The sequence below is a fragment of the Pinus tabuliformis genome, chromosome 3_2, assembly GCF_031772625.1.
Source record: "Pinus tabuliformis cultivar Carrire ecotype Pingquan chromosome 3_2, CPIR1, whole genome shotgun sequence".
Taxonomy (NCBI): domain Eukaryota; kingdom Viridiplantae; phylum Streptophyta; class Pinopsida; order Pinales; family Pinaceae; genus Pinus; species Pinus tabuliformis.
The window spans coordinates 647,945,708-648,073,654 of NC_142302.1; the positions used below are offsets into that span (position 1 = coordinate 647,945,708).

Consider the following 127,947-nt stretch of genomic DNA (forward strand, 5'->3'; position numbering starts at 1 on the left):
TGGGGTAAGCCTCGGTCAAACGACGAACAACATTGCAGAATACAGTGTAGTGGTTGAATTATTATCCGAATCTATTTCATTTGGAATTCGACGTTTGATAGTGAGGTTAGATTCTGAACTTGTTGTATTACAGCTTAATAGAGTATATGCCATTAGAAATCCTGTGTTATTAAAGTTGTTTTTGAGAGTGCGTCTTTTGGAACGTGAATTTGATTACATTGAATATCAGCATATTCCGAGGTCTTTAAATACATTAGCAGATGCAATTGCTTCTCGAATGTTGGACAGACATTTACAATAATCATGCAAGTAAATTTAAAAACATTTCATCACATATGTTAAACAAGATAAGCCGGTAATATTGATATATATATAGATAGGAGTGTGTCAAAAAAATATACATCGTCTTCGATCATAGGTTGAAAAACACCTTATGATCGGCAAAAATAATAAGTACAAAAAGCCAAAAATGTCATATGTGTCTACAAAAGTGACTAGCCAATCACTGGTGGTGCTCTCTATACGAGACCACTGCCCGCGCTACCCTACACAAGAACCTCCTAAAAGGTCCTGGGACTGCGACCACATAGCGCTGAAGTCGAATAGGAATATCATCTATGGCGGTCTCTGGTATATCCGCTGTCAGACGCTCTAGATCATGTTCCAGCTCGACCAAGGTCTCTGCAGCCGCATCCTGTGGGGCTGGTACTGGTACAGCTGGTACTCTCCTCTCAAAAGGTTGGAGGTTGGCTGGGCGCTGTGGACCAACATCTACATTTTGAAAATTTTTACTGTCAGTTTTGAGACGATATATATAAAAAACAAAAAAATATATAATTTGAAAACTTGTGAAAAATAAAGTACCTCTGTCGTCCCATTGTTCTCCCTGTGGAAGAACCATGTCCGGATCACCTCGAAAATCTACTCCGGCATACGGAAAGTCCTGGATCGCAAAAACCTGGTCCTCTAACCAGTGAAAATAACCATCAGGGAATCGAACAACTGCCGCGCCCTCGTCAGGATGCCGGGCCATCACCGTAACCCATCGTATCAGCTTTGGCTCCCGAGGACCCAAGATATCAACAGTGAGTTGCTGAGGGATCAGCATCGGAACTCTCTCTAAGGCAAAGCTCACAACTAGAGGCCCATATCCAAAGGTCTTCAGTTGTCCGTTCTTTGCCCTAGTCAGTTGGCCCTTCATATTGGCCGACACAGCATCGCACCAGTTGAAGATGGTGCCTCGGAAACAGTCAATTGCCATCCGCATTTGGGACCCGATGGCAATATGTAAAGCGGCTGCACCGCAAATTCTGGTAACCGTGAAAGCTATAACCTTGAGTTCACGCCGAGAGATGTGTTTGATTTCTACGCCTTTCGCATGTTGTTGATTGGGTATGCACCAGTCTGCCCGGAGACTAGCAAGGGATTGGCCACCCGGCCTAGTCCCGGCTAGATTGAGTTGCTCACCTCTATTTGGCAAGCCAGTGAGAAAGTATATGTCAGAGGGCTCTATCTCGAGCTGATGCCCTCCGATGTAAAAGCATTGCTCATGAATGTTCCATCTCTCAATCAGCCACTCCAAGAATCTCACCTGAGCCCTCATGCCAGGTATGGCCCAGTATTTATATAGTCTACATGCTTTTAGGGCATCAATGGAAGGTTGATGATTAATTGCGGCTAAATCAACGTCCTCGTGCTCTCTTTCTCTCCAATCCAACATGGTGAGTGCCCTACACACCAAGAAATAAAGATTAGAATTAGTTTGGGAAAATTCAAATGGTTATTTTTGGGGTTTGGGGTTTCAAATTCCGCCTTTCGCGGGGGACGCACCCCGCGTTTAGGACACAGAGCGCCGGGACGCAGCTGGCCTGAAGGTGGGCTGTGTCCCCCGACCTTTTTCCTGTGTAGGAAAAGGTCGAGGGACGCAGGTCACCCTTAGGGCACCTGCGTCCCCCGCAGAGCGGATTTTAAAACTTAAAACCCCCCAAAAACCAAAACTAATACCTAAAACAAAATTTTAATCGGATGAAATTGAAAAGGAGGATGTTGTGAAATACCTGGAAGAGACGGCGTTCGATTCTGACGGTCGGATTCTCCGCAACGACCACGGGAAGTTTCTTGCCAAAAGCCCTTTTCTCAACCTCAACAGTAAAATGGTAAAAATGACATGGTCAAAAGTCTTTTTATAGGTTTTTTGGATGAATGAATGCTAGGTTTGTTTATTTTTCACCATGGAAGGATATTTTTCAATATATTTTTGCCTATCTTAAACAGGTATGAGTAATGTGTCGTTTTTGTGCAGGACAAAGGGATTTAGAGGGAAAATTGTCATTTTTCACGAACCAAAATATCAAAGTCATCTTTTAAGCCCTTTTCTGACTCCTAAAATATGAAAAGATTGCCGAGCGTTTCTTTTACACTCGTTAAAAATGGAATTAAAAGACGGTCCCCTTATAGCTCTTTTCTGACCGTAAAATCAGGAAAAGATTGCCGGGTTTTTGTCGTTTCAAACTCGATACGGAAATAAAACGACGTGTCCTTGATCGCTTTTTACTTTTCAGGTCAGTGGCACTAATTATGAAAGTACTCCTTGGTCGCAAGATCAAGCGGTTCCCCCAGGTATTATTTTATACTTTTTCGGGCTTGAGGGACACAAATTTGCGAAAAAGTTCAACCTGGAGTCTTCTTAAGTTTTTCAGACTCTCTAAAATTGAAAAACACCGAGTTTCTCCTATACTGGGCTCGTTAAAATTTCACAGTAAAGGACCTATTCAATTACAAACAGGAACGAACCACTCCTTCCTAGGGTTCGAATCAAAACTAGGTTGGACTCATCCGAAGGATGAGCTTATAATCAAGCATATGTTATCCTCCTCAAGCTTGTTAAAAATAAAGAGGTACTTGCCAAAAATGGTGGGGGAAAAGAGAGAAGAATGAGCCTATTTGTTATCTTTTGTCTCAGAAGAAACTTTATTACCACTCTTGGACACGACACTTTTCATTCACCTGGGTTGGGAAATCCTTCACCTCACAGTTGATCAAACCACTTTGAAAGTCTTCAACCGGGTTCCAGGGATTAACTTTGAGTCATTCATCACCAAACCATCTGTCGTGTCGTTATGTGTTCAAGAGGTCTGCAAGCAAAACTTTCATCTGCAAAATACTTGTCATCCATTTGACCATCCATGAGTCAGTCTTTACAGCAACATTTCTTCAACTTGAACAAATGATTTCGTGTTGTGGGCTTGCCTGCAACGGGTCGCTTTCTATCGACATCAGCACATTATCTAGAGAGATGACTTAGAAATCGTCAGTACCTTGAAGTCTGCATGCATCAATGGCAGGTTTCTCGCCTTTGACGTCAGTTTACATCATTGACTTTCGATCAAAGGATTCCGTGAAATGTTCGACATCAACTCATTCATTCACATCTCATGGATTGTACTGGGTACTTTGAGAACCATTGACATTACTGGTGGTCTCTCTCACACTTGTTAACAGTTTACATCATCGACTGGTAATCAAGTGGTTTCTACCATGCTCGACATCAACTCATTTAATCGCATGGCTAGAATCGTACCAATTCGAGAAGTAGAAATGAAGACCCTGGATCTAGTTTCCACCATCCAGGCTGCGAGGAGTTTTGTATTCATTATCTAAGTAGACTAATCATAAACAGATGGCTGCGCCCATACTGTGTCTACAAAAGTCTATGATTATGATGTATTGCAAGATCATTCCTGTATCAGAGTAGTTAGTCTGTTAGTTAAAGTTTTGATCTGAGTATGGGAATGCCTACCTCAGTGATGATATAATCTTATATATGTATTTTGTGTTGAAAATTGCAGGTTCTGACCAGGCTCTCCACGAGATAATCCTTGAAATGATAAAGCGCTTCACCCTTCCTAGATAATACAAAACCCTAATCTATTACAGGCTTCGCACTTTAGGGGGCAATCTGTTACACTAAAAAATGTCACCATGGCTATTTACAGTTAGTATGGCTCTATCAACAGTCATGTTATCCTCTTAGGCAAGTCTTATGTCTCTACTCTCCATGTCAAACTCCAAAAGGAGAGAAAGTCTTTATAAATGTATTTATCTCTGGGTACGTAGGTTCTCTCAACCTTACCTGCGGGTACGCACCCAATGTTCACAAAAGCTGCGTCCTTGGACGCTCTATATGTAAAGGGGCAGGTGCGTCCCCCTGTAAAGGTCAAAATGCGCAAGTTTCATCTTTAAAAAGTTACTTGTGGTCATTTCTAGAGCATTCTAGAAGGTTGTTCGACGTGTATTGAGCGCCTCCAGATGGTTCATGTACCCCTACCAAAGAGGAACTTATCCCATCAATAAGGGAGCTATCCCATCCAAAGAGGGGATTATCCCATTGATGGTGGACCTGAATAACTTCCTCTTGAGCACTATAAATACAGGCATTGGGCCAGAAGGAGGGGAGGTTGGAAGCTAAACATTTCTAAGGGTAGATGCTGCTGGAATTAGGACTCCCATTTAGAAGCTTGTGAGGAGAGATTGCCATCTTTGCTTGTTCTATTTGGAAGTGGGTGAGCTTTGTCAAAGTAAAGGAGAACTCTTGATGGACCCTGGGAGGGACTTGCACAACACCAAGGCTCAGGTTGTATTTGTTCCTTCTGTTACCTATTAATGCAAATGAGTCCATTCTTCTCAATAACTTGTTATTTATGAGTTGTTTCATGTACTCCTTGGTCTATGTGTTAAATATGTTTTATTTTATGAGATTATCAAGTGCTATTTAATCGTTTGATTGTTAGTGGATGCAAGTTTCAAAGTGAAGGAGGAGCTCATCCGGATCAGCGAGGCTGGACTGCTACAACAGCGTGGGGCTACAGGTAGGATCTAAACACTTGATTTCCCGTATAGTAAATGCATGTTTAGAGAAGGATTGCTCTTGTTTGTCTTGTTTGTCACTAGAGAGTCTTAGGCTCCTAGGGAGGTTGGTTGTGTCCGCACTATCGACTCTTTCCGCCTGACAATACTGGAAGATGGTAGTGTGGAACAAGGCAACAGGGAATGGCAAAAGGCACGGGGGTATCATGGTTTTAGTAAGGGAGAAAGAAGGTCGTCTCATTCAGTTAGAAAAAGAAGACTCAAATAAGCAATTCATTTGGTTTAAAATATCAGAAAATGAAAACCACATCAGAATTGCAGCCTGCTATTTTGCGCCACAGGTTTCAAAAATCTACAAAGGTAGAGGGCTTGACCACAAAGATCCATTTGCATCTTTAAAAGTGTATATTGCAACATATTCACAGCTAGGTGAAGTTCTTATAGTGGGTGATTTCAATGCTAGGACTGCAAGTGAGCAAGCTAGCATTCTTTGTTGTAAAGATGATTGTGACCCTATTTGGCTTACAGAAGAAAGTAATCATCAGTGGGAAAGAATTTCAAAGAACAAGGGCTGCAATCTCTTTGGTGAACAATTGCTTACTCTATGTGGGGCCTTTGATTTAGTCATTTGTAATGGCTTGACTAGATGGGCAAAGTCCGGTAATTTCGCTTGAAATACTTACAATGGAGCAAGTGTGGTAGATTATGTAATTTTCTCGCATGGTTTGTGTGAGAAAATGGAAGAAGTTTTGGTTGGAGATCAGCTGTGGGATTTGAAATCAGATCACAAGCCAATTTATTTATGTTTCTCTTGGATTGGAAAGAAACAAATAAAGTAAAAAATTCAGCATGTCCAACAAAATCTCCCACAGCGCACAATTCTTTTGACCCCAGAAAATTGTAATACCTTCAAAATGATGCTAGAGAGGCTCTTTGGGAAGGAGAAAATTACAATTCACAGCCTTCATTGTCATGAATTAACACATTTAATTCAATGCGCACTTGCAAATTGCAAAAGAACAAAAATTAAGAACTCTGAAACAAATTGCTTTCCGGTTAATGTTTGGTTTGACGAGGAATGCAAAAAGGCAAGGAGAATGTGGAAAGAGTCAAACAAGGATAACATAAAGCTCAAATCTTACAAGCAGTTATTAAGCAAGAAAAAGGTTGATTTCATGGTTTCAAAAAGGGAAGAACTAATCTTCCTTGGGAAAAATAATCCCAAATTATTTTGGAAGGAGCTCCAACTGAAAAGGATACAAATTGGAAATAAAATTACAGCTTCTAAATGGTTTTACTATGCAAGACAACTCTATGAGCAGGTTCCCAAGGTTGACCCTCCCCCCTTGGTCAACACTGATACTGAACTCTTCACGGTACAAGAGGTAGATATGGGTATCAAGAATTTGGGTGTTGGAAAAGCAAAAGACTTAGCTGAACTCCAAGCAGAATATCTAAAGTGGGGCTCAAAGATTCTTGCACCTCACATTACAAAAATCTTCAACAACATCATACAACAAGGGCTCCCCATAGATTGGACAACTAGTCTGGCAATACCTCTTTTCAAGAGCGGTGACGTCAATAATCCCTCCAATTATAGGACCATCATGATAAACCCTTTGTTTGCAAAGCTATTTGGAAGCATGCTAGAAAACAAAATTAGCAAGTGGGCAGAAGAAAGAGATAAGCGTGCTAAAGGGCAAGCAGGTTTTAGACCTAAACATTCCATAGTTGATCATTGCATAAATTTAAGGCACATCATTGAAATAGTTTGGGAGAAAAAGGAAGAAGTCTTTTGTTGCTTTGTTGATTTCATAAAAGCGTTTGACTCGGTTCCTAGGGATAAACTTTGGCAGAGAATGGAGGAACTTGGGGTTCCTAAACATTTGAGATCAATTGTGCATAGGTTGTATGAAGAGGTGAAAGTCAAAATTAGAACTTCAATAGGCATTTCTGAAAGTTTTAGAAGCGATATCGGGGTCAAGCAAGGTTGCCCACTGTCTCCTACCCTTTTTGGTTTATATATCGACAAACTTGAGGAGTGGTTAAATTCGCAAGGGGGTGACAGTATCTATTTGTGCAAGTTTGTTATAAGGCTTCTTTTGTATGCAGATGACCTTATTCTGATTGTTAAATCGGCTCTTGGTTTGCAAGAGCACTTACTATCCCTTGAGCATTTTTGTAAAAGTGTGGGGATGCAAGTCAATATTAACAAAACGAAAGTATTGGTCTTCTCTAAGAAAAGAAAACATAACCAGCATGAGTTCTACTTTGAAGGCAACATTCTGGGAGAAGTTGCGGATTACAAATGCCTCAGAATTGACTTCAACAAAAATCTAAACTGGAATGGTTGTAGAAAGAAAAGAACTTTGGGGGATTGGAAAGAATTTTATGCTTTTCAAAATAGGTTTAGAGAGTCAGAGTTATGGGACTAGAAGACCACTCAAACTCTTTTTGGGCTTCTAGTGATTCTGGTGATTCTCTATGGTTGTGAACTGTGGACTAGCAGTACCTCTGACATGCAATGGAGACAAATTGAGAAAATTCAGAAGCATTTGATTACAAACAAATTTAAGATTAAAAGTGCAGTTCCTTATGATATCTTGTTAAGTGAAACAACGACTGCTCCTATTGAAGCAATTGCTATGGTGCAAGTTGTTGAGATTGCAACAAGATGATGGAGCTTAGTGAAAAGAGTCGCCTTCACTATGTGGGCCCGCAGGCAAATTATGGCGCAAGTTCTATCTTTGGATCCCAGCAGGGATGATCACAGCAGAAGTGACCACAGCAGGGATGATCACAGTAGGAGTGACCACAACAGGAGTGATCACAATAGGAGTGACCACAGCAGAAGCGATCACAGCAGGAGTGATCAAAGTCTATTTTTAGACTGGCTGTCAAAAATAGAAAAGTCAAATATTATTGTCTCATAATAATATTTGGACTATAAACTTGATCTTATTCTCTTGGAGCACTTCAGTTTGAGCTACAGATGTGGCCCATGCAGCTATCAGAAGGAAGTACGCTTTTCTTATGAGTCAGTTGAGTTGTTGCATGCATGACTTCAGTTAGAACTCAATCAGTTGAGTTTGGTGGAGTTGATTGTAGAGTTGATGGAGTTGTGTTCAGTTTGACTTGGTTAAACTAGTTGTAGTTAGTCTAACTACAAATAGACTAATGATGAGTTGTTAAACTAATTATTAACTCATAATACAACTATAGAATACATCAGTTAACTCAGTTTCATGTCAGTGCATGTTCAGTTCAGCAGGGACAGGTGTTAGAGAATCAGATTGCTATCAGTTGTGACTATAGTTGTGCATTAGATCTTGCACAATCAAGGGATTGAGTATGCCAATGAGTTTTCTCATGTATTTGCCCAGTATTATAGCCTTTGCTCACGTCTTACACATTGTGAGTGATTCTTTGGAGGTGAAATATGAGTTTGGTAAACCATTCTCATTCATTCTTGAGTAGGTATTGAGCAGTGGAGGCAGGCAAGCAGTGGAATAGATTTGGAGATCAGATCTTAGCTGTATTGTGTGTAACAGGTGGAGCTGGTACTGGATTGCTTGGGATAAGCATTGTACTTTGTAATGTTACGTGGTCTAAATCATTAATATACAGATAGTTGGGGTTTTTAGCGAGATGCTTTCCCCGAGTTACATACTGTGTTAATGTGTGAATGCTCTTGATGTTTTATTGTTATTGATGCTGCTATATTGATGATCAACGTAGAGGAGCTTATGTATTTGTGTATGTATTCTGCAATAGTACATGATCAGGATAATCTTTGTTGAATATGTGTTAAATTATTCAAAATTTCTACATGGTATTAGAGCTGTTGATCATCAGATCTACTATTCAGGAAGTGTTTACATTCTATTTCTTCAGGCAGAGTCTGTAATCGGGCCAGGTAGCCTCTAGATTCATCCTTCCTTTGGAAGTTGAGATATCCGGTGAATGCCCATACAGTCAATCTATGTACGAGAAATATTGTGTTCTCACGAATCTTAGATCCGAGGCGGTTGAGTTTGAGCTGGTGGAAATCAAATTTGCAGCAGTGTTGTTGAAATGTCTTTCAACGGATTGCAAATGTTATTCCAAAGCAAGAGTGACCTGGCACTCAAGGATAAACTCAAAAACAATAAAGGTGAGAATGGATCTTCATCAAAGGTATCTGATGAAGAGAATTGCGCTTTGGCTGCCAAAGCAAAGAAGGGGAAGAACAAGAAAGCTTCTCAGTCTGGTGTGAAAGGCAAGAAGCAGGACATGTCCAAGGTGAAGTGTTTTCACTATCACCAGCACGGACACTATGCCACTAATTGTCCACAGAAGAAGAAGAACAAGCAGGCTGCTGGATCTTCAGCAGGAGAGGCTCTAGCCTCACAGTTTGAGCTTGATTTTTCATTGATCACATGCTTGGTTTCAAGTGTGATGGGATTGGTGTGGTTCTTGGACAGTGGTGCGTCTTTTCACATGACGGGAGATAGAAATTTGTTCTCTGATCTGGAGGACAAAGATCTTGGAGTGCACATCGATATGGGTGATGATGGTAGATACAGTGCGACCGGTATCGGTACCATTTCCTTTGAGAGGGAGTCTGGTAAACCCTTCGTATTGAAGGAAGTCATGCATGTTCCAGGATTGAAGAAGAATCTTATCTCAGTGGCAATGTTAGAAGACAAGGGATATGATGTTGTTTTCAGCGAGGGAAAGGCTTTCCTGTGCAGCAAGACAACTGGTGAGACCCGGAAGATAAGGGTTCGAGTGAGGAACCTTTATCAGTTGCATGTAGATGGATGCGTAGCAATGGCAGGCAAGGCAATAGGATTGGTGAGCCGAGATGATGGCGAGTTGTGGCACAGGAGATTGGGTCACCTTCACCATGGAGCCTTGAAGATACTGTAGCAGATCACTACAGGGCTTCCTAAAGGCACACTTGCGCAGTCAGATCAGTGCAAGGGGTGTACTTTGGGGAAGTTTGTGAAAGCCACCTTTCACGAGAAGGATAGTCGCGCCACGATGATCCTTGAGAGAATTCACACAGATGTGTGTGGACCTTTCTCAGTTGCTTCGACAGCAAAACACAAGTATTATGTGATTTTTGTTGATGATTTCTCTCGTAAGTGCTAGATCTTCTTCATGCAGAAGAAGAGCGATACATATTCAAAGTTCTGTGAATTCAAAGCACTGGTCGAGAAGGAGTCAGGGAAGAAGGTGAAGGCTCTTAGGAGCGATAATGGTGGTGAATACATCTCGGACGAGTTCAAGGATTTCTGCAAGGCAGAAGGGATTCGTAGAGAGCTCATAGCTCCCCATAACCCACAACAGAATGGGGTAGCTGAGCGGAAGAACAGAACGATTGTGGGTGTTGCATGGGCATTGTTGCATGATCAGGGCCTACCCCTTCACTTGTGGGCAGAAGCATGCAATACAGCAGTTTATGTGCAGAACCGTTGTCCTCATAGGATACTTGGCATGAGTACACCCGAGGACGCTTATTCTGGTAAGAAGCTTGATCTTTCTCATTTGAGGATTTTTGGTGCTAACATTTACATGCATGTGACGAAGGATGCCAGGAAGAAGTTGGAGCCAACCGTAGAGGTTGGGATATTTGTGGGGTACACTGATACGCCTCACAACTATCGTGTGTATTTGCCAGACAGTGGTAAAACTGTTGTGTGACGGGATATAAAATTTCAGGAGGAGAAAGCCATGAAGTGTTCGCTTGAGAGGGAGCTACACTTGCATGCAGATGAGGAGCTATTAGTTCCTAAGGATGAGCTTCAGGATGTGGATCAGCCACAGGACGAGGTTCATGGAGTGGAAGAGACCACTCATGCAGTGCCAACCATCAGAGGGCGAAAGCACTTGACAAAAGCTGAGCGACTGGCTCAAGATGCAGAGAAAGTTGTAGGACCACCTACAGCCCAACGCAGGTAGAGATAGTCACCTGATTGGTACACTGGATACATGGCTCTTATGAGCAAGTGTGTTGTGACTGAGCCATCCTCTTTCGAGGAAGCTGTGGAGGACCTCGCATGGGTAGACGCCATGGTGGAAGAGTATGATTCTATTGTCAGAAACAGTGCATGGGAGATTGTTCCTTGACCGGAAGGGAAATCAATGGTGGGTTCAAGATGGAACTACAAAGTTAAGCAGGCAGCTGACGGGAGTGTGGAGAAGTACAAGGCAAGATTTGTTGCCCGAGGCTTCTCACAGATAGAGGGGATCGATTATGAGGAGACCTTTGCACCTGTCGCAAGGTATTCTTCCATACAGACGATTCTTGCTCTCTCAGCGCAGATGGGATGGCACATTCATCAGATGGATGTGAAGACTGCATTCCTCAACGGAGTCATTGACGAGGAGGTGTACATTGAGCAACCCGAAGGCTTTGAGGTCTTCAGCAGTGAGTCGCATGTGTGCAGGCTCAAGAGAGCGTTGTATGGGTTGAAGCAAGCACCACGTGCTTGGTACACACGGATAGACAACTATTTCACAGGACTTGGATTCTCCAAGAGCGAGGCAGATCCTAACCTATACCAGATTGTGGTGGAGGGTAAGTTGCTTATCATTGTACTGTATGTTGATGATTTGATTCTAACGGGTGATGAGCTGTTGATACTGTCATGCAAGAAGGATCTTGCTATAGAGTTTGAGATGAAGGACTTGGACCTCCTTCACTATTTCCTAGGATTGGAAATATGGCAGCGCAGTGGTGGACTGTTTGTTTCTCAAGGCAAGTATGCTCAGGGGATACTGGAGAAGTTCAACATGCATGGCTGCAAGCCTGTTGATACTCCTCTTCCTGGAGGTTGGAGGAAGGAGGATGCCACTTCGGGAGAAGAAGTGGATGCCACTGTTTATCGACAGTTGGTGGGGTCGCTGATGTATTTGGTCAATACACGACATGATATATGCTATGCAGTTAACCAGCTTTCACAAGCTATGGTTAAGCCTACCAAGCTCTTCTGGAAGGCGGGCAAGCATGTATTATGTTATTTGAGAGGCACATCGGGATATGGCTTGTGGTACAGACAGGAGGATGAGATGAAGCTATGTGGCTTCACGGATGCAGATTGGGCAGGGAGCCCAACGGACAGAAAGAGCACATCAGGAGGGGTCTTCAGTATTGGATCGACAACAGTTTCTTGGTACAGCAGGAAGCAGAGATCCGTGGCACTCAGTTCAGCAGAGGCCGAGTATATGGCAGCAAGTTTGGCTGCATGCGAGGCTATATGGATGAGGAAGATCCTGGTTGGTTTGTTCGGTTCTCATTTGGATCCTACTATGATTTACTGTGATAACCAGAGTTGCATTAAACTCTCGGCTAATCCTGTATTTCATGATAGATCTAAGCATATTGACATCAGGTACCATCATATCAGAGATTGTGTGCAGCGGAGGATCATGTTGCTTTCATACATTCCAATGGAGGATCAGGATGCTGATATTCTGACGAAGGCTCTCACCAGGAGCAAATTCGAATACCACCGAGGCAGGATAGGGGTTGCTGATAATCCATATCTTGTCGAGAGGGAGTGTTGAGATTGCAACAAGATGATGGAGCTTAGTGAAAAGAGTCGCCTTCACTAAGTGGGCCCGCAGGCAAATTATGGCGCAAGTTCTATTTTTGGATCCCAGCAGGGATGATCACAGCAGGAGTGACCACAACAGGGATGATCACAGCAATAGTGACCACAGCAAGAGTGATCACAGCAGGAGTGATCAAAGTCTATTTTTAGACTGGCTGTCAAAAATAGAAAAGTCAAATATTATTGTCTCATAGTAATATTTGGACTATAAACTTGATCTTATTCTCTTGGAGCACTTCAGTTTGAGCTACAGATGTGGCCCATGCAGCTTTCAGAAGGAAGTACGCTTTTCTTATGAGTCAGTTGAGTTGTTGCATGCATGACTTCAGTTAGAACTCAATCAGTTGAGTTTGGTTGAGTTGATTGTAGAGTTGATGGAGTTGTGTTCAGTTTGGCTTGGTTAAACTCGTTGTAGTTAGTCTAACTGCAAATAGACTAATGATGAGTTGTTAAACTAATTATTAACTCATAATACAACTATAGAATACATCAGTTAACTCAGTTTCATGTCAGTGCATGTTCAGTTCAGCAGGGACAGGTGTTAGAGAATCAGATTGCTATCAGTTGTGACTATAGTTGTGCATCAGATCTTGCACAATCAAGGGATTGAGTATGCCAATGAGTTTGCTCATGTATTTGCCCAGTATTATAGCCTCTGCTCACGTCTTACACAGTGTGAGTGATTCTTTGGAGGTGAAATACGAGTTTGGTAAACCATTCTCATTCATTCTTGAGCAGGTATTGAGCAGTGGAGGCAGGCAAGCAGTGGAATAGATTTGGAGATCAGATCTTAGCTGTATTGTGTGTAACAGGTGGAGCTGGTACTGGATTTCTTGTGATAAGCATTGTACTTTGTAATGTTACATGGTCTCAATCATTAAAATACAGATAGTTGGGGTTTTTAACGAGATGCTTTCCCCGAGTTACATATTGTGTTAATGTGTGAATGCTCTTGATGTTTTATTGTTATTGATGCTACTATATTGATGATCAACGTAGAGGAGCTTATGTATTGTGTATGTATTCTGCAATAGTACATGATTAGGATAATCTCTGTTGAATATGTGTTAAATTATTCAAAATTTCTACACAAGTCATAAGGTATTTAAAAAAAATTGAGCAAATGGAAGAGGGTAGATGGCCTAAGGTTGTCTTTAATGATAGATTGTGCAAGAGAAAAAAAACTTGGATGCAACAAAATAAAAAATGGTTTAGTAAATGGGGTATTTGCTTGAACACGTGTCCCATAAACAGCAAAGAGATAAAAGCTTTTGTTATGGAAAAGTTCCACAAATGTACTTGGGATAAGGAGCTAGGAAGAAATAAAAATTACTATATTGAAGTGTTTAATCCCACTCATAATCATCAACCAAAAGCATACATAGAGGCCAATATCTTTTGGAGAGCCAAAATTCTTATTGCTCAGTTAATGACTAATTCTCATCAACTCTGTTGTGAAAAAGGGCGCTAGAAAAGGCCAAAGGAAGTGTGGGAGGAAAGGGTATGCATTTTTTGTTCTTCCGGAAAAGTGGAAACATAAAAACATTTCATTTTAGAATGTGAGGCCTTCAAAGACAATAGGGAAAGTTATGCAGATATGCCGGCAACTAGCTCTTGGGATAATCTGTTTAGCGAGGGGTTTGTCGAGAAGCTGGGAGCATTTATTGTGAAGCTTCACAGAAAAAGGGCCGAATGCATCAAGCAGATGAAGAAGCAATATGTCCCATAGGCTATCTTTAGCCTCGTGGACATTAAAATAATTTCCTTCATTTTCCTTTGAGTTTGATTAGAAAACTAAGATTTCATAAATATTTAGATTTGATATGTGTAATATTTATTAATCGTTATGTCATTTGGTGATATGGTGAATTTTCTTTTATATTTTGTTATATATATATATATATATATATATATTTTTTTTTTTTTTTTTTTTTTTCTTTTTCTTTTTCTTTTTTCTAACAATTCAATTCTAGACACCATAAAATTAGTCATTTCGTGGAAATGAACCAATTAAAAAATAGTAATTTAAATTTCAAAATTAATTTTTGATTTTGAAAAAATTTATTTTTCTCGAAACTTTAATAAACTTAAATAGAATCTGTGCAAAAATTTCAAGGTTAATTAAAAGTCAAACTTTTTGACTAAAAACAAAAACAATATAAATTGCTTAAAGGCAGGTATAATAATCTGCGTGCGACCAATTTGATGAAGTTTCTAAAGGTGACACATTAAATTTTGTTGATGTTAAGTAATATTATGAGGGTTTGATGAATTTTTTAAAGGTGATATATTAAGTTATGTAGGGTTTATTTTTGATGATTTTTTTTGGTTCACGAATTTTGAAGATTAATGATCGCTACATCCACAATATATTTGTACTAGGAAAATCCACCGAAAGGAATCACTTCTTGTAGGCTCAACTATGAAAATTGACGTCAAGAGTGTCAAGAGAATTGAACTCGTGACCTTCTCAATAACAAAGGTGCTTTAATGACGGGGGCTCGACAAATTGAACTAACCCTCAAGGCTTTTGTAGGGCTTACAATACTATCAAGGGTTTGGCAAATTTGATTCATTAATACTATGAGGGGTTCAATGGATTTAATGAAGTTTCTAAAGGTGACACATTAAATTTAATAAAATTTCTAAAAGTGACATGCTATTTTTTCCAAGATTGTTGATAATACCATCGAGGGTTCGAAAATTTGACATTTTGGGTCTTACATTTGTAAAAATATAATATTTCACAAATGCCCAATTAAACGGTCAATACTTTAGAGTTGTACATGTAGGTGAATTGTTAACCTAATAACGGTTTAGTAAATAAATATGTTTATATTAGTGTAATTATATGAACTTAAATTAATTTAAATGCAAGATAATCAATCCTTTAGCAAGTGGATGACATGGCAGAGCCTGGTGGCACTAATGATGACATGGCACCACCCACATGATGATAGATGGACATGCGGTGCCAAATCATTTGCCACATGGTAGTTGCATAGTAAACTAACATGGCACCAAGGCAAAAATCTTCAAATGGTCATATCTTGATAATTTGGACTTTGTTTTTAATAAAGTTTATATCACCCCAAAGTTCTCAATGAGTAGTTGGTGATGTGGATCTTAGAAAAGAGTTTTGAGTTTAATAAAAAAAAAAAAAATCGGTACCATGTATCCTTAATCATGCATTAAGGGACTATGTAGGTGTGTTACATAACCATAAAAATTCAAGGGTAAATTTGGAAGTTTAACCCACACGGGAGCTGGGGAAGGGGTATCTGTCAATGGCTCAAAAGATGGAGTCCATGGTTTATACAAAGTCCCTAATTTTCACATATCTAGGTCCAAAGTTCAAAATCAAATCCATATCTTTAGCAATATCAAATTCAACAATGAAGAATCCATTTACATAGGGATTAAAAAAAGCATCATCTTTTAATTGGGGTTTCAAAGAGTTCAACATCGAATTACGCAGATCTACCAAAAAAGCTCATAGACCATTGAAATGAAAAACAAGGCTATTAGTATTGTAGAAGGCAACTTGGAATGTAATGTCTTTCTTTATAGAAATAGCTATGGATAGATCCTCTTGAACCATAAGACAAGGGGAAAACAAAACAATTCTCACAAAATCACTAAAAGAAGCTTTACTCAAAATACCATTAGAAGGAAGAGGATGAGATCTACATCCATTGTCCATACTAGCTCCCATGAACGACCCAATACTTACTTGCATCTTAGTATGAAGCACAATAAAGGATAAAGACATCACTAAAGCAAAAGGAGTCACTCTATGCCAAAAGTAGAATCGATGAGGGCGACGACAGGGGGCGGAAAGAGCCATTTAGAACAATTATTGTTAAGGAGTAAAGAACGGGATTGTTTCTTGGGGAGGTAAGATTAGTTATAATATGCTAGATCAAAGTCAAGGGGTGATCTACTCACAAGTAGGGTATAACCCTAGTCGTCAGAACCTATTCTTGTCACACGCACTCTATTTCGATAAAGAGTGGAGACAATTTGTTAGCAACAAAGGATTGTGTGGTATTCCCTCTGCATATTGTGTGGTTATTACAATTGGGTTGAAACATATTTTATTAATGACCTATTACATGGTATATTCATAATCATTTTTCAAAAAAAATTCCACTACATTCCAATCAAAAATATATTTTAGTACACATGAACGCATAGGGTAAAGTAAAATACATTTATAAATTCACAATAATTGATATGCAATTATCATATTCCTCCATGTGATAAGTGGTCTACTGCCACCACATGGGAAATGAGAATATTATGCATGTGTATACAATAATGTATGTTTTCCTTATAGATGAGTAGTTTATTGCCACCCTAAGAAAATGTTAGGCTTAACTACAAGAGTACACAATTCAAACTAGAAATGTTATTTAGAGTCATATTGATTAAACCTTAATACATTGTCAATGTTGTAGTCATCATCTAGTGCCACACCATCACTTTCTTATTAATTTCTTCTTATAGAGGTTATTATAAGAAGACAATAAAACATAATTAACACACTTGCAATTAACAAAAAGGACAAAGTTCTCATACTTAGAGACAAAATTAGTTAGAAGGATTGAATTCTCACACTTAAAGACAAAAATAATTATAATTTAGATATGGTATCATACATTGCAAGTCCACCATATTATATAGTTTTTCTTTATGGTTTATTTCAATACTTAATCGATTGGCTCTTGCCTATACTCCTCCCACTTTGCTTCCATGAGAGAGAACCATAATTACTATTGTTAATAGCAACTGGTACACAATCACCTACCAATCATTGTTTATAAACATTAAAAATAAATAAAATTGTAACTCATAATCTATTTTTTCCCCATATTTGAAAACATAGTGAAAATGAAAAACTCTGTTTAACAAGATAAAACGTACCTTTAGTTATAGTAGTTGACTGATACTATTGGAGATTCTAGTTGGTTACTATAAGATATATTATAAGTGATTACTATTCACCTTTATTTTGTCATTGTAGGCCACTTATTCTTCCTCTTTCAATTTTCCTTGTCCTATCTCCTATGATCATCATGGCCTTGTTGATCATTGAGACTGACCAAATCACAAAGATATCATTTAGGGGAAACACTTTCCCTTCTTGTTTTTACAGAAGTGGTAATACTCTACTCAAAAGGAATAAAACTCATAGTGATACATAAAGTAAAAGACTATGTACAAATGACAATGATATTTACAATGACATTTAAAATGCAAGACTATACATAAATGTAAGTGAAATCAAGATGTTTGTTTCTAGTATAGCAATAAATAGAACACACCATATCATTGAGCAAGATGAAATCAAACATACCATATTCACAAAAGAACTTAACATGATATTTTCATTGATATCATAAAAATTAGAGAGGAACACACACAACAGAAATCCCAGGCTTTAAATCAAATTATTGAGATCACAATAGTTATGAGCTCCCAAGAGTTCTCTATGGAACCTTCAATATACAAAAGCAATAGTTTTTTTTTTGGTTCACAGACCCCAGAGATTAGTGATTGCTACATCCACAAAATATTTGTACCAGGCAGATCCACTAGAAGGGATCACTTCCTATCGGCTCAACCACAAAGCCTGGCCCTAAGAGTTTCAAAAGAATTGAACTTGGGACCTCTCAATAGCAAAGATACTTGAACGACGTGGACTCTACCAATTGAACTCACCCCGAGGGCTAAAAAAATAATAGGTTTATAAATGTTCATTAAATCAAAAAACATTTATCCAAATGGATTCGGACGGGGCTCCCTAAACCATGTAAATGAAGAGACCTGGAAAGACAAGGAGAAGACAATTAGAAAACAACCTTTTCAACTAATTTTAAGACAAAAAGGTAAAAAAATATTGACTACGAAGAATACATAGAAAGACACAATTAAGGAAAATTTTACTTATAATGTTGGAAAACAAAATCCCTCTCTTTCTCCACCTAATGAAGTATTTATTTGATGTTGAGCCTTTGAAAGAAAACTTAATTGCTCAAATTGTTAAAATCAATTAGCCTTCAACTTTCGTTTGTGTAACATTTTTTAACCAATTTTTTATGAAGTCTCGCAACGATGCTACAATTATTTCATGCTTCACTTGGATATTCAAGCATTCATCTTCAACTTCATTTTATTCATCACTTAGTTGATGTATCACAATTTCTTGATCATCATTCTTGTTGACATAATTTGCTACCTATCTTTCAATATCCTCCTTGTAGTTGTTTTAAAATTTTGAACCCAAGAGATGTGCATTTCATCTAATTTTTCTTTCGCCATTTCTTTGGTTAGTGTGGCATCTACTATTATATGTGGGCCATCTAGTTCCTTTTACATGTCAACAAGTTTAAAGAAGACATCAATTCTTTTTGCAGTAACATTGTTGAAATAAACAATAAATTGTTTGAAAGAATTAATCCTCTCATTGCAACAATCCTTTAGGTGTTTAAGTGACGCCTTTGAGGGAAAAAATTATCTTTCATCTACATTTCGTTCATATTAGAGACCTTAGTTTTTGGTTATGTGTTACATTATTTCTACGACTAGCCTCATGCATTGTTATGTTGTTTCGGGTGCAAGGGGGAGGGGTCATAAGGGGGGTGACAACCTCCCTAGTTAGGGGGTTTGCAGGGGGGCGATAGCCCCCCTCCATGGGGTTTGGGGCAACACCTCAAGCTTTTTTATTTTTTATTTTTATGAAGACCCAATAATGGTTGGGCAGACCTAAGGATGGGGGGTGGACCCAAGGATGGTGGACGGACCTACCCATGGTTTTGCACATGGTTTTAGGCATGGTGGTTTTTCCCATGGTAGTTTGTAGATCCATTCAAGGGAACTGTGATTATGTTCTAATCTAGGGTTTATGAATGCTTCAACATGCATATAATGTATGGTAGCATTGAAAGGAACATAATGAAAAATCAATCTGGCTTTCGTAGTTTTAGGTTTGAGGAGAAAATATATGTGTATATTTTTTGTATGGTCTCGACATTATATATTTTTCTATTTTTAAGTATGTGAAATTTTTTGAATCTACACATCAGAAATCCTACTGCAATCATTGGTTTATCATCTCCTACTTGTTTTTACATTCAACAAGTTATTTAATTACTTAAACAGTGATGAAAACACTATAGCAGACTACACATACATATAGATCATGAACTGAAAATAGAATGAGAGAAATACATAAGGGACACCGTTATTTTTGGACAAACGTCCCCAAAAAAACCTAATGTGGGAAAACAGTGCATCAACTTTGAGGGTTTTCTATTATTAAGAAGTAGTTTTGAATACAACTTTGGATTCCCTCTTGGCTATCCAGTTACAGAGATAAAATTATACTAGCAAAAACCTAAGTGATACTACCTCACTTCACCTGGCAAAATCTCTTCGTTCCGGCAATTAGACTATCTGTCCCCGGCTACAACTGTGCTGCCCCTTCGTAGTAGCTGCGTGGACCTGCGTGTAGCAAACTGGGACACTGCGTCAACACTACGCTGCCTCCACTGCCTCCTGGAGCTCTGATGTCAGCCTTCTCGGCTGATCCTGCTGCTCCTCGGTTGAATTCAGTTTTTTGCTAGAGGGTAGCTCTACCCCTGCATTGGCACTACGTTAAACAATGCGTGGGCCCTCTTGGACCAATGTCAGCCTCCCCGGGTCTGCGCTGCCTCCTCTGGCATCTCTCTGCCTCTCTCTGTTGTGTATTCGAGGTCCTGGAGAAGATCCTCTGACCTCAACTATCCTTGCCCCTCTGTTGCAACAGATCACTTGTTCGATTTTCTCAGCAAACCTCGCCCCAGAAAAATCGAACTGACTAATCTCTCAAGTGTATCTCCAACTGACCCTCACGCCTCCTCTTATACTTTTCCATGTTGATGAATCGGCCAAGATTAAGCCCCTAATCAATGACTAAGATTAAAACAGACTTGATCCTCGTCACTTAGAAGTTTCTCACCCATATTCTTATTAATACCCATTAATATTTTTATTTTCCTAAGTTTAGACATAGGAACCCATTAAAAATATTAATTATTTTAATAACTCCTCATGCGGGTGGAATTTCTCCAAACGATTTATGGGTCTTGGAGATCTCATGTGTTCTAGCACCTCCACAAAATTTTGGAGCTAGAGCACTTCCGATGCTACCCAAAATAAACACTCCCTTTTTGCGAGGAATGTGCTCTAGTAACACTTCTCATCAGAAGTACTACATTGATCCACTGCATCGGTCCTCTGTGTTGTTGATGCTTGGCATGATTCCCTTCATCCATTGCACTGCTGCTTCCTGTACTGCTACCCATGACTGTCGTTTCCACTACTACATATGTACTACAACTTCCTCTCAAAATGCTGCCTCATGTTGTGCATACCGCTGCCACTGCTAACTGTTGCACTGCAACTCAGTTGCTGAGAAGTAAGCAACTGAAACTTCACCCAAAAGCTGACATATTGGTCAGTCTGGATACCTCGTGATGCTGAAGCTACCTCTACTGCTAATCTGTGCTAACCCTCTACTACTACTGCGTTGTTGCAATCTGTTATGTGCCTTTGGCACTGCTACAATCTCTACTGCACTACTTCAGACTATGGCACTCTAGCTCTGCCACTGTTTCTCCATCATCCCTCACACTCACTGACTCCCGTCATTCAGCTACTTTCATTAAGGGCTCTCGTAGTCGTATGTGATCCAAGAGTTTGGGCACCTCAAGGATCATGCTCCTTGTGTAGTCATCCTGACTACAACTCGATGTCGCCCCACCTCTTCTTTGGAGGTGCATGAGCACTCATGGCACAATCCTCGTCATCATCTTCCTTGTTAGCTTTCGCTCAAGCAACCTTCGAGTCAGAAGCCTCTTCCTTGCCCTTCTTCCAGGGGCACTGAGTGGCAAAATGTCCTAGTTCCCCACACCTAAAGCATCTGACCTTGGATATATCCTTCTTTTTCCTCTTTTGTTGCCCTTGTTGTCCCGATGATGTGAGAGTTGCATCCTCCTCCTCCTCCTCCTTGACCCGGGCACCTTAAACGCTACTCCCTACCTTGGTCAACCTCTTGATCTCTTCTTGTCGAAGAGCTACCCACATCTCCTCCCAACTGGGAGAGTCGCTTTGCCCAAGATACTTTGGAAAAATGTCTCCTAGTCCTCGGTGACTACATTCAGGGTAGTGCTAACAATGAACTCAGGATCTGGTGTAGACCCCACAGAAGTCAATTGGTCCTGAAACCCTTGCAACCTGAGGAGGAAGGGATTGATCTTTTCTCCCTTTTGCTTCTGGTACTGTCTCAGCTGATTTTCTAATAGCATCTTCCGTTGGATGGAAGTGCCATGGTAAAAGGTGGTCAACGCCTCCCACATCTCCCTTGTTTTTTCCTTCTCAGCAATGTGTGGTACTACATGATCCTTGACCCTATCTAGGATCATGCACTTGGCCTTTGCTTGGGCCTCCTGATACTTCTTTAACAGATCAACGTCGACCGGAACAACAACTACTTTAAAGGAATAGTCCTTGATGCGATGTTTGTCTAGGATTGCTAAGATCCTTCCCTTCCAGATGAAAAAATTGGATGTTCCATCCAATATGTCCTGATCCCTTAGTCCATTGACCACCATCTCTGCTCAAAAAATAGGATTGTTTCTCTTATCCCTCTCTTGCTTCCAATCCAGCAAGACTTGGATCTGTATTTCTTTGGTGCAAGAAACCCTCTAAGGAACAAGCTCCTCTAGACTCCCTCCAAGTCCTGATTTCCTTCACATAAATCCTCCCGCCAAATGTTGAATCACTCCTCTCCAATCCTTCTTTGCTGCTGCAACCCAGATCTAGATTTCTTTGGCTAGAAATTTGTCAAGGTAGTGACTCCCTATACCTCATCTTTGTCTCCCTAGACATTGTTATGCACCAACAGCAACAACGTCCCACCAGCTCCTCAGATCGAATCTGCTATGCTCCTTTATTCCCGACAACTGACTGATTCGAGCCTCTCAGGCTCTGCGCTGACTCAGAGAGTCGACGCAGTCATTGTGTGAGCTCCTCTTGGGTTCTACGTCACCCTCTGCAAGCTCAAAATGCTGATGTAGGCACTGCGTGAGCCTCTGTGTCACTTTTCTGGCTCTGCGTCACACCTTCAGCTGCTCCTCTGCCACTGAAACAACTTTGTCACTCGGGACAACTGCTTCTCTACAACAAATTATCTAGATCTCCCGACTGGTATCTTCAGTCTCCTATGATCTGCAATGCGCTGATACCATGTGAAAATTTCTGAATCTACACATTAGAAATCCTACTGCAATCACTGGTTTATCATCTCTGACTTGTTTTTACATTCAACAAGTTATTTAATTATTTAAATAGCGATGAAAACACTATTGAAGACCATACATACATACATATCATGAACTGAAAATAGAATGAGACAAATACATAAGGGACATTGTTATTTTTGGACAAACGTCCCCGGAAAAACCCAATGCGGGAAAACCAATGCAACAAATCTAAGGGTTTTCTATTATTAAGCAGTAGTTTTGTATACAACTTTGGATGCCCTCTTGGCTATCCAGTTACAGAGATAAAAATATACTGGCAGAAACCTTAGTGAGACTACCTCACCTCACCAGGAAAAATCTCTCCATTTCGGCAACTAGACTGTTTGTCCCCAACTACAACTATGTTGCTCCTTCACAGTAACTGCGTGGGCCTACGTGGAGTACACTAGGATATTGCGTCAGAACTGCGCTACCTCCTCTACCTCCTAGAGCTCTGATTTTAGCCTTCTTGGCTAATCCTGCTGCTCCCCGACTAAATTCAAACTTCTATTGGAGGGTGGCTCTACCCCTGCATTGACACTGCGTCAAGCAATGTGTGGGCCCTCCTGGTCCAGCGTCAGCCTCCCTGGGTCTGCGCTGCCTCCCTTAACGTCTCTATGCCTCTCTCTACTATGTATTCGAGGTCTTGGAGAAGATCCTCCAACCTCAACTATCCCTGCCCCTCTTCTACAACATATCACTTGTTCGATTTTCTCAGCAAATCCTGCCCTAAAAAAATCGAACTGATTGATCTCTCAAGTGTATCTCCAACTGACCCTCAAGCCTCCCCTTATACTTTTCCTGTTGATGAATCAACAACCGATATTAAGTCCCTAATCAACTGCTAAGATTAAAACAGACTTGATCCTTGTCACTTAGAAGTTTCTCACCCATATTCCTATTAATACCCATTAATATTTTTAATTTCCTAAGTTTAGACTTAGGAATGCATTAAAAATATTATTTATTTTAATAACTCCCCATCCTGGTGGAATTTCTCCAAACGATTTCTGGGTCTTGGAGATCTCATGTGTTCTAGCCCCTCCACAAAATTTTGGAGCTAGAGCACATCCGCTGCTACCTAAAATCAACAAAGTATTTGTTTCCAAGTAATTTTTGTATAGCGATAAAACCTACATTAGTAATGAAAACACTTAGATTTTTTTTAATAAAATATTCATTAAATTCAAGATCATTTTTAAAAATCTCTTTATAAGAGGTAATTTTAGAAGCAATAGCGAGTGAGCTCTCTAGTAGTTCTCATGATTGCAAGATTAGAACAAGTCTTATATTAAAATTTTCAGCCACATATTTTCTACTCTCCAACAATAGACTCGATGCTACTTTCATTTTGCACTTGGTTCAAAAAAATATTTAATGGATCTCAATGTATTCAATGGTTAAAGAAATAGTGGCCTTAAACATAAAGCAACTTCTAGTTCATTAATTATTTTCTTTGAGGTAATGATTTCCCTTTCTTGTCCATTTATGTAATACTCGAGAACATCCCCTATTACCTAGTGAAACTTTAAAACTCAAAAAACTTTGATTTCTCCAGTGTTGATGTCATAATTCCATTGCTATACTACTTCCTTATTTTTAACATTAACATTTTCAATTTGTAATTTATTGTAATGCCTATCAAATTCACATTGTGTAATGTCTTTGATTCTTCTTCAAAAATAATAAGATCTTGATTAGCAAGTTCTTCACTAAGCATTATGTTTTCTAGTATTTGCTCTTAGGTCCAACTAAGGATTTCAATGACAATATCAATCTCAATATTTTGAAAATCAATTTGTTCTTCTTGGGATTCCTTAATAGTTTTTCATTTTTCTCTTTGAGTTGATAGGAATAGTATGAGATATGTCAATCGACTTTCTTAGAGGGTCTTCACCTTCTCCATTACTAGCACTTCCTGTAGCAGATTTCTTCTCCTTATATGTATTTGCTTATCCTTGAATTTTAGAAATTGAAGAGATTTTATGAGAATTATTTGGGGACTCGTGGTTAGTATCAGCTATAGGTGTTCCCATTGCTTCTCTTTTTCATTTGTATTGACCAAAGTACTAATATTATCATGGAGAGGGTTATCTTCATCATCTTCTTCTTCTCGATTCCGAATATCCCCCATTTTCTTCTTCTAATTGCTTATTAATGCTCAAAGAACACCTAATAGAAGTCATATGAGGATATTCCATGTAAACCTTTGCAAGAATATACTTGCCTCATTTTCTGAGTGTCAAAAGATGAAGAAATTTCATGTAAATGGACAATAAACTTCACTTTGAAATCTTCAATTTTGAAAAGAGTATGAATGAATTGTTTTTTCCTTCTTGTATTATCGAAATATTTCAACAGTGAACAACTTATCAAAAACATAATATGGTAGAAGCATGGGCTTTCCTTCAAAACCAAAGTGTCAAATGTAATAAATAATTTCTTGAAATTGAGAGATGCCTTTTCATGAGAGAAAAGTTTGAGCCTCATCCAAGAGTTTGCCTATATTAGGACCCAAAACCATCTCCCTAAATTATGTAAAAAATAGAGTTTTGTACTTGATAAAAGTGAAAGGGAGTATTATTGAATGCCAAAAGTGAGTAGACTCTTTTTCTATATTCACATTTTGAGCATCAAGTAGGTCTTTAAATATTTTTGCATAGACCAAGGCATAAATCAAATAGGAAGTCATGCAAAACCTCTTTGTACTTTCAAAATTCCCCAATTGTTAGGAAATCTCATTGGATATTATACTAAGATAGTCAAATGCAACTCCCTCATTGACTAAATAATAGAGAACATAAAAAACATAACTAGATACATGTTCAGTGGAATCCTGACTAGCAATTCTTACCAAAAGCCATGTAAATTCTTTGTAGGGGTCAATTGAAGTATTTACTTGAATTTGGACAACATGAATTGAAGTGGGAGAAAACTTGTTTAAGACACTTTTTAGAAGTTAAATACATCTTCCTCGACTCTTGATGAATTCATTTGCTTCAATAATTTTGAAATTTATGTGTGGCATATATAGTCTTAATATTCTTTTGAAAAGGCTTGGCATTAGTTGTACATGATTTTGGCTAGTTTCTTCAAGGTGAACCATCCTTTTCTTCTTATCAATTTTTTTTACGCACCATGGAACAATGTCCGTGAAGTCAAATACTTTAGGCATGCAACCCGATTTTATTATTCTAATCACCTAGGCTTGGTTGGTACTTTGTTTCTCTTATGGTAATTCAAAATACCACTTATATGCAATAAACTAATGAAATTCATGATATTTCCTTCCGAGTATAGTAACAATATTATGTAATAAGGCTCCTTCTCTATATTCACCATCTTTTGTTTTGGTAGGCTTGAGGTACTCAGTGGTAATAAACTCTTAATCCAACTTAACGAGGAAAGTAACATTGCATGATACTAAATCCATTAGCCACTTGTAACATTCCATAATGGTGCATTAATGACAAGTGCTTTTCTAAGGTAACAATTGTATGATCCCTTTATCAAGAACCTACTGAAAATATGATTGTACTAAGAGGGGGGTGTTGAATTAGTATAATGGCCAATTTTAATTAATCCAAAACACTTCATGCATGTATAATATCAGTCACAAGAACAACATAAATATACACCATGTATATATAATAATTTTTCTTTATTATTAAATGATATTGTAGGCACCAACCTACTGTTACATTGATTTTATGGCACCAACTAGAAGGAGGAACCAATCCCATGAGAAATACAAGCACCAACCTGAAATGCTTTACTGGAATCAACTGGAAGGAGACACTAGTCCCCAGAGTAATGCAAACACCAACCTGAGTTACAACTTACTTGATTTCTGATTTGATTTGTCTCTCCTCGAGTTTTCCTCTACTTCTGCGTACAACATTCAATTGCACTTGGATTGAACAACTTCGAACGTATTCCTTGAATTTATCTTCTGACCTTTTCCATAATCGCATGTCTTCCATGGAATTCATTTATCGAGCTTATTCTACTCTAAGTCACACATACTTTCTTTTCACTTATTTGTCTTTCTCACTTTTCACACAACCAAGCCAGGCGGATGATCATTATGCTACAAAAGCATCATTGTATTAACTGCACTTTCAACCACACTCCAATTTTCCAGAATGTTTTGGTTTATTTATGCCTTTCTAGGAAAACAAAACCTGGCAAGGCTAACACTCCATGGAGGATGATCTAGAAAACTATGAATTTCCAATTTATTTATATTACTAGAAATCTGATCTAGAGGACCCATATTACTTTCCATATTTTCTTGGCTCCTCAAGGGCTTATGTTTGCACCTATGTGACCTTTTTAATGTAACCATACTTTTAAGATATTTTAATATATATCCAAATTTGAGTCCACTTAAATGTAACAAGTTCTTGGACACCCAAATTTCCATGTTAGCTCCAAGTGCTTTGACAACTAACACTTCATGACGTAGGGCTAGGACCATAAGCCGAGACCAAGAGATTAAACCATGTGCTAAATAATAACCGACTTCTAAAGACATGAAAATTGATCCAATTAAGATCGACGGTGGCTAAGCCATTGTGAGCCCCCCTCGACTAATTGACCTTTAACAAGTGGGGTCCACAGTTTATCGTACGTGCAAATTAAATATCCTTCACATTTTTAAAGGCACACTAATGATCCCATGACCCATTCAAATCTAATGGTGGAGAACACACTTCAACCCCTCATTTATAGGACCGGGGGGGTGGGGTGATTTATCATATACAGTTTACTATTATGCAAAATGGTGCTGCCACCTAACACCATATCATCGCTCTACCGCATCATCACTCAACCATATCATTGTTGCCACTTGTCATGTCACACCACCTCGACGTCACTACGATGTGTCACTTCCTTCAGCTGCAACATCATCACTCGCCTCTACGGCGAGTCCTATTTCCACCTCCATAGCAAAGTTAATGCTATGGAGGTACCCCTCTGACAGCCTCATAGAGCATCATCGACCATACATCATCGAACCATGCATCGTAAACTTTATCTGTCTCCGGCATCCCGCTCCGGCTGCCCATCGAAACCCCCGGCGACCCTGCCCGCAGCCTCCCATCAGATCGTATTGATGACGGACGGAGATCGTATTGATGACGGACGGGAGAGCGTGGCCTCCACTCAGATCGGATTAATGACCGACGGGAGAGCTCATTTACCTCACGCACGAATGGGACCAACTTCCTTCGGCCTTCAAAGTCCCGGCCAGCTCATCTGCAAAACCATCCCTGAGCACTCCGCGGCGAACAGAACATTATCTGCAAAACCATTCCTGAGCACTCCGCGGCGAACAGAACATTATCTGCAAAACCATTCCTGAGCACTCCGCAGCGAACAGAACAGAGGAGACGTTCAATACCTGGAGGATCTGGCCATTGGTTATCGAGATTTGCTGTTGGCGAGGTTAGTACATCTGAAGCCTGCGAATTCTTGGTGAATTTTAACATCTATTTGGACTCGCCTAACATTCTAATTTGAGCTGCAAATCACTTCATTGAAGTGCAAAATTTTAATCTGGTGTAATAATTTCCGTCATCACTGTCTCTGCGTAAAAGACCATTTATCTCCTCTGCGAATTTATGTCCGTTCATCAATCTGTTGATAAAATTGCTGTTTTTGAATTTATTGCTCAGTTATGTCCGTTCATCCATCTGGTGTTAAAATTGTTGTTTTTGAATTTACTTTCATTTTGTTCAAATTCGAGGGTTCATAATCTCAGAATTAACAAATATTTTAGTGACGCCCAAAATTCCATTATTGAGCTCCGCTGGAACTGAATTCCAAAAACTGTATTACACAGTTTCGAGGGTTTTTTTTTTTTTTTTTTCAGCGAGAATCAATTATAACTAACTTTATATCAACATAGCATATAGTTTACAATTCAAAATATGCTAAATTTCGCATAATGTGAAAGGTACTGAAGGCGAGAAACCTCTAATACGCAGATTCTATTAACATTGAAAATATATATCAAGGGCCATCAAAGAACTCCGTGAGGGCTTCTGCTGTCAGACATCGAGCTCATATATCAACCTAGCATATAGTTTACAATTCAAAATATGCTAAATTTCGCATAACGTCAAAGGTACAGATGGCGAGAAACCTCTAATACGCAGATTCTATTAACATTGAAAATATATATTAACCGACATCAAAGAACTCCGTGAGGGTTTCTGCTGTCAGACATCGAGCTCAAATTCTTCTCCAGTGGCTGCGAATTTGTTGACAAGGGCAAGGGCATTACTGATTAATTTACTCACTTTCTGCACGCGGGGCGTGACCATGGCCTTAACCCTCCCACTGGCAGGCTGAAAGCCGTCGAGATAGGAGTCCTCGTTGGTGAGCGCCGCGCTCATCCACGTTTCCACGTTGCTCATCTGAGCCTTGAACGTGTTACGCCTCAAGTGCTTCAGCTCCACCAGAGATTGATGAATCTGGCCCGTGGTGTCCCCGAAATCCTCAATACAATACACAGTTCGAGGGTTTGCATGATTATCGGATGGATCAAACCCTTGATTGGGCCTCTTGACGCATTTCCCTCCCCACAAATTTATTACTTTTTAAAATACTTAAGTTAAATCAACACAATTAAATTTTATAGAGAGAAATTAAAAAAATTGAAATATAAATTGTTTTTCTATTTTTTAATTAATTTTTAAAATTATTTTATTAAAAAATTTATAATTTTAAGTCGTTGAATTAACACAATATTTTACTAAACTAATTAATAAATATGTAACATAAAATATATTTGAATTACTGAATCTATTAATATACTATTTATTGAATCAGTAAACTAACTAATAAATCAATTTTTGACAACTTTATCCTCTCCCGGTGAAACTAATCCTCTCTCACATTGATAACTTTTTCATAAAGGGTATCATTATTTGCTTCATTAGATGTCACGAAGACAAAGTGAGAAAGGATACAGTTAATGGAACATATTTTCGATATTGGGGGAATGCCTTTTTATTAAACAATGGGTATTTTATGCTTTATGAGCATACTGAGAATGAGTGTTGTTATTTCTTCGCAGAGGCATTGCAGCTGATGTTACATCATAATTTATTCAACTCTCAGCTCAAACCCAGAGAAAATATCGATGTTTCTATGTCCAGGATTGAAACCGGAAACCTTTCCGTCGAGATGCTTTTAATGAGTTTAATCAGGGAATCTTGTCATCATATTTTTCAATTCATTTATATTCCAAAGATGCATCACATTTTGTTGGCCCAATCAAGGGTTGCCTCATAAATGGATTTAGATTTTGTAGTGTCTTTGACTAATTCTACTTTTAGTCACTGCATACAAATCAAATGCGTTCAGAAGTCAAATTTTAGTCAAATATCATATCAGAGCTTACTGGGCAGTCCAAGTACCAGTGGTAATTAGGCTGGGACTTGTATGACTGGTAACAATAAAAGGTCAAAATTATAATGTATTGTAACAATGGTGACAGCAATTAAAGTTTGGCATTCTCATCAATTGTATATAGTTGTATAACTAAAACCAGAAATAACGTGAGCCTGTTAATTCCATCTAATTGATTGCGTTTAGAAACTCTCTATACACGATTTCATTGAGTATACTATTCTACTTTAGTTTGCTTGAGGTCACTTTTTCTTTTTAAGATTTGTTTTATGTAAGAATTTTTCAACAGAGTTCATCATTCTCATACTTGTCTCACTACTTATGGAGAGCCTGCCATAATCATTCTCTATTTTATCATGTCCTTTTATTCCTAAGCCTTGCTATTATATTTTGCAGTTTATTTTTATTTCGAAAGAGATTTTTGAGTCTAGAAAAGCACATACGATTTAAATTGTTATACTCTGATAAGCTTTGTTATTGCGTTTTGAACTTTATTTTTATTTCTAAAACGGTTTTTGAACAGCTATAAACTGATACGCTGTGCTTGTGGAATGTAGCATGCATTTTTTAAATTTCTTTAAATAATTTGTTAGCTGTGTCTGAAAATAATAGTATTTTTGTTGTGCCGGAAAGTAGATTCACGGCAGGTAGGTAGATTTTCCCAACGGATGAAAGTTTCAAATTTTATCATGAAACTAATTAATCTAAATTACAAATGGAAATAGGAAGAAATGAGAGTTGACATTATTTACATTAAATATTAACACTTTAGATATTCAGACTAAAATCAGTTGATGAAAGCACTTACAGACTTTGTCCTTGCCGGATGTGCAACAGTGACCACAAAAAAATAGATATGAATATTGATTTTTATTTTAATGTGTTTTTATGATGTTTTTAACAACATTGTTGTTTACATATTCATTTATAAGGAAGTAAGAAAATGGAGGAAATTAGACATGAATGGGAGGTAACTATCAAAGGCACCAAGCAAGTGTTCACTTGTCTTGTTGGTGGCTGTGTGGGGAATTTGATTCGATCTAAGCTATCTGGCCTTAATCATCATCGCGCTACCACCCACAATCTCCCACCAATTCCTCCACGTCACAGAGGTCGAGAAAGAGATGCAAATGCTACATGGGCGGTCAAATCAACAAGTGCAGTTAAAAGGCAAAATGCCAAAATACAATATGACTTAGATGCAAGGCTATGTCGTGCACGACAACAAGCATATAAAAGATTTGTCAATGAAGAAATTCTTTCAGCTGTAAGTATTTATAAGTATTTATTTGTATATGATTTTTTATTAATATTGTCAATGAAGAAATTCTTTCAGCTGTAAGTATTTATTAGTATTTATCTGTATATGTTTTCTATTAATATTAATTTATTGTTGTGGACTAAATTCATTGAAACTTATTTTCACAGTCAGTTGTTACATTTGATCAGCTTAATGACACTTCAGAGCAAAGGATTTGTGAAAAAATTCAACGTTGGGATCAGAGTCTACCTCGTAGACGCATGGAGAAAATGAAGCGCATAGATATTGCTTTAAAAGGGAAAGCAAGCACTGAGGTTCCCGATGATGTGGGGGAAGAAGGATCAGATGGGCACAGCCATATATTAAACTTTGATGAAACCAATCAGGACAATGACAACACAGTTGAGTCCATTTTTTTGCATATATTAATTTTTTAGACATTTTAACATTAAATAATATTTATATTTATTATAATTGTATACCAATTTCTCATTGTTATTGATATGCATAGCCTAATCAACAAAATTCCCCAAATTCAAGCCACCAACCATTGCGACGCTCACCTAGATTTCAAGGTTTTCAAGGGGTTACTGGGCCAGTAAGTTTTTAATCCATATAACCTATTCCACCGAAAATATTAATATATAAATTGTTATGTTTTACCATAATGATGGGATGAGAAATGGATGTTCTGTATTATATATCATTATCTTTGATTTTTTTTATTATGTGCGTGTGTGTTATTTCTTATTTATGGTGCAGGTGTTCCCTTTGGAACCATCACAATCAATGAAAACCCCTTGTAGAAGCCTTAAGAAGAATGGAAATGAAATGGTTCAAATGCTACAACCATCTTCATGTCCAATGTCACAATGCAAGGTAAGACTATATTTATTTATACTCTTATAATTTTATCATATTTTTACATTTAATTCTTTTTGATTCACATACTTATATCTATGTATAATCTAATGTTCAGAGTAATGAATATACATCTCCTAAAACACCTTTCCACATGTATGATGGTGGACATGATACTCAGCAAAAATCACATTCTCCTCAACCATTGCGGCATTCACCTAGACTTCAAGATAAATTAAGAGAGGTAAGTTATATACTACATATCTTAGCTCATAATAACATTGACATATTTTTTTATGACTAGTTAATGCATTTTCTTTTCATATTCGTTACATGTTCACCATATTCTCATTATATCTATATAGATTTTGATATTTATTGATAGCTAGTCAATGAAATGTCTTTTCATATTCGTTACATGGTCACCATATTTTCATTATATCTATGTGGATTTTGATATTTATTGATAATGTTTTAATTTCCACAGAAAACAAAAAAGATAAATGTTGATGCTATGGTTAAAAGGACCAAAATCACGCCAAAGGACTTGAAAGCACGTGGGTTCAAGTCACGCAAACAATACATAGAGCATATATGCTCAACTAGCATTGCTCTCACTAAACCCACTAGGTTTGCTACTTTGAAGGCTAAACATTCCAGCAAGTTTAAATGACTTAGGCTACAATAATATAACTTTAGCCATTGTTTTATCTATAAAGGGGCTACAAGGACAGTTTCAATATATGTAATCTTTGTATTCTTTAGACTTTTTAATACATCATTTTTTTTTCCAAAAATTGTTTCTAGGTGCTAAGTATGTCTTTAAAATGTCAACATCATAAAGATTTTAAATATATTTGCATGATATTCCTCTGAAGTACTGCCCTTCACTAGCTACGTTTGCCCTTATCTGTCCAACTTTATCCTAGCTGCTATCGCATCAATCCAAGAAACAGTGAATCCGTGACTTTAAAGGCGAAATAATGCACACAAATATATACAAAGGAATAAAAACAGGATAATATATTCCTGAACGATTCAGTGCTCAGTCTCCTGGCATCCTTATCAAAGCATAATTAACAAAATCTAATGTTATTAATTATTAATGCAGTAAACCGCTCCAAGACGTCATTATCTCCATATGTGACCGCATTTCTGAGCACCCATTTCAATCATCCCTCTGCTCACGTAGATAGTTTCTGGTTATGTTAATAGGTGTGATAGGTCTTCATAATTTTAGTTTTAAAAAAGAAAAATAATAATGTTGTAGATTTCAACTATATATTTGTTAATTTTTAGTGGTGTATTTTAGAATAAGTTTTTCCAGAATTTCCATTCTTTAAAGAAAAATTATGAATGTTATAGATTTCAACGATATCTCTGTTTACATTAATCTAGTTATATGAATAGGTGTAGTTTAATTTAGTTATATGAATAGGTGTGATTTATTTCTACTTTAAATTTTTAGTGTTTTATTTGGTTTATTTTAGAATACATCTTTCAAAATTTTTATTTTTTAAAGAAAAAATATAAATACTTCACAAAGATGTTGCAGATTTCAATCTTATCTTTCTTTTTCTTTCTTTTTTTCCCTTTTTTTTTCGTAGTTGGTTTTAGTGCAATTTTTTGGATTTTCTAGTGTGAAATCCGGTGGAAAAATCTGAGGTGAAATCTTGATTTGTGCTATTTAAACTAGTTTTTTTAACTGTATATAGGGACTCAGCACCCTAGAAAACCCCTAGGGCACTTCGTTTGCACAAGACTACCCATCTAGCTTGTGATTTCAATAAATTTCTGCTAGATTTTAGAGAAATTTGACGGAAAAAACCCTAGGGCACTGCTATTGCACAGGATTTACCATGAAGCTTGTGATTTCAATAAATTCCTCCTAGATTTTAGAGACATTTGATTAAAAAAACCCACCATTTCCAAATTAAGGGGGGGTTCAAAATAAAGTAGGCCTATCTGATCTAGTGTCTCAGGTGATTGGGCCTTAATTTGTCATTTGGTGCCACTAATAAATGTGATGACAAGGAAGAAGGAAGTGATTCTCTTCATTCGATTTGGCCGAGGAGAACCACCTAGGGTCTTGTTATCTTTTCATTTAGTAGGTTGTTGAATATTCTATACAACCTGCTATGTCTGGCACACAGAACAAAGGCTTTTTGTCTCTAATTGTTTCGATGATATGGTAATTTTTCTTACCGTTTTTTATGCAGCCTTATACAGGTGCATTGGTCTTGGTATAGCTATCAATGTTTTCCCAACGTCATGGAAAATATGTCTTTTTGTATATGTTCACAACTAAAACAGGTGCATATAAACTCTGGTTATATGGTCGCTTTTAGGTCTATATATTTTTTGGCCGGCCCATCGGGAATTTTTTTCTTTGAGATCACACTTACACCTTGTTGGCTAGGTGGTGTAGTATTATGGTTATGCAGAACATATTGTACATTGAATATTGGCATATGTAAACTGGCTTTTTATAGTAAAAACATGTTTTTTCTTTCCTGAAAAAAAGACTAATGTTATGTTAGCATCATCATGTCAATGCAATAACAACTAAGTTACTATTTCCTGCTACTTTTGTCCGTGAAATTTGAAATTCATCGGATTTCAAGATACATCGAACTATCAATTCAAATTCGTCTTTTATATTTGGTTCATCTCATTTCCATTAATTAAACTCTTAAATTTACTCGTATTTTCACTATTTTAAAGGAGAATTTGTTGATATTTGTTTAATTCTTATAATTGTAGGAATGTATGGTTCAAATTATGCTTTATGGGTCGAGGATCAAAGGTTTTCTTCAATAGTTAAACTATTTTTTTGATATTGTTGCTCAAAAGGTTACATAGTAAGTCTCGCCCGAAGAGAAATTGGAATATTGTTGCAGTGGAAATTTGGATCAACTTGAATCACAATTTGTCCATTCATACATGCACCTGTATAAAGCATCTAATCTATGGTTTTGTAGATTGATAGATAACTTTGTGATGTGGACAACCTCGTTGAATCTCCAATTTATTCGCAACCCATTAACACTCACGTACTTTATTTGTTTAATTCTTATAATTATAAAAATGTATGGTTTAAATTTATGCTTTATGGGTCGAGGATCACATGTTTTATGTAATAGCTAAACTATTTCTTTGATATTGTTGCCTAAATTGTTACATCGTAAGTCTCGCCCAAAAAGAAATTGGAATATTGTTTCAGTGGAAATTGGGACTGACTTGAATTGCAATTTTTCCATTTATACATGCACCCACAATGTTATAACAAATATAAATAATCCAAACTATGGTTTTGTACATTGATGGATAGTTTTATGAGGTGGACAACCTCGATGAATCTCCAATTTATCCACAAGCCATTAATGTTTACAATCAACTTATATATATTCCTAAGTTTGTTATAAAAATAAAATATAAAAACTAATATAATATATTTCACTTATAAATTAATATTAATTTACATTTAATTTTTTTTTGTCTTTTTCTATGTGGTTTATGTTCTCGGAGATGAGTGACCACTATGTTCACATAATAGTTGTAATAGGAAGATCTACTCAAAAGGATCACTTTCTGTTGACTCAATCACAAAGTCTAACCCCAGAGTATTGAGAGAAATCAACTCATGACCTCTCAATAACAAAGATGCCTTAATTAGAGAAGCTCAACAAACTATATTAACCCTCAAAGCTATATAAAATCTATTTATATATACATAATTAAAATTTATATATTTTTATTATTTATAAAATTATATTAAATATATATCCTCTCAAATTTAGGCTAAATTTTTACTTTTAAAATTTTAATTAAATTACAATCTCACAAAAATTAGCTAAATTCCAATCTCACGAAAATTGAACTAAATGATTTATAATAATAACAGTGCACTACAATGTAATCATCAACTTTCATTGATTCCCATCAAACCAATTATATTGGACCATTTCGGAATATTAAACATTGTTAATTTGCAAATATTCCAATCGCAAAATAATAATATGTAATTGATTCTTTATTTTCACAATCACACAACATAATGGTTTTTTTAATATTCAACCATTAAAACTTATAATTCAAAATAAGCTAGCTTTGGCATAGTTTAATTATTAAGTTTCCAAAAGTATGAACTAGTTCTCACATTTGAACAAAGACTGCAAAGTAGCTATCTTTACTTAGTTTAAATATAGTTAAATTAGAGTAAAAAACAATAAAAACATATCACTTTCTATTAATAAAAAGTACAATTAAAATAATGAGATATTTCATGATTGCATTATCTATAGCTACCCAGAGATAATACGAACTCTATTTATGAATGATTTTTTTGTAAGCTTTAATATCATATTTGTTCATATTAATCTATTGTCTGTATAAAATTTTATGGAAAATTTATATTTTTTTCATCAAAAAGTAAAGGTGCCTTCTAAAAATGCTAACTTAGTTTAAATATAGTTAAATTAAAATATATGTTATTTGTTAAATATGTTATTTCTATTATTAATCCGTACTATATACATTATTAAAGTAAAGGACAATAAAAGAAAGATTGCAATTGATAAATGTTTCATGGAATTTAAGGTTTTCATCACCAACACCATCCATGCATGTGAAGGGAAGATTATGGATAGATGGAGAGGAAATTTTACAACAATCACACTTGGTTATTAATGTTAAATGGTGATAACTAATTTAATTTTGTGTTTTCCCCAACATCTAATTTTAGTTACAACTTTAATGTACTAAAAAAAACCATTAATAAAATAATGAAAATTATCTCCGCGTTATTGTTATTTTCTCCTTGCATTTAATAGAACTACTTCAACCAAAAGAAAAAACAAAAAACAAAACCTAAAGTTTAGAGGATCATTAGTTGTGGGTTTGTTATCGAGGTAGGATTCTCCTTAAAACAAATAGTATCAATATCCCAACGTTATAATGGGAGTTTTGTTCCAAAAATATCTCTTATCTTGGCCATAAAAACAAACAATATCAATGTCCAAGGTTATAACGGAAATTTTGTTCCAAATAATCTTAATCTTAGCATCATTACATCCTCGTTACAAATAAATTCAATTATTTAGAATTCATAATATTTGATAAGACTGAAACTATGCCCTAACTCACTTATAAATAATGATTAATTACGTTAAATATTAATTCTTTCCAAAAACTAAAATATAAGAATTACAATTAAAAGATGTTGTTATTAGTTGAGATATAGTTCCTACTTTAAATTTATTTTTAAATAATAAAGTAAAGGTATAAAAGTTATAATTTTTTTATAAAAAGTTTATTTAGAAATTTTGTAAATTATTTATTTTTAATTATTAAAATAATTTTATAGAAAGTTTATTTAATTTTTTGTAAATTATATTTAAGCCTTGGGTTGGAAAAAATATAATAATTATTTTTTAATTAATATAAAAATTAATATTTAAAATATTAATATTTAATAAATCTTATTTTATTATAAAACTAAACAAGTTTTTTGTGTTATTGAAATTATGGATATGATTATGTATATTATATATATGGATAAGTATTATGAAAGTAAGAGGTTTCTTAAAATTATTTTTCACTTTATTCAAAGTCACTTTTTGCTCAAGCTAAAATGACATAATATTTAATGAAAAGTTTTGCCGTGATAAAGAAATATGAAGAAGAATAAAACTAAGATATTATAATGATGAGATTAACTTGAATTTCTAAAATCAAAAGTCATTCCTTGTCTTAATTAGTGTGAAGAGGAAAAAAAGGAAATTAAACATGTTAAAATATGAATTAACACTAAGATATTATAATGATGAGATTAATCAGAATTTCTAAAATCAAAAGTATCTCCTTGTCTTAATTAGTGTGAAGAGGGAAAAAAAAAAGAAATTAAAAATGTTAAAATATGAATTAATTCCCAAAACATATTCAAATAAATATGTTTGTCACTTTTATGAATCTAAAAAGATAGAAGATCAAAAATATTCTCTCTTATAATATCCAACCTAGAATTAAAATTAAATCTACATTTTAAAATATGTGTCATGCTACTCACATTCTTAATTTTTTAACTCAACAAAACTATGATGTTAATGGAATTTTTTGAATACTTTTTAGACAATCAACAAAAGTAAAATATTTTTAATACATTTTTAAGAATTAACAAAATTATGTTAATGTTGGAATATTTATGATAATTTTTAAACATGAAAATAAAATTGTAAAAAATGAAATACCTTATTAATTTTTTTATTTTTTTTTTCAGATCTCATTTGTCATTATCATATTGTTTTAATATCAAACAAGGATAAACATGATTTAAAAAAATAAAGATAAATTAAAATAAGATTAAAAATAAATATAAATTTGAACTTACAAAATGTTAATTAATTTTTTAATATTTAACAATAAGGGGAAGGTTCGTTTAAAGTGTTCATGGAAATGTATCGATTAATCTTACGAGGTAAGCATGCTATATGTGTGTGTGTGTGTGTGTGTATAAAATAAAATAAAATGTTTTGTGAAATGAGAAGTTCTAGATAAAGAGATCATATAATAGCATGCTTTAAAGCAAGTAAGTTCCTTATGATAAATGGAAGATCCCTAACTATAACCACTTCTATAAAAGATAATGGTATCTAAAATCGATTAATTAATTGATACAATAAAGAGAATATGAAATATACTTTCAAAGTATTATATCAATTCAAGCCCTTGGTACATGGCTTACATATATATAGCAATTGTAGAGAGTATTCATTATGTTGAAGCTCCGGTTATATCTCAATTTTACATTCATTTCAAGATTGATGATGGGATGTGTATTTCCACTAGCATTAAAAGTATTTTTCCATATGCATGAGCTAAGTGTTATCACCACTTATGAAAGAAAGAGAAAATACAATAGAAATTATTTGTCTTTATTGTTTTTTATTTCAATTTAGCTATATTTAAACTAAAAGGCAGAACTAGCTACACTAGCGACTATGTAACACTTGTTTTTCATGTGTTATAATTTCTATAATAATAATTTTTAAAACATTTTATTTATTTTTAATCATTTAAATTTGTATTTAAAACAATGTTTTCCGAACTTTGAATTCTTTTAAACATGGTTTTGTTTTTGTTGAAATTATTTTACGGGAGCATTGTTTAATTTTATGGTTATATAAAGTCAATGTTCTTGATACTTCCCCTTGAGATTCACCCAAAAGTGCTTGGGAGGAGGTTAGAAGGTATAAGTTTGGACTATTTAAACCACTTTTAATCCTTTAGGCCTGCAATAAAATGATTTTCTACAAAGCTGAAAATTCATTATAAGGTCTTGGGGTCAAAACCCCTTGGGTACGCAACATAGAAATTTGTTTCAACAAAGAAATATATTTATAAAGGGTTGAAATAACTAAATCCATGCTATATTTTCAAGATATAAACTTAATAAATAAATCTGAGCTAAACCAAGGCAAATAAAATATATTTGCTTGTAAAAGGGAGCTTTGTTGAGTGAAAATATGCAAATGAAAGTTTGCTACAGCTATATCTTCCTGCACATCTGCACACATAAACTAGATATACTCGTGTAAATGTGGCAAAATAATCTTAAAAATAGATATATCAATTCCTTGGCTGTGATAAATACTTAAGCTCTTTTTCTTCAAGGTTTACTAGCGCTATATATGATAGGTAAATTGCAGTAAGCTAGTAATAAAAATATAAAAGGAATTTTTTTAAAGAACTTTTAAATGATGAAATGGTTGAAGGGTGAGGTTTTACAGTTTCTGTTTAAGCTTACCAATTTGCAGAGTTGCGATCACAACCTTTTTTTTTTGTTGATTTTCCCTTTGAGACTAAAGATGAGTGGGGAGTTGGGGGCAAGATTATCCCCCTCTTTTAGCCTTGGACAACCTACAAGAAAATTCAACCACACTAAGAGGATCTACTCCTTTGAGATCCCCCAACTATAATAGCAACACTAGTGTCGATAGCTCACAAATGTGAAGGGAGATTCCCCCCTAAGAGAGCTTGTCCAACACTTGGAAAAGAGTACTTTTGGCAACTAGCAAATTGTGAGGTGAAGACCTGGGCCTTGACCTCCCCTTCCACATGACCCTCTACAGACTGTTGTGATACTATTGTGATAGCTTAAGTATACCTGCAACTTAGTCCTTAAAAGCACAAGATTGTAGGAAAAAACCAAGAAGAAAAGGCATAGAAGATCAACTCAATGCATAAGAGAGTATTTTCACAAATAGTTTCTTTGTATTATCGCGTCAAAATCATCTCCTACTCAACAACATTTACTAGAGGAAGACATGCGCATATCTTCCGTATATGTCCAATTTCCGTATATGCGCACATCTTCCATATATGCATAGTTTCTGTATGTATGCAATTCCTATATTCGGAAGATATGCGCATATACGGAAATTGGGCATATCTTCTGTATATGCCAGTTTCCGTATATGCACAATTTCTGTATATGGAATCTGTGCATATACGGAAGACATGCGCATGTCTTCCGTATATGCTCAATTTCCGTATATGCGCATATCTTCCGTATATGCCCAATTTCCGTATATGCGCATATCTTCCGTATATACGGAAGACATGCGCATATCTTCCGTATATGCCCAATTTCCGTATATGCGCACATCTTCCGTATATGCACAGTTTTCGTATATGCGCATGTCTTCCGTATATCTTCCGTATATACGGAAGACATGCGGGAAGATATACGGAAGACATGCGCATATCTTTCGTATATGCCCAATTTCCGTATATGCGCACATCTTCCATATATGCACAGTTTCCGTATGTGTGCAATTTTTGTATACGGAAGATATGCGCATATACGGAAATTGGGCATATCTTCCGGATATGCCCAATATCTTCCGGATATGCCCAATTTCCGTATATGGAATCTGTGCATATACGGAAGATATGCGCATACCTTCCGTATATGCCCAATTTCCGTATATGCGCATATCTGCCGTATATGCGCATATTTCCGTATATGCGCACATCTTCCATATATGCACAGTTTCCGTATGTGTGCAATTCCTGTATACAGAAGATATGCGCATATACGGAAATTGAGCATATATGGAAGATATGTGCACGTCTTCCGTATATGCCCAATTTCCGTATATGGAATCTGTGCGCGCATGTCTTCCGTATATGCTCAATTTCCGTATATGCGCATATCTTCCGTATATGCCCAATTTCCGTATATGCGCACATCTTCCGAATATGCGCATATCTTCCGTATACACGGAAGAAATGCGCATATCTTCCGTATATGCGCATATCTTCCGTATATGCCCAATTTCCGTATATGCGCACATCTTTCGTATATGCACAGTTTCCGTATATGCGCATATCTTCCGTATATACGGAAGACATGCACATATCTTCCGTATATGCCCAATTTCAGTATGCGCACATCTTCCATATATGCACAGTTTCCGTATGTGTGCAATTCCTGTATACGGAAGATATGCGCATATACGGAAATTGGGCATATCTTTCGTATATGCCGAATTTCCGTATATGCCCAATTTCCGTATATGGAATCTGTGCATATACGGAAGATATGCGCATACCTTCCGTATATGCCCAATTTCCGTATATGCGCATGCCTTCCGTATATGCCCAATTTCTGTATATGCGCATATTTCCTTATATGCCCAATTTCCGTATATGCGCATATTTTCCGTATATACGGAAGACATGCGCATATCTTCCGTATATGCTCAATTTCTGTATATGCGCACATCTTCCGTATATGCACAGTTTCCGTATGTGTGCAATTCCTTTATACGGAAGATATGCGCATATACAGAAGATATGTGCATATACGGAATATATGCGCATGTCTTCCGTATATGCCCAGTTTTCGTATATGCACAATTTCTGTATATGGAATCTGTGCATATACGGAAGACATGCGCATGTCTTTCGTATATGCTCAATTTCTGTATATGCGCATATCTTCCGTATATGCCCAATTTCCGTATATGCGCATATCTTCCGTATACACGGAAGACATGCGCATATCTTCCGTATATGCCCAATTTCCGTATATGCGCATATCTTCCGTATATACGGAAGAAATGCACATATCTTCCGTATATGCCAAATTTCCGTATATGCGCACATCTTCCATATATGCACAGTTTCCGTATGTGTGCAATTCCTGTATACGGAAGATATGCGCATATACGGAAATTGGGCATATCTTCCGTATATGCCCAATTTCCGTATATTGGGGTATTTCCGTATCTGGAATCTGTGCATATACGGAAGATATGCGCATGCCTTCTGTATATGCCCAATTTCTGTATATGCACATATCTTCCGTATATGCGCATATTTTCCGTATATACGGAAAACATGCGCATATCTTCCATATATGCCTAATTTCCGTATATGCGCACATCTTCCATATATGCACAGTTTCCGTATGTGTGCAATTCCTGTATACGGAAAATATGCGCATATACGGAAGATATGTGCACGTCTTCCATATATGCACAATTTCTGTATATGGAATCTGTGCATATACGGAAGACGTGCGCATGTCTTCCGTATATGCTCAATTTCCGTATATGCGCATATTTCCATATATCCGGATATCTTCCGTATACACAGAAGACATGCGCAAGTCTTCCGTATATGCCCAATTTCCGTATATGCGCATATTTCCATATATCTGCATATCTTCCGTATACACGGAAGACATGCGCAAGTCTTCTGTATATGTCCAATTTCCGTATATGCGCATATATTCCGTATATGCGCACATCTTTTGTATATGCGCATATCTTCCGTATATACGGAAGACATGCGCATATCTTCCGTATATGCTCAATTTCCGTATATGCGCACATCTTTCATATATGCACAGTTTCGGTATGTGTGCAATTCCTGTATACGGAAGATATGCGCATATACGGAAATTGGGCATATCTTCCGTATATGCCGAATTTCCGTATATGCGCATATACGGAAATTGGGCATATCTTCCGTATATGCCCAATTTTCGTACATGCTCAATTTCCGTATATGGAATCTGTGCATATACAGAAGATATGCGCATGCCTTCCGTATATGCGCATATCTACCGTTTATGCGTATATTTCTGTATATGCGCATATCTTCCGTATATGCTCAATTTCCATATATGCGCATATTTTCCGTATATACGGAAAACATGTGCATATCTTCCGTATATGCGCAATTTCCGTATATGCGCACATCTTCCATATATGCACAGCTTCCATATGTGTGCAATTCCTGTATACAGAAGATATGCGCATATACGGAAGATATGCGCACGTCTTCCGTATATGCCCAGTTTTTCGTATATGCACAATTTCTGTATATGGAATCTGTGCATATACGGAAGACATGCGCAGTTTCCGTATATGCACAATTTCTATATATGGAATCTGTGCATATACGGAAGACATGCGCATGTCTTCCGTATATGCTCAATTTTCGTATATGCCCAATTTCAGTATATGCGCATATCTTCCGTATAAACGGAAAGCATGCGCATATCTTCCGTATATGCCCAATCTCCGTATATGCCCATATCTTCCGTATATACGTAAGACATGCGCATATCTTCCGTATATGCCCAATTTTCGTATATGCGCACATCTTTCGTATATGCACAGTTTCCGTATATGCGCATATCTTCCGTATATACGGAAGACATGCGCATATCTTCTGTATATGCCCAATTTCCGTATATGCGCACATATTCCATATATGCACAGTTTCCGTATGTGTGCAATCCTGTATACGGAAGATATGCGCATATACGGAACTTGGCATATCTTTCGTATATGCCGAATTTCCGTATATGCCCAATTTCCGTATATGGAATCTGTGCATATACGGAAGATATGCGCATGCTTTTCGTATATGCCCAATTTCCGTATATGCCCAATTTCCGTATATGCGCATATTTTCCGTATATACGGAAGACATGTGCATATCTTCCGTATATGCCCAATTTCCGTATATGCGCACATCTTCCATATATGCACAACTTCCGTATGTGTGCAATTCCTGTATACGGAAGATATGCGCACGTCTTCCGTATATGCCCAGTTTCCGTATATGCACAATTTCTGTATATGGAATCTGTGCATATACGGAAGACATGCGCATGTCTTCTGTATATGCTCAATTTCCGTATGTGCGCATATCTTTTGTATATGCCCAATTTCCGTATATGCGCATATCTTCCGTATATACGTAAGACATGCGCATATCTTCCGTATATGCCCAATTTTCGTATATGCGCACATCTTTCGTATATGCGCATATCTTCCGTATATACGGAAGACATGCACATATCTTCCGTATATGCCCAATTTCCGTATATGCGCACATCTTCCATATATGCACAGTTTCCGTATGTGTGCAATTCCTGTATACGGAAGATATGCGCATATACGGAAATTGGGCATATCTTCCGTATATGCCAAATTTCCGTATATGTCCAATTTCCGTATATGGAATCTGTGCATATACGGAAGATATGCGCATGCCTTCCGTATATGCCCAATTTCCGTATATGCGCATATTTTCCGTATATGCCCAATTTCCGTATATGCGCATATTTTCCGTATATACGGAAGACATGTGCATATCTTCCGTATATGTCAAATTTCCTTATATGTGCACATCTTCCATATATGCACAGTTTCCGTATGTGTGCAATTCCTGTATACGGAAGATATGCACATATACGGAAATTGGGCATATACGGAAGACATGCGCACTTCTTCCGTATATGCCCAGTTTCCGTATATGCAAAATTCCTGTATATGGAATCTGTGCATATACGTAAGACATGCGCATGTCTTCCGTATATGCTCAATTTCCGTATATGCTCAATTTCTGTATATGTGCATATTTCGGTATATGCGCATATTTTCCGTATACACGGAAGACATGCGCATATCTTCCATATATGTCCAATTTCCGTATATGTGCATATCTTCCGTATATGCGCACATCTTTCGTATATGCACAGTTTCCGTGTATGCGCATATCTTCCGTATATACGGAAGACATGTGCATATCTTCCGTATATGCCCAATTTCCGTATATGCGCACATCTTCCATATATGCACAGTTTTCGTATGTGTGCAATTCCTGTATACAGAAGATATGCGCATATACGGAATTTGGGCATATCTTCCGTATATGCTCAATTTCTATATATGGAATCTATGCATATACGGAAGATATGCGCATGCCTTCCGTATATGTCCAATTTCCATATATGCGCATATCTTCCGTATATGCCCAATTTCCATATATGCGCATATTTTCCGTATATACGGAAGACGTGCGCATATTTTCCGTATATGCCCAATTTCCGTATACAGCTTCCATATGTGTGTAATTCCTGTATACGGAAGATATGCGCATATACGGAAATTGGGCATATACGGAAGATATGCGCACGTCTTCCGTATATGCACAATTTCTGTATATAGAATCTGTGCATATACGGAAGACATGCGCATGTCTTCCGTATATGCTCAATTTCCGTATATGCGCATATCTTCCGTATACACGGAAGACATGCGCATATTTTCCGTATATGCCCAATTTCCGTATATGCGCATATCTTCCGTATATACGGAAGACATGTGCATATCTTCCGTATATGCCCAATTTCCTTATATGCGCACATCTTCCATATATGCACAGTTTCCGTATGTGTGCAATTCCTGTATACGGAAGATATGCGCATATACGGAAGACATGCGCACGTCTTCCGTATATGCACAATTTCTGTATATGGAATCTGTGCATATACGGAAGACATGCGCATGTCTTCCGTATATGCTCAATTTCCGTATATGCGCATATCTTCCGTATATGCACATATTTCCGTATATGTGCATATTTTCCGTATACACGGAAGACATGCGCATATCTTCCGTATATGCCCAATTTCCATATATGCGCACATCTTTCGTATATGCACAGTTTCCGTATATGCGCATATCTTCCGTATATACGGAAGACATGCGCATATCTTCCGTATATGCCCAATTTCCGTATATGCGCACATCTTCCATATATGCACAGTTTCCGTATGTGTGCAATTCTTGTATACGGAAGATATGCGCATATACGGAAATTGGGCATATCTTCCGTATATGCTCAATTTTCGTATATGCTCAATTTCTATATATGGAATCTGTGCATATATGGAAGATATGCGCATGCCTTCCGTATATGCGCACATCTTCCATATATGCACAGTTTCCGTATGTGTGCAATTCTTGTATACGGAAGATATGCGCATATACGGAAATTGGGCATATCTTCCGTATATGCTCAATTTTCGTATATGCTCAATTTCTATATATGGAATCTGTGCATATATGGAAGATATGCGCATGCCTTCCGTATATGCCCAATTTCCGTATATGCACATATCTTCCGTATATGCTCAATTTCCTTATATGCGCATATTTTCCGTATATACGGAAGACGTGCGCATATCTTCCGTATATGCGCACATCTTCCATATATGCACAGCTTCCGTATGTGTGCAATTCCTGTATACGGAAGATATGCGCACGTCTTCCGTATATGCCCAATTTCCGTATATGCACAATTTCTGTATATGGAATCTGTGCATATACGGAAGACATGCGCATGTCTTCCGTATATGCTCAATTTCCATATATGCGCATATATTTCGTATATGCCCAATTTCCATATATGCGCATATATTCCGTATATGCACATATTTCCATATATGCGCATATCTTCCGTATACACGGAATACATGCGCATATCTTCCGTATATGCCCAATTTCCGTATATGCGCATATCTTCCGTATATACGTAAGATATGCGCATATCTTCCGTATATACGTAAGACATGCACATATCTTTTGAGCACTAGGATTGCATAGATTACACAAAGTAAATTTACAATTTAACAAGTTTTTGATAAATCAATCTCAAATGACCCAAAAAATACCCGAAAAAAGAGCTAAAACATAGAATAGTGGTAATACTTAAAATGTTTTAACCAAAATAAATTATATTTTCAATTATTGAAATATTTTAACCGAAAAATTTTAATTTTCAAGGTATTTTATATGATAAATACATATATATTTTAAATATATGTAATATGTATATATTTGACAACGAACAGGGAAAAGGAGAAGGATCGGAAAACGATGAGAGGGAATTCCAAGGTTAATAACAAATGAACAAAACAAGGCTCTGATGAGGGCAGTAACCATGGAAGAGGTAGAATAGATCGTGATGAATATGAGCAAGATCAAGGCACGAGGACCGGATGGATATACGGTGGAATTTTATCAGGCAGGGTGGCATTTTCTAGGAAAGGAGGTCTTGGAGGCTGTAGAGGAATCAAGAATGAAGCAAAAGATATGGCCTGGTATAAATTCGACCTTTTTGACCCTGATCCCTAAGAATAACAATTCGGAGGAGGCGCAAAGTTTTCGGCCAATAGCACTGTGCAATGTCATCTATAAGATTATAGCCACTCTGATAGCGAAAAGGTTGAAGCCATTACTCCCGAATATAATTGCACCAGAGCAAACTGGCTTTGTGGAGGGTCGCCAAATACTTGACGAAATAGTAGTTACTCAGGAAGTGATAGACTCCTTAAAGACGAAAAAGCAGAGAGGGATGATGATGAAGTTTGAATTGTCAAAAGCCTATGATCGGTTGAATTGGAATTACCTCAGAGCGATTCTTGGAGCATATGGATTCGATAATAGATGGATTGAATGGGTCTACAGTATGATCTCAACTTCGAATTTCTCAATTCTGGTAAATGGTACACCAACGAGTACTTTCAATGCAACAAGGGGAATCAGGCAAGGAGACCCTATTTCTCCATTCCTATTTATAATGGCAGCGGAGGGTTTAGGAAGAAATCTCATAAAAGAGCTAAGGGAAAAGAGAATTAAAGGCATAAAACTATGGGGAAACTATCTGCCCATCACACACCAGCAGTTTGTAAACAATGTGATGCTATTTTGCGAAGTTTCAGTCAAAGAGGTGAGGAACTTCAAGAGAGTATTGGAAATATTCATGGAGGCATCAGGTATGGAAATAAACAATGAAAAATCATGCACTTTCATATTTAATACTCCTGATTCTATCAAAGCTCATCTTACCAGAACTCTAGGCTTTAGACAGGGAGAACTACCTACTAAGTATTTGGGAATCCAGTTGGACATAAACCCTACTCGGATGAAAAACTGGCAGAGTACGTTGGAAAAAATAAAAAACAAATTGGCAAGTTGGTCCTTTAGATCCTTGAACATTGCAAGTAGGATTGTACTGTTAAAATCAGTACTGCAATCGATACCTATCTATCCTCTGTCCATTATGGCAGCACCCAAAGGAGTATGTTCAAGAATGAAGGAAATATTTGGGAAATTCATATGGGGCGGACCCAAGCAACAGAGGAAATGGGCTCTGGTTTCATGGAAAAATGTAACTAAAAGAAAAGAAGAAGGAGGTCTGGGTGTGAGAGATCCGGAAATTTTAAATAAGGTACTAGGGGCAAAACTTTGGTGGAGATGGGTGCAGGGGGGGAAATGATGTATGGAAGAGAATATGGAATCAAAAATATAATATGCCGGAAACAGTAGAGGGAAGACTGAGAGCTGAGGAAATCCCAAAAGGATCTTCATTCTGGGAACTTGCAAGCCAGAATAGGGACATAGTTAATAATCATGCCTTTTGGGAAATCCGTGCGGGGAGCAATGCCAGATTCTGGGAGGAAGGATGGCAGCAGCGAGATAAATTGGCAAGGATACAAACCCTACAAGAAGTCCAACAAAAAGCGAAGAGGGCAGGATTAGAATATGTGAGGGATTACTGGAAAGAGGGAGAGTCCAATGATATATGGAGGGTTTGGAGGAGGCCAGAGGAATGGTATGAAAATATAAACCAGGATATAGAAAAATTATATACTAAGGAGGTAGAATTGAGGAAAATTAAAATCAGACCAGGAAGGGATATCCTCAGGTGGGGAAACTCTATGAAAGGAACCTATACAGTAAAAGAAGCGTATTATTTAGCAACGAAACAGGAAAGGGAGGAAGGAGCTGTTGATTGGAGAGTAATATGGGAAGGCAAGTGGTGGCCGAAAGTAACAATTTTTGCATGGTTGGTGAGCAAAGAGCGGACTCTGACATGGGACAAAATCCAGCAAAGAGGCTTCTATGGGCCCTCAATATGTAGCTTATGCAGAAAAGAAGCTGAAACCCAAGAGCATATACTTAATAAATGTCCATTTGCGAGAATAGACTGGAAGGAGAAGGTCAAGCCAAACTTTAAAGGGAAAGGAATGAAGCTAGCAATGGGAAGCCATAAGCCAGTCGCTCATGCCAAAGGAGAACCTCAATAGAGAGATGTCATTGGCAAGTGAAGAGTGGTTCATGAAACCCACACAATATGAAATTGAGAAGCTTAGGGTAGGGCCTATGTAATGTTGGGCACGTGGGAGAACCATTGGAAAAATGACTTCCCTCAACGGCAACAAAGTCGCCCAAGATCGTATAACGTACATGAAGAAGAGACTGTGAACGACATGGAGAGGTGTGCACCATGCATATATGCATCCATGGACAACAGATAAGTGGATCATCGGGCCTCAATAATCTAAATGGAAGGTAAGATCAATGACCAATCCATTTCTATTTTGTTAAACCCAGGACAAACTACGTAAGCCCATAAGTGGTCGAGAAGAGTTCCTTACTCAGGACAATTCATAAGGAGTCTTGGCTAGTCCAATTGGCTATTGAGACCAGGAAGAAAGTGGATTATTCCATCCAATTCATGCCTAATCATGCTAAATGACATGCCCATTGTAATTAATTTAAATTTGTTGCCCATGGGAGCATATGACATCCTGATTAGGGTGGATTGGCTGATGCAACACCAAAAAAAATCATTTTTTATAGAAATTCGATCAGATTCCTTAGTAACAATGGGGAAAATACCATATTATAGGGGAAGATCAAGCTAGTGTCAATCAGACTAGTAACAATATTGCAACTTAAGCATTGTGGTCACAAGGGCTATATCCTATTCATTATTCACATCTCCAGTGGATCGAGAGGCAACAAGAATAACATGAGGGAACATCCAATTGTAAATTAGTATGTAGATGTTTTCCTAGAGAAGATCCAATGACCACCACCACATAGGGAGGTTGATTTCTTGATTGAACTCATGCCTGTGGAAACTCCTTATCAAATGAGCACGCTTGATTTAATTGAGTTGTAGCTAGACGAAATGTTGGATAAAGGGAACATTAGGTCAAGTGTATCACCGTGGGTAACAGATGTGTTATTTGGGAAAAGGAAATATGGCACTTTGAGATTGTGTGTTAATTATTGAAAACTCAACAAGGGCACTATTAAGAACATACATCCATTTCCATAGATTGTTGATCTATATGAACATATTAAAGGGGAATTATTATTCTAAAAAATTGATTTTAGATCAGGGTACCATCAGGTGCATATCAAAGAAGAAGACACACACAAGACAACATTTTGAACTAGATATGGGCACTACGAATTCACGGTTGTACCATTCGAACTTACAAGTGCTTTGGCTACTTTCGTGTTCCTTGTGAATAACATTTTGAGTCCTTATTTGGAAAAGTTTGTGCTCGTTTTTATGGACAACATCCTCATGTATTCTAAGAATAAGGACGATCATGAGAAACACCTCACAGTTGTGCTACAATTGTTGAGAGAGAATAAGATCTATGTAAAAGTCAACAAATGTGAGTTCTACCAAACTCAGATTTAGTATTTGGAGCATGTTGTTTCAAAGTAAGGCTTTGTACTAGACCCAAAAAAAGTTAAGGTATTCATGGAGTGGCCTACTCCTTACAATGTGACTGAGGTAAGATCTTTCATAGGGTTGTAAGTTACTATTGTAGGTTTATTTGAAACTTCTCTAAGATTGGTTACCCAATCACTGCATTGCAAAGAAAATGGGTTAATTCCCAATAAATAGATCAATGTGTTGAGAGCTTTGAACAATTGAAAAATTTTCTTCCACATGCACTGGTGTTAAGGATTGATGACCCAGACAATGACTCTGGGGTGTGTATGGATGCCCACAAGGAAGGAATTAGTGGAGTCTTGATGCAGGAAGGCCAAGTGGTCTGTTATGAGACCAGGAAGTTAAATGAACATGAACAAAATTATGTCACTCATGATTTAGAATTTGCAGCCATAGTTCCATTGAGGTGAAAAATCAACACCCCATTTTTATCTTATTTATTTCAAATAATAGGGACCCTTTCTGTTAATTTTGGCTAAAACGCCTTTTAATATTTTTCATTTGAATAAGTGTCCTACAATTTTGCTAGATTTCTATTTTCTTCGTATTTCCATTTTGATTGCTTCATTATGTTTGATTTTCCACTAGCTTTCCACCAATACTTGTTTCATCTCATTTGGTTACATGGTTTGCAAATGACACCTCTCCGAAGTTTGATAATTTTTACCTCTGAGCTAAAAAATGTGCAAAATGTATATTATTTTAATTTTGTAGATTAATTGTAAATATTGGTTTTTAATTAATTTTTACTAATTAATTCATTTTTCGTTAATGATCCTACAAAATCACCACAGCCAAATTGTAAAACAATTAAAACTATGGTGCTTTAAGGATCTTGAAAATCTATTCTAAATCCCAATTTCAAAAATTAAAAAAAACCAAAACCAAAATAGTTATAATTCATTTTATTAAACTTTTAAATTATAAAATATCGTTAATCTTATATGAAGTAGGTCCCACTCCATCATCCTTCTCACGTCACCTCCCTCCTCCTTCGTTCCATCCGAACTCACAACATTTATATATGTTAATTTTTTAAACAAACCTCCAATAGATTGGTTACAAAACACTTTATATTAAAATTTGTTACATTAGGACGATTCATATATCGGACCTCAACATTTTTATAATATCATAACTTCTTTTTTTAATGTAACTTTGGATGCAAAATCTCTATGATGTCTACTTCAACACCTCCCGATGTCCCTCGAAACTTCGTTGACAGCTTTTTCATAAAACCTCTGATATGCTTAACTCCTCTCATGCCTTATTCTTCCTTTGTTATAACACTTTGGTAATTATGAGAAAGGTGTGATGTCAATAGTTTATTCGATTATTAAATAGGTTTTGTGTTATATTTTTTTAAATACCAAAGATTAATTTAATTTAATTAAAATCTTAATTTTAATTAAAATTTCTTATATAATTTAATTTTGTTTTGTAACTTGTAAATTAATTAACTTATAATTAAGTGTAGATTAGTTTAGGTTAATTAATTGTAATTATGATTTAAATTAACATTTTAAAAAAAGTATTTAATTATTTAAATACTTATAATTAATAACAGTTAATTAAAACTAGATTTTTTAATTAAATTTTTTTAATTTTGGCCTAAGTTGAGTTTTGCTTGGCCAAATAAGGTCCGGGATGGCTTATTAGATAAATAAAATCACGGAGAATATCTCTAAACTGGTTGCATGACCAGATTCAATCATTAACTAAGTCTAAAATTTAGCAGAAAATTAAGCTCCGAATTTTTAACCAATACTAATTTCTTGAGTTTAGTTTTTTGCATTTTCATTTGCCCAAAGCTTCTAGCAATTGCAGATCCATTCAATTTTGTTCTCTTTGATCAACAATATATTCACAAGGATCAATGGAAAGTTGATATTTATTTAAATTTTGATTGGAGATGTTTGTTTTCCTAGATTTGGTATTTTTTTTTATTTGCATTTTAATTTAATTTTGATTGGTTTTTAGTAGGAGAGCAGTTCGAAGGATGATGAAGAGAATATTTGAAACAATGAAATTGCTCTAGCAAGATAGGAAAAATAATTTTGGCCAATCAAATTTGTGGGAGAAAATTTATTCTCCAAACAATTCTCCTATTTTGATTTTCATTTGTAATTATAAATATGAATTTTAGAGAATGTTAATTTCCTCTTCTTTGCACCTAGTGAATTCTGAAGCACTACTGTAAGGGATTTTCTAGCTGTAGAAGTAGGAGGAAAAACTCATATTTGAGTCAGTGGGATTTGCCTTTTTCAAATATGGACTTTGTATTATAAGAAAAGATTGCACTATTGCAACTCTTCCTTTTAATGACGGAGTGTTTGATTTATAAAAGATTGTTGGAGGTCAGTTAAAGGAACAAAGCATAGAGACCAGGTTTTAATAAATTTGTATTTTAAATACTATTATTTGTAATGCAAATTTCATTTTGAATAGCATATCTGTGTGAAGCTTCATTATATTATGCACTATTGTTTGATGTGGAAGGTTGTCTTTTGAATTAGCTAACTAGTTCACGAGCCTTATAGGTCCGTTATCAATTTTCTCTTTTGCTCACATAATATGCTAAAATTAGATTTCTAAGTAACATTTTACTCAGAAATCTGCTATCTAAATTCAATTTAATTACCATTGATATTAACTCAACTATTTCCTAATGTTATTGGTTAATCATTCACCATTAATAGGCCTCTAAACAGAGCATGTTTTTGGTAATTATAATATCAGCTAGTAGAACTTAATATGGAATGTTTTGTGTAGCATTGTCTTGTTATTCTTAATATGAAAAAGTAAAGTATTTATGTATTCTTAAAATGGAATGTGTGTCACTTTTGTGGTGAGGAGAGGAATGTGTATAAAAAGAAATTACATACATAAAGCAAAATGAAAAATAAAGTGTTACTTTCCCTTTAAGTTAAGCTATGTGATCAATCAAACAAGGAAAATATTTTAGATTGTTTTGCGTATGATAAAAGGTCCTATGAAGACCTATTCGTCCTTTCCACTCTATAAGTAACTGGGCCTTGCGGAGATATCTTTTGTGACGGGTACTGGGGCTACGTCCCGAAAGAACTGGTGATGCTTCCAGCAGCCAAAAAATGATGGGTACTGGGGCTACGTCCCAAAAGAACTTGTGACGCTTCCAGCAGCCAAAGAATGACGAGTACTGGGGCTACGTCCCGAAAGAACTGGTGACGCTTCCAGCAACGAAAAGAATCAACCAAGGTATTGAATGAGGCTTTAGTGCTTCCCACACCTCCACCTATAGGGAAAGATGCCCTAAAATTTGGCCAATAGGATACCTTCGTCTCACGGAGGCAGTCGAGTCTTTAGCTTCTTGGTAATCGGTTATCAGTACCGAGCACTATACAGGTTGGGTAGCCCCATATAGGACCGCACGCACTGAGCCTAAGCCGAACCCCCTCTGAATCGGGTCTCTGTGCTGCCTGGGTTGTCTTTTCCGTGGACTGATTGAAGGATTTGAAGCACCCTAAAAGACAACTTCTATGTTTCAAAATGTAACATGACCATGGCGGCTTATTGGATGCCTACCCCCAACAGTCCTGACCTAAACTATAAATTATTTTGTGGCCCATGTGGGGAAATTTAGTTTGTTCAAGTTATGATTGCTTTTACGTGTCTTCCTTCACTTATGGTGTGAAAAATTAAGCTTAAATAATCTAAGTACAAAGGGTTTTTACACTTGATTCCCTTTGTTCAAAGTTTAGAGTAGCTTAGTGTGTGTAGTGAAATGTGTGTGTAAGTGACATAGTGAACATACAAAGTTTGTAGTCATGTGGATATTTGATGATCCTTTTCAAATTCGTCTACTTACACTAAATTATGTTTGTTCCTTACCTGCAAATAAAATAATGTGTGGTTGATGGGCCACTTACTTCCTTCCTATTACACTATGTGAGCCTAAAAAGGGAGATGAAAAACTTAGTGCTTTGAGAAAGATTTCAGATGCAAGCCCAGGATCGTCTAAAAGACGCAAGGGAAGCAGGGGCTACTCCCTTTCTTTAATAACACCAGTTCCTAGTCCCAATGCTAATGAAGTAAAGATGCTTTGGTTAGTAAAAAATATGAGTGAATTATGGGCCACTTACTCCTTTGCTAATTAAACTATTTGACTTCGGTAAAATAGCAAAACAAATTGAAAAAATGTGTGGATTATGGCCACTTACTTTTCCCGTTATTAAGCTATGTGTGAAATGTAAAAATTTTAAAGTAAATGCTAAGTAATTGCCCTACTAATACTGATTATTAAAACAATCTGAACTATATGGAAAAAAATTGCAGAGGTGAAGGCAATTCACTAAAGGTTGCCAGTCACCCACGAAAGAAAAATTACAATGATTGTTTTTGTTCTTTGTAAACTGTGGGGTTAGGCTCTGCACAAGCGAGCGAACTGTGTGTCAATCTGCAAGAAAATGATAAGTGTTAAGCCAAATTATAGATATTAAGAGTGAGAATGATTATAAGCAATATGCATTATCAATGTTCTAAATTTAAACTTATATGATTAAAGAACAACGTATTTTATAAATGATACTATACTAGAAATAATTTGACTAAAATTTACAATCTCATTAAAACAAATTTGTATTGAAGAACTAAAGGCAAAATTTATACCTTTACCATAAATTCAGTTAAATTAAATGACATCCTAAGCAATAACACAAGGCCATGTGCAAGAAAATTAAAGTAGAGTATAAAGAAGTATCAGAGTACTTTGTAAAATAAATGTAGAGATAAAAAACTATACTAATTATATGTTATTAGTCAATCTGAAATGCATTATCTAATAATTTTTCTCAAAACTTTGGAAATGAGTGGATATTTATGGTAGGAATGTAGCTTGAATATGATATAGATTTAATACATTAAATTTTTTATGATATATTCCATTAAATAAATTCAATAATCTAAAATTATAATTATCTCAATTTCACACGGTGAATTAAAAAATCTTAAAAAACAAAAAATCTGATAAAAAAAAATAAAATAATACATCAAATAAATTATGATGCATTCCATTAAATAAACTTAACAAATTATAATTATAATTATCTCAGTTTCACACACTGAATTAAAAAATCTTAAAAAAAAATATAAAAATAACAGCATTAAACTACATTTCATGTTAAAATTTATAATGAATTATATAAATATCATTAAACTCATCATAAAATTTAGGTAAAGAATTAAAAAATTAAAAAAAGAAACAACTCGTAAAATTTAATAATTTTAATAATTACCTTTTTAATTTTGGACAATCTTTTACACTATTTAACGAAGGAGGAATTGCACACTATGAATCCTTAGTATCCTATCCATATTGGAGAGGGAAAAAAAAAAAAAAAATCCCAAATTTCTAGCACTGTTCTATTGATTGGTCCTATTGATGGGGATGAACAAAAATGAGTCTAATCCTATATCCAATATAATTCTATGTATAGTACTCAAAACTGTCAATGTAAAAAGTGTATGTATGAATTTGGGGTAATACATTGAAAAACTGAAGGCACTATTCTTTCTCTTGTACACTTCACTTGATTTGTCTGTAGATCTTCCAGTGTACCATCCACCATAGTTGTAACTTTTAGTGCCAATAGTAACCCAAAAATGTCTTTGCACCATCCACACTAGGGAAATAAAGTGGTTCAAAATATATATGACGTAGGGCATCACAAGCACCTAGATATGATGGACCCTTCATTTCAGTGCTACCCATGGTTGTTACTACCAGCTGCTGATATGAGAAGAAAAAGCTTTTCACCGCGGCTTCTATTGCCTGGAAGGCCAACAGAACATGTATTGTTGCAACATGGTAAGCACCTGAAGTGTTATGTGAGTGCAGTCCATGTGAATGAAACAAATGCATAAGTGCCTCCTGGAGCCTTGGTCCACCCTTTGGATCAGCCTCAACACCGATGACTTTGGGCACCAGATGCCTTAGTTCCTTGCATGCATTTGTAAGGTCTCTAAGGGGGGCAGACCGAAGGCAATATGCGCCTGCAAGCGTACTAGTGCTGCTAATTGCCAACTTGTGTTTAAGGCAAAGGAAATCATCTGGGTCCATCACTAGAAGCAAATTCACAATTTCTGTGAGCATGTTCCACATCCTTTCAACCATCCAACAGTCTGTGGATGCTCCTACGAAATCCCCAGAGTCTATTCTTTCATATACTCTCTGCAACAATTCTTGGCCTACAAATACCCAGGCCTCAAAGATCTGGAGGACATTGCAAAGTTTGGCATCTTCTAGATTATGGAACTGTTTATGTTGTTTTAAAGAGTGCAAATATCTTGGCTTGCAGATTCTATCATATTCAAGAAGAGGCTTACCTGACATATTTGGTTCCCCCAGACCTAAAGTGAAGGGAGTCCTCTGCATATGGCCTTCAATGGCAAGCCATATTCTAGAAACCATAGCTTCAACACTTTTCCATGTACCCAAACGAGGAAGTAAGCTCTCTTCACTTGTTCTGCTAACCACAGGTAACTGCCATACCTCATGGAAAACTTTCCATGAGAGAACACCACTACTTACTGACAACTGAAGAGTGGGAACCTGCTTATCATTTTCACAAATCATTGAAATCAACTCAATCTGGGAACTAATTAAGGATTCAAGCCTTCTCTTCCATTCCTCTTTGTCAATGTAAGTCCTTGTGTCACAGAGGACAGACATAACAAACTGAAAAGTAATCTCCAATGACTGTAAGGCAGCCTTTACCAACCCCTCTCTAGACCAACTAGGCCATTCCTTGAATTTCCACATGGCACTGAGCTCAGGGAGATGCACATACTGCTCGTAACCCGCACACTCCATGGGGGAGGGCTCTATGGATTCTTCAACAAAGGCAAAATAGGATGCCATTTTTTTACAGGACATATTTTTTCCCTGCAAACATAACGAGGAGAGTAAAGACACTAATGCTCTCCATATACCATAATCTAAAAAGAACAACATAATAATAGAGTAAACACTAAAATCCATTTTAAACACTAAAATTTTGAAAACTGGAATAGAATAAAATGTTCTTAAATCCTTGATATATTTAAAAAGCTATATATAATACGTTACTAGACAAAAAACATATCTATTTGTTGCAACTCAACTTTTTATGTAGATGATAAAAACTCAACACATAAATAATGAAAAGAGTTAAATAATGTCAACACATAAATATATATTTTTCCAGTTAACAAAGTGAATAGATATAAGCTAAATATACGGTGGTTGGTCTGTTGGCACTTAAATTCTGAGCACATTACTGTTGCACATCCGGCAAGGACAAACTCTGTAAGTGCTTTCATCAACTGATTTTAGTCTGAATATCTAAAGTGTTAATATTTAATGTAAATAATGTCAACTCTCATTTCTTCCTATTTCCATGTGTACCTCATTTCTTTATTTCTCCATTTATACTTATTAGATCAAATTTATCTATTGTTTCCACTGTGCATATATACTCACAGTGTTAATAACTAAACAGATTCCTTAACAACAATATTCCACATTTATTAGACTATGCAATTGTTTTGTAATTTTTTACTATCGTTTTCCATTTCTCCATCCAAACAGATGACACCAGTTTCATCTACCGACATACACGTTTAAATGGGTACCCTGTAATTAAGATGTAAACCAGTGATTATTTAATGTTGGTTGCGTGATATGAGTTCATACAATATAGAAGACATTCTATTGCAGAAGTAGATATTAATCTATGAAGGAAAAACATACTCATATCACGCAACCAACATTATCAGATTTCGGAAACCAACCTAATAAAATGGACTTTTCTTTATACAGTTTTGTTTTGTTCAAGTTTTTTTGTGGATGGTGATGACATCATTTTTATTATTTAATTAAAAATGAACTTTTCTATGTACGTATTTGCGTTGATAGAGTCTATGGATGTTGACGATATCATTATCATTAGTAATTAAAAAAAGGTTATAGACTATGGTTGGTATAGGCGCAACCCTTGTTTCAAAATTATGCGGGTGCTTGATACAAAATTATGCGAATGATGGTTGAGTTCTAAAGTAATTAATTTATAATTTCATAGTTAAGATAATGAAGAGTAAGATAATAGTAGTTGAGATAATCAAAAGTAGTTATCTTAAACCGTTGCAGCTCCACTTTTGCACACCTCAACATCTCATAATCTTTTATATGACTGCGTATAATATATCTACAGTATTCATAATTCATTTGTATAATATAAAATTGAATGAAATGAGGACAGATGATTTGCTGTTAGATTTTGCAGGCAACACGAATACTTATTAATCACAAGTTTTAATGTTATGGTGAGAATTGTTGCACAAATCTAACGAATTCCAGAATGATTATGGCAGGCTCTCCATAAGTAGTGAGACAAGTATGAGAATGATGAACTCTGTTGAAAAATTCTTACATAAAACAAATCTTAAAAATAAAAAGTGACCTCAAGCAAACTAAAGTAGAATAGTATACTCAATGAAATCGTGTATAGAGAGTTTCTAAACGCAATCAATTAGATGGAATTAACAGGCTCACGTTATTTCTGGTTTTAGTTATACAACTATATACAATTGATGAGAATGCCAAACTTTAATTGTTGTCACCATTATTACAATACATTATAATTTTGACCTTTTATTGTTACCAGTCATACAAGTCCCAGCCTAATTACCACTGGTACTTGGACTGCCCAGTAAGCTCTGATATGATATTTGACTAAAATTTGACTTCTGAACGCATTTGATTTGTATGCAACGACTAAAAGTAGAATTAGTCAAAGACACTACAAAATCTAAATCCATTTATGAGGCAACCCTTGATTGGGCCAACAAAATGTGATGCATCTTTGGAATATAAATGAATTGAAAAATATGATGACAAGATTCCCTGATTAAACTCATTAAAAGCATCTCGACGGAAAGGTTTCCGGTTTCAATCCTGGACATAGAAACATCGATATTTTCTCTGGGTTTGAGCTGAGAGTTGAATAAATTATGATGTAACATCAGCTGCAATGCCTCCGCGAAGAAAGAACAACACTCATTCTCAGTATGCTCATAAAGCATAAAATACCCATTGTTTAATAAAAAGGCATTCCCCCAATATCGAAAATATGTTCCATTAACTGTATCCTTTCTCACTTTGTCTTCGTGACATCTAATGAAGCAAATAATGATACCCTTTATGAAAAAGTTATCAATGTGAGAGAGGATTAGTTTCACCGGGAGAGGATAAAGTTGTCAAAAATTGATTTATTAGTTAGTTGACTGATTCAATAAATAGTATATTAATAGATTCAGTAATTCAAATATATTTTATGTTACATATTTATTAATTAGTTTAGTAAAATATTGTGTTAATTCAACGACTTAAAATTATAAATTTTTTAATAAAATAATTTTAAAAATTAATTAAAAAATAGAAAAACAATTTATATTCTAATTTTTTAATTTCTCTCTATAAAATTTAATTGTGTTGATTTAACTTAAGTATTTTAAAAAGTAATAAATTTGTGGGGAGGGAAATGCGTCAAGAGGCCCAATCAAGGGTTTGATCCATTCGATAATCATGCAAACCCTCGAACTGTGTATTGTATTGAGGATTTCGGGGACACCACGGGCCAGATTCATCAATCTCTGGCGGAGCTGAAGCACTTGAGGCGTAACACGTTCAAGGCTCAGATGAGCAACGTGGAAACGTGGATGAGCGCGGCGCTCACCAATGAGGACTCCTGTCTCGACGGCTTTCAGCCTGCCAGTGGGAGGGTTAAGGCCATGGTCACGCCCCGCGTGCAGAAAGTGAGTAAATTAATCAGTAATGCCCTTGCCCTTGTCAACAAATTCGCAGCCACTGGAGAAGAATTTGAGCTCGATGTCTGACAGCAGAAACCCTCACGGAGTTCTTTGATGTCGGTTAATATATATTTTCAATGTTAATAGAATTTGCGTATTAGAGGTTTCTCGCCATCTGTACCTTTGACGTTATGCGAAATTTAGCATATTTTGAATTGTAAACTATATGCTAGGTTGATATATGAGCTCGATGTCTGACAACAGAAGCCCTCACGGAGTTCTTTGATGGCCCTTGATATATATTTTCAACGTTAATAGAATCTGCGTATTAGAGGTTTCTCGCCTTCAGTACCTTTCACATTATGCGAAATTTAGCATATTTTGAATTGTAAACTATATGCTATGTTGATATAAAGTTAGTTATAATTGATTCTCGCTGGAAAAAAAAAAAAAAAAAAAAAAAAAAAAAAAACCCTCGAAACTGTGTAATACAGTTTTTGGAATTCAGTTCCAGCGGAGCTCAATAATGGAATTTTGGGCGTCACTAAAATATTTGTTAATTCTGAGATTATGAACCCTCGAATTTGAACAAAATGAAAGTAAATTCAAAAACAACAATTTTAACACCAGATGGATGAACGGACATAACTGAGCAATAAATTCAAAAACAATAATTTTATCAACAGATTGATGAACGGACATAAATTCGCAGAGGAGATAAATGGTCTTTTACGCAGAGACAGTGATGACGGAAATTATTACACCAGATTAAAATTTTGCACTTCAATGAAGTGATTTGCAGCTCAAATTAGAATGTTAGGCGAGTCCAAATAGATGTTAAAATTCACCAAGAATTCGCAGGCTTCAGATGTACTAACCTTGCCAACAGCAAATCTCGATAACCAATGGCCAGCTCCTCCAGGTATTGAACGTCTCCTCTGTTCTGTTCGCCGCGGAGTGCTCAGGAATGGTTTTGCAGATAATGTTCTGTTCGCCGCGGAGTGCTCAGGAATGGTTTTGCAGATAATGTTCTGTTCGCCGCGGAGTGCTCAGGAATGGTTTTGCAGATGAGCTGGCCGGGACTTTGAAGGCCGGAGGAGGTTGGTCCCGTTCGTGCGTGAGGTAAATGAGCTCTCCCGTCGGTCATTAATCCGATCTGAGTGGAGGCCACGCTCTCCCGTCCGTCATCAATACGATCTCCGTCCGTCATCAATACGATCTGATGGGAGGCTGCGGGCAGGGTCGCCGGGGGTTTCGATGGGCAGCCGGAGCGGGATGCCGGAGACAGATAAAGTTTACGATGCATGGTCCGATGATGTATGGTCGATGATGCTCTATGAGGCTGTCAGAGGGGTACCTCCATAGCATTAACTTTGCTATGGAGGTGGAAATAGGACTCGCCTCTACGGCGAGTCCCATCACTCTACCGAGTCCCATCACTCTACCATCTGGTTCCACCTGTATTGCCACTTCATGCTACCACCTGCCTAGCGTCCACCTACAAGCTTAGACCAGGGAATCCAGATCTGATGATTTTCTCAAGCTTTTCCTTGTTGCACGCCTAGAGGCTCGGATGCCTAGATGCAACCAACTTATCCGAATGTATTTGGTATTCAACTTTTAAGCTAATGTGATATGCGACAAAGAGCTCGAATGCCTCAATACATCCCCAGATCCATGAATGTCTGGATACCTTAATGCAACTCTTGATGCACAAATGTCGGGATATATTTGAGGAGGCTTGGGTGCATTTCAATGGTTTGGATATATTTCGAAGCCTAAATATATTGAGGGCTCAAATGTCTAGATGCCCTAATCCTTTACAGAATTGATTTCACTTCAAATCCAATTTCTTCATCATTCCATAGGAGTTCACCTGAGTGCCATATACTGTTGGAGAGCTCTTTGAGAGGCCTATCTATCCAACCACTTTTCCTAACTAACTACATTTACAAATTATAACTTTCACTTCAATCTTGAATGCTCAACAAGCTATTCACACTAACATCACAGATTCAACTATCTCTCATTCTACTGGGCTTTGACACCAATGACAACATATGTGTAATAGGACCATGTCGTATTGAATGCTAAGATCAACTAAAATGTGTGAAGTATGTCATGGTAGTGCATCTTTAATTCACCTTGGAAGTAGTGTTTTGTACTAAGTTGATTGAAAAAAGACCAAGTATGCGAGGATATGGAAGTTGGGAAGTTGGGTTTAGGATGGAGTGTAAGTGTTAAGCGAGGTTTAGGTCATCCCACTAACCCAACTTTTGGAAAAAGACTAAGAAGGAAGTGGTATATCAGGATGAGGATATGTGAATGAGGTGGTAAGTTGCCTTGTAATTCCAACTAAACGAAAAATGGCTAAGGAAGGATTTTTTTTTCTTAAAAGAGGTATTTGACACTATGAACCAAATAAAAGCATAGTATGGCTAGGTTGTTTGGATACATGTATAAAGGACATGGAAACATAAAGACTTGAAAGGATTTATTGTTGATAAAAAATATTGATCAACAAGCCTCCAAATTAAGATATATCCAAACTCATACCTATAAAAAGTACCACAAGGATACAATACACAAGATAAGTCCATAATTAGAGACTTAGTAAATAATAAATAGAATATGAATGCAATAACAAAATAGAGCATAGGCAAACAACACAAATCATAATATACAGATATATATTTAGGATATAGTTTTGCCCAACATTATTTCAGTCAAATGTTTGACCCTTTTATGTGTCGAAAGATAGTTTTGACTATTGTGTAAGTTTAAAGGAAATTAGGGGAGAGAAGGGAAGAGAAGGGAAGGTGGGAAGAGGTGATTGAAGAGAAGAAGAAAGGGGAGAAAAAAAGAAGAGGGGAAGATCAAAGAACAGGAAGAGAAGGAAGGAGGACTTGAAAAACAAGATGAGGAGAATAAGAGGAAGAGAGACGAATGAAAGAGGAGGAGGAAGCAAAGTGGAAGAGGAAACAAAATTTGGGGAAAAAGAGGAAAATGAAGGGCTATTTGGGGAAAAATTGGAAGAGGAATGCGGAAGGAAAAATAAGACAAAGATTAAGTGGGGGGTAGGAAGGGTGGTGGCGAGTAAGGTAGAGAAAATGAAGAGGAGGGGAAGAAACATAAGATGAAGAGTGGGAGGAGGATGAGAAAGAGAAAGAAGAGGGAGGGAGTAGGTAGAGACAAAGATGAAGAGGAAGAAGGAGGATTTGGTGGAAAATATGAAGAGGAAAGGGGAGGAAAGAAAAAAAGGGAGGAAGAAGGAGGACTTTGAAAAGAAGAAGAGGAGATAGAATATGGGGGGAGGAGGAGGATTTGGGGAAAAAGATAGAGAGGGAGGAGAAGGAAGAGGAAGAAAGATAAGTAAAAGAGGAGGAATAAATAAGTCCACTCTCCTAAACCCCTCAATTATTTTCCATTTTATGTTTAGTTTGTCTTAATTTTTACTAGTGAAACACCCACCCTGGGAAAATATCCCCCTAAATTCATAAACCCAACCCCAAAGACCCATTGACTTTCAATATTTTTTTTGAAATCCCAAATTGTGCATTCAAATACCATTCCAAACCCCCAAAACAAAAAACAAACCACATTAAACATAATCAACTACGTAATCTCAAAGAAAAGATTTGGGAAAAGCTAAAAATAATGAGAGATTCTTATCATTGATCCAAACAGGGACCCATTAAATCTTTACTAAACTCAAATGTTGTCCACACACTATTCAAATAATAAGTCTCCATATGGTCTGGATGAGAAATACTCAAAAATAAAATGAAAAAAGTGACTCAAGTCATTTAAAACAAAAATAGATGGAATGAAGGCATCCCAAACTTACTCATGTGCCCATTTTTCACACATTTTATGTTGCAAGAACTTTTTTGCCTTTTATTTTTGTTTTAAATATATGATGCAAAACTAAACATGCACATTGTTTTCATAAAATTTGTGTACAATGATGCAAAATGGTTTTATTGTAAGAGTGAGAATAAATGAAAACATCAAAATAAAATCAAGATATTGGGTAGAGGAGAGGGGAATGGAAAGGGACAAGGTGAATTTTCTGAAGTATCCTCTAATGAAGAGAAGCAATTTTGAAATGAGATCTATATTCTTATTTATTTCCAAATTAACATTCTTAATTATTTTATTTTCTTTAAATGGGTGCAAAACACTTCTTTCTAATTAAAATCTGCATTTAAAAAAAATATTATTTTGTAGGTGCTCATATCCACCAGAAAAATAATATTTGAAAGAGATTTTTTCATGATAAACATCTTATGTATAAATTTTGTCTAATAAAATAAATAAATTTATCAATATTCAAATTAAGATAATCGTAATATAAATTATTAATACAAAATAATAAACACACACAAATTTTGATATAAAAAATTGGCTTAGTCTAACCTATAAATGAAATGACTTAAAATGTTTAATTTATAGAATTGGAGTGTCATAGGGATTTTTCAGGGAGCTGAATCTTTTTATGTATTTAAAAATACATTTTAAACAACAAAAAATTACATTCTTTCTTAAAATTGTTTTATGGTGAAAAAGCCTACTTTGTCTATAAGTTAGACCGCACTTAAAAAATTATTCCCATTTTATTCCCCTTTTATTAATTGATAAAGAGAAATGTCTGTGATAATCCCATCACCATTATAAAGATGCACTAATTTTAAATCACAAAATCAGAGCCTAACCAGAATAGGGTTTCTTGACAAAATGTTTGTTTGTGTGAAAGCTTGTAAATTAATGCCATGTAGAGTTCTGTTCAATGAGGAACTACCTTTTTTTGTTCGGTTTTCGAAAATGCTATTCTAAAACGCTGCAACATTGATATTTCAAACTTTCTATCGTTTATTTTATATATAATAAATCACCGTAGCACAATTTAGAGGCATAAGTCCAATTTAATATCATCTTATGTTTTATATTTTGTGTTGCCCAGGAGTCTTCAGCTTATTTTGTGTTGCCCAGGAGTCTTCAGCTCCTCCCGACCGAACTGGAGGATAATCGCTCCCAAGATTCTCCGATGCGGTCCATAGTGGACGGCCATGATAGGTCCACGTAGGTGCGTATATTACATCTATCTATCTCCCCCTATCCTCGATCGGGTTTTTTTTCTCACGTGGTGGTCTGAATCTCCGTTTATAATTTTTATTAATCACAATGAAAATGAAAATGGTAATACAATTCAGAACAGGCGTCATCCTCGGCCTCGCTTCCCATTAACACCAAGCAAATAATAGTGATGTTATCACTACTCATGGCGACTGCTCCCAGTTCCGCCATTAATGCCGAAATTCTGTCACTCAGCAATTTTACATTCAAGTGCAGTGTGCCCTACAGATTAAAGAACCATGTGCCAAGTACCCCAATTAATTTCATTGGCATTGATTCCACTGGCACTGCCAGGAGAGTTTTCTGCAAAGGGCTCTCCTGGGAATACTCTAGTTTTGGCTTTACCTGCAGAAGTAGTAGAAGCTTAAACAGGTTAAAGTGCCGCAGTAGCAATGACGACCAGCACGACAAAGGTTTTAAGAGCGGGTCCGTTTCTACTACTACAGAAGAACCACCTCCGTCTGAAGACCGTGACTCTCAAAAAGCCGAATCGGACTCCGAATCCACTTCTGCTAGCAATTCGACGGTATGAATATAAAAAATGTTATGTTCATGCCTGTAAAAATAGATTAAATTTGGATTCTCAGAGTCATTTCTTAATGGTATATTAATTCATTAATTTGCAGAGGCAACCCTATATGCTAATTTAGGTTACAAATTTAGAGTAGAAGTCGGTGAAAAGTTTGACTAAATGAAGTGTATTTTGCCGAGCTGTAGAATAAGTCACAATCTTTCTTTTGTTCCGAAGATGGCAAAATCTATTAGTTGTAAATCCGCATAAAGTGTATTTTGCCAAGCTGTAAAATAAGTCACAACCTTCTTTTGTTCCGAAGGTGGCAAAATATATCATAACTTAGCTGTCAATCTGCAGTGAGCACAACCATCACTGGCTGCTATCTGTGATGGGTCAAATCATCACTGTTATTCAAAGAAAGCTATGCTACCTGAAATGACCCACTGCTAGTATGTAAAGAGACAAACTATCACTCTAGCAGAGACCTCCTGGTCTTGGACCATTAGCCTGGTTCCTTACATTTGATGGAGACAAACTCTCAACTAATCATATGCTGTTTTAGGTCTTACTCTAGGACCAAAAGTTGGTTTCAGCCTAGAATTCACAAGGAAGTGAATATCCCTTGTGGTCATTAAGGCCAGCTTCAGTGGGGTCATGTGCTTTCTTGTAGCATTTAGCCTTAGTTCCATACAGAAGACCAAATGCTACCCCTTGCTGCAGTTTAACCTTATATCCAAGGGGAAAGTCACAACCTACTATTGCACAATTCTGGAAATTTGGGTGGTTTCATATATATATATATATAGATATAAATTAAATTTAGCAAGGTAAATTAGATGGAATGGGGGAATATTAATGTGGAATGAAATCCCAACACAGGAATATGCCATTGTAGTATGATAGCTCGGCCCACATGGCATGGCACCATAATCACAGCCATGGTAGTGGTAGAGTGAGGAAATATGCTATCACATCAACAAGGGGACTTGCACCCCAAAGCTAGATTGGCAAAGTAGGAAAACCACTTAGAAACCTTTGTATCTTGACCTTCTAATCTTTAATACAACTCACATATCTCAACAGCTCCAAAAATTTCTTTGCATATTCTTCCATGGTCATGTTCTCTAGTTTGAGTTCAAAGAATTCTTGCGTCTTCTTGTCATAGTGGTGCTTAGAGGATTACTTTTTTTGGAAGTACTTCTTGAATTATTTCCATGAGATTCTCTTCTCCTTAATGTACTTAACTTGTCTGTGCTGCTCCCACCACATAGAGGATTTTCCTTGCAAATTATATATAGCAATTCTGGCTTCTAAATTGGATGAGTAGTTATGCAACTGAAAGTACTTTATCCTTAGCAACTAGGATTTAGCATCCTCTCCCATCTTGTTTGGACCATCAAAGAATGGTGGCTTAATTTTCCCAGGCTCTCTTTGTAAATTATCTTGTTCATACCTCCTCCTTTGATGTTTGTCTAGCGATACTTTTGGGCTACTCTATGATTCTTTGGATGCATACAGCCCCGTAGTTGAATGTGTTGGTGAGTGATGGTGCCTTTGAGTTCTGGTAACACTTCTTCAGTGCCTGAATCTTCCCTATTTTTCTCTTTTTGAATGAACTCTACCTTCTTCCCCATGCCTTAAGCTTGACCCATTCTTCATTTGGGTCTGCAATTGATTCAAGCTTAGCACTAGCTGAGTGTCTAACTGATTTTGTTTGTCTTGAGCCCTTAGCATTCTATTATTATCAACACTATAACTTTGCACCTCCATCCTCAAGCTCATAGTTTCTATAAGCTCTAATGGCTCAATCATGACTATAGGGATCTTGCCTATCCTCCATGTTATCTTTGCAATGGTACTCTTCGATGTTGATCATAACTTATCCTTGCTGGAGCATTGACTCTTCAAGAAGTGTGCATTTAAGAAAAATTGTTAATCACACGTTAATTCTAGGTCTATAACATTTTTTTAAAAAATTCTAGAAATTATATGCATTTATTAGTTTTGCCTATTAAGGCTACAAGTCTCTTCTTCTCAAGTTTTGAAGTTTTGAGCCATCAAAATTATTCTTGTCTAAATTAGCCTTGCAATGGTTACACCCATACCCAGTTTTGGGCTTCTAAATAGGATGTTATGGCTTTATACAATGCTTTCTTCTACTGGACATTTTGTCAAACACATATCTTGCAAGGTACATTTTCCCAAACTTTTCATAGAGCTAACTCTGAAATTCGGGCACTTCTCATTTACACCTCCATAAGCTATTCAAATGCTGTAACAATTTTCCAATCTAGTAATTGCAACACTCAGTTCAATATTTGCAAGCTTCAAATGCTATTTTGCTCAATTATGCTCACGGAGAAATTTTGTCAAACACTTGTCACACAAATTGTGATTTCTTTATATATAGTTGACTTCTGGACCATACAATGCCAATGTTGCAACCAATAGTTCTGATGCCATATTGTAATGTACCCAATGCCCTTTGTGCACTTTGAGGATATGGGGTACTCTTTTAAACTACCCAAATTCACACCAACTTTTTGTCTGTGATGGCAAAATTGATTATATGAACTAGCTGTATAATTCAATAGTGGAAATAAAGCTACAAAACTTTTAACCATCAATTTCAAACTTAACACATGCATGCAACTTTATAATAATTTCAGCCATGAATAGGTAAATTAAAATCATGAGCACCGAACTGCACAAACTGGATTTAATGCTATACATAATAGAAACCACAATAACATTGTATTTCATAACACAACTAAGTAAACCTATCTTTCTAGGCAAATAATCCACTAATTGGTTGCAGGAAGACGTTCCACCCAACCATAGGCTCTTTGTTGCACTTAACCTCTTTGCAACAGAGGCTCACCTTTGAGTCGAAGCTATGAATCCACAAGGGTAAACTCTTCCTATGGCTGGCACTAATTCTCTTCTCACAACCCAATTCCTAGGTTCGTAGTGAATATTAACTCCTACAACAATCTCAATCCACAACCTTCTTTCCCCCTCATCCTGCACAGCATAAGGAATGTGATCCCCTTATTTGCTCAGTAGTCCCTCAAGCCATCCCACTTTTTTATAGGGCTCTAGCATAGGTTGGCCAAAAGTTCTCATTGTTGGGATTCTAGGGATTATCAATTGTAGTGAATTTGTTCAATGACACTAATTATCACTCCGTACAACCACAATTCTCTCATAATTTGTAGTTGTAGCTTTTTGTAGTTTGATTATAGTAATCTTACAACAATTTGCTTAGAGAAAGGTCTCTCGATTCCCCTCAACAGAATAATAGTTTGCATGGTAATTTTAATTCCCGATAGTTTGGAGTCTTCGTCAATTTGAAGGACATTCAAAATGTTCAAACTTCCCTCTAAACCTTCAATCAAATGATAGTTTGTTTGCATGGAAGAAAGGTAAAGCTCAAGTTGCATGTCATGAAGGGGCCGTGTATCCTTATAGAGACCCACACACCTCCTTCATGCACTAATCCTCCCATGGCTTAATGAAACAATGATTAGTTAATAATCAAGGGACATAATTAAGGTTGCAAAGACTCTGGGTTAAATCACTTACTAAGGTCCTTTTTGTTAGCCTACTTAAGCCCCCTTGTCTTTCTCCTCTTGTGGAGTCGTAGCCCTCCATTCCTTTGTCCTTCTCTTTTGTTGTTGGTGATGTATTTTTTTTTTATTATCATTCAATGTACAATCTTACATATCACATAGTTTGACTTTTAGCCATTCACCATATATATACACATTATTGAATTATGAATCAAAACTGAGGTATCACAACAAGGATTTTACATAACTAGTTCAAGTATATTTTTAGGTTATGTGAGAGGATGTGATAGGGTTTAGAGGGGACTTGTGAATGTTGACACCTAATCCGAAAGGATTGGGATTATTGTAAATAGTTTCAGTTGTGAATTAGAGAAAACCAAGAGACCTTGGAAATGGAATACCAAGAGTCTCTCCACTCATGTATATATTCATGATTTGGCTAATGCAATAAACAATTCATTTGTGGAGTTACTTTCCTGGCCTGACATGGTATCGGAGCACAAGCCCATAATTAGTCCCTTTCTGCCCTTGTAACTCCTATTTTTCTTCCATTATTCTCTGTCTAGAATATTTTGTCCTCTGTTTGCTGGTGAAAACGATGATTTTTTGTTTTGCTGTGCATTACTCATGTGACTGGTTGTGTTGAATTGAAGGCCATATGCTATATCTTCCTTCTGGAAAATGCATTTTGGAACTATGTTGTGCGTGTGTTTTAATGGTAAAAGCCGTGAATGCTGCGCTGGAGGATGTTAACTTTGTTGCTGTGCTAGAGTATGATAAGGCCATGATCTCAATACTATGTTGAATCGAACCTCTCCTGTTCAACCTGAGATCCGACGCTGTCTATGTAATCTAGTATGTGTAATCATCAATTTTTGAAGACTGTAATCTAGTTTGCGTAGTGTGGTGCGGTAGTTGAATGTTGTCGTATGTTGTGGAGATTTGTGTTAAATTGTATACACTTGCACTTGTGTTAAACTCATTTGGAGGGCCCGACCAGGTGTGATGTTTTGAAAATTTATTCTTATTAAAAGACCGATATGTGTATGTGGAAGATTGCGCTGGATTTGGTGGTATTTTTTTTGAATACTTTGAACAGGTCGTATTCCATTCATTATGAGATGAATTTTTTTAATGGGGCCGATATATATGTTGCATGGTATATTGAATGGCTTATGGTGAATGGTCGTAGGTGAATTGTAATATTGTGTTGAACCTTATTTTGTTCATATATATTATATTGAGAGGTTGGTTAATATATATTGCTTCATTTATTATATTGGGACGTTGGTTTATATACACATTTGAAAAGTCAAAGATTATTTGAAGCATGATGTATGGAGGCATATTGATGATCTTTTTGAAGACATAGCCAAACAATTTTATTACAAAGACATCAATCTTTTGTTGCAAGTATTATAATTATTTTGAGGCCAGATCAAATTTTATGATGCATTCACTTATCTCTATAGTTGGAGTGGTTTTCTCCGACAAAAAGAACTACCATGAGTGGTCCAGGAAGATAAAACACACTTTGATTTTCAATGAGTTGTGGAAAGGAGTTTGTGAAGGAGAAGGAGCTAATCCTCCTCAGAAGCCCACTTCTGACAAAGAGCTTGCCATTTGGGAAAACAAGAACAACAAGGCCTATGCCTTGATTGCAACATCCATCAATGAAGAGGTGAGTCGTCATATTACTCCTTTTACATATGCTTTTGGTGCTTTAAGGAAGTTGAAAGAATTATATGACTCTCACTCCAAGCTTGAATTAGTCCAAGTTATGATCAAACTTTTTAATTTAGAATTAAAGGATGATGACCCTTTGGCCTTAGCTTCTAAAATAGGAGCCATTATGCATGACATAAAATCCACTGGTGTTGAAATAGATGTTCCTCTCACTACTTTTGTCAAGGCATTGTATCCTACTTATTCCCATTATCTTGAGTCATTACAAGCAAGTGACAAACTTTCAGAGATTTCTTTTGACTCTCTTGTGGACAAGTTTGTTGAAAGAGAGAAAGATTTTGGGAAGAAACAGACAGCTGCTTAGTCTTCTGAAAACGCTGCATGCCTTGCACAAAAAGAGAGGGACATGATTTTTCTAGAGAAAAGGTGGCCGAAGAGGACGAGGAAAGAAGGATTTAGAGGAGGGAGGCTGACATTTCCAAGGAGAAAGGGGGCCGACATTTCAAAGGAGAAAGCTCTGATCTTCATTGCATACGGTGTAACAGAAATGGTCATGATGCTTCCACACGTAAGCACTCATGGGACAGGATTAGATAGGACAGGGATGAAGAAAAAGGAAAAACATTAGATAAAGGGAAAGGAAAAGCACTTGAATCCGCTCATTATGTTGTGGCACATTGCAACATTGGAGTAACTAAAGACCTATTTAATGCTTCACTTGTTTCATGGAAAGATGCTGGGTTGCTTGATTCAGGAGCAACTTGCCACATGACTTTCATAAGAGACTCTTTGAAGAATTCACTGACAATGTTGATGGAGCAGTCTACTTTGCATATAAGTTAAAACTCAAGCCATCAGGTTCAAACTGCTTGGTCTTCCAAACTTTCTTCTACATGATGTTCTATGCCTTTCGGAGTTGAGGAGAAACTTGTTGTCTTTGGTCCACATCCGCCAGTAAGGACTCTCCATTCACATATTTGATCGCAAGGTTGAGGTCAGAAAAACATCAGATCAGCCACTTGTGATGATTGGGATAGAAGAAGAAAGATTATTGAAGCTGCAAGGAACCTCTCCTCGTGCACAAAACTTTTGATACACTTCTCATTATGATGAAGGTACACTTCCATCAAGCGTTTTATGGCATTCTAGATTTGGACATTTGAACTATGACAATCTTCATTTGTTGAAGGAAAATGGTGTTACTGGTTTGCTTACAATTCCTACAAAACTTAAGCAGTGTGATACTTATATCTTAGGAAAGCACAACAAACAATCATTTCATGATTCCCATTCTAGAGCACATAGAAAGCTTAAACTCATTCATTCTGATTTGTGTGGCCCTATGCCTGTTCCTTTTGCAAATGGCAATAAATACATGATGACATTAATGGATGACTACACCAGAATGTGTTGGGTGAAGAACAAATCTGAAACTTTTGAAACATTCAAGAACTTTCATGCATGGATTGAAAATGATGAACAATCTCATATTGGCTCTATTCGTACTGATAATGAAAAATAATATACTTTAAATGAATTTGAAATATATCTTCGCCAGCATGGGATCAAACATCAAATAACCGTGCCTTATAATCCCCAACAGAACGAAGTAGCTGAAAGAATGAACAGGACAATATTAAATATGGTATGCTCAATGATGTTTTTCAAGAATGTTAAGTTGATGTTTTGGGCTGATGTAGTTCTATGTGTTGTGTATATAAAGAATAGGTGTCCATCTCATGCTTTCAAAAACAAGACTCCTTATGAAATGTGGTATGGCCACATTCCTTCGGTGAGGCATCTCAGGGTTTTTGGTTCCACCTGTTATGCCTTGATACCCAAGGAATAGAGAAATAAACTCGGTGCAAGGAGTTGCAAATGTATCTTCTTAGGGTACTCAAATACCTCCAAAGCATACCGTCTCTATGATGAAGTAAATAAGAAGTTTATAATATCTAGAGATGTGATATTTTTTGAATCTTCCAAGATTGACAATGTTGTTGAGCGACAACTTGATCGCTTGGATAGATTTGGACATGCAAAGTCTTTTCAAGAGTTTGATAATGAGATTCCACATCTTGAAGGGGGGATCCCTATACTGGATCAATCTATGGAATCTCCTTCTGAAGCACTTTCTCCCCCTCATGAAGCTCCAACCACTTATCAAGAAGACACTTTGAGTGATGTGATTGAGAGAATTGGAGGCTAAATCCTGATTCAGCCCCATCTCAGAAAGGTCCTCCAAAATGGCTCACAAAGGCACTTGAAAGTGTTCGTCCTGATGAAGTTGGAAAGATAGGAATAAGAAGCTCAACTAGACAAAATGGAGGTGATGTAGACAATATTGATTCACTGGTTGATATGGATGTTTCTTATGATTGTTGACTAAATTTGTCTACAGATTTCAAACCAACTTCCTTCAAAGAAGCCACTTCTCATGATGAATCGAAAGAAGCGATGCAAAAAGAATATGATGCTTTGATAAAGAATGGCACCTGAAAGCTGGTTGATCTTCCATTAGGAACTAAACGAATAGGTTGCAAGTGGGTCTTCAAGAACACGTATAAAGCAGATGGCTCACTTGACAATCATAAAGCCAGGCTTGTGGCAAAAGGTTTTGCACAGACGAAAGTGGTTGATTATGAGGAGACTTTTGCCCCCACAACAAAATGGGCTACCATTTAGACACTATTTGCCTTAGCAGCTCAAAACGATTGGAGAGTCCATCAAATGGCTGTAAAAACTGCTTTCTTGAATGGATATCTGAAAGAGAATGTTTTTATGTCCCAACCAAAAGAATTTGTTGTGAAGGGTCAGGAACACAAAGTATGCAAGCTTGTAAAATCCTTGTATGGCCTCAAGAAAGCGCCTCGAGCATGGTACCAGAAATTGATTAAGCATCTTCTGAAACTCAATTTCAAACATTATGATCTTTGAGGATGCAACTTTGTTTGTCAAGAAAGTTGGCAAAACAATTGTATATCTTGTGGTGTATGTAGATGATCTTCTGATGACAGGGAACAACGAAAACTACATTGCATTCTTAAACAAAGAACTGAGGAAAGGTTTTGAAATGACAAATTTGGGCTATGTTGACTACTATCTTGGTATTGAAGTAACCCAACATCCAAATTTTATATTCCTCTCTCAAAAGAAATACATCGGAGATCTGTTGAAAAAGTTTTGCATGGCTGAGTGCAATCCTTTGACTACTCCAATGGAACAAAATTTAAAGTTCACATCCACTGGAGGAAAAGAATTCGAGGATGCAACAAAGTAAAAACAACTCGTAAGAAGTCCCAACTACCTGACTACTACTAGACCAAACATTTCTTTTGATGTTGGAATCCTCTCTAGGTTTTTGCAAAAGCCTTGTGAGGGTGATTGGTCTGCTGCAAAAAGAGTTCTAAAGTATTTGAAGGGAACTCAGGACTTTGGACTCAAGTATATACAGGTGGATGACTTCAACTTGATTGGATACTCTGATTCAGATTTGATGGAGATAAAGAAACCGAAGTATCTACTTCAGGTTATGTTATGAGTCTTGGATCGAGAGCTGTCTCATGGAGGTCATGCAAACAGTCAGTGCCAATAGAGTCCACAACTGGGGCAGAATATGTGGCAACAATTGAAGCAACGAAAGGAAACTGTGTGGCTCAGGAAAATTCTGGAAGATTTGTAGGAGAAACAAGTGCATTCAACTCCTCCTTTGATTGAGAACACTTATGCAATAAAGTTGGCCAAGAACCCAAAGTTCCATGATCGTACCAAGCACATTAATACACAATGTCATTTGATTCTACATCATTTTGAGGCCAAGACTATCCATCTACGACATTGTTCCACAAATGAGCAAATTGTGGACATCTTCACCAAAGCGCTTCGAAGAGAAAAGTTTGAAAGATTCAGATTGATGCTTGGACTCACCAACATCCCTTTAGATTAGGGGGGGGAATGTTGACACCTAATCCGAAAGGATTGGGATTATTGTAGATAGTTTCGGTTATGAATTAAAGAAAACCAAGAGACCTTGGAATTGGAATCCCAAGATTCTCTCCACTCATGTATATATTCACAATGTTCCACCAAGACTCCGGTGCGGGGAGACGCGGGTGCGGGGAGACGCACAGGGGGGACGTGTGGGAGTACCCTCAAATTTTAGGGAAATTTCGGGGGTGCGGGGAGTCGTCGAGGTATATATATATATATATATATATATATATATATAAAATTCAAGTTGATATTCATTGTTCATTGTTCAATAATGAAAGCATAAAAATATTAAATAGACAATTGAAATTTGAGTCATTGATCCATCCTCATCATTCATTTTAATACATATATCATTCATATGACATACTCAAGTGACAAGTCTCATTATTGAATTAATTATTATTCATACATACCATGAGATTCGAAAAACAAAAATAAAAATCAATAATAAAATATTCAAATACATTGATCGATAACTCATTCAAATCAGCATTGCGTGGAAATGGAAATGACTTTGGGTTGAAATGAAGTGAGCTTTTAACTTTAAGTTTTGCCTTTCATGTCTTTTAGGTTTAGGCTTTTAAGTTTTAGTTATTTAATTTTAATTTTAATTTTTTTTTAGACTTTTAAGTTTTAGTTATTTAGTTTTAATTTTAGTTTAAAAAAAAATTAATGGTTTTGATTTTTTAATTTTTTATTTTGAATTTTTTTATTTTAAGTCTTATTAGACAAATTTAAAGGGGGACACCCAGGCGCACCCTTTTTGGGGAGTCTAGACTCCCACACTGAAGGGGGACGCCCAGAAGCACCCTTTTTGGGGAGTCTAGACTCCCACACTAAAGGGGGACGCCCAGAAGCACCCTTTTTGGGGAGTCGTGGGGAGTCTAGACTCCCACACTGGGGAAACGCACCCCCTTGCGTCTCCCCAAGACTCCCCAAAAAGGGTGCGTGGGGAAACGCACCCCCAAGAGACTCCCCGTCCCGGGTGCGTGGGGTGCGAGGGGTGCGCGCACCCAACCCTGGGGGACGCGTCCCCGTGGAACACTGTATATTCATGATTTAGCTAATGCAATAAGCAATTCATTTGTGGAGTTACTCTCCTGGCCTAACAATGAAACTTCAATACATATCCACAGATGAAAAGGTTGCATATATTCTCATCAAGCCTTTTGTGAAAGGAAAACTTGTCTTCTATAGGGATAAGCTAGGGGTGGTGTAGAATACCTTCATCACGAGGAGGCAGTGTTCATGTTAATAGCTCGGATAGGTGCTTTTGCATATGCTAGGTGTCAAGCACGCAGAAGATGTCCAAAAGCCTTTTTAGGTGCTTTTTTGTGTTGAGCAAGTGACTTTTATGATTTCTTTCCTAAGTTTAACTTAGAAAAAGCACATTAATCAATTAATTAATTAATTAATTAATGTTGATTGTTAAGCTAAGGTTTCCAAAGAAAAATGAATTTAATTCATTTTAGTGAATTAGATCTAATCTTTACCATTGATCTAAGTGGGTTAGGATTTAATCCTAGCCATCCATCACTTTGGAGATTGAGGGTTAGGGATTTGGCTTAATGAAAATTATAAAAGAAGCTTAAGGGAGAGGAAGATGACACATCCGTGCTTGGGAGAGTGATTTTCTCAAATGAGTGAGAGAACCATGGCTGGAGAGAAGAGAAAGGTGTGCATTAACGTGATTTCGGGAGAAGGATTAAAGGATGCTGAGTTTGTGGAGAGAGGACGTTGAGATTGCAGGAGGCCGAAATTTGTGAGGGGTTGAGTTTTTCCAGCCAGGTTTGCACAAGGGAAGGAGAACGAATTTCTCTAGCGTACAAGGGTCCGTATAGGTTGAGGAAGAGCAGGGGGAGGCTGAGTTATTTCTAGGGTCGAGAATTTCCAGTGGGCCGAATTCTTTAGGAGGCCGAAATTCCCAGGGGGCCGAAAATCCATGTTCTAGTATGCTGTAGTTTCTATGTATTATCTGAGGGTAATTTTCCTCTTTAAGGGAGCCCTAATTTTCTAGAGTAATAAAAAATGAAGGAGAATTTGTTGGGCAAATTTCTACTGTGTTTTGTCACTGATTCTGTATTCAATTCTACTGCAAATTATTTAAGTTAAATGGCAATGTATTTTTATTTAGTAGTTTTCACAAAAAATAAAAATATTGTGTTGCTATTAATTCCTAGGTATAAAATAAATCGCTGAGAATATTAAATCTGATCTGGTATTGGAAAACTAACAACAAGTGGTCAGTGACATGGTTGGGGTTTACTTTATGGAGGATGCCCCCATCTTCGTAATGGCTATGGAATTCCATGATTCTTGAGCGTTATAATGTGAAGAGGGAGCAATCACGGGACCTGAGTTGCCCTGCTCCTCTACCAATTTTCACCACCCAACTTGTGCACCTTTTTATCTAATGATTTTCTGTTTCTTTCATTGCTGCTTTTATTTATGCATCAAATACCCCTTAAAGATGAAGTGATCAATTGCTCATTGGGGTTGTTGTCAAAGTTCCTTCCATTTTGATTGCTCAATACATTAGCCAGGAACTGGGTGAGGGCTAACAAGGGGAGTAGAGATTAGGCTAAGATTTTGTCCACACACTTTATTATTTCCCAACCAATCTTTTACATTTTACCTTCATGGCCAATGTTTTCTTTTCTTTTTGCTGCATTAACCTCTTAGGGTAAATTTCCAGCCCCCTACTCAAGAATGAGAAAAATAAGGAACCAACATTGGTTATGGATAACAATCAACCCAAATATGGGATGTGTGGATAAAGGGGATAAATAGAAAGTGTAAATATGAATTACTAGGTACACACAACATCAATAAGTGCTTCTTATTTGTGCCCATCCTGAACAGTGGAAAGAAAGACCTCAAGAAAGGTCACACTAGGCTAGTGTTAATTTTCCAATGTTCTATGCTGAAACAATCTCTTATAACAATTCTTCTTCCAATAGCAATCAATTATCCAATATATCTTCAATCATCCAATGATAGTAAGCAATTGCAAATAGAACATAAAACCATATGCACAATAGAAGACAACCAAGAAAAATAAGGACACAAATATTTGGTCAAACACTAGGGAAAAACCCCACAAGCGTTTATTACTTAGAATAATGAGGGTTCCCTAACTAGGAAAATGACCCTACTGAGAAAATATAAGCTACAACAATTACAAATATTTTTTGGGCACTTGTGCTAGCTATATGACCCTCCAAATCTCCTCTAAAACCCCCCAATGACTTGCCGTTTGCTTCAGCTAGCAACCTTCCCTCAATTGTGTGCCTGATTTGTACTTCTGTGCACTTGGGCACTTGTACCTGTTACTACTCAAACTAGCAGGGGGTCCTAGAGGGGCACTAGCTAGGTCAAGAGCAACAACGAAGCTAAAGCCCACTGTCACCACAACTAAAGCTTCCTACTCTTTACGGACTTTCACCGATGGGAGGAGACCCGATATATAGAGAATCACTTATAAAGGATAGATCAACTAATGATGGGTGTGAAGTGATCTTGGGGACCCTTTCTTATGGGAGGCTCAAGAATGGGACTTGCTTGCTTCTTAAGCAAGGTACAAAGCTTTCTAGGATAAAGGGGTGAGGATTTAAGGGCTAGGTTCAAGGAGTATGAATTGTAAAAGAGCTTCCAAAACCCTAAAATCCTTATTGAACTTGGTTTCCCAATTGGTTTTTGAAGAATTGACTTTTCAAAGGTATGGGACCACATAGGACCAAGTGGACCCAGGTTAGGTTAAGGGGAGGATGTTTAGCAACCAATGATGATCTTAACCTAAACAAGGAAGGCGAAAGGATCAAAACGAGAGTTTCCACTTAGAGGTGCCAAATTGATCCTATGAGGTACTAGCCTAGGGAACACCAGGGCAAAGTTTGGTCTCAGGGCTAGGGCTTGGGATATCTCGCAATCCCACTGTCGAAATTTCTTCAAATTTGGAGGAGACCTTGAGGACACACCAACGCAGTAGAGGCCAGGACATCAAACTTTTTCTATGGCTACTTTGTCGGGAAAATGATGCCCTAGGTGGCCCATTGTGGTTAAACCTAGAAAAAAGGGGGAAAAGTGAAGAAAAAAAGAAAGGTTTTAAGGTGATCACCTTATGGTGGATCAATGCTTAATTCCTTTGGGGATATGGAGTCAAAAAGAATTATGAGAGTGGATCTCGTTTCTAGCTCAAGGAGGCTTTAAGGGCAACTTTGTTTAGCATTAGGGCAAAAAAAGAGAGTGACCTTAAAGCATTTATACTTCGCTTGCAAATCAAGATGGATTATCAAGATAACTTCGATCTTTAGGAAAATTTGTTCAACAAACATGGCCCATACATAGAGATATGCTATATAGAAACATAATTCCACAATGAAGTAGTAAATGCATGCAACAATTAGCCCTAAAATAGCGAAAATCCCATGATCAATGTATGTGACAAAGTAAAAGAAAATAGCATCAAAATTGTACTTGCATGTAAGAGAATACATCCAACCATTAATACATTTGCCAATTAAGAAGCTCCATGATAAGAAAGTGCAATCCAAACATCAAAATTCATCCATGCTCCAATTTCGTCCACCAAGAAGGAAATGCAAAATTCTCAAGAGAGCGAGTGATCCAATCCAAGTGAAGATACAAAATGAATTCATGTCTCTCTTATTTATACACTCATTAGAGTTCGAATTACGTAATTTGAGCCTACATTAGCCCATCAAATAAAAATAATGTGCAAATAACTAACTTTTGGTGACAAGCCCACCAAACTAGCTCATAAACAAAATAACAAGCCTCCCAAGAGGTTGAATAATCAATAATGCATGTCGTTGGGCTCTCTAAGAGGCCTGATGAAGTCCATAAGTGCCAAAATGGACTTCCAAAAGTAATGGACAAAGGGTTGGCCCCTTGTTCTCCACATAATAAACCTGTGGTGCTCCTAATGGCTGTGAGGGCACACAAGTGACCTCATGGGTCTCCAGGTAAGTTGAAGATGCCTGTAGACTATTTGCAAGGGCTCAAATGATGGTGTAAGTGATGCCACATCGGCATACAAGTCCTGGATCATCTGCCAAGTGCATGTTTCAACTGTGGGGCTTGCTGGGCAAAGGTGAACCAAGTGCATCTTCCTCGTCCAATATGTGAATCTCGAGCAATCTCTGGACATCTTTGGGGATCCATGGAGTGTTGTCTTCTACTGTGGAGGCCCATGGCTCTCAGCACACACCCTACATGTGCCAATGTAGCCCTCTAGAGTGTTAGGACCCCGTATAGGGAGACCAAACCCAAGATGGAGACCACCTGCAATCCTGCATAAGATCCAATGCGTCCCCTAGTCTTCCAGTACAACAAGTCATCAAGGAAATCGAGTAAAAGAGCTTACAAATCATGGACAACAAGTGGGGACTTTATAATGGCATGCCCTTCCATAATGGGCTTTGGCATGTGCTAATGTCTCCAAGCTCCAAATGGGGTTAACCAAGTATCCTATTAGGTGGTTTCTACTTCTAAAGGGGATAATATTTCCAAGGTACATCTTTTAAAAGGTGGTGGCATGTGGTAAAGATATGAATGGATTATGGAATGAAGAGGGGCAGCTCTGGGCCACATGCTAGGTATAAGGTAGCTAGTAAAAGGGAAGCCCACACTTGGGTATATAATGTATAGGAGGGAGCAATCGTGGTACATGAGGTGCCCTGACCTTGATTTTTCCACCCTTCTTTAAATGCCTTTTGCCTTTTATGATTTTTCTTTAATTAACTGCATGGGGCTCAAGGGGTGAGAGCATGATGTGTGAAATATAACAGTGGTTACCCCTTTTTAAGGTAGGGCAGTTCATTGCCCACCAGGGGTTGGGACAATCATGGGTTCCTAAATGATAAAGGAGGCTCATTTAGGGCCTATAGGAACCAGGGTGATGGCCATGATGATGGGGTAGAGCTCATGTATTTTTGCCCACGTGCTAAATGTGTTTGTAACTTTGTCCCGACCATCCTTTACATTTTGTGGTACATTTTCTTGTTGAATGTGGCCAATTATGCTTTTACTTTTCTTTTCAGCTGCATCAATCCCCGGGGCATCATTCCAGGCCTGACCCAAGGTGTGGACAAGGGGAAGGGGAAAGCTAACCTTATGTGGACCCGGTGGAGGAATGTGGACCCAGGTGGGAGAAACGATAAATGGGGTCATACTGAGTGGAAATGGGGGCAATATATGTGGATGAGGGAATGGGACTACGCAACCAAAATCAAGGTTTCCCATGAAGTACCATCCCTAAAGCCAAAGGGTTAATAAAAGAGATCCCACAGGACTAGAATCCAAGGGTAACATCCAAAAAGAGGTCTAGGGGACAAGAACACCGACCTAGCCCATTCTTTCTGCTGAATCCCCCCATTAATCTATGCCCAGAATTGTCAATGATAAGCAAACTACAATAGTCAATTACCAAATGACAAGGCATACCTTTAGGTTCGTGAGGTCCACCCTCAAACATATGATCATGGCAGATGGGTGAGGGATCACATGGCTGGCTCAGGTGGCGGAGAAGGGGCACAACGAGCTAGTTGGTGGTTCTAAGGGGTTGCTGGCTGCCGGTTGAGGACCATCTTGGAGAAAGCTTTTCTCCTAGAGATATCAACAATAAAATGGTGGGTAACATCTGGCTCTAATTGGGACATGATCTCTCAAAGAAGTGGACGAAGCTACTCAAATGAGAGGTCACGAAAACTCTAGCAATCTCTTGGTTACTGCAGACCTGTTACTTGCACATATAATGGATGAAGGACACGGGGCGACATGCTTTCGTGGCGTCTCATGATTGCACATGCTTGGATTAGGCCCATAAAATTGACTCATAGAAGTAAAATGCAGTTCTTCAATCTAAATGCTGCTAATCCATCATGAGAAATATCATATGACATTAGTTCGAATGTCGATTCAACATGCAATGCATCCTACCGTAACATGCGTATGGTAAGAGCAATACTAAGTGTAATCATAAAGCCAGTGCAACCAACCTATCATCACGTCACTATACATATGCCTGCCAATATGATTACTCATGAAACAAAACCCAAAGCGAATGAGGACACAATCACATGGAGGCTAAAGTGGGTGGGAGGTGGGAAAACATGATCTCCATTTGATGTAAAATGAAGTCCTAAGAGAAGGAGAGTAGGTTGATCTAGAAGTGCAGGATTTTCCCTCTAAGTACACAATGATGGTATGAAGGACCACTCTCAAAAACTCCCCATCACAATCATTGATTATAATATTATGCTTTGTAGATGCCGCAAGGTCGTGAGGAGAGGGGAACGAAGGGTGAGGGACATGAGGAGTGCAACAAGCAGGTTGCCCATGGAGATGGTCACATTGGGGAGGGGAGGTTTGCAGAGTGATCATAATCTCGAGATGAGTCAAAGGGGATAAATTCTACTCAATGAAGGGTTCTTCCTTGACATCATGTTCAAAAGGGGGAAAGGGTTATGGTCACTTGAGGTCATACCAAAAGGGATGAGGGACTCACTCGAGGAAGACTCAAAATGATGAACAAGAGGGAAAGGCAAAGGGAAGGGTGAAGTGTCACAGTGAACAGGTTTTCCTTCCCCAAAACCATATTCAGAAGGCTCAAGCGATTTGAATATATAATCATAGGGTGGGCAGGTACGAGCCTCATTGTCAAAGATTGGGTTTTCATTAAAAGGAGAATCAATTACTTCCAACTGTCCCTCTTCGTGCAAGGGAAAATAATAATTCTCCTTCCCAAGGGTATCGATGGATATGTCATCGCAAGTAATGCCCGGGATAAAGGGAAAACCAATCTCAGCCTCATCTTCTTTGTTAGTATCATAAATCGGAGCACAATCAAATTGAGGCCCAACAATTTCCCATTTCGCCTTTTCAATGCGGAAATAATCTCCACTGTCATCTTCCAAGGAGCTCATGGGGCCACCTTCCTCAAGGTTCTCAAAAGGAGAGTCGTCAGGAGTGATACCCTTGAGAAAGGTAATGTTAGTCTCGACTTTATTTCCCGTAGCCTCATCCTCCTCAACACATGTGTTTTCAAAATCATTCTGTCCATCTTGCGGACCCAACGAGGACTCATCTTCCTGCTCATCACCGAGATCCTCAAGGTTATGTTCATCTAAGCGGGACCTCTCTTCTTCTCTCTTTTCTTGAAGAACAATGGCTAAGGTATTTGTTACATGATTTTGGTAATATGCTTCTAGGAGGAGATCATTAGTAGGGTTCTCTTTATATTCACATTTCATCTTATGAAGCTTCACCTCTTCTTCATATAAATGTAAGAATACTTCATTAGAATTACATTCCCTTACTAACCCCCTACACGACCTACTATATTCATCCATTCTTTCTTGCGTGATTTGGAGGCTCACAGGATCCAACTCTTCATCATCCTTAGAGGAGATATTCCTTTTCTCATTGTCATTGTCTTCCAACTCTATAATAGATGCTTGCTCATCATCCCCACCTACACTCGAGCTCTCTTCAATGTCATCCGATTGATTACCCTTTGGTTGACTATAACATTTATCATTGATTAGGTCAGTTAGAATATTCAAAGCATAGGTTAGGTGAGCTAGGTCAAAGAGGCGATTAGGATCCCTCTCATAGACATCTTTCATCATGTCGAGTTGTACTTGTTGTGATCTATAAAACCTGAGCATGAATTCCATATCCATACCTTCCAACACATTTTGGTAAGATTCTGCATATTTATCTCCACTCTTTTGTAGTTCTTGAAAGTCTTGGTCAGTGAGTTTTGCAAATGTAGGGCCAAGATTAATCTCTCTTTTACGATAGTCCATTTTCTATGATTTTGCGTATTAGGATTAAGATGGAGTCACGAGGGTGAATTAAAGTGCCTTGATAGATGCTAGCTTTACCCCACAAGCATTAACTTTGAAGCTTAATGAAGAACTAGGGCGTCATTCTTCCAACAGAGTCACCAATAATGATATGTCAATATGTTGTGTGGGGAACACAACACACGTTTCGTGTCCCCGACAACCACGCAAAAATGTTACCGCTCAAACTAGCAGGGGGTCCTAGAGGGACACTTGCTAGGTCAAGAGAAATAATGAAGCTAAAGTCCACTGTCACCATAGCTAAAGCTTCTTACTCTTTATGGACTTTCATTGATGGGAGGAGACCCGATATATAAAGAATCACTTATAAAGGATAGATCAACTAAGATGGGTGTGAAGTGATCTCAGGGACCCTTTCCTAGGGGAGGCTCAAGAATGGGACTTGCTTGCTTCTTAAGCAAGGTACAAAGCTTTCTAGGATAAGGGGATGAGGATTTAAGGGCTAGGTTCAAGGAGTGTGAATTGTAAAGGAGCTTCCAAAACCCTAAAATCCTTATTGAACTTGGTTTCCCAAGTGGTTTTTGAAGAATTGACTTTTCAAAGGTATGGGACCACACAGGACCAAGTGGACCCAGGTTAGGTTAAGGGGAGGGAGTTTAGCAACCAATGATGATCTTAACCTAAACAAGGAAGGGGAAAGGATCAAAACAAGAGTTTCCACTTAGAGGTGCCAAATTGATCCTATGAGGTACTAGCATAGGGAACACCAGGCAAAGTTTGGTCTCAGGGCTAGGGCTTGAGATATCTCGCAATCCCACTATCAGAATTTCTTCAAATTTGGAGGAGACCTTGAGGACACACCAGCGCAGTAGAGGCCATGAGATCGAACTTTTTCTATGGCTACTTTGTCAGGAAAATGATGCCCTAGGTGGCCCAGTGTGGCTAGACCTAGAAAAGGGGGAAAAGTGAAGAAAAAAGAGACGTTTTAAGGTGATCACCTTATGGTGGATCAATGCTTCTTAATTCCTTTGGGGATATGGAGTCAAAGAGAATTATGAGAGTGGATCTCGTTTCTAGCTTAGGGAGGCTTTAAGGGCAACTTTGTTTAGCATTAGGGCAAAAAAAGAGAGTGACCTTAATTAAAGCATTTATGCTTCGCTTGCAAATCAAGATGGCTTATTAAGATAACTTCGATCTCTAGGAATATTCGTTCAACAAACATGACCCATACATAGAGATATGCTATATAGAAACATAATTCCACAATGGAGCAGTAAATGCATGCAACAATTAGCTCTAAAATAGCAAAAATCCCATGATCAATGTATGTGACAAAGTAAAAGAAAATAGCATCAAAAATGTACTTACATGTAAGAGAATATATCCAACGATCAATACATTTGCGAATTAAGAAGCTCAAAAATAAGAAAGTGCAATCCAAAAATCAAAATTCATCCATGCTCCAATTTCGTTCACTAAGAAGGAAATGCAAAATTCTCAAGAGAGAGAATGATCCAATCCAAGTGATGATACAAAATGAATTCATGTCTCTCCTATTTATACACTCATTAGGAGTTTGAATTACCTAATTTGAGCCTACATTAGCCCATCAAATAAAAATAATGTGCACATAACTAACTTTTGGTGACAAGCCCACCAAACTAGCTCATAAACAAAATAGCAAGCCTCCCAAGAGGTTGAATAATCAATAATGCATGTTGTTGGGCTCTCTAAGAGGCTTGATGAAGTCCATGAGTGCCAAAATGATGAATTGGACTTCCAAAAGTAATGGACAAGGGGTTGGCCCATTGTCTCCACATAATAAACTTGTGGTGCTCCCAATGGTTGAGAGGGCACACAAGTGACCTCATGGATCTCCAAGTAAGTCGAAGATGCCTCTAGACCATTTGCAAGGGCTCAGATGATGGTGTAAGTGGTGCCACATCAACATACAAGTCTTGGGTTATCTGCCAAGTGCATGGTCCAACTATGGGGTTGGCTGGGCAAAGGTGAACCAGATGCATCTTCTTCGTCCAATAGGTGAATCTCGAGCAATCTCTGAACATCTTTGGGGATCCATGGAGTGTTGTCTACTGCTGTGGAGGCCCATGGCTCTCAACACACACCCTACATGTGCCAATGTAACCCTCTGGAGGGTTAGGACCCCGTATAGGGAGACCAAACCCAAAATGGAGACCACCTGCAATCCTGCATAAGATCCAATGCATCCCTTAGTCTTTTAGTACAAGAAGTAGGCTAAGTACAAGAAGTCATCAAGTAAATCGATTAAAATAGCTTACAAACCATGGACAACAGGTGGGGACTTCGTAATTGCATGCCCTTCCATAATGGGCTTTGGCATGTGCTAATGTCTCCAAGCTCCATATGTGGTTAACCAAGTATCCTATTAGGCGGTTTCTACTTTTAAAGGGGATAATGTTTCCAAGGTACATCCTTTAAAAGGTGGTGGCATGTGGTAAAGAGATGAATGGAGTATGGACTGAAAAGGGGCAGCCCTAGGCCACACGCTGGGGTATAAGGGTAGCTAGTAAAAGGGAAGCCCACACTTGGGTATATAATGTATAGGAGGAAGAAATCGTGGTACATGAGGTGCCTCGACCTTGATTTTTCCACCCTTCTTTAAATGCCTTTTGCCTTTTATGATTTTTCTTTAATTAACTGCTTGGGGCTCAAGGGGTGAGAGCATGATGTGTGAGATATAGCAGTGGATACCCCTTTTTAAGGTAGGGTGGTTCATCGCCCACCAGGGGTTGGGACAATCTTGTGTTCCAAAATGATAAAGGAGGCTCATCTAGGGCCTATAGGAACCAAGGTGATGGGGTAGAGCTCATGTATTGGATTTTGCCCACGTGCTAAATGTGTTTGTCCCGACCATCTTTTGCATTTTGTGGTACATTTTCTTGTTGAATGTGGCCAATTATGCTTTTACTTTTCTTTTCAGCTGCATCAACCTCTGGGGCATTATTCCAGGCCTGACCCAAGGTGTGGGCAAGGGGAAGGGGAAAGCTAACCCTATGTGGACCTAGTGGAGGAATGTGGACCCAGGTGGGAGAAATGATGAATGGGGTCATAATGAGTGGAAAGGGGGCAATATATGTGGATGAGGGAGCGAGACCACACAACCAAATTCAGGGTTTCCCATGAAGTACCATCCCTAAAGTCAAAGAGTCAGTAAAAGAGATCCCACGGGACTAGAATCCAAGGGTAACATCCAAAAAGAGGTATAGGGGACAAGAGCACCGACCTAGCCCATTCTTTCCGTTGAATCCCCCCATTAATATATGCCCAGAAGTGTCGATGATAAGCAAACTACAATACTCAATTACCAAATCACAAGGCATACCTTTAGGGTCGGGAGGCCCACCTTCAAACATTCGATCATGGCAGATGGGTGAGGGACCACATGGCTAGCTCAGGTGGTGGAGAAGGGGCACAACGACCTAGTTGGTGGCTGCAAGGCACTGCCGGCTGAGGACCATCTTGGAAATTTTTTTCTCCTAGAGATATCACCCACAAAATGGTGAATAACAATACCAGTTATACAAACCCTCCCTGCACGACACATGTGAGATCTCTGGTTAAATACAGCCACACACGTGCAGCTACTCCTTGTTGATTTACCAAACTTGCTGTACAGTTTTGTTGGGAATGATCTCTTGCTACCGAAATCTCTCTTGATATTTTTCTCCCTTGGCCTTGACCTCTAAATGAAAGTCCTTTGCTGGAAAATGTAACTAGTTTTGATTTTTATAATTGTCATTGTACTCATGTCATTATGTATATTTTATGTAACAAGCAAAAGAAAAAAGAAAAATTATTATTTCAAGCATAGGTTTCATGCTTCTTTTGATTGTTCATCTAGATTAAGCATGTTCTTCATGCTTCTATGGTTTGTCATGTCATAAGAATTATTGTCATGAGTTAAGGAAGTCAATATCATTTGTATAAGACATTATTGAGCAAGTTGTATCTTGTAAAAGAATTCATTTTGAGTTTAGACAGTTAAAATAAGCCTCCTAGCACAAGTTGGCCCTGCCAGTGATATGTCGACCTAGAAGATGCTATTTGACCTCCACAAATGTGTATATATAGAAGCAACTTCGACCTCTTTTGTCACCAATTCGATCTACACAAGAAAGAAGTTCGATCTGAAGCAAGGAACAAGAAGGAAGCTAGAGCGAAGGTCAAGGAAACAAGAAGAAATCAAGAAGAAGGAAGATCTAATTTTGAGCCTTATTCTCTCACGTGCGAAAGAATTAGGGTTTTTGCAGCTATTACAGGGCCAAAGATTGCAGGTCGAAGTTGTAGATTCGAAGCTGAGGCCTGACGCTGATACTTGAAGCTGGTTGAAGAAGGATTGACCTTTGTTGACTTGTTTGATCTTTGGCCTAATTGGAGGTGATTCTTGGAGTGCTAGTTTGGTGCTTGGAGGAGGACTTGGTCTAGGGTTTTGGGTCTTGGTTTTCTCATTTGAAGTAGATTCTATAAGAGAAGAGATTCTTTTTATAAGAGAAGAGATTCTTTATGGGTTTTCCCCTTTGAAGGGTTTTTCCCTGGCTTGGAGCCTACTTTTTGTGTCCATTGTCTTTATTGTTTTTGCTCTTGATAATTGTTTGATGCAAAAATCTAATAAAGAAACATAAGAAGATAACTAAAGTTCACAAGCAATTATTAAGGTTAAGGATAATTAGTTTAAATAACTTCCCAACTAGATTCTTCAACATGGAATTAGAGCTAAGGTGAAGAAAGAGAAGGAAGCTTGGTGAACATGTTGTTGACATAAGAAGGAATTTCTTTTCAAGGGAAATCATTTGCAAAAGGACACAAGGAAAGAAGAAGAAGAAGACGTATTGACCTAGAAAAAAGGTTACTACATCAAACTTTCATTGAAGACCTCATCATCTCAAGTAGGTTCAAGCTCTCATTGAAGAAGGAAGGATAAGCTCTTGTTGAAGGCTATCTAGTGCATCATCTTGAAGAAAAGAAGCATCAAAGAATCTTGGAATCATCATCCACTCTCTGACGCTGTTTGAAGACTCTATTGTCGAAGGCATCTAGAAGTTATCATTCTAGGGCATCTTTGAAGTCTCTTTGAAGGCCTTGAAAGCATCAAGATAGTTGGAGACGTCATGAAGAAGGAGAACTCTTGGTTGACAAGTAAGTATTGTTTTCTATGTCTCAATCTACAGATCATATGGCTACATTTTGCAAGGAAAGCAACAAGCTCGTTGGATCAAGTCATGGAATAAGTTCTTGGTGAAGTTGCTATACCAGACAAAGAAAAGACTCAAGGGTTATCAAAATACAAGAAGGGAGAAGTGAGAGCAAAAAGGATTATTATTGAATCCATAAAGGGTCATCTTTTTCCCTTTGTTGTTGATTTGAAGACATTCAAAGCTATGTATGATAAGTTGGTGAAATTGTACTTTATAAGTACATCAAGTTAGAAGATTTCCTTGAGAAATCAACTATATAGAATAAGGAAGTCAAAGGATGAAGACATGACCACTTATCTTATGAAGCTCTCATAAATAGGAGATCAGTTGCAAGGGCTTGGGGAAGTTGTTTTCGATTCAGAAATGACTATTTGTGTATTAAATGCTTTGCCACCTGATTGGAGCAGTTTTGCAACTAGTATATACTCAAAGAAGGATACTACCCCTTTTGATGAGTTATGGACTCAATTTATCTTGGAAGAAACTAGAATAAAGGCAAAGGATGACATCGAATCAAATGAAAAGTCTCAAGCCTTTATTGCAAGGTCCAAGAAGAAGAAGAAAGGGAAGTTTGGAAAGTCCAAAGGAAAGCTAGATATGTCCAAGATTCAATGCTTTGGATGCAATGAGTATGGACACTTTAAGAGGGACTATCCAAACAAGAAGAACAACAAAAGGAAGGAAAGGAGTGAAGCTCACATAGCTAAGGAAAAAGGAGAACCTGAGAAGAAGCCAAAAGGAGAAGATCCCAAGGATCTTTACTATTGAAGGAAGCTCCATCTCTATCAAGTTCTTTATGCAATTTGTCTTTCTTTTATTAAGTAGAAAGTAGAGTAGCATGCACAATTGCATTCTTTAGAAGAAGTCTTGATTTTTGTAAAGCATGGCATCATAGAAAGAAGCATATGATAGTAGAATTAGAGTCTGTTGGAAATAATACTGAGAGAGGGGGGGGGTGAATCAGTAGTATCAAATCAATATAACTTTTTCATTTCCATATTAAGATTCATATACGCTGCTTCAGCTAAGGCAACCCACAACTATGTGTAATGCAACAAGTGTATATCAACTAGACTTATGATTCAGTTAGTTGATCCGTTATGAGTGCATCAGAACATTATTAACCATATGACCAGTAAACAGGAGCAGTAAAACAGAACAGATCATCACACACAAGAAGCACACATGCACACCATGATGTAAGGTGGAAACCCAATGTGGGTGAAAACCACCTGCTGCAAGTCGTCTCAATCTTTATTTTAATAAGAAACTTCTTTTACAATGGTTCTGTATTGGTGCAGTCTTATACCAGTACGCAGGCTTCTACCTGCAGAAGGCTACAACCTTCTTTCGTTCTTCAGCTTCTCCTGAAGGGAGCTACAACCCCCATAGTTCTTGTACTAGCCGATCCATTTACTAGTACGCAGGCTGCTACCTGCTGACATGCTCCAAAGTTTTCCAACTGCTACTGGAAGGGAGCTACCACCCCCTTTGCTCTTGTACTAGCTGAGATACTAGTACGTAGGTGCCGGCCTACAATCTTCTCTCCTTCGGGTACCTCGTTTCATACATTTTCAGACTGGATACTCCTGAAGCACAACACATAATCTGAAGGCCACGTTTCATCCAATTTTCATACTGGACCCATCAATATAGTTGAAGCACATAATCAATCAATCTTCTGAATCACCCAATCACCAGATCATTACATATACAAGGATAAATATGTGTGTTAGCAACCGGATCTAGTCCATCAGATCACATAAAGATAAGTCATTATGAACCTGATCCATTATAGATCTCATCCATCAATACTGAAGCTAAACATAATCAATCAATCAATCACTTCTCAGAATGCTGTTATCAGAACATAGTACCAGTAACCAGACATTAATTCAGAACCCTGAACACAACAGTAATAGACAAAATCAACTAAAACATATCTTCTGAGAAGTCCGCAACTTCACCAATAGGAAGCATGCGGGTATCCGCACTTTCTCCGTGACGAGCCTGCGTATCACCGCACCTACGCCTCCGGCTCGACTGCGCACCTTCGCATCTGCTGTTGTGGCTTGCCTGCGCACCCCCGCACTGCACAGTCTTATGATCTGCGAGTATCCGCACCTGCTGCTGCGGCTTGCCTGCGTACCTCCGCACCTGCTGCTGCGGCTCGCCTGTGCACCTCCGCACATGCTGCTGCGGCTCGCCTGCGCACATGCACCGTGTCTGGACTGCGTACCTCCGGGTATAGATAATTTATCAGTCTTCAAGCATACCCCAGACTATCAGATCTACAGATCTGATCATGCGCCAAGGAGATCTCGACCCATCAGTCGATTTGTCTATAATACTCAGGTTTCTCCTTGATTCAGATCTAGCTATCACTCACCAACCGATCACCAGAATTTCAGATCTTGCTCTTCTTCAGATATTCAACACACAAGTTACATCCAACCAAATGATCTCCTTCCCCTTTTTATAGTCTAGGCCTTTCTCAAACCATGGACCAAAACCATAGAGATCCAATACTAGGGATCCAAAACCGGAGTTCAAACCTTTAGATGCAAAACCACGGACCAAACCATAGGTTCAAAGGCGTCGGACTAAATACCATGGACCGCCTGTAAGATTTCCCACGTGCGCGCGATTTTCTCTGCATGAAAGTGTGTGAATTGGGGTCCGCACCTTTTGAACTGTGAACCTGCGAACATGTCCGCACCTTCTGAACGATGCGCCTGCGGAACCTGCCGATGATCGCATCTTTTTATCGGCGCACCTGCGAACTTCTTATTTTCTTCATTCTTTGTAGGGTGGTCATCAATCTTTGCTACTGACCTGTTGCACTATGATCTGTCATCTGTATGAGTTGCCATCAAGGACAACACTTGAGCCATAATGCTAACAATCTCCCCCTTTGGACTTGATGGTAAAGCTAACTTGTCATACTAAGGACTTGTCATTTGATTCCTTTGAGCTGTCCTGCATCCCATGTATTATGTCACATCTAATATCTCTTCTGTAGATTCATCTGATTGTATATAAGTGAGATGTTCTTCTATGAGTGGGTTGCCATCAAGTACAACACATGCATCATAATGCCAACAATCTCCCCCTTTGGACTTGATGGCAACAACACCAACTCACTCTCCCCCTTTGACATCAAGGGCAAAGGGCGGACCAAGATATTCTCTTTCCTTGATAAACATTCTACTGTCCATACTCCCCCTGAGTATCTGCTGAAATCTCTGAATGAGCTCCCCCTTTGTATATGCCAAGGTGTACCAATCTGACCATACTCCCTCTGAGTACTGCTGAAGACTCTGCTCTGCTGAAGAGTGCTGTTCATGCTCCCCCTGACTGTAAGCAAGGTCTGCAAAAAGATGTTCTACAAGAAGAACATGACTCTATACATCATAAATGACCTTCCTATCACCAAAGACTCATACATACATCCATCTCCCACCAAAATGGGGATATACCAAACTTGACTCATCCACCCAATCAAGTGGGGATACATCAAGGTTTACACATGATAGCACAAGAGTATAACATCATCCATCCCAGGCATAGTGGGGAAACCAACATAGGTCGTTACATGACCTTGATAATGACTGAAATATTTCATCATCCTTCCTATGCATGGGGGTACAAATTACATCATATGACCAAAAAAGATTTCATCAAGTGACTACAATAGATAGAGACACACTATGACCTTTACATCGAATGATGACATTTATAACAGAGACCAAACATCTAAATAAGACCATGAAAGTCATCAACAACTATCATACATAGAGTATGATTTGCTCTATAAGCAACATCCAGACCAGCAACCTGAATATGTCCATTAGTGTAGATGGCATCAACCTGTGACAAGATATGTCATCATGAACATCAAGATTTGCATGATCCAAGTATCATCACTTGGGAACATCTGCATCAATCAACATATGTAAGTATCAACCCATCATTATATCATCATGACTCCAACAATGCAACTTTGAGTAATCATCCATGTATCCAGCACTATGTATCTTGAGCTTAAGATCATGATTTCTTGATATCATCAACAACAACAATCCTCTTCCACATGAGCGCTAAGAACTATAGGAATCCTACATCATAACTGTATTATATGATCTTTATGCATATGACGATAGCAGCATATGAGTGACTCATCATCAAGTAATGAAGATGTGTATTCAAGCTTTGTACTTCTCCTTATCCTTATGAAGATCACCATGTAAACACCATATATGTATCATCAGAGAATCAACCATAAATCTGATCAACTATGTAACCCCAAGAATCATATGACAACAATATATAAGTCTCATCACCAAGAACTACTAAACATAATGCCAACAATGCATTATTAAAAGCATATGCTCCCCCTGAACTTGTGTCATCTGTTCACTTGTCAGATCTGATCATGCATATATCAGCAAGAAGTATCAAGGCATCATCATTATCAAGTTAGGCGCAAAAACACTTCTAAACATCTTACAAGTGTCAAGACATTTCCACACATCATCAGCAAATTGTAACCATTATCAAACAGAGCAAATAATAAACTGAATCATATCAGACTCTGCTAACATATACGCGACTGTGCAGTGACTAACTCGCGTATATACGCGTCTTCCCTTTATCAAACTTGCGTATGAGATTTAGGACACTGAAGTTTTACACTTTCAGCTCCCTCTGAGTCTATATATTGTGCTGTACCACATCTTTCTGTCTGTACTTCCTTCTTCTTCCATATCTTCAAGTGTGATGACGTTTTCTTCTTTTGGTATGGTGTCCGTACTTTGTTTCTGCATTCCTTAGCTATATGTCCAAGCTTGTTACATGCATAATGTTGTCGCACAGATTGTCATGACAACGCTCAGACCGGGGGCTGTCACCCTGATCCCCGATCTCTCCGTTTAAGCCTGTCTCCCGCGGCTAAGGGGGGTAGACCCTATGGGATGATGAAGACCAACTGTGGACCAGTTGGGTTGGGAGACACGAGAGAAAACAAGCACTTATTTGATTTTATTAAGTTAATAGACCAGTGCCTTATAGAGTTAATGGCTGAATGATTATCTATCAAATGCTGCGGAAAGATGAACTCATTAACAATCATTTACCATCAGATAACTCAAGCAATGCAAGATATTCGATAAACGCACAATGCTTTAATAGTGATCCAGCGATTAAAACTCAATAACGATATTCCAGCAATTAAAATTTCGAAAGATAAATGCTTTAAACAACCACGTAATTTCAAATGTTAACCAGAGATCACATTCATATAGCTAATCTTTAAATGATCATTCAAGCATATTTAACCACATGAAAATGATAAACATTAATCCCACATCAAAAATTTAGCCTCAATCCTCGAGCCAAGGCTTAGACTGGCAAAAGACTTTCCCGAAATATTTTTATATTTTTCAAATAAAACAAAATTTAAAACTAAATGAAGCTTTAAATCTAAAATCTAATTAAAAGAAATTTTCTTTAAACAAAATTAAATCCAAGCTAAAATTAATCAAAATCTAAACTACAAGAAGAGAAAATCTTTATATATGTTTTTTTTTTTGAATTTTTATTTATCAATCTAAAACTAAAGATTTATTAAAACTAAAACCTAAAAATAGTCAAAATTAAAATCTATTTAAGAAAAATGACTCTTTTACAACTAGTCTAACTTTTTTTTTTTTTGAACTTTTTTTTGAATTTTTTATTATTAAAATCTAACAAAATTAAATCTATTTAACGAAATTTAAACTAACCTTTCTAAACTAAAAATTAATTCTAAAACTAAGACTTACACTAAATAAAATCAAAAGTAAAAACTAAGGATTAAAACTTTTTATGTTTTTGGGACTTTTTTTTTTTTTTTTTTTCTTAAATAAAATTCTAAGATTAAAATAAAACAAAACTAAATTCTAATTAAACTAAATGAAACTTTACAATTTCTAAATTAAACTAAATGCTAGACCAAAATTAAATCTAATCTAATTCAAATTTAAATGAAACTGAAACTTCAATAAAAATGGTTAAAATTTAAAACATAAGAGAATGAAACTAAACTAAACCCTAACGAATTCCCTTTTTTCCTTTTTGATAAAGATCAAAAATTAAAATAAAAAATTAAACTAAAATCTAAAGCCTATAGTAATCTAGTTCTAAAAAAAAAACATAAAATGTAAGCCAAAAAACATACCAACGTAGGCATTTAAAAAAAAAAAAACCTTACGCATATAAGAATTTCATTTTGTTTTGGCTGTTTGTGTCAGTGTTTTACGACTCCGACTCCGACTCCGACTCGGCCGAGGATCGACTCCGACTCGGTAATGACTCGGCCGGCTCTATTTCAATGACTCGGTCGTTGTAAAAAATACATTAAATATTTATTTTTTTTATAAAAAAACATAATTTTAAATATTTTAAACATAATTTTAAAGATTTTCATTCATGTTTCCAAACACACATCATTATAATATAGATGGAAGACAACATATGATCAAAGTAGGCTCATGAACCAATCCATTATATCAAAATGGTACCCAATGGCAATACATAGTCAACTGTCATACATGATCAAAGACTCAAAACAAAATACAAATAACCAAGGAGGCTAGAAATGGCCTCTACAACAAAAGTAAACTGTGATGGTGACCAGACTCCAATACTAGTACTACTGGCTAGTAGCTACTGCCAGAGGAGCCAAGATCATCTCGACCAATCTCTGGATCATCATCATCAGAGTCAGACAAGGGGCCCCATGGCTCCTCCTCATCATCATCGTCTCCAACTGCAACTGTAGAAGTGGTGCCAGTACCACTAGCAGGCTGTGCAGCAGATGCAAGCTGAGATAAAGTAGATATGCGGCTGCGCTTTTGTCGTGGCTGAGCAGAGGAAGCACCTACAACTGGAGTCCTACTCCTTGCTGGCTGTGAGACTGAGGCTGGTCGATTGGGATCTGCATTCAACTGAACAGGCTGAAGTGGATGTTCCAGTTCAAGTTCATCAAGATCCTCATCAGGATCAAACTCTGGTGGATGACTCTCCACTACCCAATCTGATGTTGGATCAATGTCTTCCAACACAATGGGATTTGAATCAGGTCTTTTGTTCAGCAATTGGTTCCGTCTGAGCCGAAGGTTGTATTGGACAAAAACTAGATCATTCAACCGTTTTTGCTCCAAACGGTTTCTCTTCTTTGTGTGAATCCTCTCAAAGACAGACCAATTGCGCTCACACCCAGATGCACTGCAAGTTTGACTCAAAATACGAATTGCAAACTTTTGCAATTGAGGGCACTGGCCACCAAAGGCCTCCCACCATTGTGCTGCAAAAAACATAGGAGTGTAATGAATTATGAGTTAGATGAAGGCTGAAGCTCAACAAAATTACAAATTATATCTAACTTTCAAATTATAAATGATTTAACAAACTTTAGTCTTTAATAAAAAAAGTAAAACTGTAAAACCATTAAGAAATTGAAAATTGAAATTTTTGTTTACCTGGCTCATCTGCTTCTCTTGCAATCTTTGCTAGGTTCTTCCCAAAGGTACCTGTTGCATTGCTGAAGGATGTGACCTGTTGATGTATCTGCAGCTGATCAGACTCCGATGGGATCATGCGTTCAATGCAATCAACCAGTCCATCTCTGACCTCCCCCCTCAAAGCTCCTGACTCCTTAGCTTTATAATGATACCGTGGGTTCAAAAAATACCCAGCTGCATGTATAGGGCGATGGAGTTGATTGTTCCATCTTTCATCAATGATTGCCCAAATGGGCCCATACTTTGCCACTCTATCCTTGTATGCTGTCTTTATTTGCTCCTTTGCTTGATCCATAGCCTCATAAATGAAGCCCATAGCCAACCTTTCCCCATCCACCAACCGCAACACCTTAACTAGTGGCTCAGCAAGCTTCACAATCTCTGCTGCCTTTCTCCAAAAAGTTTCATCATGGACTTTCCTTTTCAATTCTCTGCCTTTTGGTTTGTTAGACCAATTGCTTTGATTCCATTCATCACTGGAAAACATCTTTTGCAAGTTTCTATGTTGGGAAAGCATAGATTGCAATGTCAAAAAATGTGTAGCAAATCTAGTGATGGCAGGCCTAATAATATCCTTGCCTCCAGTGTGTTTCCTCATGAGACTCAAAACCAGTGTATGATTGTAGATAAATTTTGTTATGCTTTTGGCATTATCTACAGTGTTTCTGATCCAATCTAATTTTCCAATATCCTCAAGCATGAGGTCTATGCAATGTGCAGCGCATGGGGTCCAAAAGATGGTCTTGTGTTTTTCCTCTAACAGTTTACCAGCAAGAACATAGTTAGAGGCATTGTCTGTGATGATTTGAACAACATTAGCCACCCCCACATCCTCAATAACCTCATCCAATAGCTGAAACAACAAGTGGCCATCTTTTACCTTATCAGATGCATCAACTGATTTTAAAAACATGGTTCCCTGTGGGCAGAAGACAAGAAAGTTTATGATGGTACGGTTTCTTTGATCAGTCCATCCATCTGACATGATGGTACACCCTGTTCTTGCCCATGAGTCCTTGAACTCTTGCAAATACTCATTAATGGATTGAATTTCTTTCTGCAAACGAAACCCCCTTAGCTCTTGCATAGTAGGGCCTTTGAAGCCTTTTCCAGTAGCATGTATGGCATCAAACATAGGCTCATAATATGGTGAACGAGCAGCATTAAAGGGGATATCAACATCATACCACCATCTAGCTATGTAGTCACAAGCAGTCTCCCTCAATTCTTTCTTCCAATGGTCATCTAAAGTGGGCTGAATTTGACCTTTACTAACTTCAGGACCATGTGCATCTGATGGAGAGGAGGGAGTGAAATAACTTTTGATAGTCACATCACCCTTCATTCTACCCTTTCCCTTATCTTGAACAGAACCAAAAGAGGGAGGAACATAACAGAAAGGGTTGGATGCCTCAGTTTGAGGGATAGAGGAAGAACCCTCAAAATCATAGTGGGGGTTGGTAGCCATCATTCTTTGTATCTCCCTCTTCCTCCCAATTTCATCCTGTATCTCTTTTTGCCTAGCCTTATCTTCTTTAAATTTTTCAAAGCTGGCCAACAAATTCTTTCTAATCTCCTCAATTTCATCAGAGGGACATGCGGTAATTTGGCCTTTAATCCCTGCCAAGTGTTGTTTCAGCCTATGAATCCCCCCAGGACCTTCCTTAATTTTCCTATAGCAAAACTTGCAATGCATCTGACTATCAACCATTTCAACATATGCCCAAGCAGGATCTTTTGCTCTAGGTGCCATTTTTTGACTAGGAAAACAATCTGAAAATGAAAAAAAAAAAAAAATTGATTCAATGTTCATTTATTTGACAAAAAACACTCTCTAAGCTTTCTTGATATGCACCTAAAATTTACTAAGCAAAAACAGATTTATAGAGGTGGAAAAAAATACCTCCAGGCACAAACTGCCTCCTCAAGCTTGCTCCAAGAATCAGCTCCTCAATGCTGCTCCAAATGGCTGCCCAAGAAGCTCCTCACTCTAGCTACAATGCTCCTCCAAGACGCCTCACTGTTGCTCCAAAACAAGCTCAAGAACTGCTCACTAATTCTCAAAGAAGACTCTCACTCAAATGCATAAGACTGCTGTGAAAGAATGAGAGCATTTGGCTGTCTTAAATAGGGTTTGGGAGGGGGAAATGGACCCCAAAAGCATTTAACAAATTACAATTACCCTTTAGAATCCATTAACTGCATTTAACTTTTTCAAAAATCACATAAAAAGTGAATTTTTTTCATCTTTTACGCTGCCCAGCCGTAGGTTCATTGACTCGGCCGGGTTGACCGAGTCACATATGACTCGGCCGAGTCATATGTGACTCGGTCAACCGAGCCGGGTTGCTGGCCGGGTCAGAGTTTTGGGTGATGACTTGGTTCGACTCGGCCGAGTCGGAGTCGAAACGGGCGGGTTGTAAAACACTGGTTGTGTAGGCGGCACGACAGAGCTGGACGAAGGGCAAAACAACATGCAGGTGGAATATGGCAGCCGCTGTGGAATGGCAACTCGGGGTTGCGAGTTGAGCGTGAAAGACTGCGCGTTTTTTTTTAATTTTTTTTTATTTGCAGGTTGTGTGAAGACAAAAGGGGCTGCGTGAAGAATGCTGCGATTTTGAACCCACAAGTCAGCGTGAGGGTGATAAGCAATGGGTGCAGCGTGAAAGATCAGTGAGGGAATTGCAGGTACAACAAGTCGATGCAAGGGAATGAGGAAACTGCTGCGTTTTGAATACAAGAAAATGCGTGGAACAACAAAGGAGAATGGAATGGCAGTGGGGTGTGGAAAGGTAGCTGCACGCAGGGAGTTGGCACTTAGATAGAGGCTGCGTGGATAGTTTGGACAGAAGAAAATCACACAGATGGACAGCGATGATGAAGATTGAGACTGCGTGGAGGAAGAACTTTTGGAGCAATGGCAACAACGGAAAGATGGATCAAAAAACCCTCTAGATTCTCCAGTAAATCTTAAATCACCGTGCATTCAGATTTGTCTGATGGAAGCTTTGAATTTTTTCTCAAAACCTGTACCTGCAACCTGTAATGGAAAAAACAGAAAACCCAAAAATAATATGTGCAGAAAACAAAATTGAAACCCTAAATCAGCTAAATAAGTATAATATTTACAGATTAACGACTCTTAAACAGCCAAATGTGTCAATAATCACAGTAATATTATCAGAATTTAATTTTAATGTAAGACGCTTCAGAAAACCTTGCATGCATTCATAAAAAATATTTCGAATGATTAGCCCGGGATCAAGAATTGGCTGGGCTCTTTCAGAAAACACAATCCGGGAGTTGGCTGGTTCAGCCGAGAACTTCCCCTAACGCCCGGTAATCTGAAAAAAGGATTTCCTGCACAACTTAAAATCGACCATTAACATAGAGGGAGAAAACAATAGTGAAACCCAGATCAAATGGAGATACCTGCCACTATATTTCAGAATCTAAACTATCATTCAAACCCCAAAGATCAGACAAGATACCTGTGCCTAGATCAATCTTCATTAAGCTACCATCAATGGCTGAAAATAAAATTATGCAGAAAAATAAAACAATCTTACAGCATTTCCAGAAGAGTAACACCAGCAAGATTTTTAACCCCAAAGTCTTTCTTTATTGCACAAAAATGACTACAAGAGAGCTTTCTTTAGCACCAGACTCTCAGATCTCATCTGATCTCAAATGACCCCTAGCACCCTATTTAAAGGAAAAATTCCCAACAGCTAGTTCGAGTGATCCATGTCAAAATGATCTCGACCGTCGATGAGGATCAAGATATCTCTTAATCTCATCCGTCGAATTTTTAATGCATTAAAAAATTGAAATTCTGCATTTATTTACTCAAAAATGTTATTTATTTATTATTTTTAGGTTTTTATTTTATTATTTTTATTTATTATTATTATTATTATTTTTTAATCTTTTAATTTTTTAATTTTTAATTTTTTTAATTTATTTTTAAATGGATCCTCGAACTTAGCCTTTGGAAAAATCACCTAGGACCTAGGACTTAGGACTTATGAGGGGATTAAAACATTTTCTAACCTCAAGACACTTTACATCGTGACTTTTACAACTTTACATCAAGGGGGAGAACCCATTTGACATAGACCCTCATAAACCACCCAGCTCTGCGACCAAATATAATCTAGCAGATCAACACACTAGGATTCCTCTAAGATTCTAATGACAAAATTCATTCTGGCTTTGGGGTTAGGCTGAAGGAAAACTCTGCCGATCATGGATTGGTGAGACAAAAAACCTTCCGGAACGTAGATTATCACTAGAAAATTAGGTCCACCTAGGCAATTTACATACATGACTCAACTCTGCTAAGATTATTTACAATTCACACATGCAGACTGGGTTTACAACATAAATTGATCAAGTCGACGATGACTGTCAAATGGCACAGACATGTCAATCAAGCGCTATCCCTTTTGCGAAGAAAAGGAGGTGTACTGCTATGGGTAGTTGACACATAGTGATCAACACATAACATCTTACATGTCTCATATTCCTTCTATAGCAATCAACAACTCTGTGACCAAACATATTGCAAGCAAAGCAATATCCATTAAAGTACCTGGAATGTGATGATCTTTCTGCATGATGACCTTGACCCATTTTGCATCTGGATGCAACATGTCCAAGATTATGACATACATAGCATTCAACCTTATTTATAGGAGGAGTAAAAGATTTTCTTTGAAGAATTTCTTTCCTTGGTTGATGATGAGATTGACCATTCATGTCCTTGTTGAGCATTTCAGATTTTACATTAGAGTCCCTTGTCTTACTAGATTCACCTTTAACAGATTCATGAAAACCAAGACCAGCTTTGATAGCAGGAGACCTTTGACTACTAAGAATATCATCCAAAATCTTAGTACTATCTTGAAATCGTAAGAGCTTATCTTTTTCTTCTAGCTTATCTTTTAGCATATTTACCTCAACCTGATGTTGCTCTTCCTTTTTCAAGATTTCGCTTCTTCATGTTTTCTTCAGCTTTTCTTCCTTCTTCCAACTGATGTCTTAGATCGAGAACTTCATTTTCTTGTTTTTCATGAGCTTGGAGAAGTTCGTTATTCTGCTTCTTAGATTCTTCAAGATCTTCCTTTAGCGAGAGGATCGTAGCTTCAAGACTTTGATAGTAACTGGATCTATCTCTGAGTTTCTTGATTGTTGTGCTCTTCTCATTGACTTCATCTCTTAGTGATGTTACTTCATCCTGCAACTTTTGATATTTGTCCTTGAATAACTTCCTTACCTTGTTTCCTTCCTCTAGTTGAGATTTTAGATTGGTAGCTTCTTCTTTGAAGGCACATTCCCTTTTGTTCAATAGATCTTGTTGATATCTAATTTTGTCTGTAAGCCTTTTAAATTCTGCCTCTATTTGATATCTTTCTTGCTCACCCATAAGAGCAAATTCAGTTGTTTCGCTATCACTTTCATCATTTCCAAATGGATAGATACCTGTATCACCAGAGGATAACAAATTCATACCTGATAGATCATTTGCTTGTTCATCTTCATCATGAAGTGATTCTGAATCTGAAGTGCTTCTTCCACATAATCCCCAGTCGATTCTCCCACTGTCATAGTTCTTCTGAGATGCATTCTTCCTCTTAGGTGCTTTCTGCTTAAGCTTCTTTCCCATTGATCTACGGATCTCCTTCAAGCGATCAAGCTTCTACCAAAGGACCTGCTTTGATACCAATTGTTGGAAATAATACTGAGAGGGGGGGGGGGGTGAATCAGGATTATCAAATCAATATAACTTTTTCATTTCCATATTAAGATTCATATACGCTGCTTCAGCTAAGGCAACCCACAGCTGTGTGTAATGCAACAAGTGTATATCAACTAGACTTATGATTCAGTTAGTTGATCCGTTATGAGTGCATTAGAACATTATTAACCATATGACCAGTAAACAGGAGCAGTAAAACAGAACAGATCATCACACACAAGAAGCACACTTGAACACCATGATGTAAGGTGGAAACCCAATGTGGGTGAAAACCACCTGCTGCAAGTCGTCTCAATCTTTCTTTTAATAAGAAACTTCTTTTACAATGGTTCTGTATTGGTGCAGTCTTATACCAGTACGTAGGCTTTTACCTGCACAAGGCTACAACCTTCTTTTGTTCTTCAGCTTCTCCTGAAGGGAGCTACAACCCCCATAGTTCTTGTACTAGACGATCCATTTACTATTACGCAGGCTGCTACCTGCTGACATGCTCCAAAGTTTTCCAACTGCTACTAGAAGGGAACTACCACCCCCTTTGCTCTTGTACTAGCTGAGATACTAGTACATAGGCGCCGGCCTACAATCTTCTCTCCTTCGGGTACCTCGTTTCATACATTTTCAGACTGGATACTCCTGAAGCACAACACATAATCTGAAGGCCACGTTTCATCCAATTTTCATACTGGACCCATCAATATAGTTGAAACACATAATCAATCAATCTTCTGAATCACCCAATCACCAGATCATTACATATACAAGGATAAATATGTGTGTTAGCAACCGAATCTAGTCCATTAGATCACATAAAGATAAGTCATTATGAACCCGATCCATTATAGATCTCATCCATCAATACTGAAGCTAAACATAATCAATCAATCAATCACTTCTCAGAATGCTGTTATCAGAACGTAGTACCAGTAACCAGACATTAATTCAGAACCGTGAACACAGCACTAATAGACAAAATCAGCTAAAATATATCTTTTGAGAAGTCCGCAACTTCACCAATAGGAAGCATGCGGGTATCCGCACTTTCTCCGTGACGAGCCTGCGTATCACCGCACCTACGCCTCCGGCTTGACTGCGCACCTTCGCATCTGCTGTTGTGGCTTGCCTGCGCACCCCCGCACCTGCACAGTCTTCTGATCTGCGAGTATCCGCACCTGCTGCTGCGGCTTGCCTGCGTACCTCCGCACCTGCTGCTGCGGCTCGCCTGCGCACCTCCGCACCTGCTGCTGCGGCTCGCCTGCGCACCTCCGCACATGCACCGTGTCTGGACTGCGTACCTCCGGGTATAGATAATTTATCAGTCTTCAAGCATACCCCAGACTATCAGATCTACAGATCTGATCATGCGCCAAGGAGATCTCGACCCATCAGTCGATTTGTCTATAATACTCAGGTTTCTCCTTGATTCAGATCTAGCTATCACTCACCAACCGATCACCAGAATTTCAGATCTTTCTCTTCTTTAGATATTCAACACACAAGTTACATCCAACCAAATGATCTCCTTCCCCTTTTTATAGTCTATGCCTTTCTCAAGCCATGGACCAAAACCATAGAGTTCCAATACTAGGGATCCAAAATCGGAGTTCAAACCTTTAGATGCAAAACCACGGACCAAACCATAGGTTCAAAGGCGTTGGACTAAATACCATGGACCGCCCGTAAGATTTCCCACGTGCGCGCGATTTTCTCTGCATGAAAGTGTGTGAACTGGGGTCCGCACCTTTTGAACTGTGAACCTGCGAACATGTCCGCACCTTCTGAACGATGCGCCTGCGAAACCTGCCGATGACCGCATCTTTTTATCGGTGCACCTGCGAACTTCTTATTTTCTTCATTCTTTGTAGGCTGATCATCAATCTTTGCTACTGACCTGTTGCACTATGATCTGTCATCTGTATGAGTTGCCATCAAGGACAACACTTGAGCCATAATGCCAACAGAGTCGACATAATCAAGTTGCTTTGAAAAGGATCATCTAGCTCAAAAAGAATGAGAAGATTGGGACCATATTGCATATTAAAGTTCATCCAAGCATTTTTTAACCTATTGTTAGAGGTAGTCATTTTGCAAGAAGGATCACTAAAGCTCCTCCTATAAGAACTATCATTTAGGAAGGTTCTTGGAAAAGGCATTATGACTAGTATATATTCCACCTAGTATGGAAACAATACTCTTGAAGGATGAAGGAATGTAAATGGTCAAGTTGCAGCATGAAAGAAATGATTAAAGTCTTTCTCCTCTTGGGGAAAAACCTATCTTCAACGGGTATAAGAAGCAAGCTCGTTCAAGAAAGGATGACTAGATGGTTATATAGAAGCAAAGGTATGCATATTTTAAGTAACTCTTCTCTAAGGTAGGGTTCATATCTACAAGAATCTTATAGAAAGAGTTGATTATAAAAGTGTGCTCGGTAAGTCTTCCATGTGATTACTCGATGCTTGAAAGAAGAAGTTTGATATGCCTCAGAATGGCTAAAAGATCAAGACTCTCCTGCAAGATAGCATGACTTAAACATGATGATATTAATCAACATCAAGTATGGTCACTTGAAGAAAGTAAAAGAGTTCATAAAAGGAAGATATTGTAGCTTGCTAATCAAGTTTGATTAGCAATGCATGGAGAAGGATTCTTGTACAATATGAAGATGGACCATGTAGAAGGATGTTGATCTCAAAGGATACAAGTAATAAAATAATTTAATGAAAGGGCCATCATGATAAGGTAATTATGATATTGATGTTTTGGTATTGGTTATTAGGTTAACATATTGTTTTGCTACTTGGAAGGAAATTGCAGAAATGCATAATGACAGTTGAGGCAAGTTCAACTGTTGGTGTTGAACTCGATTCAAAGAACATATGGATTGAATGAATGGTTTTGGTAATCCTTAAAAAATTATATAGTCAAGATGTTTACATCATCGTCTTAGAATTGGAAGGTAGTAGTACTAGAAGAAAACTTGATGATCATATTTATATGACAATAAAGATCAATTTCATTTATAGAGGGAGCAATGATAGGCTCAATATAATTCCTTCATTGAGATAACTAGAGGAAAGCAATGTGTAAGGCTGATGGCCTGTCACAAGATTAAAGGAAGAAGATGGCTCCATAATATCCAGAAAGGTAGAAGCTCAACATGATGAAGAAAGGAGGAGCCATGCAACTACTACTTAAAAAATCTCCATGAAGAATTGGTAGCTGATACACTTATGAAGACAAGCTAGAGAGTTTGTGGTTATGACTTCCCAATTGAAAGGAAGTGAAGGACTCTCCTCTATGAGTTAGAGGGAGTAGGAAGTGTTAATTTTTACACTGCACTATGCTGTTTCAATTACTTTAACCCAATTCAATTCTTCAATTAGCAATCTTTCAATAACAATTAATACTTCCAATTATCAACAATAATTGAAGATAGAATAGCATATGTAATGATAATAGGAGACAATCAACACATCAACAAGAGACACCGATTTGGTCAAAGACCAGGGAAAAACCCCACAAGGGGGAAAACCCTTTGAAATTCTTCTTCTATTAGATTGTCATAAAATGTTCAGCAGAGAGTACAATGAGCCCAAATCCATAAATGATAATCAAAGTCAAAGTATTGACTTGTTCAACAAATCTACCAACCAATATCCAAAATATGTGCCAATAGTCAAGTTAATGCAATCAAAGATACCCACACACTTCTTGTTCACTGTTCGTAGTTCTTGTTTACCCTTCGCGGTTCCTGTTCACCCTTTGCAGTTCCTATCCAACCTTCGCAGTTCCTGTTCACCCTTCGCAGTTCCTATTCAACCTTTGCATTTCCTGTTCAACCTTCGCAGTTCCTGTTCACCCTTCGCAGTTCCTGTTCAACCTTCGATTTTAGATAGAATGAAACTCCAAAAAGAAGAAGAAAAGATATGTGATGATGATGTCCAAATGAGCTTGAGGTCACTTAAATTTATATGCTTCCAAGGGTGTCCAATTTGCTTTAGGGCCGACCTGATCAAATGTGCATATGTGGGCTTTTCTTCATAAGTACACTTTCCCTTATCCAAATTGAGTGCTTCAATAGTCAAAATTGGTCCTCTCGAAAAGAGGAATCTAGTCCCATGGTTGGAATTTGTCACTAAGATGCAAAAATTAACACTCCCTCTCAACTAGGGAGAAATTCCAACTACATCATGTCATGTCACATCATGTCCCATCTTTTGCTCAACTCTATCTGCTGAAACATTCTCGAATCTAAAGAAGAAGAATCAGGGAGCATTAGCTACCACCCTCTATAACGTCGAAGAGCACATCTCAATCCAAAAATAATATCAGGGAGCACATCTCAACCTGAAACTATATCGAGGAGCACATCTCAACTTGAAACTACATCGGGGAGCACATCTCAACTTGGAATATCATGGGGGAGCTAAACATCTACAACCCCATATCGAGCAATAGGTGATATAGGGGAGCACATCTCAACCCATCCTATTGCCCACTGATCTTCCCAATAATGACCCTCAAGAGTCATGTGGTAGAACACCTGCATCATAATCAGCTTGGGTTGTACATCGCCAAGTACACTCTTAACCTATTTGCGAAACGGGGAGCGGTAATCCCAACAAGCCCAGCTTGTGGGTATGATGTCAACTGGGGTATACTCTGCAAAGACCAAGATAGGGGAGCAACATCTCCAACCCTTTGGTTAATAGATAGGGAAGCAACATCTACGACCTTATTGTCCAGAGATCCCTCAACTCTAGGAGCCCTCCATCTCAATTCCACACCCTGAGAGCTCAGACAGGGGGGAAGAGTCGACTCAGTGTTCTCGATCAGTGATGCCCCTTATCAGGAGGGGTCACATCCATCAGTCCAAGTTGCTCTCTGAAGACCAAGAACTTCCCTTTCGGTAAAGCCTTGGTGAGAATATCTGCAATTTGCTCATCTGTCGATATATGGAGTTTAACGACTCCTCTCTGCACTGTGTCTCGAATGAAATGATATCGAATTTCTATGTGCTTGGACTTGTCATGAAATATGAGATTCTTTGCCAGACAAATCCCACTCTTCTTCTTGCAATATATCGCTGTAGTGTCTAGGACCTGCTCGAATAGCTCTCTAAAGAGCTTCCACAATCAAACTGCTTCACAGCTAGCCATGCTAGCAACAATGTACTTTGTCTTGGCGGTACTCAATTCTATGAACTTTTGCTTCCTGCTCATCCAAGATATGATGGTAGATCCAAGACTAAAACAACATCCAAACGCACTCTTCTTGTCGACAACGTTTCCTGCCTAGTCAACATCGGTATATTTATGAAGTCGAACATCTCCAACAAAATATCTCAGACCAAATGTGATCGTCCCATGCAAATATCTCAAAATGTGTTTAACATCAATCCAATGTGCATGGAGAGGCTCGGTCATGAATTGACTCATTGTGTTCACTACATAGCATATGTCTGGACGAATGTTCACTAAGAACATTAGAGCCCTAATCAACTATCTATACTCAGATGGATTGGCCAAATTAGGCCCTGCAACATCTCCACATAACTTCTTGAAATTCATGTCCATCGGTGTAGGCAAGGACTTGCATTCTGTCATTCCAAATCTCTCCAACAACTTCACAACATATTTTACTTGTGAAGGAAAATCTCACAGGGCCTTTGCCACACCTCAATGCCTAGAAAGTAGAGCATGAGTCTAAGGTCCTTCATCTCGAATTCAGAAGCTAGCTCCCTCTTACACTCTATCATCAGGGGCTCACTACCTGTCAAGAATAGATCATCAACATATAAAACCAAAATCAACAACATATCTTGGACTACCTTGAAATAGATGTTGGGATCGACATGGCTTCTTGTGAATCCCAGCTTCACCAAATAACTGTCTATGTGGGCGTGCCATGCTCAAGGGGCTTTCTTCAAACCATACAATGTCTTCTTCAACCTGCAAACATGTGCTTTTCGATCCTCTACTTCAAATCCCCGTGGCTACTCAACGTACACTTCTTCCTGAAACATTACATGTAGGAATGTTGTCTTCACGTCCATCTAATGTAGGGTCCATCCTTGACTTGTGAAAAGAGCGACTATCGAACGAATGGTTGTATATCGAGCCACATGTGCAAATATGTCGTCATAATCTTCTCTCTCTTTTTGGGAGAATCCTCGGGCCACGAACCTTGCTTTATATTTCTCAATGCTACCATCAACTCCATGTTTAATCTTGAATAGCCACTTTGAAGTCACCACAGATTTCCCCTTTGGTCTTGGCACAACATCCCATACGTCATTCTTCATGATTGATTCATATTCTTCAGCCATAACATCCTTCCAAACTTGTTCTTTCACAAATTCTTCAAAGGCGGGAGGTTCTGCTTGTATCATAGTGCTCATGGCTACAACATTTCCCTGGTACCTGCATGGCTTCTTGCTTTCTCTAAATGATCTTCGAATGAGAACTTGTCTCTCATTATCTTGCAATATGTCACAGAGCCAAAGTGGCCTCTTTCTGATAGGAGGATTAGTTGGAGGAGGATCTAAGGGATCCATAGGTTCCATGGGATCATCGACAATGTCGGTCTCGGATTCGGGCAGGAAAGGACCATCTACAATATTCATACCATCATTCTTCTTCTCAGGAGGAGGAGGCAGAGGAAGGTCCCTTGCTTTCCCAAGGGCAACATCTTCATCAAATGTTACATCCCTGCTAATCTCAACCTTCCTTTGACCAGGAATATGTATTCTAAAAGCTTTAGAATTTTTAGAATATCCAACAAATGCACCTTTACTTCTGTGGCTTCCAGCTTGTTTCTTTTGTTCTTCGGCACATGGAAATATATGGGGCAACCAAAGATACGAAGATGGCTAACATCGGGCTTGACACCTGTGAACACATAGTTATAGTAGTGGTTGTGGGAGTCATAGTAGTGGTTGTGGTAATAGTGGGCAGCGGGCCACACCTCATATTGTTGTGCCTTGGCCTAGTGCTTGCCTTGTGAGGTCCCCTCACAAGACCTACTAGATTTCGAGGCAATAGGCAACATTAGCACATAGTTTAGAAATGGTAAAATATTACATTATATATAATTCATGCTCTGCTAATGTTACAATTACTTTATTTTGATTATAAATGGGAGTCATAAGGAGTTTAATGTTTCATGGAGGTATAAAGGGTATATTTTGGGAGTCACAAGGCCTTTGTGAGCTTTGAGAACTTACGTCCCATGGTAGCTTTGCTTTAAGTTGCACTTGGTTCTGGGTTTTCTTTTCATTGGAGTCTTTTCCCCATGTCATGAACCTTTGGAATCACATGTTTTATTACTTACCTTTTAATTTGAAACCTTAAAAGTGTATATTACTGCTATTGTTATTTATTATTTTCTCCTAAAGCAGCTAGTAATTGCTATTGTCCTCCAAATAGCTATAAATTGAAGAAATGGAGAGACACATGATAGAATCACAAGGGATGCTAAAACTCTACTAGTTTGCTTTGAAGAAGACCTCAAAGACCCTACCTCCACTCAAAAAAAGAAGGACTCTACACATTTGAAGCATCTTGGGAAGCCTCCACATTCTACTATCATCAACCAAAGGAAGCAAAAATAGCACTTCATCATAAAATCAAAGTGATCTCCCTCACATTGAAGAAAGGATCACATCTTGAACATCCTTGAAGGAATAGGAACATCTCTCCTTATATTGCAGAAGAAGCATTGTCATTCTTGAAGAAGGAAGATCATCATCAAGAAAGGCATCTAGTGAAATCATAATCATCAAGGAGGCATCTTCATTTGACAAGTAAATACTTTATATTTCATGTCTCATCCCACAAACCAAATGATTTCATTCTGCAAGGAGAACAATAAACTTGTTGGGACATTTAACTACCTTGCATGGAAGAAGAGAATATATTTAATTCTCATAGAAAATGAAGTTATTGAATATGTCAAGGGCTCAATCTCCAAACCTCCACAGAACAATCTCAAGCATTATCAAAGTATATGAAAGGAGAAATAAGGGCTCAAAGAATCCTCATTGAATCAATCAAGGATTCTCTCATCCCCTATGTAGCAAAGTTGAAGACATCAAAAGAGATCTATGACAAGTTGGTGGAATTATTCTCTGTAAGTATTGTAGGGGAAATAATATCTTTAAGAACTAAACTATACAAGATGAAAGTATCAAAGGAAGAAGGGGTAGCTTCATATCTCATGAAGGTATCTCAAATAAGAGACCAACTACAAGAACTTGGAGAAACTATGTCAGATCCAGAGATTACCACTCTTGTACTCAATGCACTACCAGATGAATGGGGCAATTTTTGTATCAAGCATCTATGGAAAGACGGAAGTCACTCCATTCTGTGATATGTGGTCATTATGTAAGATTGAAGAAACAAGATTAAAGGCAAAGAATGACGTTGGATCAAATGAGCAAACACAAGCATATGCAACTATGACAAGAAGGAAAGGGAAGTTTGGAAAGTTTGAACCTCGAAAGAAATTTCAAAAGAAAATTGACATGTCTAAGATTCAGTGCTATGAATGTAATGAATATGGGCACTTCAAAAGGAATTGTCCTAAACTCAAGAAGGGCAACAAGAAAAGAAAGGAAAGAAGTGAAGCCCATGTGACCGAAGAAGTAGAAGAACTGGAAGAGAAGAAGTCAAAGAAGGAAGAAGTAAAAGACCTCTACTATTGAAGATCTCACATACATTTAGTTCATTTTCAGTTTATAGAAGTTAGCTAGACATGATAGGAAGCATTACAATCATGATAAGATGTAGTATAACAATATTGAGATGACATCATATTAGAAGCATGAAAGGATAGCCGAAGTAGCAGTTTGAATGGTTAAAGCAAGTCATCTAGCAAGATAGAAAGAGAAGACTATCATCACACCTCATCATCATTAGGAAGAAGCATTTGCAGAATAAGGATCATCAAGATCCTCCATCGGAATCTTTGTTAAAAGGTTCACCTCTACTTAGAAGAAGCAAGTGCCACATTCCACCTAGTGTGGAATCCATAGTTTAGAAGGATGAAGGTATGGTACAAGATAAGTGCAATATGACAATATAGTTTGATGATAATATTACAAGGTTCGATGAGATTTTGCCAGTTAAGAAGAAGACCATGCATACTGTTAGGGGGAGCTCGTAATTCTTGACCATTCTTGCATAAGCTTTCCGTGAAGAACCCTATGAAACCTTTGATGAGTCACACATGGACAATCTTGATAGATCATCTCCCAAGAGTAACTCTATTGAAGAAAATCATGATATTGTGAAGATGTCTTCTGCTTGATCACAAGACAACAATCTTTCTTGTCTTAAGCAAAAAGAAGAGCTAGAGGAGTTTATGCAGGCAGGGGGAGTATGTGGATCATCTACCTCATCCATTTCCATGAAAGCATGCAAAGGCTTAGGGGGAGCAAGTCCATTAAAGAAAAGCATAATGACAGAGGGAGTTGCAAAAAGCAACATAACAAGAAGGAGCACTATGACAGGGGGAGCAATAAGGAGAACTATCATTGATGAAGAAAGGAAGAAAATATGATGGAACAACATGTCAAGAAGCAACTTGATAGGAGGAGAACTTGGACACCCCATTTTCCATTGATGTCAAAGGGGGAGAAATTGTTGAAAGGGAAAGAATATTGCCATCAATGACAAAGGGGGAAATTGTTGGTCCAAGTTGTCATTGATGTCAATATGGCATTGTTGGAGATGACACTTATCCCTGTAATACATGAATAGCCCTTGTTCCCCTAACCTCATGCAAACCCTAGGAGAAAACCCTAAGCATGAGATGATGCAAATTCCCTAGATATATATATCCCTATCTATATGATGACAATTCCCTAGTCTAATGATGCATGATCTAATGATGAATGAAGGAGCCTTTTCCATGAAACCCTCTTCTTGCATGTCATAAACTTGAAGGCCTAAAAAATAAAATCCTAAAGCCCTAGCCCTAAATGCTTGATTCATGATGCCCTAAGGAAGCCTTAATCCTTATAAATGTCTTAATCCTAGAGGAAGCCCTAACATTGTCCAAAACACAAATATCCTAAAGACTGCCATGAATAAAATTATGATGACAGTTCACAAAAATAATTTTATTGGTGGTAAAATGACCTCATTTAAGGATGAAAATGGCACCAACTTATAGAGGACATTTTCCCCTTTCCAATGAGCTATTACTCGCCCTCTAACTCCTTCTAGATTGAGAGAAATTGATTTTACAAGTTGGAAAAAAATATATTTTTAATGCTGGCCGACATGAGCCTACATGTGCAAGTCGGCTCCTTCACCCAACAGACGTGTCTATTCGTTGAAGGTTAAAATTTGTATAAATACATGTTTGGACTCCTCATTCTAGCATCCATTTTCGGTGAAGATTTCAGAGACAAGGCAGAGAAACAAGACAAAAGGCCGAGGAGGACAGTTAAGGATATTTTTGGGCATACTTCAGTGTTGGATATCTTTCAAGCTGTGGAATTGTGGATCTATGAAGAACTCAGATCTGCTGTGAAGACCATAATTACTAGGAGGCTCAGATTAGAAGAACAGGCCTACAGGGGCTCAAACTTAGCCTCAATAACTCAGATCTGTGGAAATATTATAGCTCGGTTGTGTAGACAATTTTGTGGAGTTTTGGAGGGTCAGATCACCCACTGTAATAACTCAGTTCTGCACTCTAGACAACTGCCTGTGGAAGACCAAAGTCACAGTCTTGTGACAGTCATCTAAACTTCGGTCCAGAGACTTGTTTAGGAGCTCGGTTGATCTACACTTCACCTGTAGCTTAACTCTGTGGAGGGCTCAGAATAGAAGAGACTCGGACTTGTGGAAAAGCTGCAAGTTTAAGGGTAGTCACATTAGTTTGCAGCCCGGTAATAGATATCTCGAACAAGTGTGGAAGCTACCTAGTGCAGTAAGCTCGGACAACCACCTTTGAGATAGCTCGGATCTGTGGAGTTATAATTGCTCAGTTTATTGACCTGTGATCCGAAGTACAACAACCTGTGGAAGTAGTGCTCAAAGGAAAGTGTGGTCAGTCACCATTATAGAACAGTGATACATGTGATAGATAAAAAGACTCTGCCTCCAAGATTGGAAGTACATATTTGACATTGGTTTGTAAGAGCTTGTTTTTGGAAACATCTCTTGACAGTCTTTTGTATATATTGAAGTGGATTTGGAGCTGCTTTGAGAATACTCTTGAAGACAACCTTGGAGTGGCCTCATTCAAAAGCCTTTTGTATTGACTTAAGGATTTGTGTAGCAACCTTTGGAGCATCATTGAAGTAATACCTTGGTTGAGCAACAAGTCTCTAGACAGCAGATAGTTGACATACCTTGGAGCAATAAAGTATTTGGACAGTGGAGTACTAGGACTCTTGGAGCAGTGAAGTATTTGGACAGTAAAGTGTTAAGAGCCTTGGGCAGTGAAATTTGGAACTCTTGGAGAGTTCTTGGGGTAGCATATTAAAGACACTTTGAAGATTTCTTGAAGACATTTTGAAGGCATCCTTGGAAATCATGATTCATTGTTGAAGACGCTCATGATGTGACCTTGGAGAAAGTATTTAGGTGACATGAAGAGCAATGGTGACACTTTCTAAGAAGAGAAATTGTCATTGATGAGCCAAATGCCTTGGAGATCGCTAAAGGGGAAGATATTGTTAAGGCTCGTTGTAGAAGATATTGGGAGTTGTGAAGAATCATTGAATTTATTTTAAAGAATTGAAGCAAAGGGTTGGAGCCCTAGAGGATAGGAGTCCTCAAGAAGACCAGGTTGGAGCTTGTACTAGAGATAGGGTTGGAGCCCTAGAGGTTGGTGCCTCAAAGTGACAAGGTTGGAGCCTTGGGAAGATAATGTTGGAGCCCTAGAGGTTGGAGCCTCGTGAAGTCCAAGTCGGTGCTTGGAAAAGTACAGGTTGGAGCCTGGTGGATTGAAGATTGGTGTCTTCATCTAGGGTTGGAGCCCTAATTATTATTGTACTCGATTTATTGTAAAGAGGATTGGAGTCCTCGTCATTCATTAATACAATTTTTCTATCATTGTTCATTTTGTGTTCTAATTATAAGTGATCTTAACTGGTAAAAGCAATAATTGAAAAGAAATACTGATTCACCGCCCCTTAGGCCCCTCTTAGTATTTCCAACAAGGTGAAGCTGCAGTATATATCTACAAATGAGCAGGTTGTAGACATCCTCATGAGCCTTGATGAAAGGCAAGTTTGTCTTCTTCATGGACAAGTTGGGGGTGGTGTAGAACACCTTCCTTGCTAAGAGGGGGAGTGTTAAAAATTGTAGCTTGTATAGGTTTATTGACATAGGCCTTGTCAATGTTGCACGAAGTAGGGATGAAGTGGGCACATTTTCACATTTTTTGGAAGTGAAGCATTAGAACCGTCTTTTTCCAAAATTCTCGGGAAGCGAAGCGTCTATATATATACATCATTGCATTTATATTCAAAAAACCATCTAGAGTGCTAAATTCGTTGCAGAATATATCAAAGTATGCATATTGTACACAAATCAAGATAGAAATGGCATCCATAGTACATTAATGATTAATTATTCGAGCATCAACCATCTAGAATCTAGATTCCTCTCCTCTTGTCTAGCCTTTGCCTCTACTTCGATTCTCTAGGGATATTAGTCAACATTGCCCAATTTTGATTAAACTGCCTAATCCAAGCCTTATAATATGGTAGAAAATGCTTAACATGTTAAAATTTGATGTTCTATGCTGTAACAATCACTTATTACAAAATTTCTTTGTGCTGCAATATTAGTTAAGCAATTGTAGATAGAACATAAACCAAATGCATGATGGAAGACAACCAAAAATAGAATGAGACACAAATAATTATATCCAATGACCAGGGCAAAACCCCAAAGGGGAAAACCCAACCGGATTTTTCTTCTATTAGATATCAATTGTTCAACAAAGATATAAAGTACAATGAGAGATCAAGAGAATGAGTAAGTTCACCCAAATCTGAACAAGTTGTAGCATGAAGATCACTGATATCAATAGCTGATGCAAACACTGAATCAACCTTCAAGTTCTGCTCTTACTCTCCAAGTCTCTCTTCCTCACAATCTTCTTCAAGTCTCTCCAACTCTCTCTCTCAATTTCGAATCCTTCTTTCACAATGCACAAGTAGTGAGGGGAGAAGATATGAGGCACATATATATAGGAGGAGCAACGAATTCATGCCATAAAGGAGGAGCATGCCTTAGAGTAACTTGTATGCCAAATAGGGAAGAGTAACTTAAGCCATTATGGAGAGAGGCAACACATGCCTTCAATGGAGGAATCTCGCATGCCTTGAGGAGTGTAACTCATGCCCTTTTAGGAAGTGTAACTCATGCCATTAAGGAGAGAGGGTAACAAATGCCATTTAAGGAGAGGTACGCATGCCTTTGTAACTTATGCATTTAAGAGAGAGTGTAACATATGCTTTAAAGAGTGCGTAAGAGGAATCTTTTATGACATGCCTTCAATGAGTGTGTAAGAGGAATATGCCAAGTCTTTAATGAGAGAGTAAGAGAGAGTGTAATGTAGAGTCGTGTGAGACATATAGGAGAGAGGGGTGCGAAGATTGAAGGTAAGGTGACTTGAATTTCTTTTTGATAATAATATCATAGTATCATAAGGATAATGATAATATTGATAATTAAGTCAAAATTGAACTATTAGGATTGATTAATGATAAGTTGAGTGATTTTCCATCAACTATACTTGATTACCAATTGATATAAGGTGATTTATTATTTTTGGAAAGTCATACTTGAGATGCTAGACATGACTTTCTATTTTTGGAAAGTCACTCCAAAATTGTCAGAAATGAAATTTTATTTAAGAAAATTCATCCCTGGGCTGCCAATTTTCAACATAACATGGTTGATCAATGATTTTGACTTGAGTGAAGGGTACATTTTTGCTAAGGCCATGACAAAGGAGTTCAACAATCAACACCATCAACATTGGGGTACATATAGGGCTTTGTGCTCTTGATTAAATGCTAATCACATAATTTCATACATGATATAATCTAATGAAATGCCACAATCCCATTGATATTGAAATCCTGAAAATTGTTAAGTTTGTTGAATTTTGAATGGGATATGAAATTCTATTTTCTTCATATGAAGTCTAATGAGGTTGGAACCACTCTCAAACACCCTGAGTCATTTCATGGTAATGTTAAAACTTCAAGTAAAAAGATGAAAACGAAAGATAAAACTTTAAGAATTTAGCATTACCATTAGGGAGCATCTAGGAAGTGTCTAGGGAGCATCAAGGGAGCACCTTGGGAGTGTCCGGGAAGCACGGTTCTTCACAAAATGGTTTGAAAATTCCAAAAAGAGAAAAGAAAAAGATGTGTCCCTCGGAACCGTGCGAGTGGTTTTTGGCACTGTTGTGGAATTGTGGTTCAGGCCTGCGGAACTGTGCCAAAAACACTGTTTGGGCATGCAGAACCGCGGTTTGGAACTGTTCTGAATGTCCAGGAGCAGTGAATTTCAAGCGGAATGACAGTTTCGCCTGCTGTTCACCTGTGGATCCGCATAGGGTGCGAATCCGCACTTAGAACTGGGGGGGGGGGGACGGTTCTTGCAACATTGGGCCTTGTGTCTAGGCATGCAGAAGATATCTTGAAAATTTACTTATTTTGGCATTTTTTAATTCTTCCTTAAGTCCAAACTTAGGAAAAGCATGATAATTAATTTAATTAGTTATTATTGGCTTTGTAACTCAGATTTCTAAAGTTTATAACTTTGGAAATTAATATTTCCATTTGACAAAATCAAAGAAAGTGATAAGATCAAATTTTGGCCTTTGATATTTTCTTTGAAGATCTCAAGGAGGAAATAGGGTTATGAGAGAAATTATAAATTGCTGGAATGAGTGGGTGAAGGACACATTAGAGATCACATTGAGTGAGAGAGAAGAGGGCCAATTTGGGTGAGAAGAATGAATGTCAAGTAGTTGAGAGAAGGGGCTGTCTTGTTCAGAGAAAGAGGGGTCGTAGCCTGGCCGTACTGAGCAACGAGAGAGGGGCCAAACCCTAGGCCGTGTTTGCAGGAGAGAGAGGCAGAGTATTGAGACTGAGTTTCCTGCTGGAGGAGACGCTGAACCCTGGGCTGAGATCTTCTGAAGAAAAGGGGCTGTACTATGCTAGAGAGACGGCACACTTCAGGCCGTACCATTGCAGAGGAGGGAAGGCCAATTTCTGTGGCTGTTCTCGGCTGTACATGCTCTGGATTTGCTGCTGTAATTATTTCCTGAGTATTTTCTCTGAAGCCTAATAAAATCCCTCTTTGCTAGCTTTTCCCCAAGCTGGGGTTTTCCATTGTAAAAGCTGTGTAAAAAGTTTGTGCCTGGATTCTTGTTTCTGCTGTAGATAATTTGTTTGAAGCTCAGATCTGTTAATTGTGTGTAGATTTCAGATTTGAGTTTTCTAGGTTTTCAGTGAAAATAAATTTCTGGGTTTCAAAATTTACTGGCACATTAATTGTTTGGCTGGGCTTAGAGAAACTAACAAGCTGTTAGATAAAATAAGTTACCCTAAATGTATCTACTAGTTCTAATACGTTGACTAGGAAGCTGCATAGAAGATTGGATAGCTCAACAATGAACATAGATATCTGTTTTTGTTTAAATTATTGTCAGCCATGCACTGGATCCTATGCAACATGATCACAATATGGAAAGATGAGAACCAAACTCAGCTAAGATGACCTAGTGTGAAACTGTTTTCTTTGCATGAATATGCTTTGATAACATTATGCATAGTGATGAGAATCCTTTCAATGTGTCTCCAACATGTTTCCCTCATATATGGGCCTCACACCTGACAGCTACAAAGAGAAGATGTCGTGAAACTTTGGCAGTGGTAAAAGAAGATTAACATGTGAAAGAAGCTTACATACCTCACTTTGGAAAACATAATATAGCAGTATTGGAAGAATACACAATTGGCATGTTGCCTAATCACCAAGGATCAAAGCATGGAAATAATGCATGTGTTGAAGGAGATATATCATATCAATTGTTTGAAACTTGATTGTTAGGATGCTATACTGTTACTAGCTACTTGCATGACCTGGCATCATATATGTCATAGACGAATTGTATCTAAACTTATACACGTTATTCTCCTTATGGACTTTATCTAATCCTTTCATTCTACTTATGAACATAGACATATTCTAAGTAAAATTTCAAAATCTTTTGTGGTCTTCAGGAGGAATTAGATTTTTCCAGGTCAAAGTGGTGATTGTTCAAAGTCTTTTATTTCTTTTATGGTAAATTGCATGCTATATATTCTCTGTAACATGCTTATAGAAAAATTAGAAACATTCCCAGCAAATATTTCATCTTCTTTTAATCCCATATTATTAACGCAAATCAAGGAACAAAAGAACAAATGGTAGGTCTAACTTCGTTCTATCAGAGTGACATTGTTGAGTTTCTTATTTGTGGATTGCTTGAGCTTCTTTAACTGCTAGTATGTTTTAACATGTTGGTGTGCAAGAGATGGGTATTCACACGCAATATTTTTAGCATTGTTATGCCCTTCAATCTGATAATGTTTTAATACAGGAACCAAATAGCCCTCAGTTGGAGTCAACAATAAGAAATTTTGAAGTTGATGCTTTCAAGTTGATGGAGCTAATTGGACCTGAGAAGGTAGACCCGGCTGATGTGAAATTAATAAAAGAGAAGCTTTTTGGTTATACCACATTTTGGGTTATTGGTCAAGAACCTTTTGGGGATCTAGGTGAAGGAGTCTGTTTCTTGGAAATTTAAGAGGCAACAGGGAAGAAGTTTTTTCGAAGCTTCAAAAACAATTGAGGGAAGTTTCTGGTACTAAATACAATCTTTTCATGGTAGAAGAGCCAATTCAGAAGGTTCAGATCCTCGTGGTGGTCCTCGAGTTAGTTTTGGGTTGCTAAGAAAGGAAGTTTCGGAGCCAAGGCCTACAACTTTATGGCAGTATGTTATTGCTGTCATACTGTTTGTTCTTACTGCAGGATCATGTCTAGAGTTAGGGGTTGCTTCTCAGGTATGCAGTATCCTTTCAATTTACTTTTACATGACCATGTATTTCTAGTTCCTATTGTTATGAGATGAAATTACTGGCTTTGGGGAAAAATGTTGGATTTTCACGTTTTATAGAATTTCAGAAATTTTATATGGTTATCGCTTTTTTCCAGTTACCCAGGCTACCCCCAGAGGTTGTTCAATATTTCACAAATCCTGAAGCCACAGAGCCACCTGACTTGCAGCTGCTGGTTCCATATGTGGAGTCCGCATTACCACTTGCCTATGGTGTACTTGGAGTTCAGATATTTCATGTATATCTCTTTCTAATTTACTTTTATTCTGAGGATATTTTTAGTTTTCTTAGCAATGTGGTTGTTCTGTTTTCCTCATTTTCATTATTCCTCGTCGTTGAGCTTTTTGATGACAGTTCAACTTATTTTACATTCAAACAATTCCACCATTTTCTCTTTCACATTATAAAAGTTTGTTTAGTAGCTCAGCAATGGCCTTCATGCTTTTCATTTTCTAAAGTTATACTAGACACTCGAATTATTGTAAACATCTGATCATGCATAAACCGCGTAGCCTGTTGGCACATTAATGTGTAGATTCTATGTTTTTTATGAGATTTTATCCCTCACCAACCTGAAGAAATCTTTACTTTTCCTCTTCAACTAATCACATAGGTTACAGGGGTTCCAGTTCATTTTGTCAGTTGAAATCTCTTTTTTTTCATATTACATGAAGGGCTGCCCGTATTCCCACATTTCTGTGTGCATTTAAATAATATATGCTGTCCCTTGCCTATATCAACTGAAGAACTTATTTCGTTCTCATCTTTAGATCTATGCTATATTCATCTTATCCATTAATCATGCAAATATCTATAAGCATTTTGATAACTGGGATTGAATTGCCCATTGGGTCTAGCTTGGGTGGTTAAGAGGACAAGTTGTTATCCTCCCCCGTTAGATTTAAATCCTGCTTGTGATGTGTTTGTGTCTTATGGGTGGACTGGTGATGGCAAGATAACAACAATCTCACTCTTGCTAAAGTGCTTAAGGGTGGGATGAGATGTTTCAAATGTTTTAAGCTCGAGGGGTTAGCTCAATTGGTTGTCATCAATGTTGACGGACAATTGGCTAATTCTATGCCAGTAAGGGCCTGATTTGAATTCCCCTAGGTGAGTGCACTAGTCTCTTGCTAACAAGCTTGGTATGGATGCCATCCCAATGTTACCAGACTCGGAATCGACAATAAATCGGTGAGGCAAAAGAGTGAAGAGTTTTAATCGGATTGGGAAAAAATCAGTGAATTCAATAAATAAAGATATACACATATATTAAATTAAAAAAAAACATTTTTCATTGATATTCAATAAAGCCATGTCTGTAGAATGCATAATATCAATAGATGAACAAAATATCATGAATGAATATCTCATATATGTTATGAGTCCAAACATGATCCAAAGTACCGAGCCCTGACTCCTAATCGGTGACTATGTAGAACCAGAAGCATCTGCTTCTAAAAGTTTACACAATACTGCATACTAATCGGTAAAAAAACAGTAACCAAGACTCTAAGAGTGAGAACTAGAAGCAATTCCTCCCACTCCTTCGCTTGCTTGACTCCCAAAATTCTCCAAGTCATCTAGGCTTAAAAGAGGAGCCTCCTCCGATTGGACCCAATCTGCTGCATTTGTTGTTTGCAGATCTATCTCTTCAAAGTCAATTGGTGAATGATCCAAACCTATCATTATCATGAGACATGAAATGTGAATTAAGGTTTGAACTTTAAGGTGCAAATCAAATTATGAAACCTTCAAATTCAAATGCAATTATGAATGACTATGCCAAGCCTTTTGTTTTTCAAGGCTTAGTGTCTCAACTCTCACCTAGTATTTGTTTGTTGAGAAGTCGTAGATTGTAATGGACACATACAAGGTCATTTAAGCTGTTTTGTGTCAATTGGTTGAGCTTCTTAGAATGTATTTTCTCAAACATGCTCCAGTTGCACTCGCAGCCTGAAGGACTGCAATGATTGCTTTAAGATTCAAATGGCAAATCTCTTCAAATTTGGTGTATCACTACCAAAGTTTTGCCCCCAAAGACCTAAAAAATGGCAAGGGTTCGTGGGTGGTAAGTTCTAAGTACAAATCAAAGATGATAAATAGTAAATACTAAAAAGACAACAAAATGTAATAAAACATTTAACATACAAACAAAGTTTAAACAAATTTAATGAATTGATGAAGCCTTCAAGCCTCAAAGGGTACTTGGCGACATCTTAGTCCTTTCTCGTATAACACTAGTATAGGCAAATAATTTGGCTGGCGACCTATAATATTGTAGTTGGGCAAGGATGTGGCTTTGAACTTCTTGATTAGGGAAGCAACTTCAATGCATGTTATAAGTCCTTTGCCAACCTCCCCATCTTGATTAAATTTGCTCTTATCATAAAAAAAACTGTGTGTTTAAGAAGTACCCGGCAACAAGTAAGGGGGAATGCAATTGCTTATCGCAACGTGCATCAATACTGTCCCAAAGAGGCATATAGTTGGCCTCCTCATCCCCATATCGTCTTTTGATGGCCTTCTTTGCAAGATCCATTGCCTCATAAATGTAACCCATAGCGGGTTTGCCGCCATCAACCATCCTAAAAGTTCAAGCTTTCAAATTCAATGAAATATGAAACTTTGAAAATGAAATGAAGCTTGAAATGAAATTTTAAAAATGAAAAAGTTAAAAGACTTGAAGTCGCCGAAAACTCTGACAAGGGACTCCGTCACAACAATAATCTCTTCTGCATCTTTCAAGAAACCGTCATTAAACACAAGTGCAACAATTTCAGTGCCTTCAAGGGCCTTGGAATGTTTAGATGCCATCCACTCAGGTCCCAAGAACATCCTCTTTAGATTTATCTTTTGCTCAACCACAAATAGCAAAGATATGAAATTTGTTGCAAATTTGGTCACTGTAGGTCAAACAATTTCATTACCTTCAGTGTATTTTCTCATGGTGTTTAGGACAATAGTGTGATTGTACATATATTTGGTTATGGATTATGCATTATCCACAGCCTCATGTATCCAAGGAAGGTTACCAATATCCTCAAGCATTAAATCTATGCAATGGGCAGCACAAGAGGTCCAGAAAATAGTGGGGTACCTAATCTCAAAAGGCTGAACAACAACCATATAATTCTCTGCATTGTTGGTGACAAGTTGTATAACATGTTCTTCTCCCACTTCTTGAATGACTTCCTCCATCATTTCACAAATAGGTTGGACAATCTTAACCTTGTCTGAGGCATCCACTGATTTGAGAAACATTGTGCCTGCTGGACAAGATACAAGGACATTTATTAAAGTTCTATTCCTCTGATCTGTCCATCCATCACTCATGATGGTGCACCCTATTTCTACCTATGATGAATGAAATTCAGATAGCACAAGCATGACATCTTCAACACTCTCTAACAAAAAATTTGTCCTAAGGCTCTCTGACGAAGGGGCTTTGAACCCTGGACCTACAGTAGCAATTGCATCAATCATAGCTTGCCAATAAGGACTTCTGGTACAGTGGAAAGGTATGTCAGAATAGTACCAAAATTCAGCAATGGCCTTCCTTGCTTGACTATGGACATTTTTTTTTCCAACCAGTGGCATCCAAGGTAGGTTGGGAACTGGGTTTTGTGCGGGGAGCAAAAAAATTGTTTATGTTTCCATCTCCAATGTTGAATGTAGGAGGATTCATTTGGCCTTGAGTTTGACTTGAACTTTGAGGCATGTGTGGGAAACTTGAGCTCGACGTTGATGATTCAATAGAGGGAGATGAAAAGGGGGTATTGAAAGAAGAATGGCCAGCTCCAATAGTTCCTATTTCTACGTTTTGCTTTGCTTTCTTGGCGTTATGCTGACTCAACATATCAAGGACCAAGATTGCTTGGTGTTTGACAACTTGGTCAACCTTTTTGTAGAGACCTATATCATGGCTGGGTATTTGTGCAAGGCGGTACTTGAATCTATAAATGCCTCCACTACATTTTGCTTTGCAAAATTTATAGAGGAGCTTGGGGTCTCCGGGAATCTTGTCACAATAAGCCCAAGCAAAGTCCTTCTCCCTCGACATTATTGCTATTTTGGACTTGTGTTTAATTTGTGGCTCTTGTAGGCTGTAATAGACAAAAAAATTAAAAATTAAAAATGATCCAGAAATCTGAAAAACTAAATGAAATCAATCCAAACCTGCAAACCTTCTTAATCATAATGAAGACGTTATAAATACATATATATTTTATTTTTTGTTTTAACTTTAGAATCTCAGTATAAAAAAGTTATGTTAGAAATAAAAGCTTTCAAATTACTGTCACATTCAATCAAATTTATAACATTTACAATCAACAATCTAACATTTGGCGAGTCTGGTTTCAATCCTATAACAATGTTAAGTCTTCACTCCTATTTCATATAACTTCTATAATAGAAATAGGAGCAAGTATGAAATTTATAACAATGTTAAGTCTATTATAAATAAATATAGAATTATTGAAAAAATGGCCTCTAGTGATATTGACATTCATGTATTCTTTATTGCAAGGAACAACCAAACCTGTGAAAGTTTGGAAATATTTCCATTTGTAAAACATCCCATGAAATGGCCAGGAAATGTTTCCCAGCTGTTTCCTAATGATTTCATGTCAACTAACCTATTCCCACATTTCTTCTATCTTTTGTTGGTCCTAACGGAACCAACCAAAGTAAATACAAAAAGAATAGTTCCCAAACCATAAAGTATACCCCACTTTTTTATTAAACACAAAATGTTGATCTAAATGTAAGAATAATTCTACCCTATGTTTAATTCAATGATTTCTATTCGTTTTCATTGTGTAAGCAATATTCTGGGCCCCTAGCAAGTACCTAGAATATTTCGGCAATGTCCAGAATAGGTCATCCAGACCTCCACTAAATAAATTGAAGTTAAAGTTAGTATTCGTAATTGGAATTAGCATTAAATAATTGAAGCTTGCAACTTGAAACAGTGAATGAAGCAACAATTTCACACATGTATAGGCAGTCACACTAAGTTACCAGGATTTGGATACGGATACGGATTCGGATTCAGAGCTAGATCCGCCAATGTTTTGAAAAGTCAGGATCCGAATACACCAAGGAAATGACAAGTACAAATAATATAAATATTTTTTTTATAATTTTAAAAATAAAATTATAAATTTTATAATATATAGTCTATATATATTTGTAAAATGTAATACTTACATAAAATAATTAATATATTCCATTAATAAGCTTAGAATTAATATATTATTTATGTATTAAATAGTAAGTATTCATACAAATTAAATAGTTTATAATTAACGTAAAACATAATAATAACTGTTATAAAAATTATTATTATTATTATAAATTACCTATTATAAAAAAATATTTAATTATTATAAATTAAATTAAAGAACAAAACTATTTAGATTCATTTATAAAGTGAATTGGATTAGAAATTTAATAAGATAAAGTATCGGAGATCAAACACTTGGGAGCTGGGAATTTAAAATCCACATTAAGTGTTTTGTGGGCAAAATAAATTTATGTGGGACCTGGAGGCTAACAATCGAGTGACACACATATGTTCTGACAGACATTTATCAATGTTAAATAATATGTTAAATTTCGATTTGAACAATCGTTTGACGCACAAATTTTCCAACAGACTATTGTTACCCAACTGGTCCGACCAACGCACCTTCATTTGCAGAATTGATCAAGTCGCCGCCATAGAACACATGATTTTGTAGGTTTGGATTTACTATGAAAGGTTCATTATTTTTGAAAGCAACTCTTAAAGTGCATAGTGCAGATCCCAGTGGATTCGGATCCGGCTTCGTATCTGATTCGGGATCAGCGGATCCAACTACCTAGCCCCACGGATCCGGTAACATAGCAGTCACACAATTAACAACACCAAAACATCACTTTTTTATTAAGAATTTGGGCACAAGAGTACAATGTAGATAGAGATAAATGAACTTGGGCTTTGCCTCAACAAGCTGGAGCAAAACCCAGGTGGTAAAATGTTGATTCCAGCTCCAAGGAAGATGCCCACAAATTCTGCGCTAGCCTTGGAAATTCACGGTTGCTGCTGTAAGATAGAAACGGGGTTTTCTGCCACCCCAATGCTCGGAATGCTCTAAAAATGTTGCTGCAACCTCCTTTTAATTTCCCCACAGGACCCAGAAAGGAATTGGTCCCAAACCCTTCCACCAGAAAACCGACAAAAAGTGTGAATTTCCAACTCCATTGGCTAAACGCACTGCCTAGAAATAAGCTACTGCAACTCCTCCAATCCTCCAGGGAAACTCCCAAAATTTGTCTGCTATTTCCCACAATTTCTCCAGCCACCAAGCCCACAAAATAGTGCTGATCCTATTTCCCACGAGTGCCTCTGCCAAAGAATTGCGCAGGCCCTAGAATGCCAAAAATTTGCCCAGAAACTCCCTCAATATCTAGCCACCAAACCACCCCAAATAGCCTGCAATTGATGCACCAAGTCAACCCCAAAATTCCCAACAAGGAAGCTTCTCTCAGATGAATTCCACAAGTGGCACGAATTACTCCTCCAGCGTCACTGTTCTACACAGTGGTGAGAACAACCTTCGATCCCCTGCTCCAGAATGGCTCCCAAATTGACAAATGACTCCCTAGGGTGGCACTCTATGTCCACCGAAGTAAGAGCTGAGATTCCCTCCCAAAAATCTCTTTGTGCTAAGCAACACTTGTTCACCTAGCTGAACAACTGAAGTAAACAACTAAGTTTAGATGTAAAATTGACAAAAGCCCCAAACAATGGCCCTCACCTTCTATTTAAGGTTGCTGCCTCAATTTTCCCTTGGTGGGGCCCAAACTCCACTAGCCTGAATTTCCCTCCATTTTCTCTCTCTCCCAAGTGCGTACTCCTCAAGGGGGTGCATCTTCTTCCTTGTGATTGGCCCTCGCAGCCACCATAACTTTAATTTTCCTCATCTGCTAAGTCAAGCTTCCAGAAATGTATGCTAACGCCAAAAAATAATCAAAATGGGACCCTCCTTAATACTTAGGAAATTGGGGATATTATAGTCAGCCTTGCCAAAATTTGCTTGTCCTCAAGCATCTTCAGTGCTAGATGCTGTAACACCTGCTCACCTTCCCATATAGTGTCCTCGGGAAGGTCCTTCCACTTGACCAAAAATCCTCTTATGGTTCTTTTCCCGAGTTTCCTTTCCCTTGTTTCCAAGATGGCCTCTGGCACCAACTCTAGATGCCCCTAATCATCCAATGGTGGAAGCTTTGTGGTGACTGTGAGCTGCTGCCGAAATGCCTTCTTCATGCATGAAACATGGAAAATGTTTTGCACTTTGCTCCTTGGCGAGAATCTCCAGCTCATAGGCTACCTACCGTGGTGAAGGTGAGCTGCTGCCCAAGTGCCT

General features: G+C 37.7%; 3 protein-coding genes across 3 annotated transcripts; 2 read left to right on the top strand and 1 right to left on the bottom strand.

Moving 5' to 3' along the window:
- Positions 1–29,040: 29,040 nt before the first annotated feature.
- On the bottom strand, positions 29,041–31,758 carry LOC149182298 (pectinesterase inhibitor 10-like). The gene is made up of 2 exons (XM_089414518.1): positions 31,746–31,758; positions 29,041–29,399 (listed from the first exon to the last, which is right to left on the bottom strand). Exons 1-2 carry the CDS (start codon positions 31,756–31,758, stop codon positions 29,041–29,043), a joined length of 372 nt encoding a protein of 123 aa, XP_089270644.1.
- LOC149182299 (uncharacterized) lies at positions 31,757–47,625 on the top strand. Its single transcript, XM_089414519.1, has 5 exons — positions 31,757–31,897; positions 32,008–32,094; positions 32,259–32,375; positions 32,476–32,601; positions 47,578–47,625. The coding sequence occupies exons 1-5, from the start codon at positions 31,757–31,759 to the stop codon at positions 47,623–47,625; spliced, it is 519 nt and encodes a 172-aa protein (XP_089270645.1).
- An 18,397-nt stretch (positions 47,626–66,022) lies between these two features.
- Positions 66,023–120,460, top strand: LOC149182300 (uncharacterized). The gene is made up of 3 exons (XM_089418493.1): positions 66,023–66,180; positions 66,308–66,756; positions 120,019–120,460. The coding sequence occupies exons 2-3, from the start codon at positions 66,361–66,363 to the stop codon at positions 120,223–120,225; spliced, it is 603 nt and encodes a 200-aa protein (XP_089274619.1). The 5' UTR covers positions 66,023–66,180; positions 66,308–66,360; the 3' UTR covers positions 120,226–120,460.
- Positions 120,461–127,947: the final 7,487 nt, after the last annotated feature.

Excerpts from the sequence above, each read along its gene's own strand:
- LOC149182299 (XM_089414519.1), top strand. The coding sequence starts at position 31,757 with ATGGAGAAAATGAAGCGCATAGATATTGCTTTAAAAGGGAAAGCAAGC. Across the intron at positions 32,095-32,258 it reads TTCAAGGGGTTACTGGGCCA|GTGTTCCCTTTGGAACCATC; the intron begins GTAAGTTTTTAA and ends TTTATGGTGCAG. Across the intron at positions 32,602-47,577 it reads TTCAAGATAAATTAAGAGAG|GGAAAAGGAGAAGGATCGGA; the intron begins GTAAGTTATATA and ends GACAACGAACAG.
- LOC149182300 (XM_089418493.1), top strand. The coding sequence starts at position 66,361 with ATGTTATCACTACTCATGGCGACTGCTCCCAGTTCCGCCATTAATGCC. Across the intron at positions 66,757-120,018 it reads CTTCTGCTAGCAATTCGACG|GAACCAAATAGCCCTCAGTT; the intron begins GTATGAATATAA and ends GTTTTAATACAG.